Source organism: Dermacentor silvarum, chromosome 1, assembly GCF_013339745.2.
Source record: "Dermacentor silvarum isolate Dsil-2018 chromosome 1, BIME_Dsil_1.4, whole genome shotgun sequence".
Taxonomy (NCBI): Eukaryota; Metazoa; Arthropoda; class Arachnida; order Ixodida; family Ixodidae; genus Dermacentor; species Dermacentor silvarum.
This window is the reverse complement of record NC_051154.1, coordinates 174,527,490-174,671,668: the sequence shown is the minus strand read 5'-3', so window position 1 is coordinate 174,671,668 and position 144,179 is coordinate 174,527,490. Positions and strand designations below refer to the sequence as shown.

General features: G+C 44.9%; 3 protein-coding genes across 5 annotated transcripts; 2 read left to right on the top strand and 1 right to left on the bottom strand.

Annotated features, from left to right (window-relative positions):
• The first annotated feature begins 11,215 nt into the window (after positions 1-11,215).
• LOC119436412 (transcription factor A, mitochondrial-like) lies at positions 11,216-47,023 on the top strand. The gene is made up of 8 exons (XM_037703254.2): positions 11,216-11,297; positions 11,608-11,771; positions 16,889-16,959; positions 17,041-17,190; positions 22,378-22,473; positions 36,451-36,525; positions 42,148-42,204; positions 45,997-47,023. The coding sequence occupies exons 1-8, from the start codon at positions 11,227-11,229 to the stop codon at positions 46,165-46,167; spliced, it is 855 nt and encodes a 284-aa protein (XP_037559182.1). The 5' UTR covers positions 11,216-11,226; the 3' UTR covers positions 46,168-47,023.
• Positions 47,024-49,981: 2,958 nt separating this feature from the next.
• On the bottom strand, positions 49,982-91,692 carry LOC119436410 (proteasome inhibitor PI31 subunit). 3 transcript variants are annotated; one of them, XM_049657637.1, is made up of 7 exons: positions 86,301-86,399; positions 82,371-82,526; positions 71,738-71,817; positions 71,180-71,341; positions 64,264-64,413; positions 62,504-62,584; positions 49,982-51,465 (listed from the first exon to the last, which is right to left on the bottom strand). In XM_049657637.1, the coding sequence occupies exons 1-7, from the start codon at positions 86,382-86,384 to the stop codon at positions 51,282-51,284; spliced, it is 897 nt and encodes a 298-aa protein (XP_049513594.1). In that variant the 5' UTR covers positions 86,385-86,399; the 3' UTR covers positions 49,982-51,281. The 3 variants fall into 3 exon arrangements, with proteins under 3 accessions (XP_049513594.1, XP_049513591.1, XP_037559179.1); XM_049657634.1 differs by lacking the exon at positions 86,301-86,399 and adding an exon at positions 91,321-91,692 and having other exon boundaries at positions 49,985-51,465; XM_037703251.2 differs by lacking the exons at positions 49,982-51,465; positions 86,301-86,399 and adding exons at positions 61,922-62,243; positions 91,321-91,684.
• Positions 91,693-91,980: 288 nt separating this feature from the next.
• On the top strand, positions 91,981-118,571 carry LOC119436411 (transcription factor A, mitochondrial-like). The gene is made up of 6 exons (XM_037703252.2): positions 91,981-92,307; positions 102,799-102,869; positions 102,951-103,100; positions 108,305-108,394; positions 108,572-108,628; positions 118,294-118,571. Exons 1-6 carry the CDS (start codon positions 92,169-92,171, stop codon positions 118,483-118,485), a joined length of 699 nt encoding a protein of 232 aa, XP_037559180.1. The 5' UTR covers positions 91,981-92,168; the 3' UTR covers positions 118,486-118,571.
• Positions 118,572-144,179: the final 25,608 nt, after the last annotated feature.

The window sequence follows — 144,179 nt, the reverse complement described above, 5'->3', positions numbered from 1 at the left end:
AATAGAAAATTATACATGTATGAAAAGACAACCCCAGTGGTTTTTCCGGTGCAATGCGACTGAAACGCGACTATGTTTGGAGGGAACAAACATTGGGAAAGAAAAAAGCGTTTTATAAATAAAAAGAGACACAGTTTGATTCATTCAACGAAAATAAAGTTCCTAATTAATTTTATATACAGATGGCGAGAAAAGAAGAGACAATTCTGTTTTACTTGATCATTATCAATAAATACCTTTTTTCAGCGCCCACCGATAGCGGCGGGCGTTGAAGCCGATATCACTTGCAATGCAATGCAGCTTTTGAAGTGGGCAGAAAGCTAGGGGCACTCGTAAAGTTCACCTGTTACAATACGCCCCTCTCACATGTTGTGTTGCTTTGCTTGTCGACGTTTGTCTGAATTTGGTGACGCGTGTAGTTTCATTGTTTCTTAACCTGTTCAGTCAAAAGTAGTGAGTTGCGACCACCAGATAATTGTTTAGTTTAGTTGTTTTCGTGCGACAGCGCTGGCTGACGGGCTTGGCGTCCGACGAAAGGACGAGCACACTACGCCCAAAGCGTTTGTCGGCCTCCAAAGAAAGTATGTTCTTTGCAGGGATGCGATTTCGACACCCGCACGGCTGACCTATTCCTGCATCGCTTTCCGCGCTGAAAGCTCGGAACGCCCATCAAGTCGTACGGCGGGGTATTTGAATATACAGCTGTAGTGGAAGGCCTCTGAAAACAAATTTCGCGCCTTGGAGAACAAAATGACGTCACTTCTGTTTTTCACCGATATGACGTCCCATTATTTTTTTTTCCGCCGGAAGTGTTCCCTCCTCACACAGATGGCGCTAAGCCCCATGAACCGCCGATGAACCGCCATGTTTTGAACGTGTGGGCTTCTATGGAAGCTTCGCTACTAGCTATATCTACCTTGTATTTTCCACCGTATAAGCACCAGCATAAACATAACACTAGGCGCGCGGGGAGACAGCGCACGCGAAGTGACCAGCCATCTCGGATGGCCCAAGCTTGAACTCAGCGCAGATTAACTCCAGCGCAGATTAACTCCAAAATGAAGCGCGTGACCCACATATGTATGGCAGAGGCAGGAAAAGTAGAAGTTGAGGAGCCGTGTGTTCTAGCCGTTAGGCGAAAGAAGACTCCACGCCGCTATCAAGAAGGTTCCTCACCTCACGTGTTTCCATCAGTGAGTGACATGTACCGCCAGAGGTTCTATGAAGTACTTGACACAGTGCTGTCTTTCTTAAACAACAGGTATCCACCTGATATGTGGCAGCAGAAGTCCCACATTGAACAGCTTGCCATAGGGAAGGAAGACGAGTTCTATGGTGACGACCTTGAACCAGGATGCCTGATTTTGCACAGAGATATGCTGATTGACATTTTAAGCCAGCAAAGGTCGGCATCATTGGACACATTTTGGGACGTCGTGCACATGTTTACGGGGGGAAAGGGCGAACACCCGCGGAAACTTTTTGCCGAAAATGACCAAGCTAAAAAAAATTGCGTTGGCCATACCGGTCTCGTCGACCACATCCGAGAGGTCCTTTTCTTGCCTTCGGCGACTGAAAATGTACTTGCGGTCGACGACTGGACAAGCCCGTTTGAACCATCTGGCAATTTTGCACGCCCACAAAGAACTCTCCCGCAAAATCAATTTGAATAAGCTTGCCGACGACTTCATTTCCAGATCAAGTGCCCGAACGAACACTTTTTCAATGATAGTGAAATCATCGCATCATACAACGAACTGATGTCTTTAATAGGAGAGAGAAAGGCACCAACTTACAAGTCAAAGCAAACCACCTGGCTTAGAAAACAACGCAAAAAGTTATATAAAGGAACGAAAATGGGGTCCATAACAGCGCAAGCAGAGTGAGGGCACTTGGGTAAGAAAAGACACGTGGTTGCGCTATTTGTAAAACTCCTTAGTCTATCTGTGCATCTTCCTTATTAATTTTTATTCGTCGTATGCTGCATTTGCCTCTCAATAACACAATCCACGTTGTTCCTATATTTGCTATCGAGTCCTTTCGCGCTTTTGAGATATCGCTGTCTTGTTTATTTATTTGTTAATATGTTTATTTATTTGGGCACCTGATAATTTTTACTCTATAATCCTTTGTTCTGCCTCCGGAAAATAAACGAAACCAGTGGTCTAAGGTATATGCTTTGTCATGTAATGAAACTATGGCGTTATGGAATCACACTATACTTATGCTAATAATTCTAGTCATAAGTTGTGTTCGGAAATTGTTATATATCGTTTAATGTTTATAGATGTTATGTCTTATCTTCTCAATAACTGACCTTTCGTCAGGAAAATATTTCTTGATTGTATCTGTTGTATTAAATCTTTTACAAGGCGTTACATTGCTTTTTCATGAATGTGTACTTGTGCGACTTAATACGCACAAGACACATGTAACTCCCTAGCGTGTTTAACTGAATGAGGGGACTCAGGCTGTAAAACTGAATTGTCTCCTACTCTGAGGTCTTGCAAATACTCACATAAGCTCGTCACTTCAGTGAACAATCTTTCGAGGTCACACAAAGTTCCTAGTGTAACTGTTAGTAAAGGTAATATATATATATATATATATATATATATATATATATATATATATATGCATACATGGGTGGGGTTCGGAAAGCTGGACAGGCCCCAGCCCCCCCCCCCCCTCCGGAAAAATGAAAACTTTCCGCCTATGGTGCAGTCTATAGCCGCCTTCAAGCATCGCAGGTTGACTTTTGTGGCCTTGTGCATGCAAGAATACATAGGCCATGCATGGTCCCAGATCTTTTCCTCCGAGAGCGCTCTATTATCCGATTGGCTGAGTCTAGCTTGCAGAGCACATCGCAGTGGCACTAAAGATGCTCTAGCATCTCGTCGTGTCGCACTCGCCCAAATTGCACGCCGCGCATCACTGTTGACTATATTCTTCTAGGAATGATTGGGCTTTATGTATATAAAGTGTCCCAGCTATCACGCAGCACGATTTAAAAAACTAAGCACGGCGTTACGCGAAGCAAACCTATAGTGTGTATTGTTTCCAGTACAGTGGAGTAGCCGCCAGTAATTTTTTCGTTACTGAGATTTACATTATAAACCACTTATAACGTAACCGCTTATAGTGCAGGACCGGATATAGTGCGGTCTTTTCAGACTCCCGTTAATTTTCCCATAGCACTCCATGTATACACGTATCGCTTATAGTGCAGTTGCGGGAAACGAAATACCGGTTACAGTGCGGCTGCCTGGGAGCACGGAAGTCAGCGGAAACGGCGAACGCTCCCCTCAAACGGGCGCCTCAAGGAGTGCTCGAGGAAGAAAGAGAGACGAAGTGGAGGAGAAGGGCACGTGGTGCGAACGAACAGCCAGTGAGGCTGAAACCAGAATCATGAGTGCGAGTCGTGAAATATCACGGCGCGCATAGCGAGCGAGCGCCAAGAAACTGCCAACGCTCGCTTCACGATAACGGCAGTAAACCAAACTTTAGGGAGCGGGCGGCACCGGCACATCACGGCGAAGGGCGCACGCGGAGACCGTGGAATGTGAGGGAGGAGGGCGGCAGGGAAGCGGATTTCGCCTCGGCAACTCCGCCGCTTCGGTGCTCCCCTCGCCCTCCCTCGTAGCTCCCTCACTTTCGACTGTCACCGTGCGCGCCCGCCGCCGTGCACGCGCCGCCGCTCCAGCTGGCCCGGCGCCAGCTCGCGAAGTTTCGTTTTCTGCCGTTATCGGGAAGCGGGCGTTTGCCGGCGTGGGCAGTTTCGTTGGCCGGCCTGGGACAGCGCCGCTGCTTCCCTCTGCGCCGTAGCCGCAGCGTGCAAAGTCAACACGTGACTAGAAAGTAGAGGGAGCATAAAGGAAAAAGAACAGTTAACTGCCATTTTCTACGCGTGGCTACGGTAGCGTGGCTGAGACGTCGGCACGTATACGCATGTTCCAGCGCAACGCAGAATCGGCGACCTTGCCATTTGAGAGAGGGTGAAATTTCCGCCGCGGTTTTTTTTTTTTTCGCGCACGACATTGAGGGGTCTCTCCTAAGCTTTTACTCTATGGAGGTGCCGGAGCAATGCCGGTCGGAGGCGCCGCCGCGTGATTTGGTTCGAATTAACGAGATTCGACTGTAAATAGAATGCAAACGTTCTAGCCGCATTCCTCGACTGTCGCATATGCGTGGCGGAAATTTTCAAGGCCCGCACATATGCAAAACATGTGCTGTAAGTGGTTCGTGGGGAAAGGGAAAGGTTGGCGCTATCTTCCTCAAGGGCTGCAGAAGATAGCGCCAACCTTTCCCTTTCACCACGAAGCACTTACTGCACATGTTTTGCATACGTGCGGGCCTTGAAAATTGTTGCTTTGGTTATAGTTCGGTACCGCTTATGGTGCGGATATTCACGACTCCGGCGACTTACGTTATAAGCGGTCTGCACTGTAATTAGGTAATTGTAATTAATCATCTAACTCGAGAAGTACTGTCCTAATTATCAAAGTGTCAATGATAAACTTGTACAGCAACATGAAAAACTCCCGATACAGCTTTCTGTTGCTCAGTACGTGTATACACAAATGCATGTGTTTTTCCGAGTGTGAAAGAAGCCCGCGAATACACGCCGAATTGCCGTGAGAATGGCCGCGAGAATGGCCGCGAGAATGGCCGCTCAAGGCACTTTGCGTGTATTCGCGGGCTTCTTTCACGCTCGGAAAAACACTTTTATGTAGCACGTATTGATCAACAGAAAGCTGTATCGGGAATTTTTCATGTTGTTCTACAACTTTCTGATTGACAATTAAATAATTAGGAGAGTACTTCTTGAGATAAATAATTAATTACAATTACCTAATTAAATCTCAGTAACGAAAAAATTACTGGCGGCTACTCCACTGTACTGGAAACAATACACACTATAGGTTTGCTTCGCGTAACGCCATGCTTCCTTTTTTAAATCGTGCTGCGTGATAGCTGGGACACCTTGTATATATGTATGTATATATATATATATATATATATATATATATATATATATATATATATATATATATATATATATATATACGCACAAAATGAAAATATACAAGTGTCTCGGCCCATACATCCACAAGACTAGTAGAGGGTCCATAGCACAATCGGCATACAAGTTCAACGACAAGGCGGAGTTACATATGTCAGTATATGTCACATAGAAATCAAAAATATTGAGACAACCCGCGCAAAAAACACTGGCTCAGGCTTGTCAGCTCAACTGAAACATTAAGAATATACACTAAATAAATAAAAATCGTAATTTTTACTTTTGTCAAACACGTTAAATATCTTTATAGTTCTAATAAATAACGCTTAAATGATCGTGCGGCATCCTTACTCAATTCGATATTATTGGAAATTTCATTACATACGATAGTGCCACTAAATTCAAGTAGTCTTTCACCGTAGGTATTTCGGCACCCACTCGACCTCAAGAGTGACGACCTCGATGGTTCAAATTAATGTTTTTTTTTTTCTCTCTCTCTCTCTATCGCCATATAGGTAAGTTAAACTTTTTCGCTGTGGCGGCCATTGTGTTTCCTTCGTGTGTTATAAAGACACTGTTCGATAAAGCTTAACTATAAACTTCTATGTATGATGAATTATACGAGCTACACGTAGCACGTAAATTGATTTTATAGGTGAAATGTGGGAAGCCTGAAATAGAGGTCCGCTCGGGTGCGTGTATTTGGAGTGCGTAATAATTCTAAGAGCTCGTTTCTGTAATCGAACTAAGGGCTCTAAATAGGCCGGATACGTGTATGTCTCCGTATTACTAGTTTCATTATCCCTCAAACAGGTTTCGCTTACTGAAATCAGGTCAAAAGAGGATTTGTGACGCGATACAAGCATAACCAAGGTATCCAAGTTCTTGCGAAGGCTGCGCATTGAAATGTCATTAAGCTGCTTTCATTTTAAAACAGCGCCAAAAAAAATGGACAAGGGAGAACACGGGACGAGCGCTGTCCCGTGTTCCATTTTTTTTTTTTTTTTGGTACTGTTTTAAAATGAATGATCCGTACCAACTAGCTCGCACCCAAACCCTTCTGAGTCATTAGGCTGCGTTTCCTAATGATTATCTGATCAATTTCAGAAATTGTCTAAGTTATGTTTTATTTATTATTTTATTACAAAAACACAAAAAAGCGGGGGAAAAAGATTAGAGCCATGTACTCTGCTCAGGCATTATTTCTCAGATCGAGGCTATATGAAGAACAGGCTAGATCTCGGATCTCCGCATCAGGACTTTCCCTTGGGAAATACCCAAACAAAAATCCAGTTCCTCTCTCTTTTCAATTGTCGTGCTTTACCCAGGAGGACCTTAGTTTCCACGCAGATATGCTCATTTATACAGAGTGCATTGTTATCCTTACAGCCAATTACTGAACCAATACTGAATACAGCCAATTACTGATCTAAAGTACTGAGTCACTATAGCGCTGTATCCTGTTGTTCTTCACTCTGACCCCGTCTGTGTGCGCTGTCACCCCTTTAAGGTGCTTTACCAACTAGCCCCCCAAGCCATCCTTGTGAGCAATTAAGTTGTTTCGCGGCGGCAGAGTCCAAGTGGCAGGCGAAGTCGCAAGTTAGGGTCGCGTCTATTGAACAGACCACAACACTATAAACTGCTGGTTACAGTGCTCGCTTTCCAGCGCGGTTGAGCGTTATGCAAGACTTTTATCCTCTGGGATGCATGAGATGGCAAAACCATCCCATGCATGTTCATCGAGAAACTCGCTTATGTTACGGGACAGGTTTTTTTGGCTTTTTCGCGGGATTTCGTGATCGTTCGTCGTGTAACCCGAAGCGCGTACGCAAATTTCTCATTGGATGAGAGAGAGGTGCGATAAGTGAGAGGGGAAAGTGTAGTGACAACGTTAAATATTATTAACAGCAGAGGATTCGCGACTCAATGGTATTTTTTTTGGGGGGGGAGGGGGGGGGGCGAGGTTCAAAAGAGGGGCAAACACAACGAAAATCCGTGATGAATTAATTATCTGGCATGCAGCTCACTCAACTAATATTCGTTAATTAACTGTATAATTATTTAATTCACGTCGCTATGTCAATTGGCCGTTTTTCGCTAATGGCTAATGGCTTCTGGAATATGAAAAGCGGCCGCACGCGTAGGTCACGTGATACAGGTTCTCTTATGCATTGCAGATTGGGCACACATCGTGAACCAGTCACTTATTTTGCAGCGCTCAATAACAAGGACACAAAACCCGCCGTGGTGGCTTAGCGGCTTTGGTGTTGCGCTGCTAAGCACGAGGTCGCGCGGGATCAAATCCCGGTCGCGGCGGCCGAATTTCGATGGGGGCGAAATGCAAGAAATTCGGTAGAACCCATATCACGACGACTGTCGACGGTAATGCCTTTAGCATGGCAAAAGTATAGTGACACAACGTATTGCCACCGTCGAAACGAATCATGTATGAGGCGTGTACTGCTGCGGGACTCCTCTTTCGCGCTTCCCTAATGGCACGTACACACTAGTGACTAGCGGCAAAACGCGCGCCGCGAAAGCAGCCGCGAAACAGGTTTTTCTTGCCGCGGCAGGGATCTCTCCTGGACCGATTTTTTGCGGTTTGCCGCGTGTCGCGGATGAAGGAGACTAATGAGAGCGGCCCGCTTCCGTGACGTGCGCGCGGGAAACTGGTTCATGCGGACCCGCCCAACCGCTCGTTTCGTACTTGCGTCCGGTGTTAGCCGGCAACTCGTTTCGCACTATCATCTGCACGCGTCAGCTCCCGGATGGAGCTGACGGATAGATCGAGAAGGGGGGAGGAGTCTATGCTGTCACGTGACAGCCGCAGCGGCACGCCGTCGGTTGGTGTGGCCGCCCCGCCGCAGCTTCGTTTTGCCGGCGGCGGCGCGCCGCGCGCGTTTTGCCGCTAGTGTGTACGTGCCATAAGAACACTCGGCGCCATCTAGCAGCGCCGCCGCGAAACCTGCGCGCGTCCTCCGAAATTCATGGCGTGACGGTGCGTGCTAACGCTGATTAAGATGATGATTTAATGGCATCCCCTTTGAAACGGGGTGGGGACAAATAGTCACCTAGCCTATCAGGTATGATATACATGCTTTTTTTATCTAGCATTTTTGTATACATCTCCTTAATCTCTTTTTTTCCCTTCAAAATCAACATTGTACCGCTACATATGACTATAAGATCTTATAGTCATATGTATCATTTCGTATGGTCGTATCAATTTCTTCTCTAGTGGCACATACTCAGTGACCCCGTTTGGCGAGAGGTTCATTCAAGAGTGACACCCAGTGCATTCATGGCGCAGCTCGCTAAAGCGTTGGCGTGAAAGACGTTCATTGAAAACAGCGTGAAAAAAAATGATGGTTGAAGAGCGGCACATATGTGCTATCGACCAAAAAAGTTTACGGACCACGGGATCGCAGAAAACGCTAAATATCCGAGCAGCCTTAAAAAGTAGCCAGTAGAACCGTACATCACAATGTTGTTCGCATATACCAGTAGAGGCTGGAAATGGGAATACCAGACGGCTTTTTGAGGCTGCGTAGATATTCAGCTTTTTGTCAGATCCCTTGGTCCGTAAACTTTTTTGGTCAATAGTACATAGTAACAAGCACATAGTACAACATAGTAGATATACCAGAAACCTCGAAACGATTGTTTCGTGCCAAGAAAAGACTTATTTTCAAAGAAAATTGAGTCTGAAGCGTCCGCGTACCTCTACCGCAATTCAAATCGCCCGCCCGAGCGAGCAGTGGTGACGTCATGGCTATACAATGACGTTGTGCCGCCTTTGAGTAAAACGGCGCCCGCAGACGGCGCTACGGCTTTTTGTTTTTTTGCGGAAAGCGCAAACGCGCGGCCAGAAAGAGAGCGAAGACATAGCCGACGGCAGTGCGAAAGCGGAAGTACAGTGCCTAGAATATAGTATATTCTAGGCACTATAGCGGAAGTATGGTGGCTAGCCACCATAGCCAATGCCTTCTTTAAGTAAAGGAGGCATTGCCATAGCGGAAGGTAAAGCGCGCGCCGAATTGTGAACCCGGTGACCTTCGACGCTCGTCGCAATGGACCAACTAGTTGACGACCCTGACAACGACACATTGGCTGGCGATGCTGGGCTCGATTTTAGCGATTTAAGCTCCGATGAGCGTGACATGCTGCCGAGGGCTAGAGCTGCCGGCGTCGTTGCCTACTACGTCGGCGGCCTCGACACCGGCTCTTCCGAGCGCGAAAGCAGCAGGGACTCCTGCAATGCGACGTCGGGAGACGAAACTGGTCACCGTCTGGACGTGCCGTCGCGACTCTCAAGCTGCTAGCAAATTCAATTGCGAGTTTAGCGAGCCAGCAGCACCAGCGCAGCACTACGCGATAACGAAACTTCTGAAACTCGAAAGAACGCGCGGCGCAGAGTCGAGCGAAAACGAAACCTTTTGACCGCGCGCGTGGTTATCAACTGTAACGCCAAAAAGGTTTTTTTTTTTTTTTCTAAGAATCTGATAGAAGTAGACAAGTAGCATTTTCTTCCGTCTTATAATCCAACGAAACAATATTTTAATACGAGTGGTTGAGTACTATACTCGGGGACAACTTTCTGTGGCAATGAAGCGGAAGCTACGGAGGCAAAGCGCGCACAAATGAGAGCGCTTATGAAAAGAGTTCCGCGTTTTAATCCACGTTGGTTTAGGCGGGGGAAGAGAAAACATAAGCAGTTTATTAGCAACAGTTAAATAAGACAGAACACACCAGCGAAAGTAAAAGTTTGCTCATTTGGCGGCTTTTCCCTTCCGCGTCAGGGCAAACGCTAAACCGTCGCACGTGGAAGCTGCGTCGATTCGGCGTCTGTTCCGAGCAACCAAAAGCACTGTCAAACGCTGACGGACTACTTGGCGCGGTAACACGTGTGCAGCATCCACTCGCCTGTACCTTTCCCTTCATTGCCACAGAAAGTTGTCCGCGAGTATAGTGACATTTTTTTTTTTTTTTTTTTTTTTTTTTTTTTAGGAGTGCCTTCGTCACCGGGTAAGTACCGGAATGTCCCTGGGGAGTCTCTGATCATGTCCTGCATTTACCTCAATTTCTCGATTACTAAAGCTCTGTTCGCGATTATATTGACGCCTTAGACGTCTTAGAGCATTGCTATATCACTTTAGCAAGCTTGACTTTTTATTTGACTTTAGTGTCCCTTTAACCTGGTTAACCTCTCTGCCTTTCACCTCTTATTTTCCTTCCTTCCTCTCAGTGACCCAAGTTGGTCCGACGGTTGGTTTCGAACGTTGTTCCCTTAGCACAGCAGTCCAAGCAGACGTGCACGACTCTGGCGCCATTAATTAATTTATTATGGGGTTTTACTTGCCAAAATCACGATTTAATTATGAGGCACGCGCTGTAGTGGGGGACTCCGGAATAATTTGGACCACCTGGGGTTACTTTAAAGTGCACCTAAATCTAAGTACACGGGTGTTTTCGCCTTTCGCCCCTATCGAAATACGGCCGCCGTAGCCGAGATTTGATCCCGCGACCTCGTGCTTAGCAGCCTAACACCATAGCCACTAAGCTACCACGGCGGTTCTACTCTGGTGCCATCTCGTAGCCATCGTCGCCGCAATGCGCGTTTTCGTGGCACCACGCTTTTCCTCTCACGCTTTCGCCATAACCTCCTCCTCCGCTTTCCTCCTCGCACTCTCTTCGCTGTCGCTGCCTTTTTTCATCCCCCGCTCTAAAAATAGCCCTACTTCATTCTACGCGGCCAAACATAAGTGGTGCACACAAGAGGAACATCACTTCACCACTCTTGCATTGCACCAAGCGCTCAATAACTTAAACATTCACCATCAATAATCACAGGAAGCTTCGCTTACACGGATTCCCACAGTGCTTAGGATCTGCATAATAATTTTCTTTTTTTTTTCTTTTTAAGTATTAAAAACGCAGTATGGGCTGAATTATGGTGGTGGGCTGTACCGCCATCACCACGCTTGGTGAAGCATCGCGAAACAATGCTTTTCCAGTACTACTTCAGCTTATAGCTTATTTGTTGCACTGCATTCTGAAGGCATTTATTCTTGCTTGACATTGAATATTTCTGTAAATTTGGAAAACGCCCCCCACTAGAGAGCCCCAACTACTACGGAGGGCTGAAAACGACGATAAAAATGAACCATCAAGTTACAGTAGGCAACACTGGCACTGGTGTAAAAATGGCGCTGAGCATGTCGGCTGTGCTGAGAGGTTTTCTAACAAATAAGCAAATTGTCGGACGTAGCATGGGGTATGACCCTCCTAATTATTGATATTAGTGATAACTTGAAGTCTGCATGACGTGAGCGTAGCTTTAACGTGCCCACGTATGAGCATCGCCTCAAAGTGTTTAAGTGTCCTCACAAGTTTATAATATGATTGCATTAGTCCTCGTTCGCAAATTAAAAGAAATTCTGCGTTCTTTTTCTTTTGTTGCCTACTTGAGCAAGCTTAACTTTCATAGTATCGAGTCTGCTCAAGGTAGCTTGATGCGTGTCTTCTGCCTTTGCCTGAGCCCTTTGAACGTAGCTGACCCTTTATTTATCTTTTATTGTGTATAGAGCGACCAGCTGCTGCGCTCGCCTAACCCAAAATTCTGCTCGAGGATTTGCGACACAAAAGCATAGCAGCACAGGCACCGTACCACCAGCGCCGAAGCGGCCTCCTTCTGGCTTCATTCTCTTCGCGGCAGACGCCAGAAAAGCTGTACTCAAGGAAAACCCAGGTGTGGAAAATGCAGTGATTCGCAAGGGTCGTGGGGGTGCTTCGGAAGTATCTGCATACGCGCTAGGTTTGCGCCCTGCTTGCAGTTGTGCACTGACCCGGGTAAGCGCGCACACATCGTTCTGAACCAGCGTTCGTCGCATTAACTCAACCTTCACGTACAAGAGTAAATGATCACCTGTAGTCCTTCAAGGCTCTCTCTTCTGTTTATGAATATATAATATAACACCTGTAGTGCCGTGTAAGTTTGCATGCACTGGTTTTCTTAGATCCCTACTGCCTGAAAGTAGCGAAGTCGGTTTCAAGCGCGTCTTTAAGTGCCAAAAGGATGTGCCGTGAGCGTTCTATGTTATTAAATACCTATTTAAACGCGGCAAGGTAGCTGAGATTGTTAGTTAGGGCCCATGACTTTCTAGTAAAATTTGATGTATTTTGATTGCGTCAAGAGCCAACTTTACAAAACTCGTGTTAAATTCCTAAAGGAGGGCACCTCATAAAAAAATATTATTGTCAGTTGGCAAAGTTAAGCAATGGAATAGGCCACTCAAATCTGCATACCAGCATCTGTCCTGTAAGTTCAGACACCATATCCAATCAATTTATCAATTTTTTATTTCTGTTTTTCTGTACAAAAAACTGAGCATGGCGAGATAAAGCAGTGCTTGACGGGACTCACGGCCCTTAGATATCGACAGTGAGTGCAACTGCAGTAATAACGTAATAATTACAACAATGACATTTTAGCGCACATCATAATCAGTTACTGTACAAGTATGTTTAACAAGTAATCAACCAGTCACACACATCAACTATAAGATGGGAAGTATCAACGTGTAGTGGATGCTACAAAAAAATAAAAACATATAAAAAGTGTTTTCTGAAAATAAAGACAGAGTATAAAAATAAATGATTAGATGCAACCAACCTCACAATGCATACAATGGAGAGAAGGAAACGGCATGGTGGTGTATGTTCTCAAAAAGTGGCATGTTGATGTGTACTACATATTTGCTTGAACACCGTGAAATGCTTTTCAAGTTAGACCTCAGAAGTAGTTAAAAACCCCACAAAGCACAAAAAAAGTGCCATGTGACTAGTCGCACGGCACTTTCCGCGTGCTTTTTGCGGGCTTCTTTCAGGCTTGGAAGAAACTTTTTTCGTAGCGCGGGAATTTCTCATGATAGCCTACAATTTTTCTATGATTATAATTTAATTAATAACTAATTATGTAATTAGGCAAAAACAAAAATTGTATGACTTGCTCCAAGTGATGGCAAACAACATTGCTTTGGTTCTGTCCAGCTACATGGCATTCTCATGTTTTTAAATTTTGGCACAAGTTACATGGGACACCCTCTGTATATGTATATATTGTGAAGGATTAAGTGCACAAGGCACTGCGGGCAATGAGAAAGGAGGACAGAGGAATAAGTGGAAATGAAAAAGCAGGCCTTCGGAGGGACAGCCTCTTGTCTCTTGCAATATATATATATATATATATGTATGTATGTATGTAAGTTAAGATAAATTCTTTAGGCTACCTTTGAAACGTAAAGGATTTCAGCAATGCTACAAGGTCAACAAAAGTGTGTATGTATATATACAACCTTTGTCCGTAAAGTTCCGAGACTGAGTCAGCTAAAAAAATTGGGCTTAACATTGAAATCATTTGTGCAGCACCCCTTCGAAACGGTCTCCCTTGCAGTCTATACACATCTTCCAACGCTTCTTGAGGTCTTGGAAACAGTTGGGAAAATGCTTCTTTTGGCAGGGCTGTCAGCTCCTGTGTCGTGGTGTCTTGAATGGCGTCCACGCTCCCCATCCAGTCACCTTTTAGGGCTCTCTTCACACGAGGAAACAGGAAAAAATCACATGTGGAGAGGTCAGGCAAGCATGGTGGATGGGGAAGTACACTAATGCTGTGCTTGGCGCGAAATTTTGTCACGCTGAGAGCAGTGTGCGGCCTTGCGTTATCGTGGAGAAAGGCTCCATTGTCCAGCTGCCCATGTCATGGCGACGGCATCGCAGTGCATCATGCATGTGTTGGAGCATGCGGATATAAAACTCCTGATTTACCGTCTGCCCTTGTGGGACGAACTCATGGTGTATGACACCTCTGGCATCGAAAAAAACTATCAACATCGTCTTTGTTTTGGTCTTCTGTCACCACACCTTTCTCGACGCCGGAGAGCTTGTGGACCGCCATTCAGCGCTCTGCCTCTTTGTTTGAGGATCGTATTGAAAACACCATGTTTCATCTTCAGTAATGATGCTGTCGACGAATGCAGCATCCTTCTCTGCCTCGGAGAGCAAATCAGCGCTCACTGATGCCCGCGTGTCCTTCTGGTCCTGTGTGAGGGAGTGCGGTACAAGTCTGGCATTCAGCTTTCATTTACCCAAGTTCTCATGCAATATTTGGTGGCATGTTGTCTTACTAATGTCGAGAGCATCTGATAGCATGCGGACTGTAATGGTGCGGTCTTGCTGTACGATCTCCCTGATCCGAGCCACGTTGTTTTCATTCCGTGAGGTTGCAGGGCACCCCTACCTTGTGTCGTCTTCCACCGACGTTCTCCCCGAAATAAACCTCTTGTGCCACTCGAAAACTCGCGCCCGTGATAATGTCTCGTTGCCGTAAGCGTCACGAGGGAGCTTATACGTCTGTGTGGCTGTCTTGCCAAGCTTCACACAGAATTTTATGTTTACACGCTGTTCGAGGTGGACGTCCATCTCTCCACTTTCACTCTCAGTAGAATGCGCTGACGACCCGCCGTGGTTGCTCAGTGGCTATGGTGTTGGGCTGCTGAGCACGTGGTCGCGGGATCGAATCCCGGCCACGGCGGCCACATTTCGATGGGGGTGAAATGCGAAAACACCCGTGTACTTAGATTTAGGTGCACGTTAAAGAACCCCAGGTGGTCTAAATTTCTGGAGTCCCCCACTACGGCGTGCCTCATAATCAGATCGTGGTTTTGGCACGTAAAACCCCATAATTAAATTTTTTGAATGCACAGACGGACTAGTGACAACGTATTTTTCTACATGTAGTGCCATCTAGAGGCTGCCTCAGCAATTAACATAAATAGCTCAGGTTAGCCCGAAAAGATGGCGCTACACATACACACCAACATTTGTTTTGGGGAATCATTTTTAGAGAAGAAAAAAAATCAGTCTCGAAACTTCATGGACAAAGGTTGTATAACAGTAGCTTAGTATCTTTTGGAGAGTTGGATAGTGTATGACGCAGGTAACCTAATTTTCTTAGTGCTTTGTTACATATGTAATTAATGTGTTTTGACCATAACATGTATGCGTAAAAATGACACCGAGATACTTATACTCAGATGCCCTACCCACGGCACGGTTATTGAAGTAATAAAAAAGAGAAGAAAAAAATTTGTTATTGAAGGACATGAGGACGGTTTTATCAAAATTAATGTTCATTTGCCAGGTATTGCACCAACTGCAAAACCTAGCAAATGACTCCTGGAGGCGGTAATTATCATCAGAACATTTAATCACTTCATATAAAACACAATCATCGGTGTAAAGACGATGTCCATATATATATATAAAGCCAAGAGACGGTGAAGCCAAGGAAGGCATTGGGAAATTATAGCTGTGGTTGAAATTGAAATTTAGAAAATAATGAAGAAATGCAAAATGAAAGTAGGCGAAAAGATAACTTGCCTCCGGTGAGAGCTGAACCCACTACCTCCGCATTACGTGGGTTTGGCTGCACCGGCGCCAAGTTATCATTTTGCCCACTTTCATTTCCCTTCATTGTTTTCTACATTTGAATTTCAGCCGCAGCTAATTTCCCCGTTGCTTTCCTTGGCTTCATTGTCTGTTGGCTTTGTATGGTCATGATTAAGAAAAATCGAGCCCCTCGGTTTCCCTTTTTCTCTCGTTCGTATATATATATGTGTATATATAGCTCCAGCAAACTGGTCTATATTAGCACTAAATCTTGATTGACCAAGTGATGATGCCATTGAGTGCACCTTTGTTGTGCGTAATAATATATATATATGTACATATAATATTGGTTCGTAGGTATTTCTAAAGCACACAGATCTACTGATGGGACAGCACATGATATTAAATGTCTTCTTTGATTTTGTTATACTTGGGCAACTGGGTATGTGCCTCCTGATGTTCTGGCTTATATAGTATGGAATTTTGACCAACAAATTGAGCAGACCTCTGTTCTGCCTAATCAAACAGTAAATAATTAATAAACCTGTATGCATGATGTTGGCACATAGGTAAAGCATTCAGACATCTTAATGGAATAGCACTTGATAATCAATGGCTTCTTGGAATTTCTAAATTTGGCCTACCACATTCTTGGTCCACTGGGCATGTGCCATTGTGACACAAGAGGCTTAGAAGTCTTAAATTTATTTACATATGCATCTTCTCCCTGCATACACTTCTCCTCACCGTTCTTCCCTCATTAACATTAAACATTGCCTTTGCTCTCCTAACATCGCCATGTCGATATCCACTGTATGCATCCACATGAACTGGTGTTTACATTTTGGTATAGCTTGTGAATGGTGTAGTACACAAGCATACAACATTCCATACTGGATAGGATGAAAATAAAGACAGTTGTTTACATCGCATTTAGCTGCATAGCATTTAATTAACCACTTCACAAAAGCTTCACTTCACGTGGCGTTCAACACTTGTGTTGGATCTGCTCAATATTATTGTGAGAATTGAAACTTTACTTGCTTGTCATGTCTGTATGTTATCAAAACATAAAAGCTTATATTTTTTCTCATCGTTCTGCGCATTCATGTGCATGTGTGTGTGTGTGTGTGTGTGTGTGTGTGTGTGTGTGTGTGTGTGTGTGTGTGTGTGTGTGTGTGTGTGTTGCATATGTAGTCAGTCAATGAACTTGGTATGTTGGAAATTATGTTGGTAGCAAACTATACATGCATTATGTCATGCATTTACAGTTCTGGCTCATGGTGGGCTTATGGTCCTTGAAAGATACCTTGCCTTCATGTTCGTGTTCATGTACATTTTAGCAAATTTACAAGCCATCTAGTGGTCGTGTATATTGCTGAAATTAATCATTTGTCTTGTGTCTTTGACTGTTGGCAGCCCTCACACCTACTGAAGTTATTAAACTGGTCGCAGGAAAATGGAAAGCAGCTGATGATGTGACAAAAAGTGTAAGTTGACTTGCACTTGGTAATTTGTCTGTATAAAAAATTTGCAAATTCTTAACCATGTTATTAATGGTATTTTTCTAGAAATATGCTGCTATATCTCGGGAACGCTTTGAGCAGTATGAGAAAGAGAAAGCAGCCTACACTTCTCAACTGACTGAGCAGCAGAAGGAAGCCCTTGAAGAAGTCAGACTGGACAAGAAGCTAAGGCTCACCAAAAGGAGGTTGAATGATGTGAGTACTTTGCCACATTTTTGTGGCCAGTGGCATAGAAGACACAAACATTCTAGCATTTCAGAACTCATTTCACAAAAGCATGGCTCATATTTTGTAAATGCAAAAATATACATATGAAAGGGAAAAATGATCGTTCACCCAGATTGTCGCAAGAAAGGTATGTACGAAGGAAACCCAAACGGTTTTCTCAGAAAGAAAGCTTCATATTGAAGAAAACATTAGTCCTGGTTTGCGGATCAAACCTGGACTAATGCAATCTGCTAGCCTCCTGGTTAGCTCAGATGGTAGAGCAACCGCCCCGGAAAGGTGTTGGTCCCTGGTTTGATCTCCAGACCTGGACGAATTTTTTCTTCAATGGCGAATCTTTCTTTCTGAGAAACCCATATAGGTTTCTTTTGTAGCTTTTTGCTACAACCTGGGGAAAAGACAATTTTTTTTCCTTTCATGAACCTTCCTCTACCTTGCGGGTTTATGCAGAATAGATTTGCCATATTCATAGCTATTTGTACGTTCCAACTTAATGTACTGTGTAATGTTAAGCGAAGGTTTTTTTGCCGCTTTCTTCGACTTTTCCACTGCTGCTGCCGTCGCTGCCTTGCATGCCGTGACGGGAGGTGGTTCAGAGTGTGTACCCTCCGACTACTGTAATTATCCATGACTCCCCATTAAAGCATTGCAGAACTGCAGCACTTACTTTTCTACTAATGTGCAACAGTCCAGAGGGGAGGTAGATAGCGCAACAGTCCAGAGGGGAGGTATGGCGAGGAGACAGAGAATGGGGTAAAGCCAACGCTGTCACGAAATGGGTGAATAACAATGTTGCCACTCTTCGCTCGAAGCTTGAATACACGAGGGGAGGGCGGGAAAGGAAAAAGTTGATGAAGAAGGCAAGGAAACGCTACTACTAGACATGGCAGCAGTTGCGGACAAACTGGATAAATATAAATTCTAGGTATGCTACGGTATGTTTCTACTATTTCAGAAAAATAAACACAATGCTAATTTTCCAAGCGGACAACTGACGTAGGGTGTGCAGACACAAAGCTCCGTTAAAGCACCGCAACATCTAGACAACACTACGGAAGCGGCCGCCCATCAAACCAACACTTCTGTAGCCGCCATGGTAGTTTTGTGGCGATGGAATTGCTTGAGGTCGGGGGTTCAATGCCAACTGCGGCAGCCGCATATCGACGGGGGCAAAATGCAAGAATGCTTGTGTACTCTGATTTAGGTGAACGTTAAAGAATTCTTGGTGATCAAAATTAACGGAGACCCCCACTGCCGCGTGCCTCACAATCAGATTGTGGGCTTGGGATGTAAAGCCCCATAATTTAATTAATTTAACACTTCTGCTTACACTCGGGTAGCCGCGTAGGAATTAAACTTTGGCCACCCTGCTTATCGGTGTCATAGCGGTCGGGTGTCGCTAATTTCGACTAGTTTTGAACACTCAGCTAGCCTCGAACCACAGGAAAGTTAAGGTCAAACCACACGCATGCTTGCTATCATGCACTCAGTCCTGTCCGCTCCTGCTTAGACGCCTGGGCAGACTTCTCTTCATATTGAGCTATTGATACCACTTCAAAACGCGCAAGTTGGATCTGGCTACTGTCTGTCGGTCAAGCTGGTGCAAGACAAAGCTGGTCCGCACCACGTAGCACGGCCAGACAGGAGCATATGAGCGCAAGTGGAACTCAAGCCCTGTCGTGCACAAAGCAAACGCAGCACATATGCACTGCAGTTGCATGTAGCTGCGGTCTGCTACGTAGCGTAGATACTGCTGCAGCCGCGGGATGCCACGACGAGTCCGCTGGCTGAGCGCACTGCGACTCGCTGAGGACGACCGCGTTTGGCACATCGTAGGTGCCAAAATCGGAAGTAGTGGAGTCTACGTGAATATCCAAAATCAGATTTCAACTGCGCCCCACGGTGACATTCAGTAGACGGAGCATTGTGAGTACGCCCCGCTCCGCTGTAGCCTTTACAGTGCAATTCATTGAATGAGTGGAAGCACTGTAACGGGGCTGTTTGATTGCCAGTAACTACGGTTCTGCTGAACGCATTTAAGTACTTTTTGTGGCAAAGTATTTCTGAAATAGCCTATTTTAACTTCAAATGCATTTCTCTACTTCGTTAAAAAGTGGTTCAGGGTCCCTTTAATGCTGTGAATACCAGGATGTGAAAATTGCTCGATATTGACAGTGAAAAGGTTGTACATTATTTGCACACTATTGGAAAAATGTTCTACATTTGATTTGCTTCTGGCACTATTTGATTTGTATTCGATTCTGTCTCTGAAACAACTGTTTGCACTCCCCTACTAAAAGTACCATTGTCATGCAGAGTGTTGACTATTGAAATGCAAAGGCATGTTCCATACCATATTGTTTTCATTCATTCATTCTTGACTTAGGCAGGCTTGGCATTAGCAAGAGTGCCGATGTCCATAATATACAATGTGTGTTGAGTATTGTTTTAACATGACCATTTATGTGCCTGCCTTCAGCAAAAATGTGCTTGATGTACATATATCATGAGAACACTTTAACATATCATAAATGAAAGTGTATTCTGCTGATTATAATTTTCTATAGTATTGTACTTTTTGGTTCTCTGCATTTGCAAAGGTAAATTAAAAGACTACAAGCAAAGCTGACAAGAAATTGCCCTTTGAGTGCTGCAGATCCTCTTCACTTTTCCAAGGCAGCAGTATTAGACTAGTTGGTCTGTTATGCTCAGTAGTGCAAGAAGGATGATATATCCATAATGCTGTATGTTGTTGCGCTGTGTATCTGCCTCCATTCTTTTAGCACTACTCATTTCCCAAGTTTTCACTTCTAATAAATACTTGAACAAAAACTAAAAAGTTAAAAGTGCAGATAGAACTCGACCAACACCAAATATTGTTCAAAGTGTAGGAAGCAGGCTGCTACATTCAATCTCTTCAGCCATCATTCAACATCACTTACTGGGTAGCTTTTCATGCACACTGATGGTGGTCTTAGTGGTTTATGGCAGTGAGAATGTGGATGCATTAAGCACTGCAAAAAAGGTAAGCAAATTAATCAGATTAGTTGAAGGAATTGATAGCGTCAATTGCAATTGTGTAGGCAGGGAGCTGTACGTTAGCTCTTTAGAAAAATGCAGAGGTGGGACTCCTGAGCCAATGGCACCATTTTGATACAAACGCAGATTCCTGCGCCAAACTGCGCCAAACACAGAAAATTTACCGAAATTGCGCCACGCTGCTCCAGAACGGCTTTGGCATATGTGCTCTGGCAGTGGCCGCGAACAGCGAGTGCATTCTTCTCCGAAAAAGAGTGCGGCCGTTCACATTCTGCAGGCGGCGCGACGGCGCCTCCCGTACAGTTTCTAGTGACTTTTGCGGTTATAACACTGGACTTTACGGCACTTCTGGTAAGTGGCCGGCACGCGCGCGGCCACTCTCGGCTGTTGTCACTGCTGTCGGAACGGCCAGGGTGGCTGTATTTGGAGTGTACTAGAATATGGTTGAGTGGGCCGAGCGGCGTGGTACTCCCTAACTGAGGCGCAAAATAATGAAAAGCAGCTGAGTGCACTGCGAGCGAACTAGATATTAGGGAGGCGCACGCTGCAATGGGCTCAGCGGGCAGACGTCTCTGTCCCCAGGGCCAGTATACCGTAAAAATATTCCAATCTGTTTTTACGGCCACGTGGGCGAGGCTTGAGCCATTTTGACATATCACGGAATGGCGAATTTGGAATCAAATGTCGCAGTTTCACCCGAAAGGCGAAGCGTCAATTGCAATAGCAAATTAGTAGACAGCTTTACGAAGTAAGGATAGAGTTTTATCGGCTGTATAAACTTATAAACATACCTTACTAACTAAATTAACAAGCATGGTGTCGCAAGCACAGGTAAACGTGGACACGTCTCACTCGTTCACCGCTGAAACTGGCTTTCTAAATGCTGGAGTGAGGAAGCGTGGCAGCAGCAGCGAGCGAATTGACCTTCATGCTGCCTTGCTTCAATGCGAACTAAGCAGCGAAAACATAGCGCGCACGAAGCTATGAACACTCGCACACTGTCTTCATCACAGATCGCTTCCAAGATAGGGCCCGCGCTGCCGCACCATACACAGCAGACGTCGGAGAACGCCCCCCTTCCTCCCCCCACGGTGCCTTGCGCGCGACCAAAGACTGTGCGTTTCTTCCCTGATTTCCTCCCTTGCGCGTGTGAGACTGAGCTGTCATTGTCGGCTCACCCTCGCAGGCTTTCACTCACACATACAGCATACGGCGCACGACGACGATGTTATTGCCCGTTGACTTTATACGGAACATCACGGCGACGACGACGGCAGAAATGTGCCTGGAGTGTCCATATAATTGATTCGCAATAAAGACAGATTGGAATAGTTTTACCTTATACCAGCCCAGGGTTAATTGCCGCTCTCTATGTCCGCGGTGACATATGGTAACCCAGTAGTTAGCGCGTCCATTGGACCGCATAATTTGAGAACATTTTCCGATATCATCATGAGCGTCGACGCTGGAATATATAGTTCGACTGTAGTACCACCGATGTTATTGGCTTCACAGGAAGGAGTACATACGCCGTGCCGTCGCTCGACCTACTGTTCCATATTCTAGTACGCTATAGCTACAAAGCGTGCTTTTACTACGCACTTTGTGTTGGTTTATTCGTGGTTTCGAAGTGCGCTGCCATATTCCATTATTCCACCAAAATTCAGATTGGCCTGCTCCAAACTGCTCCTAAATGAAGTTTACTCTGCTCCAAGTTGCTCCAAATTGCAATTTTGTCTGCTCCAAACTGCTCCAAAATGCAATTTTGCTTGCTCAAAAAACTGCTCCAAAATGACTTTGGGCAGTCCCACCCCTTAAAATGCCATCAACTCTCGTTTACAATGTAACCGCTCACGATAGGTGCTACATGAAGTGCTACCGAAAGGCAGCCGCAATGACGTGAATGAGCAACAAAGGAGTTGCTGCTTCACAGAATGCATATTTCATATTTGTGTTATGGTGACTTCTTTTGGAGGAGGCATTAACCTGTTTGATAAACCTGTTCGAAATGTTTTTCTGATTTTCTTTATGTATATATGCCCCAAATTGCTGTTGTATATGGTGCTAAAGAACTTCATTTTTTGTATAATCTGTAACATCATCCCTTCATATTTTTAGAAACTGAAAGAATTGGACAGACCCAAAGGAGTCCGGTCAGCTTATGTACTGTTCTCTACAGAAATGAGGAAGAAGATGCAGGAGAAACCTGCAAAGGTGTGTTTCTGGGCATTTTGAACTTTGGGGTTATACTTGTTTTTAGGTTGGTTTTTGTGCATTACACATGTAGGTGCACTACACATGTAATGACTCAGACCAACTAGTGTGCGTGCATGGACGTGTACATGTATGTTTTCTCCTTTGAGCAAACAGAAAAATACTATTTTGCATGGACGTTCATTGGGCTGTTACAGGCAGTTCACATGTCATATTCAGCATATTACAGGGTTTGTGCATGCTTGTTAGGAGTCCCAGTTCTAGGGGCTACATTTTAAATATTGTCAGTTCTTAATGTCCACTCCATGTGGACATGTATAGCAGAAGCTTCTTTAATAATGTGTGCTAGGTGATTTTGTGTTTTAATGTAGGTCACTAATGAACTGCTTCTGCACGCAAAATAAGCTGAAGCTGCCTCATGCAGGTTGGTCTACAATGCATAGTTAACCTACATGGTTAGATAGCACAGATTACAGTTGGTCATTCCATAAGTTTTCAAAAAGCAAAAGTATATGGACCCCGGGAGTGCTTGCCAAACTGCATCGAAGCGCCATCTTCCGGCACGGTGCCTACTGTCGAGACTAGCCCTCGAGCGGCAGTGTGCTTGCGTGGCCCATCATATCTGCCAGCATGTCATGTTGGTTCTCGGTTCTCTTAATGAGCTACGCTGACTAAACGTTCAACGGGCAGCCAGCCCGTTGGCAGCCAGCCCATAGATGTGCCTGTGCAGCACATCTATGTCGCTGTTTCACTGAGTGGCGGCGTTATGAGCCATGGCTTGTGTGTTCATTGCATCACATTTTTTCGGTTATTGCGCAGCCAACTGCCTGCTCTTGCGCCTGTTGCTGACTCGCACAGAATGCCTTACCTCTTACTGCGGTGCTGCAGCCTTATGTTAGCAGAAGCGCTTCCCATATTTGCTGCCGCTTATTCAGTCGTGGTTTCCCAATCGGTGCCCTTTCTCATCCAAAAGGATTGCAACAGTGTATCAACACTTTAATGTATGAAAGTAGCAGCAGCACATCTGCAGCAAATAGTAGGGCTATTTTTTTACCTACACTTCGTGCAGTCTGATGTAGACGAGTGTAGTGCCGGCAGAGGCTATGACATTGTGTGCTGCACTTGGCTTGCTGGGCTGTAGCCAATTAGAGCAGACTGCACGTCGACTTCTGCATCAGCAGACAAAAAGGGCCCGACTCCGCACTTCGCCTGACTTCGCACTTACTGGCTGTGTATATGCCCTTGCCTGAACATAAACACCAATGTATGAGTTTCCTTTCATCAACATCCTAGACAAACTGCAGCGAAATATATCGTGAATGCAAAGTGCCAGCGTGACACCTGGTCACGCTGGCACTTCGCTACCGTTTTGCAGCGAATATTCACTATCGTCACTATATCAGCGCTGACAGTCACAGACAGAATGGCGCCACGTGTTTGTAATGCCAGCCTGCTTGTTTGTTGCCTGCTGCCTACACTCATCGAAACCGCAGTGTAGAAAGTAGTTTTCATGCTACACTACAGCTATAAAAAATTGCTTCGTGTAGGTGGGCGGAGCTACACTTTTCTACACCAAGTAAAAAAATGGCGACTTCTTATACCAGCTAAACTACTGTAGCCAGTGTAGGTAAAAAAAAATGGCCCTATTGGAAGCGCTTCCAATGGCACCACGCTGCAGGAAGAACCAAGCATTCTGCTCGAGTCATCAAAAGTTGCGAGAGAAGTCGGTAGGCCACGCATTAACTGAAGAAATGCAATGCACAAAAGACGCGCGAGCCAGCAATGCCGGAGCCAATCAGTGAAATAGCTGCGGAGATATGACGGAGCAGAGGTAGCGGCACAGGCGGCGGCCCATTTAACTTTTAGTCGACAAGAAGCGTACGTCAACAAGGAAAGCAACATGCCAGGCTGTCAGATATAATAGGATGCGCGTCTGCACCGCTGCTCGAGCGCCGCTCTCGACAGCCGGCACCGCATCAGAAGGTGGTGCGTCGATGCAGTTTGGCACGCGCTCCCGTGGTCTATATACTTTTGCTCACAAGTGTACGTTTCTTACTTGGACGGACTCTATTCTCACCTTTGCAAAGTGGTCATTACAAATTAAAAATAATAAGAGCCCTATCCAAGGTGCAACAAAGTGTTTAAACAGTTAAAATTTCTTCCTCTTTTCACACAACTTGACTGAAACATAAGTTGGGATACAGTTAAACTTCAATTTGAAGTCTACCGGCCCCATGAATTATTTCATTAGACTGAGAACTTAGCTAAATCAAAATTTTTTGGTCAATCTTCCATACAACATAATACTTATTCACAAGCAAAAAGAAACATAATTTTTGCCTGCATGCGCGCATCTGCCGGTTCTCCTGTGTGTGTGTGTGTTTTTTTTTTAAGTTTCCGAATTTGGGCTTATTCAGCTATTTTACAAACGTTGCGTGAAGTTTGTCAAAAAATAAACTCTGTTCGCAAAAATGTAGTAATGCTGTTGAAAGATGGGGTTGCAGAAGATTGCAGAGAATGCATTTAAAAAACTTAGCGTAGCTTGCACTGGAGGCGCCATGCTAAAGAGACAGCGGAGCTGATGGGCACCTAGCTAGTCCTGGCTTTTGGGCTAGGCCACGGTGTAAGATATATACTCTTTAGGTGGGGACACTTCTCGGCTTGCTTGCTAGACGCGATCGACCAGATAAAGTATCAACGGCACTATCGGGCCGGTGACGGCAGCAGATACCTATCGGCGGAACGACGCAACTTCAATTAGAACGCAGGCGAGAGCTCGCGCGGACAAGCAACGCGCTCATGCCCTCTTCTCCACGTTCTCCCCTCTCCCCGGTGACCTACTTTCGCACGTCACTCAATCATTTCAGATTTCCCGCGAAGCGCCGGTTGCTATACCAACGGGAGATTAAACCAATAAAAAGTTTTCTGTTTTGAAGTTGCGTCGTACCGCCGATAGGTATCCGCTGCCGTCACCAGACCGATCGGCGCGCGCCTTTGGTACTTTATCTGGTCAATCGCGTCTCGCGAGTGTCCTCACCTAAAGAGTATACAGTTAACCCTGGATATAATGAAATTGACAAATTCCCGAAAAACTTCGTTATAAAGAGAATTTGGAATGTCACACCAGGTATTGGATGCGTGGACGCGTGTCGTTTCGCACAAGCGCGAGGCGTCGGAAACGAAGAGCGAGCGACACGAATATGTTGTAGCGTCATATAGTGTCATCTAGTGTCAGGTTAGTGAAGTGAAGCGCAGAGACTTGCGCAGTAACCAAAGAGTGGCGCTGCCAGCACGTTGAAAAAAAAAAACTTTTTTTTATCTTTTGGCAACATCAACTGAAAAAGGAGAGTGCCGGCTTGGTGGGCTAGACCAGCTGCAGCAAGTGGTGGGATCAGGTTTGAATGAAGGGAGGGGGAAAGGTCACGCCCGCGGTGGCAAGATCGCTAGGTCGAGGGATGCAGGCCCGCCTCGCGCACGCTCGCACGCACGCACATGTGCACTCGCTCTTGCCTCGCAGTCGCCATGAATTCGAGCGTGCCAAGCGTGACGCCGCCGCTTCGTATTCCGTCGCGGCGGAGAAGGTGCTTCCGGTTGCTGTTTGTGCAAAAACGACAAAATTTGGGGCAAAATCTCTAGGTTATCGGCGGGGAAAATTCGTTATTTCGAGGGGGTCTCCTGCTGCCACTTCGTTACGTAGAGGTCTCAAATACATGTGCTTCTATGGAGTAACGGCAGGGAATAGAAAAAAATTCATTATGTCCAGGAATTCGTTATATGGAGGTTCGTTATAAGCAGGTTTAACTGTATATCTTACACTGTGGGCTAGGCTAAGCACTACCAAGTCATTTGCAGCATTTCCCGGAACTTAATGATGATTATTGATTAGCTATTGATTGGTTATCGATGACTGATTAAGCTTAAGTAGTCCCAACCATGCTTAGCTAGAGTTAGCCAGGCTCAGCTTCGCTAGTTCACAGGGGTATGTGCCATTGCGCTTGAGCCCTTTCTGCACTGCCGCCAGGATCAGCCCACATTTTTTGTTTGCGACAGACAGATTACGCTTGGCATAAACAGCTCTGCTGTTAAAAAATTGTGATGGTACGTATGCCACCCCCTTGTAGCAGCACAAGATGCCATATATACCAGAAGCGTAACTGCTTTGAGTTAGTTTATTCAGACAAGTTCCTGAACCAGTTGATATCAGCGGCAGCAGAGTTGCTGGTAAAGTCACTGATCTGTAAACAATGTTGTCAGTCACTGCTGTTCGAAGTTAAGTGCTCCTTGTGTGCTGCATTTAAAGGTAAACAATCATTAATAAATTGTGCATGTACCATTAATAAATTGTGCATGTACTGTATTTACTCACATAATGGACGCACTTGCGTAATGAACGCACCCCCCACTTTTCCAATCAAGAAGTGTGTTTTTTTTTTTCCTCGCATAATGAACGCACCCTGAACTTGCTGCCGTGAAGTAGTAGAGGCACGGCACAATTCGGCGTCAGGGATGGCGTCCGATGGGTACGATTGTATCGGACGCCGTATTGTACCGTGTGTCTCCTACTTTTATTGAGATAGCAATTATATGAACACTCCAGGTGCATTTTTGCCGTCGGCGCCGACAATCGCGCCTCAATCTACCGCGTTCGAGGGAGGAAAGTGGGGAGGAAACACGCGGTATTTCGTCGCGTGCATGGCGCCGGGGGAGGGGAGGCAGGGGGGGCAGTGCAGCAACTGTATATTGCACGGCCGTGCGCGCCTTATCTTGAAAGCGATCTGCATCGGGGGTTGAGTCTAGCAGTGCGACGGCGGCTTATACCTTTGTGTGTGCTCCGTTCTCACCGCTCAGTTTGCATTGAAGCAGTACACAGCACGAAGGTCACTTCGCTCACTGCTGCTGCCACGCTTCCTCAAGCCGACGTTTTGACAGCGAGTGTCCGCTGTCATCGAGTGTGATGTGTTCATGTTTGCCTGTACGTGCTGAAATCATGCTTGTTAATTTACGTGGTTAGCGAATGTTTGCTAGTTTATACGGCCGATAAAACTATTATCCTTACTTCGTGTAGCTGTGTACGCATTTGCTATTGCAATTGATGGCTCGCCTTTCGGGCGAAACTGCAACTTTTTTAGTGGTGACCGCGGAAAAAGAATCGCTCAATATTTTACCCCGCATAATGAACGCACCCCGCCCCCACACACACACACTTTCGCATATTTTTCGGGAGAAAAAGTGCATTCATTATGCGAGTAAATACGGTATCCAATGAAAGGTGTTCACAGGTTGGCAGGCATGCATACGCACTTGTCGCACTTATAGTAAACAGCGAACCCATTGACTGTCTTCTGTTCCTTCATGGGAACAGTAATTAACAGGTCACTGGCAACCATCACCTATACTAAAACCCGGCATACCCCTATTTCTCTGATATTTACTCATATTTCGGAAAAAATCTTGTTAAATTGCATGAGATGTCAAGTAAACTTTCTTTGCTTTAGGTATATTTAATGCGTTGGGCTATAGAAATATGCGTCATGGAATCGATAGCACTTCATTAAGTTTAAAGTTTCATTAAAAGATGGTTTCTTTAAATTGAGGTTTAACTGTACTAATTTGAGCATCTGGCATTGTGCCATCATTGACCAATGAGGCTGTCTAGGTGACATTTGTTGACATGTTCATTTTCTTAGCAGCCATCTTGTGTCTTGCACAGCTTCAGACAAATACTATGTTGAAGCAAGGAATTGAATGAATATAATATCCTATTACTTTGAATGTTGAAGGCTCCTGGAAATTACACAGCATCACCGCAAAACCATTGGTTCCTTGTATTCCATTCCACTGTATTTTTTCTATAAGACCAAAAATGTTGTGCAGTCGTGCTCGCACTGCCTACTTTTCTGGCAACACTGCTCCTCAACATCCATCTTCTGGTTGGCATAGCTAAAGCTCAAAGTCGACACAACGTCTGCTTCACTGTTTTCTGACGTGATCACCACGAGCTTTGGACAGTATGATGCATTTTAATAAAGAAATAGCGATGAATACTGCAGTTGAACCTTGTCACAATGAAGTCATATCAGACATGAAAATACCATCGCTCTATCCATTATTCATTATGCAGATATCGGCGGGGTAAAAAGTGTCACGGATTCCACACATTGTGGGAATCTACGTTAATGGGAAGCATTGATCACCTAATGCATGCTTTTAACATTTTGATTTGTGCACTTGTTGGCACTTGCTAAGAGGCCATAGAAGCACACTGACACATACACTGTAAGCACCAGGTTTTATACAGCACGATAGTGATGTGAACCTCCCCTACAATATGTGTAATAGAACATGTAATGCCATCTCGAGTACAACGCACTACATATAAGCTCGATGAGAACAAGGGGAAACCCACACACGAGCATGGTACTGAACTAGAAGCTTCATCTGCTGTGTATGAGAGAAATAAGGACGGAACATTTGATGTCACTCTTGAGCACCTGCTTAAACTGGCTTTGCAGGTGTGACATGAAGACTGATTGAATAAATGCCTAATGGCACCTGGAGTGCAATGCATGATACATTAGTGTAGAGTGAACTATACTCCATTTCATACATGGGATCCAACACTGCGGAAGCCACACAAGTAGTGCCGCCGTAGAAGTCTCACTCTGCATGTTTCGCGGTGCAGTTGTTCATGACCTGCAACTATTCTTTTTTAAATTACTACTTCGTATCTTACAACTGCTATTTGTGGACACAAGTTGATGTCAAATTACACATTAGTTATGCGTGTCTGTGCTACTAGCAGGCGACGCACTATGTTTTGGTTGCAAATGATGCACTGTGGCTGCTGGTCGCAGAAACATGCTGCTCCGCTGGTGTGGTAGTAAATAGATTTAGATCTTCGACACATTTCATGTAATAAATAGCTCGTGTTTTGCGACTTAAAAGTACGAGACCTAATACTGTTAATTACATGGCGCGTACCTAATATTCTTCTTTCATACGTAACGCATTACGTCTTGGTCGCGGATGCGAACAGAGAGGTCTCCCTAGCCTTCATAGCATTGCCTGCTAGGTATGGAGTATAGGAAAAACTTGCACTCACAATGTGCCACTTAAGTAGATGCAGCACCTGCAATCGATGTGATCATGTGGGATTGACATGTTGGTTTGCCTGCTACTGTCCAAATAAGCCAAGCTCTTGACCGAAACACGCACATGTGTGCAGAATGGGCCATTTCAAGTTGCTCTTGCGGAGTACAGCCGGCGAGCGATTTTTCAGGCATAGAGGGGGCTGAATGTCAATGTGAACTCCACTACTACTGCCATCAGTCTAGCTCATGCATGCTTAGGCTACTAGGCCTAACCAGCGCTACTTATCAGTACTCTGCAACCAAAGTTGCAGCTTGGTACAGAGTCGACTTGGTGGCAACTTTGTTCACGGCTGCCATGTTTGCAGCATTGCATTCATGAATCATCTCCAAAACATTTAGCGGTACATTTTATGGCATCAAAAATTTCTACTTGTACAGGGTTGTCCACTCTCTCCACAAACACAGTGCAGCATGGCCGTGTTCCGCTGAGTGCCTGTGCACACGACGTGGCCGCACATTGAAGCTACGCAGCACAGGCACACAGGGGCTTGGAGGTGGGGCTTCGTGTCGTCTGCTAAAGTGTGGCGCACTCCTGCACTTTAGCAGACGACACGAAGCCCCACGTCCAAGCCCTTGTGCACCTGCATTACTTAGCTTCGATGTGCAGCTACGCTGTGCCGTGTTTGTATTAAGAGTGGGTGACTGTAAATTGCTTTTGCAGAGATCACGGTGCCACAGGGGAATGTGAAACTTAGGTTCAGGTTTTGTTTAACTATGCACCGCACGCTGAAGATATTGCCTAGACTATAGTTGCTACAGTAGTGGGTAACATTTTTAACACATTTACTGCATTTTCTCCTCCCATTGTCATCTCATCTCCTAGTGTAATCATTGTCTCTTCTCACCTTCTCCTGTTTCTATGAGTGTCCACAACAAAGACATTCCTGTCTTCACCAATGTGAACACTCCAAAGTCCTGTCTCGAACCTGATTTCGTTTGTGTTTCTTCTGCCCACCAATACGCTCTCCCTTTCTCGAGGCTATCAGGGCCTCAGCTTGGGTGAGGGCAGGTCGCAGAAAGTGGCACCCGGCAGAAAGTGGCGCCCGGCCTTCCACACTTATATTGTCAACCCCCCAAGCACGCTGTGACCTTTGGCACAGCAGACACAGAACGTCATATCTTCTGGGAACCAACTAGTCACACAATGCACTTGAACAATCCCTGTACATCATCTGCAGTTCCTAGTTGACAATATCAGAATTTGGACTTGTTCGTTTAAGAGCTCGAGTTTAGAACAGTACAAGGGACGGGCAGTGCTGCGTGCATTCACTACCATCCCTGTTCATTCTTACACTGTTCTAAATTCAAGAGCCACGTTGTCGGTGACAAAGCCTTTGTATGCCAAGTTCACAGAACCAGCCTCTAGCATGGCTTTCTTCTTCACTGATTGGTGCGCTCCAGCTTCCTTTGTTTTGACGAAAGTGAATCTGGCAAAGACAGTGTTTTCTAAAGGTACTTATACTCACGGACAACTTTTCTTGGCTATGAAGTGAAAGCTATGGGGGCGGAACTTCTGAACACATATTGTATCCAAAGTAGTCAGTGCGAGTTTGGCCCCAGTTTCAGTTTCGGCTTCACGGACCTTCCTCCTCTACATTAGCGAAGGCAAACACAGTCAACTTGATGTGATTTTCTGAAGCTAATCAAAGACATCCCAAATTTTGAAGCTTTCAGGCTTTAACGACGAAATCGTGGTTCTAAAAAACGCTTATAAACTCAAGGGCTCAAATTTCTTCATTACAGAAGATTTCTCTGCAAGGATTAGATCTATTCAGAAAAAAAATCTGGGAAGCATCAACTCCTTTTTGTAACAACGATTCTGTCGTAAAGTTAAGATACAATCATGCGTTCATTGACAAGGTTCGTTATAACTGGGATGACAGTTCAAACACATTAGTAAAAGTATCTAATCAACCACTACCTTATGTGCCTATGTCTTTGACTCCCGGCTCATCCTCTACCTGACCTTGTTCTGGCCATCTTGATAATCTCATCGTTTTGAACATTAACGTTTGCAGTATTGTTAAATAACTTCCAGATTTACTGTTTCTTATTTCTGTTTATTCCCCTCATGTTATTGGCATCACTGAGTCATGGTTACATAGTAATATTTATGACTCAGAGTTTACTCCTCCTGGTTTTACTGCCATGCGCCTTGACAGGATTCACGGCATTGGCGGCGGCGGCGCATTGTTTATCCGTTCGGATCTTCGTTTCTCAGTTTTGCCTTCGCCCCCAGATACAGAATCCGTGTGGTATAAAATTTTCCTGAATAATCAGTTTATTGTAACTAGCATTATATATCGTCCGCCCGGTTCTTCCCTTCATGTCCTTCATGCTATTGCAAATTTTATGTGCCAAACTAACATTGCTTCATCACGATTTATATGCATGGGTGATTTCAACGCTCCCGGCATCCACTGGCCATCATTAAATGCAACAAGTCGCAATGTGGCAATTTGTAACGAAATAATAAATATTTCCTTGTCCTTTGGGCTCACTCAAGTTGTTTCTAGCGCAACTAGGTTAAGTTCCATCCTGGACTTAGTTTTCTTAAGCGCTGACCTAGCGAAAACGGACTTCTCTTGCGAGGTAATTGAGGGACTCTCTGATCATAAAGGCATTTTGTTATCACTCTCTTGTCCAACCTCCAATTCACCCTATACATTTACTAGCTTCCCTGACTTCACTCATGCGGACAACAATTCCATTACTGATCTTTTAGCTGATTATTTCGATACGTTTTGTTCTTTGTCAGACAGTCAGGATGTAAATTGTCTAGTTAAATACTTTGACGATCTTGTCAAGTCATGTACCCAACGATTTGTGCCCATTAAAACTAAGAAAAGTAATGCTAACCTTCCCTGGATCACTCGCGACATATTGCATTTATCTCGTCGTGTCCATAGACTTAGGCGTTCTAAACGGAGCAACGATCCCATAACCCTGGACAGGTTTCACAAGGCCAAGAATGAACTTAACTTCTGGCTGCAAACGGCTAAAGATTTCTTTTTTCGGGTTCAACTGCCTGATCTATTAAAAAATAACCCTCGTAAATTTTGGTCTTCTATTTTACCTCACGATGCTTCACCCACTTCTTTCAAAATTGATAATGACGTCATCAGCGATCCGTCAGTAATATCAGATGCTTTCAACAAGTATTTTCAGTCCATGTTCTTCCTGATAACAACTTCATTCCTTCTCTCACCAATATAGCTTTTTCTGAAGCAATCAGTGACGTCAACATAAACAATGAAGGTATTCTTAACCTTATAATAAACTTGGATACCAAGAAATGCATCAGACCGGACGGGATACACAATGCATTCTTGGTTCCCTATTCCTTGTGGTCATCAAGATATCTGACGGTCATATTCAATAAATCTTTATCATCTGCCACTGTTCCTTGCTCATGTAATTTAGCTAAAGTGCTTCCGCTTTATAAATCTGGTGATAAGCAGTCTTTGTCAAACTACAGACCGATTTCATTGACATCACAGTCATGCAAAATCTTGGAACACATCATTCATAATCACATCATGCTTTTTCTGGAATCGCATAATCTACTATCTAACATACAGCATGGGTTTAGGCGCAGTTTTAGTACGACAACGCAGTTAGTTGAGTTTACGCATGACATTTTCCTTAACCTTGATGTTGGCAACCACGTTGACACTACTTTTATAGATTTCTCGAAAGCATTTGACACAGTATTACATTCTAAACTCCTTGCCAAACTTAACACTGTACTATAATCCTCAGCTGGTTCATTGGATTTCATGCTTTCTTTCACTTTGCTCACAGTTTGTTTCTTACAGCTCGACCAACTCTACTGCCATTGATGTGACATCTGGAGTGCCCCAAGGCTCCGTTCTTGGGCCACTGCTTTTCTTAATCTACATAAATGATTTGCCTGTAAACATCTCTGCTAACACGTCTTTACACCGATGATTGTGTTTTATATGAAGTGATTAAATATTCTGATGATAATTACCGCCTCCAGGAGTCATTTGCTAGGTTTTGCAGTTGGTGCAATACCTGGCAAATGAACATTAATTTTGATAAAACCGTCCTTATGTCCTTCTGTAACAAATTTTTTTCTTCTCTTTTTTATTACTTCTTCAATAACCGTGCCGTGGGTAGGGCATCTGAGTATAAGTATCTCGGTGTCATTTTTACGCATACATGTTATGGTCAAAACACATTAATTACATATGTAACAAAGCACTAAGAAAATTAGGTTACCTGCGTCATACACTATCCAACTCTCCAAAAGATACTAAGCTACTGTTATACAACCTTTGTCCATAAAGTTTCGAGACTGATTTATTTTCTTTTAGAAATGATTCCCCAAAACAAATGTTGGTGCGTATGTGTAGCGCCATCTTTCCGGGCTAACCTGAGCTATTTATGTTAATTGCTGTGGCAGCCGCTAGGCTAGATGGCACTACATGTAGAAAAATACGTTGTCTTTAGTCTGCGCATTCAAAAAATTTAATTATGGGGTTTTACGTGCCAAAACCACGATCTGATTATGAGGCACGCCGTAGTGGGGGACTCCAGAAATTTAGACCACCTGGGGTTCTTTAACGTGCAACTAAATCTAGGTACACAGGTGTTTTTGCATTTCGCCCCCATCGAAATGTGGCTGCCGTGGCCGGGATTCGATCCTGCGACCTCGTGCTCAGCAGCCCAACACCATAGCCACTGAGCAACCACGGCGGCTCGTCTGCGCATTCTACTGTGAGTGAAAGGGGCGAGATGGATGTCCACCTCGAACAGCGTGTAAACATAAAATTCTGTGTGAAGCTTGGCAAGACAGCCACACAAACGTATAAGCTCCCTCGTGACGCTTACGGCAACGAGACATTATCGCGGGCGCGAGTTTTCGAGTGGCACAAGAGGTTCGTTTCAGGGAGAACGTCGGTGGAAGACGACACAAGGTAGAGGTGCCCTGCAACCTCATGGAATGAAAACAACGTGGCTCGGATCAGGGAGATCGTGCAGCAAGACCGCACCATTACACTCCGCATGCTATCGGATGCTCTCGACATTAGTAAGACAACATGCCACCAAATTTTGCATGAGAACTTGGGGAAACAAAAGCTGAATGCCAGACTTGTACCGCACTCCCTCACACAGGACCAGAAGGACACGCGGGCATCAGTGAGCGCTGATTTGCTCTCCGAGGCAGAGAAGGATGCTGCATTCGTCGACAGCATCATTGCTGAAGACGAAACATGGTGTTTTCAATACGATCCTCAAACAAAGAGGCAGAGCGCCGAATGGCGGTCCACAAGCTCTCTGGCATCGAGAAAGATCTGCCATACTTGCCTGACCACTCCCCATGCAATTTTTTCCTGTTTCTTTGTGTGAAGAGAGCCCTAAAAGGTCGCTGGATGGGGAGCGTGGAGGCCATTCAAGACGCCACAGCAAAGGAGCTGACAGCCCTGCCAAAAGGAGCGTTTTCCAACTGTTTCCAAGACTTCAAGAAGCGTTGGAAGCTCTGTATAGGCTGCAAGGGAGACTATTTTGAAGGGGTGCTGCACAAATTATTTCAGTGTTAAACGCATTTTTTTTAATGGACTCAGTCTCAGAACTTTACAGACAAAGGTTGTATAAATCGCTAATCCGTCCTGTTGTTGACAATGCATCTGTCGTTTGGAGATAAGCAGTGTGAGATTAACAGACTGGAAGCGATTCAGAAAACAGCTGTAAGATTTATATGTCACCGTTATGATTGCAACTTTTCACCCTCTTGTGCACTTCGTTCCTTGAATATTACTTCGCTCTATACACGTCGCCTTCAATTCATAGCCAGAAAAGTTGTCTGCGAGTGCAGTGCACCTGGAGGCGAGACACCATGTGTGTCCAATGACAAGCCACTTGTACCCGGTGTATCTGACAACTGGCCACATGGGCCTCTCCTTTGTTGAGCCTAGCACCGAATTGTTGCGTAGGTCTAAAAAGTCTGTTGGCGGCCATACTAGATTTTTTTGTATCGGAATACATATTCTGAGGCACATGCAAACAAGAATTTGGTACTGTTTTGGATCCCGCATTATTCAGTTTCATTATAGCAGGCGCTATGTCACTCAATGATTTGTTATATCTGAGTTTTTTATATTTTGGTTTGACTGTACTTTGAAAGTTTCATTACTTCCCAACCAATATCGTCTGCATAGCCTCATATGCCCTTTATCATTTTTCTTATCCACTCTTGGCATGCACTGTCACTGCTATTTGTTAATAGTAAGCATTGTATAAATATACGTACTGAGACTAATATTTGAACTCAAGGGGAGGAATGGGGTGGCTATATTCTTGTCAGAGCAAACATTTAAGAGTAGTAATAGTTGGTACCAGCGGGACTGTATCCTTCAGATATGTCTTTATCAACTCATTCCTTTTGTGGTTAACATATTCATGGCCACTATACATGTACATGCCTATGCATCATAAAGGCTATTAAGCTTGCTAGTGTGGTTCGGTGCTGTCAGTCCCAGAATAATCTGCTGCAAACTTACTGAGACCCACTACACAATTTTAATTTGTTTGTCTGATGATAGAACCATCTACTGCTTTTCATAACTTCTTGGCAGTAGTGTTGAGGTGGTAAATGATGAAGCATAGTCAACACTATCCCTTTCCTCTTCATTCTAACAGGTTATTGGCTGCATTTTGTTGCAAACACTGCACTACACAAAAGTTATGGTATTGTTCAGAATTTGATTTGACATAAACAGATATAAAAGAAAAACACAGTACTATTTTTGTGTGCAACTAAATTCATGAATCACCTGCAATTGCTCCATCTCTTCTCCAGAGTGCAGTTGGCAGCAGTATTTCTTCATGGTTCCTAGGGAAGCTGCCTAGTAAAAGTGAGGTTCCATCCCCACAGGTAGGCGTTCATTCCACATTAGGGCAGCAGCAAAAAGAGCTAGGAATGCCTCCCTTTTAACAGATATTTAGCATCTTGTCACCTATGTGAAAAACTGTAGTGTCTTCTGTTTTAAATAGGTGTTATTAAATTATATGAATTGAATAGGTGTTATTTAACTATATGGACTGTTCTGTTTCGATCACAAAAATAAATGTACTAGTAGCTGTTTGGACACACACAGGCAAAGGGGGGATGACACAGTGCTGTGTGTTGCCCCCTCTTCTTCTGTTGCCTGTTATGCTTTAGAGCTAATTATGCCATCTCAGCAAGCCAAAGTATCTACCATTATGTTTTGCCATGACGATAAACTAGCCAAACAGTACATTCTGACTAGTATCATTGCAAGTTATAGCTTTCCTTTTGTTTTTTGTTTTTCTCCTTTCTTTTTTTTTTTCAGCTTGTATTTCACAAAAGCATTGTTTAAAAGTATTAAGTGGCAATAAATGAAAGCAAAAATGTGCAGCATTGTTAATTAGAAGTACAGGGGTTAAAAATGATGTGATCATATGTGAGGTCAAGTTGTATGTGAGCAGCAAACATTGTACAAGATGAGTAGCTGTTGTTTGATTACCTTGACCATTGTCTTGGTTTTATTTTGTACAAGTACCAAGAAGAAGAACCATGCTCCAAACATAAATTTGAGCAACCTACAAAAGCAGTGCTCCCTAATTACTGTATTTGCATGAATATGATGTAAGGAGGACCTTTACAACTCAAAAGAAAAATAGTGTGACTATAGCATGATGTAATATGCATAATGCAGCGACATCTGTGGGCTAAGAACAGGGCCATTTGGCATAGCATAATGGGTGAGCTATACCACTACACGTGCCTGTACATGCTCCCATAGCGCCGTTCCAGAATAGAAATCTGACGGAAGCATGTTCTGCTGCACAAGAGGTTTAGTGAGCATGCACCATGGCAGCTACATTTGTGCAGAGAGGTTGTGAGGGCTCGCATCACTACCTGAAGTGCATTTGTGACCAAAAAGTAGTGCGTCACATATGAAATAAAGATCTAGGCATGCATAATGTAATTCGATGTAACATTAAGTAACATTTACTTTTATGTTGCAAATTACGACATATTCATTACATGGAAAGTGTCGTAGATCTGAACCTATTTACGACCGAACGATTGGAGTGACACATTTCCGTGCATAGCAGCCGCAGAGCACTGCTTGCGCCTGTGACCAAAACATAGTTCTAGTACGTCACATATTAGAGACACAAAGTTGCACGAATAATACATAATTTGATGTAACCTTGTGTCTACAAGTTATAGTTGTAATATATGAAGTAGTTATACAATAGAAAGCATTACAGATGAGAAACTGTGCTGCGGAACATTCGGAGTGAGAATCCTAGGGCAGCACTACTGCTTGTATAGCTTCTGCAGTGTCACCTGCTAAGTATGAAACTGAGTATAAGCTTCTGAGTTGGCTGCATGTATTCCTGCCCGTGAAACGTAGAGCTTGCAGTGTGCCTGAAGTTTGTCAAGGTGGCGGACATCCACCTGGTCCATAGGGGCCGAGTAGTGTGGGCAAGCTTAACTCTTTCCCTACCATGGGGAAAATAGGTGTTTTTTTAATGTTACGGCAGATGTTTTTTTCTGAAGGAAATACTGCGATGCCTTTTCCAATGCTATTCCTTGCTGGACTTTGTCAGTGGTTAGAGCTACCTCCACTTGCATTATCAGCGGGATCAGCTGGCCATGAACGGTGAATGATAAGAGTGGCTTAGAATCGAGTGGAAGACATAGTTACAAAATATGGCCCTGGAGCCATATATATCATGATAATCCCTCTTCAGCTGCACTGTTTTCCTGTCTGTAATTGTCTACTATAGTTTGAATTTCCTTGCATCACACAATGTAAGGATCCACAAAAGTTTCGTGGATCTACAGCTTTAGTTCTCACCAAGTGCTTCTATTTTTTGTAAAACTAAATTAGTATGTAAGCTTCTGCAAAGCAGAAGTGAAGAAGATAATAAAGCCTTCAAAGAAAAGGCAGGCATGTAGTTGAACTGCTCTGCAAAAAAGTACATGGGTGGCATTCTGTTCAGATCTCCATACTGTCATGACTGTTTATGCAATTGTGATGTCACAGCCAGCAGGATGGATCAGGCAAAGATTTGTTACCATGATACAAAATACTATCCACAAGTTGAGAGAACATGCGTCTTAGTAGCTGGCAGTGTTGTGTGCCCATTCATTACTAGTGCAAAATGTCATTGGTCATTGCAGCCACATGTATTAAAGGCTGGACTAGTAAAACTGTTTCACTGTATCAATAATTATTGGCAAGAGCATGGAGCTCTGTATGCTGATGGTCTGATAGGCACCTAGTTTGTCTAACATGGTAGGTGTTTTAGAAAAGCCTTTCATAGTTGATTGCATTTAAGAATTATTGGCAAGGTGTCATCATCATTGTCACCACCAACCAGCCTATGTTTATGTCCACTGCAGGGCGAAGGCCTCTCCCAGCGATCTCCAACTACCCCTGTCTTGCGCTAGCTAATTCCAACTTGCGCCTACAAATTTCCTGATTTCATCTCCCCACCTAATTTTCTACCATCCTCGTGTGCGCTTCCCTTTCCTTGGCACCTATTCTGAAACTCTAATGCTCCACCGGTTATCTGCCCTACGCATTACATGGCCTGCCCAGCTCCATTTTTTTCTCTTAATGTCAACTAGAATACTGGCTGTTGCCATTTGCTCTCTTATCCACACCGCTCTCTTCTTGTCTCTTAACATTATGCCTAGCATTTTTCGTTCCATCGCTCTGCATGGTCCTAACTTGTTCTCGAGCTTCTGTGTTAACCTCCAAGTTTCTGCCTCATAAGTTAGCACCGGTAGAATGCAATGATTGTACACTTTTCTTTTCAACAGTGGTAAGCTTCCAGTCAGGATTTGGTAAAGGCTGCTGTATGCATACCAACCCATTTTTATTCTTCTGTAAATTTCCTTCTCATGATCAGAGTCCCCTGGGAGTAATTGACCTAGATAAGTGTCACATAAGCATACCCCCAAACATACTCTCAAGGCTCACTGGCTATCATGAATCCTTGGCAAGGTGAAATGTTACTCAAATATTTTGGCTGTTGAGCAGCGTTATTATGTATTGTCTTAGTAATTATTCAAAGCCACTTGCTGCTATCATCTGTTGCAATCTTGGTAGTATATCATGGTGTGATTGGCTAGCTATGCAAAGCATGTACAGAGCACTTTTACTGTAGTTTCTTAATACGTACCTTTGGAAAACAGCCATCACTTTAGGCAGCACATGTGTTATGCCAAGTTTTACCAGTGTGTTCACCGCTGTGCGGTGGAGATGAAGCTGTACTGGAGATGAAGCTGTACTTATCAAAACATTGGTACATTTTATTGCTCACACTGATGAAGTTTCTCCAGAGCTTTTGAAGACAACAGTGCAATACAGATGAATGTATTGACTGTAGCAGTTAATTTCATCTCTAAATGACAGAAATACAACATTACCCATTCTAACCATGTCTAATGGAGCTTGCAGCTATTGTGAGGCTATAAACCAAGGCCACTGTTGTCCGTTTTTGTCCGTATGTTAGCCAGTGCTTGTGCTAGTTGAGAGAAACAGCCGGCATGAGGTGGTGTTGGTGTATTCATGTGCCAGTGTTGATCCTGGCCCACTGGATGTGCAGGTGCAGTTGAATCCCACCAATACAACATAAATCACAGGGTGTTTAGAAAAATTTGTTGTCAAAACTTTTATGCTGCACAGTAAGCAATGATTAGTGTATATTAAGCTTAGTAGCAAATGGAAACTGGGCATCCACTATCACTTGGCTGGGAGTACTTGAAGATATCGACATTAGGGGGGGGGGGGGTTGTTGTGTAACCGACTGACCCCCCCCCCAGTCGGAAGATCTCCCGGATGTAGTTTCTCCAAACTTGGCAGGTATGCTACATCGCAATGCATATCAAAGGGGTGAATAATATGCCATCAAAGCCTCGCAGTGTGCTAGTGCTAGTAAGGACATATAATTGATGAGGCCAGAGGAAAACTTTCTAGTGTAATATTGTCAGCACTTCATTGGTACACTTTCGTGGAATAAAGTTGCACCAATTCACACTTCTCGCAGTCAAGAGAAGTAGTATTAGACATATGGCAACAGTAACACCTTTAGAACCTAGGGTATCATGCTGCCTCCCATTTGTGTATTGTTCATTAATTCTGTGCACTTCATACTGTACATCAATAGAGAGCCATGCACATACTTGCACAGTTTCAGTTTAAGCCACTGTAATTGCTACCTTTTTAATATTGTTCTGCTATCGGTTTTGCCTTTTTTTTCCCCTCACATATTGCATTCAAAGTACATTCAAAATTCGTTATAATCTGCGAAACATTTTTTGAGCTTGCTAAATTTTGTGAACCACTATGAAAAAAAAATCCAATGGGCAACACGTCCAAATATAGTAAACAGACAATTTTAAGTAGTGCAAGTAACAATTATTTTGATTGTGATGCTGTAAAACTGGAAATAGGAACCCTTTCACCTGTTGGCCAAGCCTCCTAAAAACAAGCTACGTTCACCTTGTGCATTGAAGCTCAGAGCCAGGCCTTCAATGAAATTTGTTGAAAACCAATGCATCTCATCATGGGTGCCAGCCAGAGAATGGTGACACTTATCGCGCTCATTTTTTTTTTTTTTTTTTCCCTAAACTATGCATGCTTTTCAATGTAAAAATCATCCTACTAACATCTCATCACTGCAATCCTCAAGGCACAAAGCTATCTAGCTGGCACTGGTCTAAACTTCTGCAGCTATCTCTGTGAGTCTTCTAAAGAAATCTTACTGACTTCACACAGTTTCATTATGGTGACCGCAACTTATACATCTAGTCCGCTAAAGATCCACTGAGAGAATTTATGTCCTGCTGAAAGTTTCTTTATCTGCTAAGAGTACTTGTAAATCCACTAAAATTTTGCTAGGACTCTTCATATTCAGCCCTAAGCACTGTTTCTGCTTAACAAATAAGTTGAAATTCACTGCATTTTTGTCATTACACAAGGGTAAAACCTGCTAGATCTAACAAAAGTCTACTAAAATTGTAACACTGTCGTGTAGCGGTTGAACCATTTTCTTCTGTAAAGACATGATGGGGCTGTAATGATCACTGATGCATGTAATTCAATGCTCACCCATCATTATTTTTGAGCTGATATTTTATTATATAAGTAATGAAGTCAAGAATTTTGAAGCTTTTTATTAAGAAAAGCTCCTCCTGTTTCAATTTTACAATTTTACTGTGGCAATTTGATATCAGCAAATAAATAAAGGAATAAAAAAAGCATTATTCTTGACATATTTACCCAAGTTGTAAATTAAGAAATGTGAGTCCATGGTTGCTGTCAAAATTGAAGTGGGAAGATGTACCTGTGGTGCTTGAACAGTCAACAAAGAGATCACATATAAATGAACAAAACACAGTTTTGCTATTATAGTTATATTGTTCATCAAAAGTGCAAAAGAGCAAAATCTGTGTTTCCTCTGACATGCTTACACTGACGGTTCTGCATTCTATATCTCTGAACTTCAGGATATCATGACTCAACTTGGTGCCATGTGGAAGCAGCTGTCTGAAGAGAAAAAACAGGTCAGCTATTTGAAAAACCATTTTATAATTTATGCGCAAATGATCAAGCTGAAACTTTCACAGGAGCTACTCATTGCAAAATGCTGCTAATCTGAGGTCATAGTGAGGATAAACATGATGTAGCATTCGTCCGCCGATCACCTGTTCTATGGGCTCAAATGGAAATGCTTAACATTCGCTTTATTATTATGAAAGTGCTGTTCTAGGTAAAATGAAGTTTGTTGGATTAGTATCTGTTGATCTTGTGCTTCCAGCAGGAATATCAGTTTACATGTATATGAATTCTTATGATTTTCTTCGTCTCAAAGTGCCATCTTTCATCTCTCTGCTGAATGAATACTTGCTGCCTAATGTGTAATGTAAGTCTGTTTCTTAACTTTTGCAGCCACTGATTTCTCAGGCATCGTTTTTTCAGGAGAAACATTTTTTGCATAAGTTACCTTATTTACTCGATTGTAACGAAAGTTTTTTTCTAGATTTTTCCTACCTGAAGTCAATCCTCGCATTACAATCGAATACCGAAATTCAAGTTGTCTAAAAAGTGCAATGATGCACCCAATTTTAATCAAGTGAAATGTGCGAGTGAAAGTGCCCAAGGGACGCACGGCGGAGAGCAAACGCAGCACCTCCATCGCGTGAAAGGCCATGAGGGAATGGGAGGGAGGGAGGGGAGGCAACGTTTAGCTGCGGCATCAAATGCGTATCTCGCATCTGCGACCGGGCGCAAGGAGAACTGGCAACTCAATCTCCCACGCGAAAGGAGGAAAGCAGGAAGGCAGTGCGGGAGAGAGGGCGTGCGGCTTCTACTCCGCATACTTATACTTTGCGCGGCTCTGGGCTGTTGCGCGCACCGTGTCTTGAAAGCGATTTCCACACGGCTTTGACTTTTGTATGCGCTGTGCTTTCGCCGCTCAGTTTTCATTGAAGTGATAGACCGCACGAACCTTTGCTCGCTGCTGCAGCCGCGCTTGCTCACGCCAGCGTTTTGACAGTGGTTGTCTGTGGTCATAGAGTGTAATCTATTCATGTTTGCTTGTGCGCGCTGACACCATGCTTGTTAATTCAGTTAGTAAGTGAATGTGTTCAAGTTTATGCAGCCGGTAAAACTACTATCCTTACTCCGTATAGCTCTCTACTAAAGTCACCCGTTGTGTTACTTTCGCGGTTTTATTTTTTCTTAGTGGATGCAATGAAAAGTCACCCCTCGCATTACAATCACGGTCGTATTACAATCGAGTAAATACGGTATTGCCAATTGTAGTGGACACACAATACACAACAAATAATAAGTTATTTAGAGACAGGAAATGTGTAGTGATACCATCCTCCTATACTTACCTGTAAAAAATTTGCAATGATCAGACAATTGGTAAAATTGTGGTAATTGACTTTCAATTAAGCTTTCTAAGACAGTCTAGTCTGAGGTGAGCACATAGTTCTGGTGCCCACGTAAGAGATTCCTTTCAACTGCCTTCACCCTAAAATCATAAACACAAACTGCAGCACAAATCATGTTCTTTTGACACATCGTATAGTGTTTTCATTTAAGAGCCACCCTTTCTTATTTAAATTTGGGTCCAAATCTCACAGGTGTGACCTATACACGGGTAAAATGTAAATAAGTGTGTATCTGCTTTGAATAACAGAGGTGCTTGTCGCAGTATGTAGTGATCTTGGGAAGCCTTTATTTTAGCACCATTCACTACTTTATATGTCGTCACTGACAAATAACTGCAGAGCTGGAGCCGCTGAATTCTGGTTTACCAAAATTGGGCTCTTCAATGGAGAAGCCGTCTTCGGACATCTTGGACATTATGCTACATGATGAAAAAGTCACCAGAATTTTAATGTAAAACATGGATTAAATGTTACTGTCGATAGCGTCCTCATTAATCATTTGTCAAGTCACTAAGTGTGATAGAACCAGTTCTCACTCGTCTCAAGAAACTAAATGCACATGCGGCAGTATCCTCTGTATGCAGGAGCTCGCCTGTAAACAGAGCAATTGCACAGCTATGTGGGCAAGTTATAGTAACACTTTGAGATACTAGAAATGAGATAGAAATGAGTTCTGTGACAGCAGAACTGCTTACGCAGCAGAACTGCTTATGCAGCAGTGAACTAGAAACTGCTTACGCAGCAAACTGAATCTGAAACATGCAAGTGCAAGTGTGAGCACACGGCAGTAAACAAGGCAAAGTATGAAGGCTTCATCTAGATTTGTGTTCCTACGACTCAAAGTTCGCTGCTGAGTACTGTGGCCGATACTGCATTTTTGTCAACCTTTTCTTATGAGTTATATCCCCTGCAGGCGCTATGTATTGTACATGCGAGCAGACAGCGCATCAAAAGCGAAAGTATTGGTGAAAATAGTAATGTTTAAAACATGTATATACATCTTGAGACACTTTCAGCTAGACCTTTGCTGCAAAATTGAATAGTATGTGCAATGTGTTTTGATGAAAAAAAGTTAAGGTCGACATCTGGGTGTTGGCTCTCGGTGCTAGTATATTGTCATGAAACGGGTTCACTTTGTTCCCAACGGTGTTTTACATCAGGCATGGATCTTTGTTAAGTGACTGAATGGGTGCTTACCAGGTATGCTGGACATGAAATTGTTTATGTTCTCATATCCTGTAGAGTGCATGAATGGAGTACACATTTCGTAAACACGACAAAACTCACTGGAGATATGAAAATTCTTTATCTGTTCTGCAGCTGTATGCTTTCAATGATTCTGAAGATAGAAGAAATGTGGTGAAACTAAGTTTTTAATGGATAGAATCTATTCGTGCCTGGCGGGGATATCTCATCGTGCCAACCATCCCTTCCTCCAACCACCACTGTCGCAGCCATGAGTCTGTTTATGTCAGCCAGTTCAGGCAATACCATGACTCTCTTGTCGTCCCATCGGCTTGAGTTACCTGAAGTTCTTTCCAACGGGGCATTTTTAATTAAGAATATTAAGCTATGAATCAGCTGGAACGCCATTGCTGGCTCCTTGTACTCAAGACTGGCTCCAAGCTCATGGTGTAAACATTGGCTAACTGTCCTTGCTTTGTTCACTTATTGTAAATAAAACCTTCATTACAGCTGCACTATGGCATGTGTGGATTAGCTGATGAAAAAAAACTCACAACTAAGTATAGCAAAAGTTTATACTGAGTGCATAACACAATTAATGTAGTTTTTCCTGCTTTACACATAGTGAAGCTTGCTATCTAGCATCCCTATCATTCACCTTCACTTTAACCACTTTGGCATTTCAGAGCTCTTTTCTTTTTTTCTGTTGCAGTTTTGCACCAATTCAATCATTAATTGGTCTCTCTCTCTCACACACACGCACACACACAACCTCTCTCTCCACATTTTCTACTATGTGTACATTGTAGGCTACCAAGATCTGGTGCAGTTTTTTCTTTAGGTCAGTCATCTTTCACATTGCAGCCACTGATCACTTTTGTGTTGGTATTCTACTGGCAGATGTGTAAAAAAAAAGAGCTCATGCCTTCTCTGATGCCACAGTCTTGGTTACGTTAACACATGAAAGGAGCCTGTTTTGTTTTCATTGTCAAACTTCAAGAACGGCAGTACTTATTTGTAATGATATTGTGGTGCTCTTAATCTTTACATGCATCTTTGAAAGCAGTGTAGATATTCTAATGATGTCCATCTGAATTTTAGTAAACCTCGAATGCTGTGTGCTTGTGAGAGATGCCAAATGTAATTAAAGTTCAATTAGTCATAGGCACCTTGGTGTGCAATGTTGACAGGCTGAGTTTTTCATTGCAGCCATATCTGCACAAAGCTGACGAGGACAAACTTCGATATGAACGGGAGATGAAGGCCTGGTCACAGCGGCTGGCGAAGGAAGGACAAAGTGATGTGCTAAATGACCTGAGAGAGGACATTCGCGAAATTCGAAAGAGCAAGCAGGGCTCTGTCCGCAAGAATGTCACATAGGAGTGTAGTGAAAAAAAATGTGGCAAAACATTTCTAGCTTATTATTTCTCCTCTGCTTGTGTTTACGGATGCATATTCATTCTTGAGCAACTATTGCATGATTTAGTGCACTGCTGCCACTTTGCCAATTTCATTACCACTGCTTTGTGCTAACTGGTCGTGTTATAAGGGCCTTCCTGGTTAGCACCTAGCAACAGCTTTGATGCCAATGGCAAGACAGCAGCAGTGTGCTGAATAAGCTGATATGATTTTTTTTTAAAGTATCTGTGAGCATGCATGCAAGCTTTCATGCTGTTTTATGGTGGCTTCTCAGCTTGCATACATGAGCCAGAGATTTCATTTTTCATGCTAACTTCCGAGACCATTGCCATTGGATTTTTTTTTTTTTTTTTTCAGCAGAGCACAGCATTTTATAAATGTGAGTGGGCTGCTGTGTACATATGCTTTTGTTCTGCAGTGTAGGTGCATATTGCTGTTAAAGAAAAAGTGTAAATGGGGGAAGTCAAAATATTGCAAAGCTTTTCATACTACCAAGCTGGATAAATTTAGTTCTGATTGAATAAGTGAAGGTCTGATAGTGGTATCTATCATGTGATTCACTTTTAGTCTTGTGCATAACTTTTAGTGCTAGGTAGGTACTATATTGTGTTCATGCAGTTTAAGGATATCCTTTTGTGCATCTCCTGTATTGTGCTGGAAACACATAAGGACTGTTAAATTTCATGATAGCTGTTTCTGACTGCATTTTGTGTGTTATCATATTTGAAATTGCTTAAAAATTTAATGATCCTGAGCAACTGTACAAAAAATAAAGAACTAATTGCATATAACTTTGGCAGCCTCCATTGTTCTTGAACTGATTGTGATGTGTCACCATTCTTGTCCGTAACTTGTTTAAGAGCATGAGAGGCCATTGTTCTCTCATGCCCTTAAATACTCAAGGAGTCACACTTTTTTCTCCTGTACCTGCCTGTACATGTTTGTTGACGCCGGGAAAAAAAAAAAAAAAACATTTTCTTCTCCGTCTGAGCATGCAACAACAAAGACATTCATTAAGCAGGTCTATGTGCCATCTATCCAGTGGCTCTCTTAATTCCTGACTATGCACTTAGACTGTGAGGCACTTAATTTTAATTTTTTTTTTATGTATTCAAAGAATTTGTGTGAGCTAGGTGTAGCCTCACGATCAATATGAAAGGGAACAGCCAACTTACTTGTTACATGCTAACAGGTCAGATTCGAATTCACACACCACAAGTAATCCTTGCTTAAAACCTGCTTATGTGTTCCCTCTCTTATTGCTCATGACTGTGCATACATATATGCATACGCTACATGCACGCCATACTTTTCTTAAAATGTATGTGCACTGTACTCCTCTGAGAAGAAGTCTGATAAGCTGAATTTTATAAGCTAGACTATTGAGGGACCTTTCTTTAGTTCAGTAGATCGTGTAGCTGAACTTCTGATAAGGTGAGAAGATTTCTGAAGTTATTTTGTATTTGCCTTAACCCCTTAACTGCCATGACAAATTCCGAAAAAATTTTTAGAATTGCAAGAAAAAATTTGGAGGACGCTTAAGCTTCGCCTTTAACAGTGGAATGCGATAGCATTCAAAGATCCCTGAATGCTTGTCAGGCATCCTGGCCACTGCAGCTTTTTTTCTACACCTTCGCCTCTGCGCGCCGCTGTCCTTTTATGCTGCCGAGGAGGCGAGCGCCATCTAGATGGTGTTTTTGCAAGTAATAAACCCGGGCACGCCACTGTATAAATGGTAGAAATGCTGGAAAAAGGGTTTGTGTTTGAGTTTCCTCGTAATAGAATTATGTTTTATCGTATATTCAAATTACGATCCGACGCTTTCATGTCTGTAGGTTGTGGTTAAGTCGTACTTTATAATTTTCTAATGGATTTTGCTTTGAAAAATACAATTATTTCACGAATGCCTCTGCGCCACGCGAAGGGCCTGTGTGGTCAGGGTAGTTTGGGATGATTTTCTTGGCTGCAGGCGCCTATGCCGATGCCGGATTTTCTGCGACACGGGGCCCTTAACGCTATCGTGTTAAAATTGTGAAAGTCATTGTGTATTATTTTCTTGTCAGAATTACAAGAAACTGAACACATACACATGTGCAAAAATTGCCAAAAATTCATGACGAGTTGTCATCGGCACCAGAGGATGCTTGTTATGATGGTGAGTTATCTCGTCATAGACAGTTAAGTGTTTAAAAGGAGACTACTGTTAAAAAGAATGTCACAGTTTCGCCCTAAGGGCGAAGCAATGAATGTGATAGCAACACAGCAATGTCATACGAAGTAAGGTGAGCAGCTTTGGTAGCAATATGAATTGTAGTAAACATGAGCTGATTAAGTAAGCAGGTGTGCTGCGGCGTAAGTAGACCGACATGAAGAGAGACTCGATGACCACGAGAAGGTGCGTGTGAAACGGTGGTGTTGATGAGAAGCGGTTCCCGTGGGCAACGCGTGCGAAGGGACACACCTGTAGCGCTGCACTGCCGACCCGGGCAGCATTGCATGTGTAGCGTGCATTGGAAAATGTGGCCCGACTATTACTAACTGATTGAACAAGCGTGGTGTGAGCGCGCACAAACATGAATAGATGACACTGAATGACTGCAGACGACTGTCAAAACGCTGGCAGCAAGCGCATACGCCGCAGCAGCGGGCGAAGGTTACGTGGAGTCTATCGCTTCAACGGAAACTGAGCGGCGAATGCACGGCGCATAAAGGTCAGAGCCGTGTGGAGATAAGCGACGGTGCGAGCGAGCAACGAGCAAGGTTGTTGGCAGAGTAGAAGTGCGCCCCCCCCCCCCCCCCCCGCTCCCTCCGGCGCTGGCTTCCCGCTTCCTTGCTTGCACGTGGGAGATTGAGTGCGTTCGCTCTCCGTGATAGCGCGCGTCCCCGCACGCTTCCGCTCGGGCATACGGCGCGCGGCGCAGATTTTATCTATAGGGAACCTCACGGCGACGGCGACGGCAGAAATCCGGTTGAAGTGTCCATATAATTGCTATCGCAATAAAAAATTGTGTCCACAAAAGCAAACAAGTGTTTGGGTCGCAGCAGTGATAAAAAGCACACCCTACAATTTGAAAAAATGAAAAAACAAACTCCTAGGTATCCCTAGTGTGCTTATGCAACCCTTTCCAAGGAAAGTGGGCGTGCAAGGCAAGTCTCCCATGTTGTGCCTCCCATTGGTTGGCGCATCACCAAGGCAACCTCTTTTTTTTTTTTTTTTTTTTTGCCGCTGTGGCTGCTGCTTTGCGTGTCTGTAGAGACTTGCCTAAAGAAGATGTGTCAACCGTGTGGAAAAAATTCAGGCGTCCATGTAAATGCCGAGCTGAAGAATGTGGACTACGACGCACTGCCAGGACCGCCTGTTACATCTGAAGCGGTGCATTCTAACAATGACGCACTGCCAAGACCGCCTGTTGCATCCAAAGTGGTGCATTCTACTGGGCTTATCTGCAGCATCTCTGGCATCATCGGATAATCAGCCAGCACTTCCAGCGGCATCCAGCGGCATTCAGGACCACATTGATACAGCATACTATTCAATGGATGAGTCTGACAAATGTGTGAGAAATGCAGCGAACTTTAAGGAGTGTCTGTTATCACAGTGCTCAATGAAGCAGAAGTTCAAGCTGCTGGACGTTGAACTGGTGAGCAAAGGCAAAGAAAATGAAACAGAATTTGTCATGGTGGACTTAACCGTGTTAAACACGTCTTTTGGGCTTGTGCTTTGCCCCAAGTGTAGCACAAAAAGTATGACTGTTAAAGGCAGAAAGTGGAGAGTATGGGTCGTGTTCAAAGCTCATGCTCTCTTGTAGCAGTTGCAACTTGCATGAAGAACGTTTCTTGTCTCTGAGGGTAGCCGGTGATACTGGTATCAAGATAATGCCGTTCAAGGTGAACTTGTGCGTAATAAAGGCAATTCACAGCTTTGGCAAAAGGGCAATGGCTCTGTTCAACTTTTTCACCACAATGAACATTTTTCATTGTGGCCTGCAGCACAAGACTTATCAAGGCCACATGAAGATGATGCTTGAAGTGCGACTGTTATCAAGTGCGAAGCCGCTAACGTTGCTCGCATCAGAGTTTAATGCAAAGTTCGGAAACGCACCAGGAAACATTGATGTCATTTACAACGGCCGCTGGCTCACTCGCAGAAATAGTTTGCACAGCTCTATTGGATGCATTGTCGAAATGTACGTTGGTCTTGTGATAGACAATGTGCTGTCTAACTTTTGCCTCGGGTTGCACCACTGTACCAAAAGAAAATGAGCAAGGACATGCTGCCTGGTTCGTCCAGCATGCTCCACTGTGGTAGAAAAACATTGACTGTAAGGCTGGCCAGATGGAATTGGAAGCAGCCCTAAGCTTGTTCCAGCGGTCACTAGAGAAGCGTAAGCTGCACTACACGACCATGCTTTCAGATGATGATAGCCTTAACTTTCCATGCCCGGACAGGAGATGTAGTCTATGGCTGCATCAAGGTAGCAAAAAGACTGTATAAACCATGTAATCCAGCTTATGGGAGCTGCCTTGGACACTCTTCTGGACAAAAAAAAAAAGAAAAAGCTCAAGGTGAGTCACTTGGTGGTAAAGGAATACTAACACAAGAGAAAATTAAGATCACTTCCTACTGTGGCTATGCCTTGAGGAGCCACAGAAACAGTGTGCCAGGCATGCAGAAAGTTGTGCAGGCCACACTAAAGCACATGTCAATGGACGTGGCACCCAGGCATGACCTCTGCCCCAAAGGCCCAGAGTCGTGCGTGGTGCAAGTACAACAGGGTTGGGCCAAGAACGAGGAGCCTCCACCATACAAGAACAGGCTGCTTGAATTCGTCTGTGAGGTACTGGAGACTGTGTTTAGGTGGCTTACTGACGAAGCCCCATTGGAGCGGTGCAGTGATGGAATCACACAAATCCCCAGCAAAAGCCTGGACACTATGATGCGGGAGCAGGTCCAAAAAAGTCGTGTTTTTCTCGGTTTGATGTTTTCACACACCGCACTCAGCCTTACGAGGCTTTTTTCTATGCTGTTGAGTGACAATGACAAATTTGGTATCACTGTATTCATATTGAAATATCTACTGTGGTGATGCTATTTTCATTACTTTAGCATGATTTCTTAAGTTAGTCATAAATAGTAATGAACGAAGAAGATTGAACTTTATTAAGAGCAGATGGAGTTGTTTGGTAGCCTTCTTTGTGGGTGTCATCCTTAGTCCAGGACCCCATATGACCTGGCCACCTGCCTTGCCCTGTGGAGACCTGGTAATGAGAGAAGAAAAAATATATTCACCATAAATGTTTCTCAGTTTTCTTTCCTACAGAATGCTTCTAAACCAATGAAAAATTATGCAGATCTAATGCATATGTTCGAATCTATGTGAAGTGGTTAATGAAATGCTATAAATTTACATATTTCATTCCAGTGTCTTTAGCATATAGAAAACTGGTGTACGCATGTGTTCTTGTGCGCCCGTGCTACGCAATGTGACAAATGTTATATTTGCTTGTATTTCTTCATTTCTTATTTGTTTTAAATGCATTGGTGGCTCTTTGTCTGATCCCCCGTTGTGGGTATGCGGCTATCATCTCGAGGAGCTAATTGATGTTGGCACAAGTGAGGTATATGTGTCAATTTTCATGCTATAAAGAAAAAAATAAAGTGCGATTGTGGCCTAATGGTTAGAGTGTCAGGCTGGTGTGCTGGGGGGCCGAGGCTCAAATCTCGTTGTCGTACATGCTTTTTTCCCTTTTAACAGTGGAGCTGTTCTTAGTCGACCCTTTGCCGTCCGCCGGCTTGTTACACAGGTCACGTGACCAGGAGAGGATGAGAGCCACATTGGGGGAGGGAGGGCAGGTCACGTGACCAGCAGAGGAGGAGCGGCGCACTGGGGGAGGAGGCGACCAATGAGAGGGCTGGGGCGATGGGTATAAGAGAAGGTGTTTCTGTGCGGCATGCTCTTTCAGATAATGAAAAGAGAACCGCAAATATGTAGCAGCACCAATGAGGCAACGCGCAGAGCTGCGGCCGATGCCATCCGCCTTTCCCCGCATTTGCGCTGAATGTGGGCCGTGTCCTCTGCAGCTGATGCCTCTGGCGGCAGCTCGGCAGGTTTCGACCAGAGAACTGGACACTCGTCGAGTAGCGTCATAAGTCGCTGCTTCTTCTCACCTCGCAACATTTCAATATAAGTTCCTGTTGTAGATCTGTTTACTTGTGTTTACGTTATTGCAACACATGCACATGTAACACTCGGTGTAACTAACACAACTTCGCTGTTCGACCATCTTCACGGAGTGGAAGGGGTGGTGATTTTTTTTTTCTTTTTTTATGAGAGTGAAGAGGAATCTACTTGGTGAGAACCCAACCAGACTGACTCGGGCAAAACCATGTGATGATAGGCAAAGAAAGCTTCGCTTTAATACTAGTTACCTGAATAGTTACCTGAATACTAGAAGCTGAATAGTTTCCAAGCCAAATGAGCCATCTTAGGAAGACTTCTATTGTATTGCTGCGTCACCAATGTTTGGATACATATTTGATTTGCTGGTAACTAATTTGTTGAAGTAATATTTAATATGTGCTAGGACCTAAGTAGATCCTTATGGAATAACCAGCACAGTGTTTTTGATGCCTGGAAGAAGTTTTCAGTTTAGTGAAAAGGTTGTACTCATCAGTTATAAAAAATTTTCACAGCAGGGAAGCCACTAAAGCATCATTTTCTCTCAGCCTAAGCAAGCATCAAGGTGTCTTGGGTGCAGTGTGTCCTTGTATTTGCAATACACACAGCGCACAGCTCAACTGCAGTGTATCAAGCGAGACATTTCAGGGATTTGACATGTAAAATGTGGTCCCAGTTCTTCATTTCTCTCATGGCAATGTATTAGGGTGAAATGTGCTGTTGATATATTAAGACAATCTCTCCTGACAAAGAATTGTCGACATAAAAGATTTTTTTTTTTTTTTTCAGCTTGTGCACACATTGTGCAGTGCCTGTCATTCATTAATCCTTTCGATGCATTTTTTAATAAACAATAGAATGGGTGCGTACATTGCAAGACAGTGCCAGAACACTGAGACATGAAATGCTTGTATATTACTATACTTGTATATTGGTATGCTTACAAAAGTTTTGAAGTTTTATGTGACATGAAAAATGCAACTATTACCTTTACTGTGGGATGACACAATGAGATTGCAATCTTATAAATGCTTGTTACTCAAAAATTGGAATGTCAAAACTGATTTTTATTCAGGTTTCAAGTGCAGTAAACATAAGACGTCATTTGATCATTCGGAAGATCAGATTTAGCCAAAGTAGCTTTAATATTACTTCCCCCTTTCTCTCTCTCTTTTTATAGCCTCCACATATCCACGAGTACCCATACATATTTTTTTAAACAAAGGCCTAGTTGTTGAACCATCTGAGGTGCCATGTTCATTACATTCGCAATTGCCTGATTGTCAACATTCAGCCTTTGCTGACTTCACATGCATGGCCATATTATATGACCATCTGTATAAGAGCAGTCTAAGGTCCTAGGCCACAACACACAGCTTTGAAAGCGAGCAGAGGCGCTTCAATGTTCTGTACTTGGGAGCAGCCAGTAACAATGAAAGGTGAATTCTAGTGTAACTGTTGCAGACAGTTATTTGATGGTATTATTTCTTTCCGTGATCAGATAAAATTTCTGGTATAGCCACATCTCAAAGGTCATAACACTCCATTTTTTCCCTGAACTACAAATCTCCTCCTTCCCTTTCTTTTTTTCCCCCTTCATACAAAGCTGCCCGTGAGGCACATGAAGAATGTGAAAGATGCTCAATACCATTGTCAAGAATGGATGCAGCATGGCACCTCAGCAGTCTTGCCCATATTATAACTCTAAGAAAATGGAATACACTAGAGTTTACCAACCGGCGCCTATATGCCATGGACCCATAAATGCAATTACAACTTTTACCGGGTTTTAACCGACGAGAAGACACATTACTGTGCCGCCTGCAAATAGGGGTTTCTTTTACGAACTCCTGTTCATTCCTAATTGGAATGGCGGACAGTGCCAACTGCAGCACATGTGGTGTTGAGGAAACCGCCAGACATCTCTTATGTGACTGCCCCAGATACGAAGATGAGAGGAGTGCCCTTCGGACGGCTTTGGGGCACTTAGACGACAGGCCTTTTACGGAGGAGAAGATCTTGGGCCTGTGGCCTCGTGCATCTGCTACGTACAGCGCTACAAAGACGCTGCTGCGCTTTTTTAGGTGCACTGGCCTACATGACCGCCTGTGACGAAACTCGGCGATGAAGGCTCGACTGTGTAAAGGTGGAGGGTGTGAACTTCTCTCTTTCTCCTCTTTCAATCCCTTTTCCCCCTTCCCCAGTGCAGGGTAGCCTACTGGGCTCAGCCTGAATAACCTCCCTGCCCTTTCCTTGCGACTTCTCTCTCTCTCTTTTCATACAAATATTGTTTGCCATGCACTCCACACTGTCAGTGTTGCCACTAAATACAGAAGCTTTTAATTGCACACTTTAACGAGTCACCATAAATATTTTGTCCATGTGACTTGCCACAGGTGCCACAGCTACAACTTCCTTCTTGAAGTGAGGTGCTGGTTATCAGTGGGGTGCAGTGTTCTAGGGTCTACCGCATTTCGGAGTACACTTCAGAAAAGGTAGCACTCTACTTGACATCCTCTTACTATTAGCAGTTGACTGCTTAAAGGGGCACTAAAGGAAAATATTAAATTGAGTGAATTCGACAACTTATCTGTCTGGAAGTCTACCATCCTTTTCTGGGCGCCAATATATGACTTCATGGCATAGAAAACTGCCAATGAATGTACTGCTGCCGCTCAATTTGAATAACCTGCGCCAAAACTGAGGCCATGATGTAATCTCCACATCTCCACCTCTGCTGCTATCTACGAATCAGCCACTCCCCTCTCTTCTAGCATCAGCGGCGTTCCTCGAACCGCTGGCCTCCTGCCTCGACTACGTCTCCCAGCTAGTGGGCAGTGCCCTGAAGTCACACCACTTGTCACACAAGAGAGGTACCATACGCCACAGCAGGTGGCCCCACTCTGATTTTTCATTTTCGTCATGTTCTCACTATGAGTGACAAATTCGTTATTACAGAAGCTTAATGTTTAAATCTAGCTCGACTCAATATTTTTCTTTAGTGTCCCTTTAAGGAGTGCTTGTTTGCAAAGCTGCCACTGCTGATGATGGGTCTGCAAGGGAAATACATTGCACATACAAAGTGCCTGTGGACTCTTGGTAACCCAGCTACATGTGCAACACTCTTATTTCTGTGTTTGCACCATTCACACCCAAGTGAGCCATTTAACAAACACACTTTTAACAGGTGGGTTCCGAGCCCACTTAGTATGAAAATGGGTGAGGAAGTTTCATTTAGACCTTTGCATTCATGTATGCGTGTGAAAGTATCTTCTTGAGTAGGCTCAAATGGTTGCACAGGGACTAACCCAGGGATTTGATGCTGGAGAACATTGTCTACTCAAAGTAAGTGAAATGTAACCCCTTACTGCACGATTCTTTATTTTTTTATGAAAGAATTAGACAAGCCATTGTGTTAAGCTCCCCAGGCCCTCCAGAAAGTTCAAGAGAGAAAAATTCTGCTCAATAAAATGATCTCAAGGTATCACTCTGAAACTTTTATGGAAGTATCAGGGAGACATTCTAAACATTTGTGCCAATTTTCATCAAAATCCATGAAGAAATCAGGAAGTTGATTTTCAAAGCCACGTCCCCCCTTAAGGACAGACATGCCCAAATAAACCTCAATTTTCCCTGAAAGCGTATAGTGATTTTATAACCAAAGGCTGTCGTGTTTTATAGATGATACACCATGCAGTTAAGGGTATATTTTGCGACCATACAGAAAGGCATTGGAAGTGCAAAAATACTGAACACTACACAGTACAATTATTACAGTAAACAGTTCTCTAAAAGGGAAGCAGAAAGACAGACTTCATCAACAATGGGTAGCAGTCCGATTGGAAGTCTCTTTGATTATATAAGTCTAATTGTGAACTCATCTGAATGAAATGCGACTGCGAAGACACGATTGGTTCTGCATTCCAATCCAACATGCGAGTTTTCCATAAATTGTGCAACCCCATAAGTAGCAGTATGTCAAAAGGCACATCTTCCCATTTAGGTAGCATAAGATATCGTTTGGTATGATGATTTACATTAAGATCCTTCTTAAAAGTACTTTGGAGAATGTCCCAAAATAAGATTGCTTCCTTGAAGTTAATAAAGCAGTGTTCTATAGTTTCCGGTATATTACAGAGACGACAGTTAATCGAAGATACAAAAATGCCTTTCCTACTTAACCAGGCTTTAACCCTTTGGTGCCCACTGTTGCCCAGGAGCAACAGCCTAAAAACAATTTTTTTTCTTGAACGCACCCTGCTGAACGATACCGCTGGCGCCATGTATGTAATGTACCAAGACTAGCGAGCCTCGCATGCTTGAAGTAAATACGTAGAGATGGCAGCACCGCTCCTTTGCTGTCGTTTTTCTTTACTGTTTTGAGAGGTGCCAGCGCAAGGGCCGCACACGCGAGTAAATTTGTTCAGCTACGGCGGTATAGGACACTACTATGACAACTGTCATACTTAGAATAGCTCATAAGGCCTTGTACGACATTTATGAGGAGGCTAAACGGTGTGGCCGCAATTTGTACAACAAACTTTTACTCGCCAAAAGTGGTGTTGCCCAGGAGCAACAACGGGCATATGCGGAGGCGTGATCACATGTAGGGAGATATCGTTTGTGGCAGTTTTTTGCTGCGCTGAAGGTAAAGCAAAGCAATAGCTTGAGTGTTCATTCTACCGAGTAGAGTAAGGGTTCGTCATCAGGTCAGACTTTTTGTCTTTCACGTATACATGGCGATGTCAAAAGAAAAAAAAGTGGCTGATTCATGAAGAAATTCAGGAGCTTATCTTTCTTCCGGACGGTGATTTGTCCGACGCTGACTTCGACAGCGACCCGGATGACCCCGGCTATGATCCTAGAGATGCTCAAAAATTGATTGATACCTGTCCGCCAATCTTCGCGATGAAGAGCCATGCGTAGAGGATGACGATGGAATGTCAAGCGATAATGTTGAAGCTTTGCCGGTTACTTCTCGTGCCCACTCGGTGGCTCAGCGCAAGAAAAAGAAAGGAAACGTTCGCAGAACATGGAGGAAAGAAGACCTTTCGGTTGATGACACTGACTCGAATAAATAATAATGGAATAGGAAATAATAATTTAAAAAATAATAAAGATAATAATAATAAGAACAATAACAAAATAAATAATAATTATAAAATAATAGTGAAATAATAGTGGAATAATAAATAGTGATCTATGTCTCCTTCCAAGCCGCAACTGCTTCAAGGCATTCCATGTGAAGTAGGACTACAGATGCCCAACGTTGCTCTGGAGCAACACCTCATTATGCAGCCATGAATAAATATAATTTTGTTCTGACAGCATAATTCGCATATTTGGTCCGTCCTTTATGCATGCTAGAGTTCCTGTGATGCTCCTTATAAAAATAAAGTTTTGGGCATCAAAGGGTTAAGAGGTAGCGTTTCAGTATGCAGTTTGTAGAAGAAAGTTTTGGAGTGTGGAGAAACAAAATTTTGCATATTCGTGCAAGCACGTCATGTCCAGGCAAGCCAATGTATATTGATCGGTACAACGGAGGTGGAAAAAGCATATCAATTACATCTTTATACAGAATTTTCCGTGAGATAGTATGCATTCATTGGAGAACCTCACGGCCAGAAAGCACACCGAGAGGTACACTTCATGCACGAATCCCAGCAAATATGGATGTGAAGCAAAATTCATCGAAATTACTAAATTTGGTAAAATGTTGACAAGATTAACTTGCAAGAACGCCCTAAGTAATGGGTGAGAACAGTCACAAAAAAAAAAAAAGAAACGAGACACTAATTGTCTAAAATAGAGGTGAACCAGTCCAAGTCTTCTTGCACTAATTGGTCTGAAAATATTGTCGCACCTCATTGGCTCATAAGCTGATGCCCAAAAAAAGGTTGCAAAGATTTAGTGAAACCGCTGAATGTAAACCCTGGAACAGTGAAGTATTTGGAGCATATAGAATAGTTTTGTTCCAAAAATAAATTGCACACTTTAGCTCTGCCAAAGATTGAGAGATTATGGGGAACAAATGCTTGAGCATAATGCCTTAGGGTTGGCACACATTCTCTCCAGTAATGTGCGCTTAAATTATATGCATCCAATGGAACGGTCAGGTATTTTGGTGGCTCACAAGAACATTCAATACTAGCGAACTGTGTTAACTTAAAGATCCATGAGCCAGACTATACAGTAAAGGCTCGTTAATTCGGATTTCACGGGACCTAAAAAAATGTCCGAATTAACCGAATGTCGAATTAATTATCCAGGGTATCAAGAAAACAAACAAATGCTTACTACGTCAACACGCTCTTATTTACAGTATGAAACAGCAAATTCTGTTTCTATTTTGCACAAACGGAATGCGGAAGCTGCAATTCTCGTCATCTCGTGGCTGATTAGAGTTTGCAGCGGCGAGGGTCTCGCGACTTCCTCCAAAGCACGGCCGCGGCGCGCGTCTTCATCTGAGACACGCTTTTCACTAGCGCGCGCACATCCCGATTATTTTTTCGCCAATGTCGCCGCGTCACCACCCATTGCGATGTCGACGGTGTGTTTCATCCTCGACAGCTTTACACTGAGTAAAAATGAAACTATTGTTTGCCGCAACCGCGGCCATTGTCAACGCGATCATGCACGGCGACCTTGCGGTTCTGAAGGTGCGGCCGACGCACGCATAAGTCAAAACGAAACTAGCGTTTGCTGCAACTGCGGTCGAAACCGCGGTCTTTATCAGCACGATCATGCATGGCGACTACTCGGTTATGAAAGCACGCGGCCAACGTGCGTACCGAGTCAAAACGAAACTACTTTTTGCCGCAACCGCTACGGACGAAACCGCGGCAGCTATCAACGCGATCACGGATGGCAACTACGCAGTTTTGAGGGCACGCGGCCAACGCGGTGCTATGCGCGCCGGCAAACGCAAGAATAAAAGCTTTAAAGGCTCAAATAGGCACGAAGCATTCTGGCGTTGCTGTCATTCCCGTACGATTTCCACTAATGGCTATGGCGATGCGAACTCCGTCGCTTCATTTCGGTGGACACTAACGCCGTTATGGCTCGTTTGCGTCGCACATTTGCGGCGCTCCGCGCTCGCCGAGCTCCGAGAGTTGTCCGAATTAACCGATATGCGGCCAAATACGTCGGTATTAACGAGAGTTTCATTGCATTAAATAATGCAAACGCCTGCCTGGACCAAAGGACGTATCCGAATTAACGAGGGTCGAATTAACGAGCTTTTACTAGTCCCAAACTTTTAGCAGTTGATTCGTGCACCAGAGATGGCGCCGAATTCCTCTATCTGGAACACCACAGTTCTGATACTAGCTTTGTCCATACAAAAGAAAGCGAGGTCATCCGAATATGCCAGTACTTTTACCTCACTTCCAAATACGCTATTGCTAGAGTGAATTACACTTTAAACACAGTGGCTCTAAATAAAGGGTAAAATGTAATGGCAACAAGGGACAACCTTGCTTCACAGAGGAACAATGGACACATGCTTAAATATGTGACCATTAACAATCAAACAAGTTGAACAATCATTATAGCACAGCTGCACAACTTTAAATATAATGGAGCAAATGTGAGCATGTTCGAGAGGAGAAAACGGAAAAGAATGACAGACCCTATCAAACGTCTTCGCTAAGTCTGAACTGGAACAATGTTCTATACAGGCGATGTGTATGTTTGTATAGAGCGGCTTCTCAGACCGCAAGGCTGGCGAGAACCAATAAGAGTTGACATTGCGAATTGTAGTCCGTTTGATACCTTCGCAAAAATTTTATATTCAATATTGGACAGTGTAACAGGTTTGTAAGCTTCAACAGATCAGTTTCTCTCTGTCTATGTATTTTGGAAGGAACACTGTGTGGCTTCTAGTAAATGGTTGAGAGGGTATCCAGATCAAAACCAACTCTGAAAATCTCAAGTAATACGGGACAAAGTAAAGATTACAAAACTCGCCTGAAATTGCATCACGCCCCGGCGTCATTGACATCGGTAATTGGTCAATAGCTAATTCTACTTGTTGAGTGAAAGAACCACTAATGACAGTTAAAAGGGTGTTCAGTTAAAGGGGTCACAAAGGACAGAAAACGTGCTGCCAGGTCATCGTTTTGTTTATCTGAAGGGGCGCTAAACAATGCTGTGTAGCAAGCCTCAAATTCGGACATAATTTCCTTTGTATTAGAGACCAATGACCCTTTGGAATAAATATCTGGTATAAGCCTGCTTTCTGCATTGTGGTATTCATCAAGTAAAGTTTGATGTGTGGGTTCCTCAGAATGCAAAGTATGATTATTACGCGATTGAACATGGGCACCTTTGTAGTGTATTGCATCATATTCCTGGAGTGTACATTTAGCATTAGAAATTTCGTCCCCATAAGAGCCAGGTGCCTCACATTCTAAATCACAGAGGTTATAGACTTTTCAGTAAACCCTCTTCAAATTTTTTATAGAACGACCTCACAGATCCAATTTTAACTAATTGTCTGAACTTCTTGTTCGAAAAGCTCCCAAGAGGCGAACAAAGGCCTATCAGCAGTCAATTTTTGAGTGCCAAGGGCACACAAGCAATAAAGTCCCCATCATTCACAAGTGAAGAGTTAAGTCTCCAGAGCACCCAGTTTGGTCTGAAATTTGAAAAAATGCATTTACCAAACTGCGTGACAACAATGCAATGATCTGAAAAAGAAACAGGCTCTGCTTTACAAGAAATATAAGAACCGATGAAATATAAAATGCGATCAAGGCGTGTGTGGGTACTAGCTTGTGCATGTGTATACAAGAGGGGAGGCTACTTGATGTCCCTGTGTCAATAAGCCCAGCCTTCTCAACTACAAGATACAGCACTCCTATCACCATGACTTGTCCCAGTACAGTCAATTGGATGGCACACACAGTTAAAATTGCCCACGAATTACGGTCACAATCTACTAAGTTAGCTATGTTCTCAAAAAAATTAATGTGGTGCAGTGCATCATTAAAGGCATATACATTGATTAGGCGCCACGGCAAACCATGCAACATAAAATCACATTGCATAAATTGCCCCTCACTGTCAAAATTAAAAGCTACAGCAAAATATGGTAAACTCTTCCTGTGGAACAAAAAGAAAGCAGCCCGCCGTGCATCAGTGTCAACGCCAACAAGCTCTTTGAGGTGATCGTGGCATGTTAATGATGATGATCTCTATACTATGGCACATACCTGCAACAGGGGATTGGCCAAGAAGCGGGCAGTACATTTAAAATAAATAAGAAATGAAGAAATACAAGCCAATATAAGAACCATCACATTGCGTAGCACGGATGTGAGAGAGCACATGTGCACGCGCTAGTTTCCTTTACGCCAAAGATGCTGGAATGAAATAGGCAAATTTATAGAATTTCTTTAACAGCTTTACGAAAGCTTCTCTCCACATAAATACCTAAATGTGCATTGAATATGCATAATTTTTGTTTTGTTTCACATTTATTCAGTGTCAAGCAAAATACAAGCTTAGCCCAAAGAATGCACCACCACAGCATATCATTTCCCAGACAAAACTGTTTTATTCGAAGCAAATGATGAAACAAAACACCTAAAGATAAAATATTTTATCAAATATTTTTTTCTTGCTAAGAAAAAGTTCACAACATCCAAAACAAGCTCATCGTTTTGTTGGCTATCCGCAATGCCGTGGATGCACTTATAACAAAAGAAACACACTTGATCTTTTTTTTTTTTTTCACTCTGTATTTGCACACACACTGCACACACTGACCAAGACCATGGCAAAATGTCGACCTGTCTAGTTCAGCTAAACATGTCATCATAGTCTGGGGGCCTCATCGCATGGTCCGGGTTAGGCCTGTAAGGAATTCACATATTATTATAGCAAAAAAAATTAGGACAAATTTTTAAGCATTAAACACCACTATTGTCAAAGAACAATTTTTACTATAATTATCTACACCAACAGATTATCTATTTTAACAAACAGGTAAATATAGCAAAAAAATCAAGAGCAACTCAAGTTCTAAGTGGCTTCCACGTTGCACAGCACTACTTTAAACAAAGCAACCAATTAAATGGAACAATAATTAGGAAAGGAGAATTAAAATGTGTTACCCAGCAAACCTGAAGCTTGCAGGATCATTGGTAGATGAAGGTCCAAACGGGTCAAACCTGGCGCCAGGAGGAACTGATGCTCTGCAACAGAACAGCATTTTCTAAAACAAAGGCTCTGAAATTTCTGCAGCTGATGAGAGCCAACAACAGATAAGCAATATAATATTCTAATACAAAGAGCTGACTATGCACTGCCTGTAGAGATGCCACTGTAGGTTGCCTGGCAGCTGCTTTTGGAAACACGCATACAGCAGTCCACCTCTCGGTACAGAATGGCTCATATTTGTGGCGAAATTTTTCATCCATAGAGAGCAATCGCACATGCAAAAAAATTATCCCCTTTGACAGCTATGGCCAACACAATTTACATTTACAACACCATTGCTACGACTCAAAAGACTCGGCTACAAAATATGGCCCCTTGTGTACTCCCAACATGTTAACTGTTGTTAATGTTAACTGTTAACTATGCATCAATTAAAGATGAGAATTTTTCACTCAGGTGCAGCAAAATATTACTGATTGCCTGTTTTTCCTGGTGTTACGTCTTACGACAGAACATGCAGTTTTTTGCAAGTTATTGCAGCTTTTCACTAACTTGATGTACTATTACAAAAAAGGTGAGTGAAATTATTGGAGGAAAATAGCCATCCGGCGCTCCGTCCAAGTGGTGTTACTATTTTTTTCATTGATGTCTGCATTGCATTGAAGCAGTATGCATTGAAGCAGTATGCATTGTAGCAGTGAAGCAAAGCTGACATTTGGGCAAGTCTGTACCTAGACTTAAGAAATTAAATTCTGGGGTTTTGCGTGCCAAAACCACGATTTGATTATGAAGCATGCCGTAGTGGAGGACTCCTGGTTAATTTTGACCACCAGTGATTCTTTAATGTGCACCCAATGCATGGTACACAAGTGTTTCTGCATTTCACCCCCATCGAAATGCGGCCGCAGTGCCCAGGTTTCGATCCTGTGCCCTCGGGCTTAGTAGTGCAACGCCACAGCCACTACGCCACAACGGCGTGTCATGGTGAAATGAGGGTAGTGTGACAAACAAGAACAAAGTTTGTCGCACCACCCTCATTTCACTAAGGAGTGAAGGTCTTGTAGGCAGTATGAACGAGAAGAAAGGGAACCGAGGGGCCTTATTTTAATTAATGATATCATCAAGTATTAGAATCTTTGCTGATGAGTGCATGTTATACAGAGTGCATGTTATAATGGTAAGAGCACTGCATGCGTAATGCGAAAACGTGGGATCGTTTACCACCTGCGCCCAGTTGTTTTTTCATCCATTTTCATTTCCATTAATTTATCATTTCTTTAATTCAGTTAGTAAGTACAAGTAATTTCCCCTATGCTGTCCTTGGTGTCATTGTTTGTTGGCTTCTTATTGTAGGCAGTATGGGAATACACTTTGGTGACTGCTTAGTTTCTTTTTATTTCCTGACAATATGCTAAAATTAATACTGCTGGCAACTAGCTAGCAAACATGCTCGCTAGGCTTTCACTGCCCAGGCATTTAGCAGATCACACAACAAGAGCATGGTGAAGCGTGGCCGCCGCTGCTTTACCCAACAGAGTGATCACGGTGAGCATGCGAAGTGTACTTTGCAAGGCACTACAGATGGTGCAACCAGCACCGTGCAATGCTAATTCTTTTACCATGTACTGCATGTAAGCTTGTGCACCACGACATAGTGCGTGCCCAGCTGTAAAAACCGGCTTGCCACTGCTAAAAATTAAACAAGGGCAGACACCTTGGCAGGCCTGGAATGGTTGCTCCAGGGTTCGGGTGTAGAGGCCTTGTTAGCTCCCTTGGATCCATGATCATCCCCCCACCAGAGTAGCCCCCAAAGAATGGATCCAGATCTCGCAGGCCCAGTCGAGCTGGCTCTTGTGCCCGGGGCCTGCAAATAGCACACATGATAGTCCAAAGCAAACTAAATGATCCTCCAAGCAAATAAGAAAAAAAAAGTTAGGAGACTCAACCTTTAGTTGGCATCAGTGAAGGATAACGCTTTCCTGAGCAAGTTGGGGGGTGAGAATGGGACGTAGCCACCAGGGGCGTAGCCGGGGGGGTTTTAGCACCGGAATAGATGCTCTCTCTCATTGCGACTGCAGGTTCTATATAAACGTGTACAAACTGCTGCCGATTCTAGTCACCCTTCCAGTGACCACTGCCAGCGCATAGAGAATATTTTTTAACAAGAGTTTACTAAAAAACTACTTGTGCCCTACAATGTCTGTGGAACGCATGGTTAGGCTGGCGCTTCTACACACCCACAGAGACGTCGGCATCAACGTCTCCGAAGTCATTGACCGCTTCACTCAACTTCCCCGCCGAGAGAAGTTTGTCCTTTAGATAGCGAAGCAGCAAAAATCAATGCAAGTAAAAAGCTCTGTTCCTTCAGGTCCATAAGCTCGTAATTATGAAAACGTATGACTGTTCATTAGCTTTTAAAACTGCAGAAATTTTAGCCGTTTATTCTAGCAGTTAGCATCATGATCAAAATTGTCATGCGAATATGAAAATTACGAGGACATCAATAACCAATTTTGACCGACCTAGCTCATTGAAAGCCTGGCCCACGTGGCGTTTGCTAAAAACACACTCGGATACTGGGTAGTTCAACTTGCCGCATGATCTGTGGCTTTCGTTTGTCCTTTTCTTTCCTTTTTAGCTACTTGCTTTTATTTCTTTTTTGAAACGAAGCAATACCCTCCTTTAATTTTGGGCGCAGAATAATTGTTGCCGCTGTGCAGGCAGTTAAATAACACATTTTCGTACAGAGTTCTTCATTATTCCTCCATTATTCTACCCACATGGCGCTGTCACGACCGCCGCATGGCCTAAGTACGTACCACGATTTCTGCGATCATAGTTTTGTTCTTGCCTATAGATCATCTGTCTCTCTGTGCGCAAAGTTTACTATCTGTGACTGCACAACATGTTTATTTGTCTTGTTTGACGCATTGTATACCGTGACGTTTGCTTAAATATGTAGATTTATTGGAGACTTAGACGTATATTTAAATACCTTGTTGCGAGGTTTTGTGTATACAAGCAGTGAGGTTTGTTTCCAGCGAGACTTTTTTGCCCTTTAGCGAGCTGTATCTGGCCTTTGTATATTCCATTCTATCTTCGCATTTCTAATGTATATTTTGCAGAACTCCTACTTTTCATTTGTACTCACTGTTGCCACTATAATTTCGGTTCAATTACTCACAATACACGACCGATAACTGCTGCTCCTGCGCAATCTATCGCAACGAAGGACAGCGTCATTGACGTTTTTCTCTGGCCGTTGCATATGAACAAAAATGTAAACAAGGCCCTTGAATGACCTAGATTCATCAAAATATTTGTCATCAACTTGTTAATTTCATGACGTTTACGTTTTTCATTATCACCTGCATGCACTGCCTTGCTGGTTTCTAACTGATATAATTCTAAAGTTCGTGTGCTATTTTCTTTACTTATGAAATAGACAAAAGAAAAACGCGGCAGCATTGGTATCAGTTATTTCTGCCACAATTTTTGGGACACACGAATATATTCTTTTATGAGAAAATACATATTTTACTTGACCGTGCGTAGCGTTCAAGAATTCGTTTGCAGCATCTAATATACAATGGCATTGCCAATGCAGTTATTATTCGTGTATTTGATCCCTCGACAAATTCTACAAGGAGGAAGCCGCGCTGCAACCCCCCCCCCCCCCTCCCGAACAAAATTTCTGGCTACGCCCCTGGTAGCCACTGTGCATGGCACTCTATCGTGTCAACCCTCACGTGAGGGGAGTAGGAGAAGCATAGGACTATTTAAATTTTATTGCACTATCATTGGGATCAGCCACCATTTTTTTTACTGCAGATACCCGTGGCTTTAGACAAACGGCTTCAGATAACGGCTTTAGACTGCACTATCTCCTGGATCGGTCCACACCAAAGAGGCTAGAAACATGCATACCTGATATGAAAAAGTGGGGCTAATTCACTAAGAAAGACATTGTCTCAAAAAAAGAATAAGCACACTTCAGCCATTCCTCAGCTTCAAACTTGCTTACAGTGAAAGCAGTTACTCAGCCCCAACTTTGTGAGCTTTTTTCATAGGAAGCCTGCCCTACTCCGTTCAGGATACCCACTACATCGATATACAACAAATAATCACAACAAGGTATCAATCTGCAAGGGTACCTAATCATTATAACATCAAAAGAAATGAAAAGGTACGCCGTACAAACATTGTGAGACCTCCTCTCCAGTGAAAAGGCCCACTCACTCCTACAGAACTAAAATAGCCTCAAACATGTGATGCCTAAAACAACAGGACTGGCATGGCCAATAAATCACTGTCCCAGCTCTACAGGCTGCTGCCATATGCACCAAGCCCAAACACATTGTCTACCCACACAAAACATACTTCATTACATAGCCAGAAAATATGGTTCCCCCAAATGCACATGGCACGAGGGATACCCCAATACACCCCACACACTCTAGGATTGCTCAGGTAATCAACATGTACTTCAATTCATCTTTAAAACATAAAAGACCCCACACATTTGAGGAATGGCTGACTGACCCCGCATTGCCAACATGGCCATGTTAACAGGGCTTACCATGGACCTTCGAACTCACCATACCAGAGAAAGCGAATCAACCCTAATCAAGAGGCAAAGCCATCAGCGTCGTATCCCAACCTCCATATTCACTCATCTCTCACTCCAACACCCAGTAGCCCCAAACAGAGGGCCGGAATCCAATTAAATGTTTTTCTCATTCACTCTCTTGCAACTCTCCAATTTCCTTGGAAATGGAACCAGAACTGGCTGTAGAAAACATATTAAATAAATTATTTAGGGAGCTCTGAGCCTTGCCAGTAATTTTTGTAGGGTTTAGAGGTCTAGGACCTTCATTTAGGGCACCCCCCAAAAAAAGCTGAATAGTCAAAATTATCATATGTGAGTTCATGCCAGTGCTTCATAAAGGGACCCTCACCAGGTCTGGGCACTGCAAACAAACAAGCACAATGCATAGATTATGCAGTGACAATCGTGTCTGCCAAGTATCCAAGGGCTGCACGGAGCGAAAACAGCTGATATTTCAATCAAACGCATGTACACCCATGCTCTCGAGGGAGCCCCACTTCCAGCCTGAGAGTAAAGGCTACACATACATATGCCTCTGCATAAGACACACTGCCTGCAACATCACCGATTATGGCACGTGATTTCGGTAAATCATCCAATACAGAACATGCCATACAGCCACTGGAAGTGCATGGGACAGCAAAGAAAGCAAAGAAAAAGAGGCAAGGCTCATGAGGCAAATGTGACATTATACCTTCACTACGGTATGGGAGAAGGCAGGGAAGGAATGCCGTGGATGCTAGTCGAGGCAACAAGGGAGAATGTCGATGTTGACAGTGAAGCTTGCCTTCTGGCAGCATGGTAATGCAACATTTCAATTTTACCTTTCTCCTCTAATAATGAATCATCTGAAAAATTCTTGTAGTAAAACGTGCCCTAGATGGTGCCTTACAATTTCCACAGCACATTCTAATGGAATGCAAAGGGACTCTTAGGTAACGTACACCTTCCAGAAGCACTTCGACTTAAAGTGGACGGAAGCATCGACCGGTCAGCAGTCGAGATAAGCAAGTGTCGTTTACAGCAGTGGTTCTCAGCCATGGATGTGTCAGGGACCCCTTGTGGACCGGTGGAAGTGATGGAGCAGTCCACAACCAGAATGCCTAAGACTTGCAGTAGTATAAACTTTGCCTTTACAGCCGTTTATCTGAAGCTCCATCAACTCATTTTCAGCTTCAACATGTTCATGTGCAAAGCAAACTATGCCAGCTTCAAAAGCGGCCACAAGCCATGTGTCTGGGGCAGATTCTGGGAAATAGTTCTTAATGTGGCACCTTAAGGAGCTCAGGTGAGCCATGATTGTGGCTCTGTCACTCCCAAATACTGCCCCAGAGCTTGCAAGATCACTGAGCAGCACAAAAGGAAAATAGTCGCCTCGGCTCACCTGGCTGAACAAACTCTGAAGCTTTTTGCAAAATCCTCTCCTTGTTTCCAGAATAAACAACATTTGTGCTCATCCCCTGCATGCAACTGTTAAGGCGGTTCAGGTGCTCGAACAGGTCACACAGGTAAGCAAGCTTGGTTAAAAAAGAAGAGTCCTGAAAAGGATCTCCCAGCACCCTATCTTCTGCAAGGGAAACATTTGGCTCCTCTCTAAGCTCAAACACCCTTGCAAGCCCTTTTCCCTGTAACAACCATCGCACCTCGGTGTGCAGCAGCAGGTGTTGGTGCTCCGCACCCATCTCCTCGCACAGCACCTTCAAGAGGCGACTGGCCTTAGGTCTTGCCTTCACGCTGTTCACAACTTTCACGACATGTTGCATGACACTCGCAAGCTCTGGACTCAACTCTCTTGAGGCCAAAGCCTCCCTATGTAGCATGCAATTGTAGCCACGTAACTTGGACATGGCTACATGTAGGCTAGGCGGGTCAGACGTGTCTCGGACGGAACACGTAGCTTGCGCTATGCAGACTAGGTCAGCCGGGTGAGTTCGGGAAGGTGTGGGGAAGGGGGAAAGGCGGTGACCGAGACAAACCGAGGCGATCTTGCTGCCACAGTTCTGGGAGCAGGTCCCGAAACTGGGAATGAGTCAAGGCTAAACTGGCCTCAAAAAAAAATATATATATATATATCTTAGAAAAAAAGAAATGTGTTTTTTTTTTTTCTTTTGCGGGCGTAGGTTTCGCGGACCCCCATATGTATTGGTGGAAAAAAAAAAGCAGGGAAGAGATTGATGCGATCAGATCTGTTACAGGCATACATAGCGATAAAAGGTAGATAGAGAAGTTTTGAAGAGATTAAGGAGATGTACACAAAAATGCTAGAATGAAAAGCATGTATAGCATGCCTGATTAACTCAAGCGGGCTAGGTGACTATTTGTCACCACCCCGTTTCAAAGGGGATGCCAATAAATAATCATCATCTTGTATAACCAAAATTTCGAATGGTTCCTCATGAAGGACCCTTTAAACTTTTGTTGCGAAATTGCTAGTGCATGTCTGGCGAGGGTGCCTGAGGTAGTACTGTGCTAACACATTGTTGGACTTCACTGCCATAATGGCTGGGCAGAGAGACAGAGGCATGGACTATGGCAAAATAAAAGTTATACTGAGAATATTTACTTACAGCAATGAGTAAGACAACTTTCTACAAATTAATCAGTACAGCCTTAAATAATCTTTGATGTCTTTTGCTAGCCAGTCCCTACCAGCGTTTTTGCCGTCACTTGTCATCGTTGGGTTAAAAAGCTTAATTCTGAGGTTTTAAGTGCCAAAACCACGATCTTATTATTAGGCACGCCGTGATTATGAGGCATGCTGTAGTGCAGGACTCCAGATTATTTTGACCACCTTGGGTTCTTTACCATGCACCGAATGTGCAGTAAAATTCACAGTGTTTTTGCATTCTGCCCCCATCAGAATGCGGCCACCGCATCCACGACCAAACCCGCGAATGAAACTGCGACCTCAAGCTCAGCAGCGCAACGCCATAGTCACAAAGCTACTGCAGTGAGTGTTATCGTAGGGTGCAATTGTATAATTGTGTGGTGTCCATACCACATAAATGTTTGAAGTTCCTCTTACCCAATACCCATAGTTCAGGCCCTGTAAGGTATTTTTAATAAATACATTAATTAAAGTAGGGGTGGGCAGCAATCCATGACAATCATGGTCACATAGGCTGTTGGGCTTATCGATACATAGTCAATTAGAATGAAAACATAACACAAATGAGAAAAGAAAGAGAGACAGACACAATGATGTCTCTGTCTTCCTTTCTTGTCCCATTCATGTGTGCTCTTTAACAGGCAATGTTGATTTCTTGTGAGAATGAGCCAGAAACGAGCATGTCCAGTTGTCCTGGAGTCCTGAATGTGATGGAACACTGCACTGCGAAGCAATACTTTCGACATGGACATAAAGAACTACGACATTAGACACACATGTATACAATGTCTTAGTTCTTTATGTCCGTGGTGAAAGTATTGTTTCACAGCGCAGTGTTCCATCATGTCACAGAATCAACTGGCCTGCTACAACACATTATTAGTTCTGAGCAAATGGGTAATTGATGTTGGCTGGTTTAGCTTGCCCCACTTCGTGCTGCCAAGACCTGCCCATGAAAAACCGCACACATTATTTGGGGTCAGATCTTGTGACCGACAGCATTGACAGCTTCAACCTGCAATGCTGATGCAAGCTCAAAAATTCACTATCTACAGTAGGAGTGCATCACTCTGCAACAATTTCATAGCATTTCCTCACTCCTGATATTAAATGTCTGATTTTACCTTGAAACAATGCTCACTGTGGACTTTCGCACACAACACCAGCACTGACTGCCATACGTGATTCTCTCTCTCCCTCCCCCATCTTGAATAGGCGGGCTGTCGAACCATTATTATTCCAATAAGAAGATTAAATAATACAACTTAAGTTTCAGAGCAAGGCACAAGCTGATGTTCAGTTCATTCAGTTCAAGGTACAAAAAGCCTCAAGCAAACAGTGGCTCCTGGACCCACTGATGAACACATTGTCCAAGCCCCCTAACAGTCTTACTAGCAAAAGCAAAGTACTCACCACTCCACGCTAGGCTGCCCTGTGAGCATGCCCAGAACTCTTTCATGGGAAGTGGCTGGTGAAGCACCACGAAAACCAGAAATCTCACTTTCACTGTGCTCAAGGACGTTAATCACTTCGCGGTTCACCTTTTCAACCACAGCATTCAAGTCCTTGAATGCCCTGCATGGTAAGTGAAAACAATCTACACACTGCATATGTTGAAACACTGCAAGTCAGAATGGATTCAGTATAGCTGATGCGCAAAAGGGATGAAAGAATAACTGCATTGGTATTCAGTTGTTTCTATACCGCCTTGTGTTGTGTTGATGACTATACAAGATGTCTACAACCGTAGCAGTATATTTTATTTTGCTGCTTTCCTTTTTTTTTTGCAATGTGCAGTATTATTTTCTATTTAGGTGCTGGTGCCTGCAGCGAAATAAATTTTTTTCAGTCGTGAGAGCACTGTGCCCTCGTTCCTTTTGCGCATCAGTTATAATCAATATGTTGGAACACTGACAATTGAAAACAAATCTACATACCATACTACATATGTTTCAACAGCTGAACGCTTACCGAGAACAGTCCTTGTATTCCTCAGACACGTACTTGCCAACATTCAGACTGGTTGATGCTGTTTTATCCTCCTTAATGTTCTGAAAGAAAAAAACAGCAAAAAAAAGAAAGAAGAAGAAAAAAATGTGACAATTTTCATATGGGTTGTCCACTTACCATATTCTACAGCAGCAAAAGCCAACATTACTATGCCACCTACTTCTGCTGATGTCAGCATGTGTTTAAAACTTCATTTTATGCAGTGTAAAGAAGCCATTCAACACAAGCCTTGTGTTGAGTGAATTTAGGCTAGTAAAAGTTATCACTTTATATCTCGAATCGATTGTTCTTAAAGGAGTATTGAAAAAAAATTTGTCTTCATTTTGTATCTTCTGAATAGCTGTCAACCCAGTAATTATGCAATGGAACCTCAATTCCAGGAGTGTGCAACAAAAAATAAAAAAATAATTATTATGTCAACCTTTAGTAAATGCATGCCAAGTGCAACATGGATTCAAACAACATGAGCAGGAGGGTATTCACATCACTGGAACCTGATGCAGAAGTCTCAAGGTACTAGACGGTCCTGACACACACACACACACACACACACACACACACACACACACACACACACACACACACACACACACACACACACACTGAACATGCCGCTGAAAGCAGAGTCCCATCAATATTTAACGAGATGAAAGTAGAGAGTAGGTCCCCCTGCGTTACCAGAGTAGGTCCCCTGCATTACACAACTGGAAGGGACAATTTGGCAGTTTTTGAAGACATGGTCATTGTATGGCCTTCAATTATTGCACCAGGCTTGTGCTTCAGTTTTTTTCTAATACCACGCAACCATAGCCTCTGGTTTTGGTGACGTGAACAGTCTCCCTGCTTCATGTCCAAAGTCGTGCTGCACTTGGCACACATTTTGAACTGGTCACATAAAAGATGGTGCAGATAATTATTTCTGACAGTCTCGAGAAATTGAGTCCTCATATCGTAATTATGTAGTTGACAGCTACCAAAAAAAAAAAAAAAAAAAAAAAAAGCCCAATCCAAAATTTTCGTGTCAGCACTCCTTTAGTCCTTGGAGACAGTCATAGATGAAATAAGTAGTAAAAGAGGATATAATGTGGAAAGGAATGCACACATATAAGTGCATTGTATTATGAGCCTTCAAGGTATATACTGGGTGTTGATTATTAAGTTTTATGGAATTTTAAAATCGCCTGTGGCATGTAACACAATTCTTATCGTTGAGCTGCGTTATTTGAAGAGGCGGACATTAGTAGCACAAGAAATTGAAACACATATTCAATTAACAAAAACTGTCTAATGAACTTCTTAGTTTATTACTTTATGACACATATTGCAATTTACGAATTGTAGCCAGTGAGTTTACAAGATGCATTCACTTGAAATGAATTTCCAGGATGACATAACTTTCGAGCTATTATTTCCCAAAGTGTGGGACGAAATACATGGGCGTTCCAGTTACTTTTGTGATTCAATGTATAAAACAACATTTTGCAATAAAGTGGAACAGCGCATTTTTACGGCGCGTATGATGGCGCACATCACCAAACTGGTGTCATTCTGGTAATTCATTCTAAGTGGATATGCCTGACAAGCTCACCTGCTACAGTTCATAAATTGCAATATGTGTCGTAAAGTAATTAACTAAGAAGTTAATTAGTGATTTTTTGTTAATTAGTTGAATATGTGTTTCGATTTCTTATGCTACTAATGTCCACCTCATCAAATAACCCAGCTCAATGATAAGAATTATGGTACCTGCGACAGACGATTTCTAAAAATTCCGTAAAACTTAAATATGAACACCTGTATATAAATAAAGTGCTGAGAATGTTCGTCAATTCAACCTGAGCAAGTTGATGGATAAAGGAATAAAATATGTACGAATTAACTGAGTTAGTCAAACGTAAGTCAAAAAGCATAAACACACAAGACTAAATGCTCACACCGAAAATCTGTGCTTGTAACAGAACATACCTCAAGACACAGTGAAATCTTGAACACAGGCACTGCTTTTCAGTAGAATACCAGCGAGTACTAAACACGCTTGTTGCTATTGAGCACCACTGTAACCCTATCTATGCCAAAGCTATGAAAGAGCTACCAATAGTGTAGTGTTTATCATGCAGAATTTGCGTTCCCACAAACTTCAAAGAAGTATGTAACATAAGGTTTCACAAAGATAACAAAAGGGCAGCAAACAAGAAACAGCCAAAGCAGAGTACTTGATATAATATCAGCAACTGCTGCTTATAGTAGTGCTTATTACACATAGATAATGTGGTTTTACGTGCCAAAAACACTGTTTGATTATGAGGCATGCCGTAGTGGGGGACTCCGGAAAATTTGTACCACCTGACGTTCTTTAACGTGCACCTAAATCTAAGTATACAGGTGTTTTCGCATTTCGCCCCCATCGAGATGCGGCATGGCCGGGATTTGATCCCGCGTCCTCATGCTTAGCAGCTCAACACCATAGCCACTAACCAACCACAGCGGGTATTGCACATAGTACACGACTGATTAATCCATTGTTAACAGAAAGTTTGAGGGCCCCACAAGTGAACTTTCTCATTTGACGATGTGATAAACCAACACAATGCTATGAAACAGTTAATAGGCAACCTTGCCAACACAAACTTCTTGGACGTGTTCTTTGCAAAAAATAAAACTCGCCAATAACTCACCAATAAGACCCCTGCCTTCGCGGGGAGGAAGACAGTGACCCTGCTCGGTTGGATCCACACGAGATTCTTGCTCACCAGCGAGGCGCGCGGCAAAAATATGGCGTCCCTCACAAATCTCTTGAAGGGGAAGATGCAATGGACCTCCGTAGAATTCAAACGGGGGTCTATCCAATAGACCAAATTTATTGCGATTGCACAAAATTTTTCCAACTTTGTACGGGCACGATTGTCCGTGGTGTCGGGACTCACCACCCTCTACCACGTTTCATGGGGATGTAGTAAAAGGCCAGATAAACTAAATTCCCTACAGGATAGGTATAGACTAGAAAGTTCTCCGGAGCAATGGGAGGCACTCCTCGCTAGCTCAGACCCGGAAGTGCAACTAGCGCTTCTGGGCCACGTCCGGCTGGCGGCAGGAGCCAGTGGAGCCCTGGACTTGGGGCCCCACCCATCTAGCTCCTAAACCCCTTCCCTTTCACCTCAATAAATGTTAGTCTTCTTCTTCATGTACAAACAGTGGCATAGCTCAGTAACACCATTAAACAAGCCTGGAAGATAAGCAGGATGTCACCAAAGCAATGCATATAATGTTTGAAGATGACACTGACACTGAATGAGGTGTCTCGTGTGTCTTAAGGCAACACCACAGCAGATATGACATTTCAAATGCATCATCATTGCAGGGCTTTCAGAGACACCTAACAAATGAGTGAATTAGCAATGTTCACTATATTCACAGCCTTCCTAACCTTTCAAAACCAAGAACAGCCAGTGTATAGAGACCAACGTTGACAGAGACAGAGGTCACATTTTATAGGAACAATTCTCTTACATACAAAGACATAACCAGCACCAAGAATAAAAGGCCACTGATTGACAGTAAGCGATAAGTAGGGATCTGCATTTTTCGAGTTGATTTCGGGGCAGAATCGGAGGGTGTTTTTTGGAGTTATTTTCGGATTTGTTCAGCAAAAATCTGATTTCATCGGTGCTTTTTTTTTCAGATCACTATGAAATACACAGCTTCTCGGCATTTTTAGCATAATTTAGCATATACAAAAGATGACAGTAAAGACAAAGAACGTTTCTTATTTACTGTCAATATTTACAATAGCAGGAGGGTTTATTGCTGCTACCATTTACATGCAAGCAATATCTACTAATGTTTGAATTGGTCATTGTGGCGCGCTTTATCCGATTCACAGAACAAGAACGCCGTTTCAACGCTTGCACTAGATACAGGAAAAGCCAGTAGGTTCAGCGCAATGAGTGAAAGGACAAGCCAGTCTCGGGCATGCATTCTCCAGAGAACTAGGAACTTAACGATGACACTACCTTGCAAGCAAGATGATGTCATGCTTCAGTGATAAAATGGCACAAAACTGTTTATAAATTTAGACTGCTGTTGGCAGCTCCACTTTTGTGTTTGTGTTGACGATTTGAGTGCAGTACCAGAGTGACCCGCTGTTGTAGTGCAATTCATGAGGATCTTTTGCTGCCGACATGGCTCCACATTTCTGCAACAGCAGTATAACTCTTGGGAGCTGTTAATGACTTCACAGTACAGTATAGACCCCTTATAACGTAACTGCTTATAGTGCAGGACCGGATATAATACGGTCTTTTCAGGCTCCCGTTAATTTTCCCATAGCACTCGATGTATACGCATATCGGTTACAGTGCGGCTGCCTGGAAGTTCAGCAGTCAACCTAGACGGCAAACGCTCCCCTCAAGCCACAAATACTGTATTTACTCGAATCTAACGCACACTTCTTTTCCGATAAAACAAGTCAAAAAATTGCGTGCGCATTAGAATCAAGTACGACCCTAAATCTGCGTTACCATATAGCCGTCGGCATTTCAAAATAGCCGCCTTGCACACGCGTCGAGCCAAGCTACTCTCGAGCCTAGCTACCATAGCTTCCTCCATGTGCTGCAGTACACGTGCTTAGGCAATCGTCTACCATCTGTCTTTACGTTCTCTGCGTCTGCTCTATCAGCATGAAGTACCGAGTTCATCATGATGCCGCATTTAAAAGGAAAGTGATCATGCATGCGGAGACGGACAGAAATCAGGCCGCATCACGGGTGTTCAGAGAATCCGAAACTTGCATTCCTCAGTGGCGCAAACAGAAGGAGAGGATTTTCGCCAGCAAAGCAATGCGGAACGGTTTCAGTGGACCGAAGCAGGACGTAATCTGCAACGATTCACTTCGGCGATACGATCGCCTTGGCCCTATCTTGAAAGCAATCTGTGACGGGGAAAGTCCGCCGCGCGCCGTGTTTTCGCCGCTTATAGGTCGAGTTGAAGCGAGAGGCATGATAGCATGAAGGTCAATTCGCTCGCTGCGCTTCGTCACTCGAGCGTTTTGACAGTTCATTTCCGCGGTCAACGAGCGAGATGTGTTCATGTTTGCTTGTGCGCACGTGACACCGTGCTTGTCAATTTATTTAGTAAGCGAATACGGAACCTAGAGCACAGTCATAGCGACGGAGAAATGCGCCTGGAGCGTCCATTATCGCAATAAAATAGTTGTTTTGGTTATAGTGCAGTACCGCTTATAGTGCGGATATTCACGACTTCTGCGACTTACGTTATAAGCAGTCTACACTGTACTTCGCTTTGTCTACAATGTCAAGCATGCAGTCAACATCCATGCAAAGGTTGTTGCAGGTGTGTCATTCCACAGATTTACAGCCATCTGCAGGAACACAGCAAGGAGGCAGTATACACCATGGAAAAGAGAAGGCTCAGCTTCTAGTTCCTTAATTATTTGGAGCAATTCACTTGGAATTTTTTAGGAACTTCAGTTTGACGAGCAGGTTGTATGAGGGGTTTGTTTCCCTGACAAACGCCTTCAGCTTCTCACACTTTTTTTTTTTTGCAAATGTAATCACAACACAATCATGTGATCACAACTAAGGTCCTTGTAATTAGAAGTTCTTTTGGGCAAATCCTAATCGTAATTTTTTTTTTACCAGCAAGTTTTCAGATTTTATCAGATTAATCTAAAATCGCAGTACTCTAGCGATAAGACACCTCTTTGTAAGGAGACATCCATTCTATGATCCAACATTATCTTTGACAATAACAGTACAATTCATTGATCTTGCCACTGGCTGCCTAAAATGTTGTTCTCATTACATTCCTTCCTATGCCCATTGAGACAACACAATCCTTTACTGAAAATTTCTTCATAAGCGAGTCCTACAGCATATATGTGCACTTGAGCAATCATTTAAGATCCTCATGCAGGTGAATATGCAAGAGAAAATTTTATAGTATGAAGGAAAACAAAATACTATACTTAATTGTGCAGGCTTAGCATACAGGCACATTGATATATGGACACCCATGAGCAAAAGTATATGGACCAGGGGTTGCACGATAAAGCCGACTTTTTCCTCTACCTGCGAATGTAACTTGAAAATGAGGTCCAACTTGCAGTCCAAACTTGGCGTTGCAAACTTTTCGGTGTACTCGTCAATTCCAGTTTTTGCTTGTTAATTACGAAGAAATTCAGTTCTTTCGGCAACCCTGTGGTCCGTATACTTGTGCTCACGGGTGTACTGATATTCTGCCCAGTAGTGACAAAAGTTTTATTTCCGGCTCTTTCAAACATACTAGTATCAGCAGTGCTTTTACAATGCAATAATTTCACCGAAACTACAACAGGGAATTACGAATAAATAACAATGCATTCAATAGAATATATTTTTCTAAGAGTGTGTTGTATGTAAAAGAACAAATAAACAAAAAATCTATGAATTCTACTGCTCATTCAGCATTTAAAGTGCCCCTAAACCACCCTAAGGTCGAAAAGTGGTTACATAATGGCTGATGTGTACTAGCCTACTATGAACATATCGCTGCAAGAATTTTTTTAGATGATGCAGCAATAGCAAAGTTACAGGCGTTTGCTGAACGAGTACATGGCCGCTGCTGTTTCTCGCCGCCGCAGCGAGCGAAGGTTCGTGCTGTCTATCACTTCAACGGAAACTAAGCGGCGTAAGCACAGCACATACAAAGGTCAGAGCCGTGTGGAGATCGCTTTCAAGATACGGTGCGCGCGATAACACCGACAGCCGGCACAGGCGCGAACGCATTTGTTGGCAAATGCGTTCGCCTCCCTCCCTCCGGCGCTGCCATCCCACTTTGCTCCTTTCGTGTAGGAGATTGCATCGCCAGTTCCCCTTGCACCCGGTTGCAAGATACGCATTTGGTGCTGCAGCATAGCGCCCTCCCTCCCTCCCATACCCCCACGGCCTTTCGCTCTCCGTGAAGGCGCGCGTCCCCTGCACGCTTTCAATCACACACACGGCGCGCGGCAACGATTTTATCGCCCTTGGACTCATGCTCCTCCTCCGCATCGCCCTCGTTGATCTCCTCTCCCATCGGTGGGTGCACCTCGTTGAGAAGCGTGCTCGCTACCGCCCTTGTCGGCGAGATTTTCCCGCGGAAGCCGCATTATAACCGGTGTTTCGTCTCACGCGGCTGCACTGTAAGCGGTATGTGTATACATGGAGTGCTATGGGAAATTAACGGGAGTCTGAAAAGACCGTACTATATCCAGTCCTGCACTATAAGCGGTTACGTTATAAGTGGTCTATACTGTATATGCATTGCAGCAAAAGCTATGGGTCGTGTCAGCACACCAGTTGAAAGGCTCCTTCATTTGTCTGCCTCTAATCACTCTCCGCATGAAGCTGACTGAATGAAAGCCTCATAAAAGGTTCAGTGGCCCACAATGGGCGAGCATCCCTCCATTCTCAGAACACACAGCTGGCTCTTGTCATGTTGGCACTGTCGCTCCTCGCGACCGACTAATCGACAGCTTTTTACCCTACTTACATCACCTGGAGCACCCTGTTGACATCATGACACACGAAGGAGGCATCAGAAATGCCAGGAAAAGGAGCACAGGATTGATTTTTGCATTTGTGGCGCCCCCATGGCGTATAGCGCTACCCCATTCACCAGAGATGATGGTCACAACATGTTCTACACAATGCGCATATTTCTTTGAAATGTGTAAAAAACTTTAGAGGCTTAGGGGTCCTTTAAATTTAGAAAAGAGTTTCTTAAGTCACATAATATGAATTGTTTGATAAATAATTAAAGATGCTTAGCATCCTGAGATCTGGCTATCATTTACGACGACGGCAACATAAATACCCAAGAATGTATATGAGGGAACAGCTGATCACCATGGCGGAATTGGTAAGAGCATTGCATGCATAGTATGGAGGATGTGGGTTTCACTCCCACCGACGGAAAGTTGTTTTTTTATCCACTTTCATTTCCCTTTATGTTATCATTTTTACATTTCAATTACCAAAAAATAATTTCCCCTATGCTTTCTTTGGCTCCAATAACTGTTGGCTTCATATGGTTGTTACTAACAAAAATCAGACTCCTTGGTTCCCCTTCTTCTCGTTCATCACATTGTTACAGCTTTGCTGCCCCTCAGTCGGGCCGTGACGGAGGGCGACTTCACAGGACTGAGGCTGCGGCGACACCTGGCGACCCACCACCCAGACAAACGGGTGGCACTGGGATGCCCCCCACGACCACTCCCCCAGCGAGGCCTGGCTCGCAGGGAGACCTCGCTCCTTCTCCGGCTCCGCATCGGCTGCAGCTGGACGGCAGCACGCAGCTACCGACTGGGACGAGCGACGTCCCCGGCCTGCAGCTCCTGCGGGGAGCCGGAGACGATCGAACATCTCCTGCTGGCCTGCCCGGCGTACCTCCAGCAGCGGGGCCCACTCCTGCAGGAGTTCCGCCGCCTGGGCCTCCCCTGTGGCAAGGAGGAAGATCTCCTCTTCCCCGGCCGACACCACCTTTCTGCACTTCGAGGCGTCGTGGAGTTCCTTGACTCGTCAGGGCTCTCCGCACGCCTCTAAGGACATTTCTACAAGCGGGAAGGCCTCACGGCCTCCCACTCCACCCCGGGCCTGACCGGCCTGGCACAACACCCCTGCAGACTCTGCAGCACACCAAGGCCTTCCATCTCGGCCTGATACGTGCCGCCTATGCCTGCCGGTTTTGCTTCGCCCAGCCATGGCGTCTCCACTCTATCCCTTCTTTCGCTCCCACTTACCCCCCCCCCCCCCCCCCCCGTTGGCGCTGAGCCGTGCTCCCTCAAGGGCTGCAGAAGATAGCGCCAACCTTTCCCTTTCCCTCAAGAACCACTTACCACCACCTGCAGGTGCAGAGGTGTTTCTGCTTACTATGGAACATTTCCTAAGTCCCTGTGCACCTTTTTCACTGCCTACACCAGCTGCACCAAGCTATTGCTGTTGTGCCAGCACCATTGCCTGCGCAACCACTTAATTACCACTCGCAAACTTAGAACATCAATATTTTCAATGACTTGCTCTGAATATGTAATATCCAGCAAATACAAGTGCAAAGTTTGGAGCAGAAACATTACTTGTTTGATAACAGTAATAATCCTAAAATTAAATTTAAGAAGCATTTTAAAGGCCTCAACAGCAATTTGTAAATTTCTTACGGCACCCCAATAACACATCTATAAATTCCCAGTACTTGACAACATACTCCCCACAGCACACACTTAATTCATGTGCAAGCACCTCTGCCGAGGTGGCCATAGTTACTGGCATGTACTCATCATCTATCCCCATTCTCGCCTGTAATGCATTGAGCAACTTGTTAGAATTTGTGACTAAAGAAAGTTATTTTTGGAGGCATAATGGTTTTCTTGACTGCCCATGTCATCCTATGTGCTTGAATCATTTTGTTACAAACTGGCAGCCGTTATGTCTTCAGTTCAGGTTCAGTTCAGTTTTAGTATGTTCCAATAATTACCGTTCAGGTTCAGTACAGGCCAAAATTTTAGTTCGGACGCGGTTTTCGGTTTGGTTTTGGTTCAACACCCTGGTTGAAAGTCAGTGCAACACAAATCTTTGCCTCTCCTAGTGCCCTCATTTAACATGCGCCACCTACACCAATTCATGACTGCCTTCCGGTTATAAATATTCATGAAAAACAAGGTCCTGACTATGTGTTGCTGAACCATATTTATTTCATGTCCAACGTACAGGCACGCTACTGAAGTTCGCAGCTCCTAGTGCGGAATTTCAGTGCAGAAAAAAACCCACTGATCGCACATCTAAGAAACAGCTAAGAAACATTATCAAAACAACATATGATTGTTACAGTACTTAACATAATGTACCATCTTCAAACCCTCTCCAACCAACCAAACACACATATGTTGGAGCCTGCAGCATGCCTAGACCTGACTCTGAATTGATGATATAACCTGTGAGCCTGACTGCAGGATTCTGTGAATTTGGACGAATCTGAGCTGATCATTCAGCGAGTCCAAGTGAGTGCCAGTCCATGAACCCAGGTCCAAGTGAGCCTGCCTTAGTGAGCCTGCCTTAGTGAGCTCAGGCGAGTTCAGCTGGGTCTGATTTTTGAGTCTACGTCCAAGTGTGCCTGGTTAGGTTTGAATTTTGGCAAGTCTGAGTACTGGCGAGTCTGAACAAGCCTGGTTGAATAATTACAGTGAGCCTGAGTGCAAGTGAACGCTAAGCTAAATACATATTTTGTGGGCGAGTTCTGTTTATTTTGTCACCCTATGCTGGAAAAGTCTTTATACTTTCCACTATAGTCTCAAGCACACTTTACATGCAACAGCTTTAGTCCAAACCAATGCAGCAGCTGTTCAAGTAAAGCAATTATGCTTGCTGGGTGTTCAGTCAAGACAACAAAATTGCACATTGCTGCATTAGAGTGCTATCCATGGTAGCTTGGCAGAAATGCATGGCACAGAAAGGAAAGAAGAATGAACAGGAAATCTAATCAGTGCTCTTTTAAAATGGGCACCAAGCAAAGCTCAATTGCACTTTTAAGAAATGCTCCAATATCATCAAGTAGTAGTACTTACCAAGACACAAATCAGAAGAGAGTTGTCTACTCGGGCTGCCTTCAGCAAATATCGCTCATTATTTTGAGCAGATATGTATCGGATTGTGTACAAGCCTTGGTTTTCATTCCAACCAGGAGGTAGCAGTTCTGTGGTACAGTGTTGGTCACTTCCCCACTGGAATAAACATTTTACTTATAAGAAATATCACTCAATGGCATGAGTAACGATAATATTACCCCAGTGGGAGCAAGTTCACATTTTCATATCTGTCAGGTCTAACATTAATAAAGTGGAATAGTGCTTAATAAGGTGCATTTGTGAAGCAGCAGCCTTTACCAATTTGACAAAACAAAATTCTATAAAGCAAATAAGATGAACAGTGGTGGTCCAGCCAATTTACGAGTTGGCGCAATTTTTGAAGCAGAGAAAATGTCGTTCTGGAGCAGTTTAGGTGCAGTTTTTTAGCAGAAAAATGTTTTTTTTTTTTTTTGAACACTTGGAGTTGTACAGCAGTAATCTGTATCCATTTGGCAAAGCTTGTTAACACTGTGCAATCAGTAAGAGCTGCTCAACAGTGGAGCAAGACACAAATCCATGCAGCAACCAATTAAACTTGTCTTCCCACGGATGGTATATCATGTACAGTATGTTGGAGACATTTTGATTTGGGTAGGCAAAGAACTTCATTTTGTAAACAATTAAGTAAAATTTTGTAGGCTAACGAGAACAAAGATATGCACCTGGGCATAAGACAGACATGCGCTAGAACAGTTTGTGCAGCATAAGACAAAAATTGACGGCAAATGTCTTATGTACATTCCAAATGACAAATGTTCTTTGACATACTTTACTGCACTACACAAAATCTGTATTACGTCCAATAACAATGCTAGAAGCTCGACAAGAGACTATGCATCTATAAATGGCATCAAAAATGAGATGCCTTCATACGGTGCGTCGCAAAGATGGCAATGGTGGCCAAGGACAACGTTCGTACCATGCCGTACACTCGCTTTCGTTGTGAGGCAGTTTGTCAGCTTTCCGTGTATTGCCTCATAACGAGATTGTGGTTTCGCCACATAAAACTCCAGAATTAAATGTTGTTTTGTCCCGAAACAAAACGAGCGCCCTGGATAGGCTGTGTGCAATGCAATCGACCTCAGCCAGGTATTTCACCAAATATGCGAAAAATGTAGTAGTAGATAATTGAGTCGCAAACTGAATTACTTCAATGTTCACAAATCAATTCATATAGCTGAGTACAGTATTTGTATAACCCTACTGAAAACATTACATTGTCGTGAAAACTAAAAAATACTGCACTTTTGGGCAGTTGGCGCAAATGGAACTTGAGTGGGCGCAGCTAGGAGCAGGCAAGTCAAATTGTAGCAAAATGCCGCAAATGGTGCAGTTGGACCACCCTTGGATGAAACAGTGTGAAAAATGGATGTAAAATGCCCACAAAACATGCAAGACTTCAATGAAGCACATGATGCCCATGTCATTTGTACCATCAGGCAGTGACTTAGGCGCCACGCTATACTAAAAGCGTCTTCCCACACTTCTCACTGAGCCTGTTTCACTCCAGACGGTAAATGTCCCATCTATCTTTGCTGAGCAACTTGGGTAGATTATAATGTAGCAGTGTCCATAATGACCGTTTACTCTAGGTATCTAGTCATGAATGTCCAATTGGCTTGGCTAGGTATGTCCAACTTGCGTATATTTTACATTATTTACTTAGTGCAGTCTTGTATAACCAACACAGTATTACATGCACATGTTAAAGTGAACTTCAGTTTTACTCATAACGCCACCTCATGTGGTTCCAAATATAATTCCAACAGTCCTGTAGAATGACTGCAAGTTGGCCAAGTCAGAATGGATTCATTATAAACGAAGCACAACGGGAACAAGAACACAGGCAAAGAACGAGAAGGATGCAGGTTCCTACTCCAACAGTCTACACATAATTTTGTGCACACTCAACTTTCGGTGACTTCATTCCCGCATGAACTACACCACCTACTGCTGAGTTTGGTTTGGGCCTTGTGTGCTAGCAGCTGGTTTTAGATATGTGGCCCCAGTGGCATGGCCAGAAATTTTTTCTGTGGGGGGGGGACACCCCTGGACTGAGAAGGGGGAGGCAAGGGGAGTGGCTGGGCAGGCCGCATACTAACACACAAATTGTGAGGGAGGCACATGCCGGGTGTGCCCCCTCCCCCCCCCCCCCCCCCCCCCCCTCTGGCTGTGCCACTGCGGCACCATCTACAGCAAGTGGCGGCTACAGCAAGTGGAAGTGAAAAGCATGTTCCCGATGTGAAATCACACAGGGTTTATCAGAGCACCTGGCAGCAAAGAAGCGAAGATCACAGCAAAGAAAAGGCACTTTTCTGTGCTATTGTGGCGACAGATGTCACAAATACATAAAACCATCATAAAGCTAACAAAGGTGTTCGGTTATCACGGCAATTTCACACGGACTATAGCGCTGGATCAAAGATGTCTGGTACGTACAAAGCACATGAAGTAAACATCCCTAGAACTCTCTTCCCATTTTACAACACCCACATCAATATCCCATCAAAACATTCTGGGTGCCTTTTTCTAATCTTTTAGAAAGCATTGACAGCACCTACGTGTTTTAAAATTTATAAACGGTCCTTGTCACTTTTAGCGCACTACATTGCAGAAAACAGGCGCTGCAGAGAATGTGTTTCTTACAAAAAGAAAAAGATGCTACCTTCTAGAGCTGTGTGTTGCTAGCACTTCCTGCACGCTGTTTTCATATACATAAATGTGATCTGATTATGCTGCCAGCAAACGAAAATGTTTTTATCACACGTGAAGCACTTGTGTGATGAAACACAGACGAGAGCATGCAGACATGATAATACAAAGATGTGCTCGTCTCATTTGCCTTAAGTGATTACAGCTAACATTTTCAGATATATAGTAATCTTGAATAGACTACGCGAAATGTTTACCAAGCAATCGGCCAGCCTTAGTACTGATCTGTGTTGTGCATTTTCTAAACATGTGCAAGAAAGACGCAATGGACTGTTTATTGATATTCTGGAGTTGGAAACTTGATCATCAGGATACAGGTCACTACCCTAGGCAAGCATGCTCTGTGTGAAGCATTCACTAGGCTGTTTAAGCAAAGCAGAACAATCTTAACACCACCGAACCAGCCATTGCCAGCCTGCACCTGCTAGCTAATCTGCACAGCACCTGTCATATGCGTTATGCAAATAAACTAGCATGCACAAAGTTGGGTCGGTGACAGAATCCTACTGATGCTTTCTATTCTCCTATAGCCGCTCTCGCGCTGCCATCACATATGCGCAAAACATATGAAATGTGCTAACTACCTAGCAGGTGGCTTGCAGCATCAGCGCACAAGGCCTATACATTCTCTCCCACTTTGATAAATCAAGCAAATGTGTGTGCATATGTATTTACCATGACAATGTCTACCTCATGCATTGTCTTTTTTTTTTTTCCATAGACCTGCCAATGAATGAAAAGAGGCACCTAAGCACCTCTTTGCAGAGTCTGGCGGTGCAGCCGCGAATGGTCGAGTTAACAAGTACGTACAATTTCCTACAAAAATCCCTAGTGGAAAGTCTGCCACTAGTGTCCCCGGTGGCTGCAAGGATCGCGGTTTTAGCCAGCATGGTAATGATGGGTAGTGTATCGATTTGCCTAGACTTTTTTTTTTATGGCTTCAAACAAATTTGCGAGTTTGCAAATTGATACTGCACAAAAAATTCCTTTATATGCAATAACTCACAATGATTATACACATATGCAGTCTTTTTGCCCTCACGCATTTAAAAGAATTGCTTGAAAATTTAAGTCAATAGAGGTTGTAAAGCAGATAAATAATGTCACAAGAATGGTGGAAGGCACAAGCGCAAATATTAGACAAATCCATGTACTGACCATCATTCCCATGTGAGGCGATTTCCAGCGCACACTTGAGGAGGTGGAGAGATGAAGCAAAGCAAGAACAATGAAGCAAGCCATGTAGCCTAATCGGAAATGACATGATCTGACGTGGTACACAAGACGCGGGTATTATGAAAATAAATTATGCACAGAGCGCGAACTTGCTCCATGTGTGCAGCAGTGCCTGTGAAGTGGCCAGAACAACAAAGACATACGTTGTTGCTCTAATGCACAAAGCTAAATACCATAAATGTTCCTACATGCATCCATGAATCTGTTCTGCCTCTTGACATGTTTGCATTCAGTAAGAGCAGTTTCACCACAATGCACATCACTTTTTTTTGGCTTCCGAGACAACTGAGTGTGGGCCTGGGGCAAGCAGGCAAGGAGCTGAAGTAATAATCTGCTTGATGCAGACGTAGGCATAACTAACAAAAACAGAATTAAATTTTGGGGTTTTACATGCCAAAACCATATGATTGTTAGTCACACCGTACCGGCGAACTCCAGATAAAATTTTGACCACCTGAGGTTCTTTAATGTGCACTTAAATCCAAGTACACAAGCATTTTTGAATTTTACCCCCAATCGAAATGCAGCAGTCACAGCCGTGATTATTCCACGACCTCGAGTTCAGCAGAATAAAATGTAAGGAACAATGGAAAACATTCCTTACATAATATGATCTACTAAACCTTTACACAGTTAATGTTCCAATGCAAATGCACAGTATAAAGTGTAGCAATATACCAGGTGCGTGAGGTATTTGGGCACACAGCTTCGAATCACCATAGACCATTAGCATTCTCTTTTTACCTGCCTAGATACTTTACTTCGTCTTCCACAATTCCTCTATCACCAATCTAGCACAATCTTCACTGTGCTGTAGTCATTCAACAACCAAACATGAATGCCACAGCTACAGCATTCAAATGTTACATATTCGGGCAAGCACACAACATATCAGATGGCTTGCCACAAAGCTGTTATCCAGCAGTATTACTAATTATCCAGCAGTATTAATAAACACTAGTTCCAACTCTTGTATGTGTCCTGTCATTTTACAGTGACGCTGTATAGCTCTACCTCCCAATGGGTCTATCGTGGTGTCCGTGGGCAAAAACTCAACTAATCAGTGGGAGGCATGCGCTGCTGGGTTCCTTGCAGCCCCACCAGATGGCACTCGCATCCGCGGCGCCAGCTGTGCAGGGAAAAAAAAGAACCTTGCCTTTGTGCATAGTGTTCCCCAGTAAGGATTACGGTTGCATAAGCTGCAGTTGCCTGGAAGCGGCAACCGTAGCAAGTGAAGCAGGGAGTAATGTAAATACACATTCGTATGAAAAAGAAGGGCGTGCCTAACAACTGATTTGTGTTGCGACAGTGCTATGGGAAGGCCACATATAGTGAGGACTCCTGAAAAGCAGCGTGCATACGAGGTGTGGCGATAGCGTGGTTAAGTGCATTTCTCTTGTCTCTGGTCCAGGGGCTCCAGAACCGGGGGGGGGGGGGGGGGGGAGTGTGCGCGACAAGTTTGATTTCCTTAAAGTGCGCTTACCTAAAGGAGAAGTGTGTAGTTGTAGAACTCAACAGACCCTGCGAACATCGCACCTGGATGCTCACTTCCGGCCTCGTCAAAATCCTAATGAGGTGATGGTGTGTTATCATTTGAAGAACGTATGAAATTTCTTAGATATATGGTACTTAAATTAACCCACAATCCGCGGATTTTCCAAATGGTGCCGGACACCACAAATCACGCTTTTTAAAGCGAAGCTTTATATGTCTAAGCGAAATCGTACATGGCTAGGCGAAATCGTCTGTGTACAGAAAACAATCATCATCAGCATTGGCTCGAGCGTCATCTTCTTCTGCAGTTGGCTCGTTGGCGCCCCTCGGTTTGCGCTCGCGCTCATGCTCGGCACGCGCTCGTGCCACTGCTCCCGCGTTTGTCATCCTCTTCTTCCACAGCTGGCTGCGTTGCCGCTCATCATTCCAGCGTACAATTCCACTTCTCTTCTGTCGTCTTAATGGGGGAGGCCGCGTTTACGAGGGTATGAGCAATTGCTTTAGGGTGTATGAGCCATTCATTGTCTTACGTAATGAACAGATTTAATTTTGAAGCAATTTAATTTCAAAAAATCGCAAGCGGCAATGGCTGGCGAATGCTGCTAACCACGCTGCTGAGCAAATTCGTGACATCGAACGCAAGTGACAACGGTAGACTGCGGACCTAGCATCAGTCACGTCTTTCTCTCAGTCGCAGTCGAACGTGTGTGTAACCTCAGAATTGAGAAAGACTTTCAGGGACCCTCGGGATTAACTGAGTTATAAACACCGGAGCCCCACGTTTCAGCTGCGCTGCTTAACTATCTTCACGGAGTGGAGGGGCCGACAAATTTTTTAATGTTTTACTTTCATAAAAAGCAGTTAAATATAGTAATTCTCTATGTCAGAGAAAATAAAAGTGAATGATTGGTTGATTGATAATTTTATATATATATATATATATATATATAGAGAGAGAGAGAGAGAGAGCGAGAGAGAGGTAGGTGAACTGCACGATGTGACGTGAGCCCCCAGACGTCGTCCCCCCCACATCATATATACTTCCGGAGCCCCAGGTTTGGTCCACTCTTTGTAGGTGCAATAAGCAGCGGCGCAAGCCGAGACACAGGCCATGGAAACGTCTTAGGCTAATAATTATGTAAAGTGCATGTGAATGTCGCCATGTGAATAATTTCACGCTACGTCGCAATGGGTAATCGTTCTAGGTCCAACCACTTTCACAGCGTTAATTAGAGACCATTTTCTTTTTTTTTTGTTGAATTTGGGCTCATTATTTTCAGCTATAAAATGTTATTACAGCTTGTATATTACTTTGCAATGCATGCTATCTGGTAGTGTCAGTCGCTATGCTGCCTTCTTCCTTTCGCTGCATCTGAATGCTAATGTTTGTCTATGGCAGAAATGTTCGCAGTTAATTTTTAATGGTCTTTATAGATTAAGAGAGCAATTCCTAAGCATATTTTGAAAATACATGTACATTCGTTATAACTACAGATCACTTTATGCACTGCCAAACGTAGCCTTCTCAACAAAGATATTACTAGAGCTATTGGTAACATGAGATAACAAAAAAGACAAAGCTCCTGAAATGTTCCTGTTAGGAATCTCTTTCAGTTTTACCAGTGGTTGCTACCTTGCAGTACATGTGCATGTAACACATGCTGAAATGCATTTAATTGTTTGCATTTCAGCTTGTACCCTTGGAAACCGCTTGTAGAGTACGTGCATTGCGGTGGTGCAATGCTACAGGCCAAGGCATCGCTAGTGTGAACTTGCTAATGACGATCATCAGTTGCAAGTCGCACGCATTCTAGTAATACAAGAATGTAGCCTACGGAGTGTGGCCCAGCAGTGGCGAGCGTTTTCCAGCTGTTTAACTTGTTGCATATATGTGTATGCAGGGTGTTTCCGCGAACACTTTCAAAAATTCTTAAAGGTTGCCTGTGGCAGATAGCACAATTCTAGCACACGAGTTGGTGTACTAGAAGAGGCGGACATTACTTGCACAAGAAATTGAAATGCATAATCGAATAATTAACAGAAATTCACTAATTAAGTTTTTAACTAATTACCTGATGGCCCATATTGCAATTTACAAATTGTAGCCTGCAGTTCACAAGGTGTATCCACTTGGAACGAATTCTCGGGATGACACCAGTTTCGAGATATTAATTCCTGAACTTTGCAGAGAAATGCATTGGCGTTCCAGTTAGGTTCTTAACAAAACGTCGCTTTATGCATTGAAGCACAATATTAACTGCTCTGTACATAGCTCTACACTAACCTGCTACATATTTTTTGTTCCGAGCTTCGTTTTGATGCTTTTTTGGTAGTTGTATGTGCACTGGGAGGTTTCAATCGGCTTATTTTGACGAAAGTAGTCAGAAAGTGGCAAGCCAGATACCCAGATCCCACAAACCCCAAATCGATCTGAAGTGTCCGAAGAAAACCTTGGTATAAAAATAAAAAAATATATAAGAAACGTTTTAGCACACATGTAGAGAAGAGAAGTGAACTGCTTTAGTTTTAATCGCAGGCACATTGTGCTGGGTTTCTTCTCTCAAATTTTCTTTTTTTTTTATTCTCTACATAAGCCACATGCTCTAGTGGAAAATAAAACAGTTGTAATTGCTACAGTGATTGCTACGGTAATTGCACATTACCTTGTCTACGTCACCTTGTCGTTAACCCCTCCTTTGTTATGCTACAAAGGCTGTCTAGCCATATGCCCTCATGCACGAAGCATGTTTTGCATTGTTTGTTATGTCTAAACCTTCTTTAAGCTGATTAACATCCGAGTTCCTTGCTTGCCTGGTGCCAAAACTGCGCAGTCTCGGAAGCCACAAAACAAATTTACGACCACGCCGAGTGAGTTTCCTTGCAAAATTTTAGTAGTAGGAAATATATGAATAGTGTGCTGTTACTATGAGCGTGCGGAACCCTGGCACGTAAAATAAGGACGATTCGATTCTACTGGCAGTTGGTCACGTGACACTGGGCAGCCAATGGGAGGCGACCACCTTGAAAATTGACATACTGTTTTAGGAATTCACCCCCCCCCCCCCCCCCCCCGGCTATCTGAGTGTGTGTTTACTGCGAATACTACTAACATTACCTGGAGCTGCCAAAAGCAAGCAAAGGACAGCCGAAACAGAAAGAGTCCCAACACGGAGGTGATCGAAATTAAAGTCAGTTGGTTATGCGTCCCGATCGCGAATGTAGGGGCCGTATTCTGAAACGTTCCACTTCGGCGAAATTTCTTTTTTCGCTTTCAGGTGCGCGCTGATTGGCTGGTTGAGCAAAATTGAATGACGTCGGGCTCAACCATCCAATCAGCTCATCCAATTTTGCTAAACAGCCAATCATCACGCGCCTGAAAGCGAAAAAGAAATTTCGCCGAAGTGGAACGTTTCAGAATACGGCCCTAAGATGACAGGAAGACACTTACCGACTCGCCGATTCCTGCGCAGCGTTTGCGATTCCTCACCAGGAGATAGTGAGCGAGAACAATAAGAGCATCCTCTTTTGACTGCAAACTCTCATTACATGATTTGAAAAGCAGTTCCAAAGCAAAGTAGTTTTCGAATGCCGAGAGGCCGCAAACTTCTCCTGAAGAGCTCATTATGCCAACAGGCTCACATGAACAACTACAGCCTGCTTACAGTAAAACGTTCGAAAAGATTGCTGACGAAGTGACGAAGTGCCGCGCCTTCGCTGAAACGAATGCAAGCTCGTTCTGTGAGGCCGGCGATCGGCTATGGTCTTAGAAAAGAGTGCTATGGCTATGTCACTAGGTGGTGCCTAGAGTGTACTAGAATACGTGGTGCCTAGTGGTGCCCCATGTCAATGCCTCCTTTACTAGTAAAGGAGGCATTGCCCGTGTAGTGTCCCTATCCACGCATCATAAAGTGATGCCCTCTAAATTTAGAATGTGGATCTTAAAGGCTATGCTTTTGCTGTTTGAATGCAGCGGAAGCGATTGAGAGAGTCGAAAAGACGTCGTAGACGTCAGGTTTCGGCATGGAGGAAGGGTTTCGGACACCTCCGAAGCCTGCTTTCTCACTTCCATCCAAGCCAAGGCGTGAGTCATATCCATCTGTGGCGGTCGTGGTTGAAAGTGTCGCTGGTTCTGTGGTGCAGCCATGGGTGCAGCAGAGGAGGCATGAGAGGAGGCGCTGAACCGTGTACCGCGTAACACTGTAGCGTAACTATGCCCACTGGTGTGACATAACTGTAAGAGAACATCGCTAACGTGGTGTAAACATCATACTTTCAAACTAAGTACAGTAACTACAGATGTTCAGTACGTGGCTATCCTTTCGCAACCTTTCGACAAAAGCTAGTTCTCTTGGTTTCCGCCGCCGTCCAAAGCGTCTGTCAGGTTATAACTTGTTTTTGAAGTCGATCTGGCCTTCGTTGAAGCAACTAAACCCAGGTAACATTTTCAAAGGATTCCATATTCAGCTATATGAGGTTTGTGTGTGCGCGACGTTGTTTTTCGTTAAGCATGCTGTTCGTGAGAGGGAAAGGAAAACGGGTAGCGCTGAGCTTAGCATCACACGATGACATCACGGCACTCTATAATAAACGCATCACTGTTTTGATGATCCAAATATAATCTCATTATCAGGGAGGGAGCAGTCTACCTGACTGGAGCAATATATATATATATATATATATATATATTTTTATTTGGGGTGTTGCGGAGCGCAGCGTAGCAACGGCCGCCGCTTCGCGTTGGCGCCCGGCACCGGGGCACAAACCAGAGCAGTATTCGCATCGTCGCACTTTCAACTTACCGTGTCGGCGACAACGACTGCACCCTCCCTGATAGTGAGATTACATTTGGATCATCAAAACAGTGATGCGTTTATTATAGAGTGTCGTGACATCATCGTGTGACGCTAAGCGCAGCCCTACTGGAAAAGGTACGGACGGCGTGAAAAACTATTGACTATAACGTCAATAAAAGCGTTTCATGGTTGGACGTGTTGTGAACTGCCACCTTCTCAGCTTCTTGGAGTCCTCTAAGTACTTTTCACGACAACAGCACTGCTTTTGCCGCAATCGCAGTTGCGAAATAGTTTTGGCCACGCTAACTTGCATGTCACTGACCACCTTCACAATCCCACTGTAACTCGTCGTGGTTGCTGGGTCGCTATGGTGTTAGGCTGCTAAGCACGAGGTCGCGGGATCAAATCCCGGCTACGGCGGGTGCATTTTAATGGGGTCAAAATGCGAAAACACCCGTGTACTTAAATTTAGGTGCACGTTAAAGAACCCCAGGTGGTCTTTACCGGAGTCCCCTACTACGTCGTGCCTCATAATCAGATCGTGGTTTTGGCACGTAAAACCACATAATTTAATTATATATTTATTTATTTTTCAATTTAATCAATTTAAACATAATAACTGATCGAGCAACTCAGTCGACACTCTCAATGTTGGTTTCCGCCTGCCATCTGGGTGGCGTGGTTTTAGCTGCGCTTGACTGCCGTGCATTCTTGTTGTCTCGTTCACCCTCATAGCTACACAGTTCATGTCGCTGATGCCATCACCAGAGCTCGTCTTTGGGTTTTTGTTTCCCAGGTTTCAAAGCCGTGCGGGCCTGTAGCATTTAGGACTACGCTGCTCTTGTGTGACCAACGCGGTGTACTGCTGTAAATTATGGTCAGTGACAGGGCTTCCTTGCCCCACCAGGCGGCACATCACAGCAAGAACTGTCAGCGCCTCGCGCGGCAAGTTGAGTCAACAGTGGCACGGAAGGACCGGTGTGCCCGCGCTGTGCTAGCATCGAAATTGCATGCGCGCTCTTGCTTAGAGCAACAGAAATTATGCAAATTTAGCTTTATGACTTCAAGTCAATAGCAAAATTATTCAATTCCACCTAACACAAATCTTGTACGCCGTTAGACACGTTCTCGGCGTAAAAGAACGTGTTGTCTTTTTTTTCTTTTCTTTTTTTTTGTGTTGGAGTAGCAACATTCGAGGCGATGGAAGCACACATAAACTGTTTCTTCAGGCGCGCCGTATATGAAGTTATGCTTTGGCATAGCAATTCGATAGAGTCTGTGAGAGAACGACTCGGCTAAACAATCGAGTAGCTCCCTCTTGCATGGCACTGCTTCGATGCTCTTACAAGCCCTCCATGTGAACAACACCTCCCAGGTGCATACCTTTCACCGTATGCTGATAACAGGAGCCTGCCCTAGCTGCCAGCGTAAGATCAGAGAGGCGATGAAGCCTATGAAGCATCAACGGGGGAATCGAGCGAGGCATCAGATTGCCCGTACCAATGATAGTTGTTTAATGTGTGCAGATGTTGTTGCTCTGCTGCACAGAAATAACTAAAAAAATTCATGTAGAAGCTCCACTGAAGTTGTCTAAGTAGGCGTAAGCATTGTGCCATTTGCTCATCTCCACACAGCCTGATGTCATTATCAATCTTATCAAACTTGGTCCGACCATTGTAAACACTTTTCAACTTTTATCGGTTGTTATCAGACTTGATCTGACCCTTATTGGTCGTTATCAACCTTATTGCAATCGATACAACTCTTATCAACCATGATCTGTCCTTGTCAACCTTATTGGACATGATCCAACCCTTATTAAATCTTGTCAGTCTATATTAACCTTATCAGACTTGATCCGACCCTTATCAGCCCTTATCGGTTCTTATCAGAATTGCTCGGACCATTATAAGCCCTTATTGCTCTTTCACACCATGTCCATCCACGTCGAACCATTATCAACCGTGATGAGACCCATATAACCCCTCATCGATCCTTACATCCTTATGAACTCTGACTAGTTATCTGTCTGTGTTGTGCGACACGAAGCGCATGAGCCCTCAGAGATTGGTGGCATTTTTGTCGGTGAAGGCCAACAGAAGGCACATCACGTAACCACCAAAACGCATCGGGGACGGGGTGTGTTTGGCATTAAATTTTCACAAGATCGAAATTTTCCTAATGTCTACAATGCTTCAAGTTGGGTGTACATGTGGCCCTAGAGACGGCTTTCATTCTACCATCACCGAATCTTTCAAGAAAGCCTTCATAGAAACTGTTCTCTTTTGACATTTGTTTTGTACGCCTGTACAACAGATTCATATGGTTCAGATATGTTCACCTTCTGCTAGTGATGGTGTTTAGCCCAGTGGGTAAGACTTTTGGCTTCTGAGCATGGGGTCGTAGTTTCGAAACATGGACTTTTTCTTTTGAATTTATTCTTTTTTTTATACACTAATGTCTTTGTAGCGATTCCTTTTATGTGACGGACAGGTTTCCTCTTTGTGTAAGCATAGCAATGCTTACACATTTAAAAGATATATGGCTTCACATGTGTCCATTAAGTTGCTAGTGGGGTGCCTTTTATATGTCTGAATATATTGAGAGCAGTTGCACCACAGTTTACGTCAATGTTTTCTGGCTTCCTAGATGACTCAGCTTTGGCACAAGGCGACTAGCAGGCACATCAGTGCAAGGCTCTTCGCCGTTTTGTCTAGTCTTGCGCACTGCTGTATGGAAAATTGACTCTTAAAGTGCAAATAAATAATAATGATTGTAAAGAAGAAAGACATGTATTTCAGCAGCATCACCATCATCTTACAACAGCTTGTGGGTCTCCATCTTGGACACAGGTTAGGCAGCCTGTGACATATCTTGTGCACTGCAATAAACAGCATCATATTTAATTGGAGGTGCTGGTTCTTCGTTGACCCTAGAACAATGCAGTCTAACGCTACTCTCCATCATGCCCAATGGGTCTAGTCCGACTTTGCCAGTTTCGACCACCCTAGCTGTTGCTGGTGCAGTGTGTCAAAAAGACTCCACCACCTACCGCAGCACAGGCAACAACAATGTCTATAACCAGTTGTCGAACTACAAACAGATCAGCGCACACAGTAAATGGGATGACACCATGAAACTTAACATGATCTACCTCACAGACCTGGCTAGCTAACCTGTGGTACCAAAACCATGAAGCGGACCGTCACTTCTAATCAGCGCTTAAAGGCCAACTGCAATAATATTTTAGGCCATGTAAAAGGCCTAGTTTCAGATAGTGTAAATATAGAGCAGCCTCTAGCAAAATTTTACAATTGAAATACAAGTGGATGCATCAGGAAAGGCTTGCAAACAATAGATGTTTTTGGTACTAAAGCTGAAAAAAAAAAAGCCGTCATTATCGTTCGCTGGAAAGAACGCTCGACTCAAAATGCACAGCTCCTTGGCATGACCTGGAGGAGACATGCTGGCACTTGCATCAAATCTGCTAACCACCAGGTGTGTGCGTCGTCTCCTTGGATGCAACTTAAAGGCTGCTAATAAGAAAATTGAGCACCTGTACTGCAGCTTTGTCAAGGTTTCTTCTGTAGTACATACTACAGAAGCTCTACCGCAGCGATGGCCTAGCAGTAGAGCATCCGCCTTGAATGCGGGAGGTACCGAGTTCAAATCCCGGTGCTGCCGGGAACCCACCGGTTTTTCTAATGGGTAGAGATGTCCCCTGGCCTGGTGCTCGGCTGTCGTGAGGGTTCACATCTCGAAAGAGGGCCCAATAGAGATTTCAGGACTTGTCTCTGGGCGCCTCTTGTCCAACCACAGATGGCCTTGTTGACGAGCATCCGCCACGGCTGTGGGAGGCAAGTGCTGCCGCCGGTTACCTACCGGTAAAATAGGTACAAGCGCGCTCCTGGCCTGGTGCTCGGCCATTGTGGGACCTCAACCGTTGGAAAGGGGTGTTTGACCTCAACCCGAAGGCGTCCCCACCTCAATAGGTGCTTGGGGCGCCACATGGGAAATGGCCGCCACGGGAGCGACCCAGACATCACTTTTATGGTTTTGTCTTGGTTCTTGCACAGCAAGCATAGTGGTCTTACGAGCCTCTCCCAAACAACACACCCCTAGAAAGCCGGTCGCCTGGCCGGGGGAGTGCTTGTACCCATCTTATTAATCGGTGGGTGTCCAGCGGGGGAGATCGAACCAAACACCTACCGCAGCCGAGCCAGGCGTCCTACCAACTTAGCCAAGGTTAATTTTATTGCAGTTGCTTTACGCAAGCCTTCGGCCACCCAGCAGTTAAAGCATCATGCTGCACAAAGCTTGCCCACTTACTTCCAACAACGCACTGAAACCTTCACAAGCTACATTGAGGACGTCATTGACATGTGCAAGTCTGTCAATGCATCGATGAGTGAAATTGATAAAATCAAACAAATTATAAAAGGTATTGCCAAAGATTCGTTACAGATGTTGCTTTCAAAAAGCCCCCATGCTCTCGTCGAGGTCATCGACCTTTGTTATGATGACCTCTCACTTGGCGTCCTTCTGTAGAGCCACTTGCATTCTTGACTTTTTCCACCGACCAAGCATCTCTTCTTATACAAACCGAACAGTTTGTGTGCGAGGAAGTTGCATGTTAAATATTCCTGATGTCATTGCTACAGGAGCCGATGACGTCTTTGGTGACATCCTTCAGCATAATGAGCAGCAAGTTTTGGAGGTCCTTCCGAATGCTCAGGCACTGCTACCAGTTGCCACACCACTGTCTTATGCCACGTCCAAGTACCTTGACCGCTGCTATTCTCACTGCCACAAACCACTGAGCCTGTTTGTCACGTCCTACTGCCCTCTTTTGCTCTGTTCAATAGCCGACCCGGCCCAGTGGCACACTACACACTGTTTCAGTGTAGTCCTGGTCATGTGGAATGCTTGTGTCGATGTTAGATGCTGCCTTATTGCAACGACAACAGAGCTTCTCCTTACACATCACAGCAGTTCACCGCACCTCCAAACTCGCCGCTGACCTCTTTCGTCCTGGATTGCCTACCTCTGAATCACCGCTGCTTGCCTTCGCCATGAGGCTGCTTGATTTTCCCATTTTATCTACTTTGTGCTATTTAAGAGCAGGAAAAATAATGGTCCCAGTTCCCAAGGCAAGAACTGTGCTCCTGTTGAACCGCTCAAGGCTTTGTTTCTCTCCTAAAAACCTGATGGCAGTTTCTGTGCATGACAACACTACCCTTGCCCTTGTTGATACCGGTGCCACTGTCATCGTCACATCTGAAAAACTGCCACTCACTTAAAAACGGAGCGATGTCTTTGTTGGATGTGTCGCTTCTGGCTGAAAAGAGCGTCAAGCCTGTGGCTGTGTGTACTGAACATTTCGTGATTTGGGGACTCTTATGCATAGTTATTGATTACATGGCCTGCCCAGCTCCATTTATTTCGGCCTTTGTCCTGCAGTGAACTTAAATATAGGCTGATGATGTCAATGATGATACATAGTTAAGCATCATGTTCTGTCCTCCTGTTCATACAATATAATTTTGAGAAGATACTTTTTTGCCGAAAGTGCTCTTGTTCATTGTTCATGTTCATTGTTCATCAGCGTTGTGCCATGCTGAGGCCACGACACTCAAACTCATTTTGTTAAATGCTGATCACAGAATACACCACCACCCCAGTGCAGTCTTGGCACATTGCACCTGTATAATTTGACTGCTCTTTTAATGCAACTGTTCTTTTTGAACCTTCCAACAACTTCCTCTGTCGACGATTATGCCACTTGCTCTGCTCACAGTTTGGAAGAGTTCCCACTGGGCTGTTCATGTCCATTTTGCAGCAGTCACCTGTAATCCTCCTGCAAAACGAAAGCCTCAGCCCTGTCCACCTTGTTGACTGTTTCTCCTTCAATAACAGCATGGTGATCGACTCTTTCGAGGTTGGTGCACTGATTTGCACTCTGAAATCTTCTATTCAACTGCTGAACATTCTGCACTGCTCCATCGATGGCATGCGACACCTGAGTAGTGTGCTCAGCTTCTTGCCCTCCTACAACACTTCTGCTCTTTCTTCAACTGTCACACCACCTTTTTTGGCCACATGTCGACCATTTGCTACCACATTGTCATGGGCATTCCTGCACCGCTGCACCAATGCCCCTACCATGTGTTGGTCGAAGCATCGGCTTATTGACGATTAAGTGAGTGACATGCTGAAAAGTGGCATTGTGCAGCCTGCCAACAGTCCCTGGCCATCGCCAGTTGTTCTTATTAAAAAGAAGAATGGGTCCATGTGGTTCTACATTTGCTATCACCGTCTAAACAAGATCATGCGCAAAGGCGTTTATACCCTACTGCGACAATGCATTGATTGAGTTTAGGGACCGGAATTCTTTTCACTTGATGTACACTCTGGCTGTTGGTAGGTACCAATGGCGCTGTCTGCTTGACCTAAAATGGCATTTGGTACCGCTAACAGCTTGTATAAATTTAATTTTATGCCGTTTGAACTCTTCAACACACCGGCAACTTTTGAGAGGATGATGGATGGCACACTGTGTAGCTTTAAGTGGCATACTTGCCTCTGTTAACTCAATGACATCGTTGTCTTTTAATCCAACTTCCTGACTCATCTCTTTCGTCTTGAGCAAGTTCACTGGTGCATCCGTTATGCGGGCATTCAGCTCAATTTGAAAAAATGAGGCTTTGGTGCACAAGAACTCGCAATTTTCGTCTGCATTGTTTTTAAAGAAGACATTTTTCCATACGCCAACAAACTTTGTGCAGTCACCTAATTTCCCAAACCAACATTGCTTCGTGGGCCTTTGCTCATATGCCTGACGGGTGGTTGCCAGTTTATCGTTTCATGAACTTTCCTTCACCTTGCGGCCTTCCGCACAACTGATTTTCTCAGATTCCTGATGCTTTATAAAAACATTTGCATCTTGATCGCACAACATTTGACTCGTCTCCTACTCTTTCATCCTGGTCACTGGCGTGCAAGAGCTGCATTCAAGCGTTTACACCGCCTGCTTACATCACAGCCCATACTATACCATTTAGATCCTTCTGCACCTAGCGCAGTCCACATGGATGCGAGTGGTGTCGGCCTTACATTGTACTAGCTCAGCGCAAACCCGGCTTCGCTGTATACATGGTCACATGCATGAGCTGTATGCTCCTGAAAGTCAAGTAAAATTATTCAGTCACTGAAAAAGAATCCCTGGTCATCATCCTAGCACTTGAAAAATTTCACCTATATCTCCATGACCACCCTTTCGATGTTGTCACGGATCATCATGTGCTGTGTTGGCTATTGACGCTGAAAGACCCATCTGGCCAGGCTAGCCCACTGGGCTTTAAGGCTCCAGGAGTGTAACATCCGCATAACCTATCACTCTAGCTGCAATTACACAGACATCAACTGTCTCTTTTGCCTACCAGCCCCAGCTGAAAGTGCTTGCGTTTGTGTTTGTCTCCTACAGCCTGTGACATGGCTTCCAAATAACAGCTAGATCAACGGTAGCCGATCTTTTAGAATACCTTTCTCAGAGCTCTCCACCTCCATGCTCTCAAGTTTTGTGCCGCCAAGCTTCCCACTTTGTGATTTGTGGTGGACTTGTATATTGGCCAAATTACCTTTCTGACGATCGCCAGTGGTTCCTTGTTGCCTGTCACCTTCGCAAAGACATATGTGTTGATATCCACACTGACCCGCAGTGCGCACATGCTGGTTTATTCAAAAGCTATGCCGGGGCTTGCTCCAGATTTTACTGGCACAGCATTGCACAGCTAGATTCTTTTCTGCTTAGAGTGCCAATGCCGCAAGTGTCCTGTGCATCATTAGTCTGGACCATTGCAGCCACTTTTATGTGCTACTCATCTCTTCGGTAGGGTGGGTATCAACCTGTACAGACCATTTCAAGGCGCTGGATCATTGTGGCAATAAGCCACCTGATGCGCTGTGTGTGATACGCTGTGTGTGTGGCTGCCTTGCCAGCTGCCACAGCTCACAACATTGCATTTCTTTTTATCTTGCTACATTTCATTCTTTGCCATGAGGGACAAAGGCCATGCTTTCCATTTGGAAGCCTTAACCACATTCCTGACCGAATGCAGGACTGATGACCATATAATGATGGCATACAACGCGTAGACCAATGGTCTCACAGAGAACTTCAACTACACTCTCGATGACATGCTGTCTGTGTATGTCGCCTCTGACCAATGCAGTTGGGACTTCATGCTCAATTTTGTGGTGTATGCTTACAATATTGCCCCACAAGCAACTACTAGCTTCTCTCCTTGCTTTCCGTGAACGTTCTACTACATTCAATACCACTGAATATCGACCCTATAATTCTGAGTGTGGTAAGCTCCCAGACAAGATTGCCAAATCCTGTCTGGGAGCTTACCACTGTCGTTGAAAAGAAAAGTGTACAATCATTGCATTCTACCGGTGCTAACATATGGGGCAGAAACTTGGAGGTTAACAAAGAAGCTCGAGAACAAGTTAAGGACCGCACAAAGAGCGATGGAACGAAAAATCTTAGGAGTAACGTTAAGAGACAGGAAGAGAGTGGTGTGGATCAGAGAACAAACGGGGGTAGACGATATTCTAGTTCACATTAAGCAGAAGAAATGGAGCTGGGCAGGCCATGTAATGCGTAGGATGGATAACCGGTGGACCATTAGGGTTACAGAATGGATACCAAGAGAAGGGAAGCGCAGTCAAGGACGGCAGAAAGTCAGGTGGGATGATGAGGTTAGGAAATTAGCAGGCGCAAGTTGGAATACGCTAGCGCAAGACAGGGGTAATTGGAGATCGCAGGGAGAGGCCTTCGTCCTGCAGTGGACATAAATATAGGCTGATGATGATGATGAATTCTGAGTGTACGCCGTTAGCTGTGGCTGCTTGACATGGCAAAGAGTGCCGTAAGCTTGCCCACTCTTTTCCCACTAATGACCAATACTCGCAGAAGTTGCATCGTGTTGGTGAGTATACGTTGTCCAGCCTTTTCCCGGTCTCTTTGGTTTGGCTCTGGGTCCCTGGTGTCTCATCTGGCCTCTCCACTAAGCGTGTCACAAAAATCATGGACTGTACCGTGTTCTGTGACAAAGTTCTCTGTGAACTATCTCGTTGAGCCAGTCGCGCCTTCTACACAGCTTCATCACCATGGCCACGAAATCGTGCTCGTTGAATGTTTGAAGCCCTATTATGGCCCACTTGTTGTGTCCTGTCCTTGAGTCCCCATGCTGGCGCCCTTTTTTTTTTCTGGAGGGTAATTGTAAAGAAAGACACGCATTTCCGCGGCATTGTCAACGTATCGCGACGTATGCCGGGGTTCCATCTTATACATTGGTTTCAGTCAAGCCTGCGACATCATTTATGCACTGCAATAAACACCTTATAACTCTTCAGTGTTGGTTTTTTTTTGCCGGATATTATAGAACAAACACAAAATTTCATTTTTGGCGATGCAGAAAGGAAAAAATGACACGGATAATGGCTAACGCTTTCTTAGTATAGTCTTCACACTCCTGTCTTCGTTTCCTATCTCCTACCTAGTTTTATTCTGACGAGCATGCTTCCACAATAGCGCCGCCGTGTCAGGGTAAAAAGAAAAAAAAACTATAAATGTAAAAAAAATAGCAGAAACACGCAAGAGTGGTGGCCTTGCACTACGGCACGAACATTTGAACAGAGAATCACTGCGGTAACGGCACACAATGTCCGGGAACCACCCCTCCCATTTGTGGATGCACACGGCACACCCATGCCCACAAAGAGGCGTGTTCCGGATCGCACTAACAAAAACCCAGGCTGAGCAAACCCAGAGAGATGAGAAAACATGCTTATAGAAATATATAACAGATGGCGGAACTACCTCCGAGCATGACAACTTCGTGTTGCTGTACAGATTCGACTGGAGAGAGTGGAGAACGTACGAGTACGTAGTGACGTGGCGGGACAGAAACGCGAAATCGTGCCAGAACACCAGTGACACTAAAAGGGTTAAAATAATTATTATTGTTGTTGTGGAGCGAACTTACGTGACTTCTGGTGACGCTTATCATGTCCGTGAGATCTTTTACACCGACGTCAAGTCACTGTAAAGGGTTTGCCATTTGCAGGAAAGGATTTCCAACAAGTGGTCTCCATTGCTGCCAAGAAGTGGAGGGCAGTGGATGAGCATACAAAACAGGCAAGAAGAGCATCTACTTCATGTGCAATTTAATTGTTGATTAATGCTCATGTTATTGAACTTGTCTTGATCACATTTCAGCTCTATGCCAACAAAGCAAAGGATCTTTCAGTGCAGTTTGAGAAACAGTACAATGAATATCTGTCCAATTTGAAAATTGAAGAGATGATGGCTGGTGGTCGAAAGGCCAAGGACCTGCACCTGAGGAGCAAGAGCAGTCATTTGGAGGCAGTGAGATGCTTTGGCATTTTTGTTGTTTGTTAGATGTTTCTGTGTGTGTATATGTGTGTGTGTGTGGGGGGGGGGGGTGCTGTTATGTCCTGAACAGGGCTCCTACTCTGCAATCTTTTGATTCTTACCTCCTTCCCTTTTATCTCAAGGGTCAAGTCGGTCTGTTATAGTAAAAATTATATCGAACAAACAAGACAACTATGTTCTTTGAATGAAAAATACCCTTTAATCCATTAAGGACTACTACTACCAGCATCCTTTGCAGCAGTAGTGGCTTAGTGAAACTTATAAAATCTGTTGTTTGAGCATTACATGTGGCACGTGTATGCTGTGGGTTCGACTCCAGCATAGCAGTAAGTTGTCTTTTCATCCACTTCTCTTTTCGCTTTAATAAAAATATTAAGATTAACAAATTTACTTTCTCCTAGTATTACCAGACACTTTAATTAGACAAAAGTAACTTCATTTTTTCCTGCACTTCTCTTGGCTTCTGTATGAGCTTTACATGATTGTCACTTGACAAAATATCAAGGCCCCTAGTTCTTACAGTTCATCTCGAGCTGCTGAACAAAGTGAGTTATGTGCCCTAATGACAACATACAATTACCTTGCACTTGAAAGCAGCTGAAACGTTAAAATACCCTGAACAAGCCATGAGAAGTTTGTTGACAATGGCATTCAGCTAACACTGACACTGCATGTATGACATTGAATTAAATTTTCACATCTCTTTGCCCAGTGCTCTTGCAAGTCCTGTCATTTCTGGAGAAATTCTGCAGCCCCCAGTGCATATTAGATAAATTGAATACTCTCTCTTTCAAGACCTTGTAGGGGTTACGAGCCAGGGCCGCATCCAGGAATTATGTTTTAGAGGGGTTTCACGGAGATGGTGACCATTTTGCAATATTCACTTATTTTTTAGCATGAATTATATTGAATGCTGGAGTTTTACGTGCCATAACCACAATATGATTGTAAGGCACGCTGTAAGGGGGGCTCCAGATTAATTTTGACCACTCAAGGTTCTTTAATAATGTACACTTTTGCCCCCATCGAAATGCGGCCACTTTAGGCCAGGAACGCGCAATCTCTAGCTCAGCCATGCAACGCCACAGCCACTGGGCTACCGCGGCGGATATTGCGCGTGAATCAAGCACATCACTGACATATCATGGTATGAACATATTTTATATTTTTACATGTACATACCATGTGTCCCACATAACTTGTGCCAAATTAAAAAATATGCAAGTGCCACGTAGCTCGACAGAACCAAAGTAATGTTGTTTGTCGTCACTTGGAGCGTCAGACTATATTTTTGGATTCTGCCTAATTACATAAATAGTTATTATTAAATACTGAACGTCGTGAAATATTGTATTCTTAGCAAAAGTTTCAATGAGAAAATTGTAGAATATCCTTATAAATTCTCGATCCAGCTTTCTGTTGCTCATTACGTGCTACATAAAAGCGTTTTCCAATCCTGAAAGAAAGCCCATGAAAAGTGCCACGCAACTAGTCGCGCGGCACTTTTTTGCAGGCTCTGGCAGGCTTCTTTCAGGCTTGGAAACAAGCCACCGCAGTCATGGCATAGTGGGTAGGATGCCCTGCTCAGCTGCGGGGAGGTGCGTTGTTCAATCCCCACCGCTGGATACCCACTGGTTTATAAGACAGGTACAAGCAGCCCCTGGCCAGACGTTCGTCTATCCAGGGGTGCGTTGCTTGGGAGAGGTTCATAAGACTGCTGTTCTTGCTGTGCAAGAACCAAGACAAACAAAACACCCAAGAACTCTCAAAAAGGAATCTAGTGGTCCCGTGCCACCAACTTCGCAATAGGTGGGTGTCCTTTCAAGTGTCTGGAACTCCCGTAGTTGCTGAGCACCAGGTCAGGAGTGCGCTTGTGCCACTTTATCGGTAGGTACTATCGCGCTCAGTATGAGCTACACCGCGGGAGCGCGTGGCCAAGCGCACTGTTAATAAGGTTGTACAGTGGCGCCGATCGGGACATGTTTTCTAGTTATCAGGAGAGGGTTTGGCTGTCCCTGCGAGCGCGCATCACCTCCACTTGCTTGCTTTCACTCTCGCCCTTGTTTTGCCCTGTGGTGATACCAGCTTCGAAAATGATAACTATCGCCGTGGCTTGATGCCCAAACTTCATACTCGCAAGTCGAGCTTCACAAAACAGGTGATCTCTAGCCCGGCTCTTCAAATAAAGGAGGGCGAGGGTGAAAGAAAGCAAGTGGAGGTGATGCGCACTCGCAGGAACAGCCAAATTCTCCCCTGATAACTCGAAAACATGTCCTTATCGGCGCTACTGTGCAACCTTGCAGTGCGCTTGGCCACGCGTTCCCGCAGTGTAGCTCATACTGAGCGCGATAGTACCTGGTGGCAGCACTCGTCTGCCTCCCACAGCAGCAGCGGATGCTTGACTTTTCACCAAAGCTGTATTGAGAACAAGGGGCGCTCAGAGGCCCTCACAAATCTCTATAGGGCCCCCTTTCAAGATGAGCACCCACATAAACAACCTAGTGCCAGGTCGTGATAAATCTCTGCCCATTAGAAAAAAAGGTGCGTTTCCAGTGGCACCGCGATTTGAACCCAGTACGTCCCACATACGAGGCAGACGCTCTACCATTGCCCTACCGCCACGGTTCACGGGCTCCAACAGTGCTGCCAACCTCTGAAGGCAGTTTTCCCCTAACTTGAATAAAAAGTTCCCTAGATTTCCTTAGATTTTCGCAAAATGTGCTTGTTAATCAGTTTGTCAATACAATTTCTGTGGAGATTTTTTTTTTTTTTTTGTGGTATGAAGATAGATTACAAATTTTAGAGTTTAAGTTCATTTCCGAGTTCATTTTAAATTATTCGAATAATGAAGTCACTGAACTCAAGCTGGAATGACCTTGCAGTACAGTTGTTATGGACACAGGGTACGCCCTATACCTCCCATATGTTTTGAGTTTTATTTAAGACCCATTTTCTCAGTAACTATGGCACGCAGTGCATTCAGATTTGTTTCATTTTATTCGTGATTATGTCTTCTTGTGGTGGAACTAGAACTAAGATTATTTTTCTAAGATTAACAGTTTTGCAGTTTTTTTACCAACACAGCACGTTTTTGTTATTTCCAAAGAAAATAGCTCAAGAAAAATTAACTAATGAGTATACGTGTACCATTCCAGTTCAGCAGCTGTGCATTGCTGTCTACTTTATGCTGGCTAAAAATCAGCCTGCTGTCATTTCAAGTTTTTATAATAATGGGGAAAATGTGAAACAATTCATTTCGAGATATTGAGGGTCAAAGACAAAAAAAATGTGTACTTCATTCTTTTTTTTTTTCAAGAACAAGATGCACTCAACCATTTGACTAGTAGCCACAAGCCATATAGTCATCACCAGAGTCAGCTTTTCACTTCTTTGTTTGTCTTCTGGTTTCCCTGGCTTGTTTTTCATGGCTTCTGCCTCTCTCTTGGCAAAATACTGTTGGCGATGGTCCTTCCCACCCAACCACATCTCCGTGTTGTGCCCTGGCGACATGCCAAATGCCTTTAGGACGTTAACTAGGGCCGTGCAGCCTTCTTTGAACGTGAGCACAGCATCAAAGGTGGCAGTTTTGAGCACCTCCATTCCGAGGAACACATTTTTAGTTGCACGATCCGACACAACATGGTTATTGCATTTTGGGTCGTGCCGTTAAGATCTTCTTGAGCAGTTCTGGGTGAGTTAATTGTTGGAAAACTGTATTTATGGCATGCAGGACCGGTGCAGGCAAGTATTCTTTGTGCTCATTGGGCTCCTGTGTAAATTGAGCCCTGTTCTAAAGAAAGGTCTAAAGAAAGGGGGCGTGGCCGCTCGTCACTTGGTTTCGAAAACCTGGTCCTTTTGCCTCAATCAAAATGCGGAAAAACTTGTGGGGCGCTGAACACTGTTAAGGAAGGCCTGAGCATTCCAAAAAGGTGAAAAAACAAAAATCAACTTTTTTTTTTCCCCTACTCTGTGTCCTTAAACTAACAGGAACGCCTCCTGCCGAAGTCCATATCCACAGAAGATGTCGACACGTTTATACTTTGTAGTTGTCCAAACTTATTTTGCACATAGAGTAAAGTGCCAAGCATATACTGAACCTTATTCAAATTGTAAGGAAGTTGGGCGCCAGACGTCCCTTACAGAATTAACAGTGTCAAAACAGTGTGCCACTTCACGACACTAATGTAAAAAGTGTGAACAGTGTTTTTTGCATGCTGTGTACTGACGTAGAACCACCACACTTATGGACTTACACATAATTTGCAACAAAGCGCACGGATACGTGGCCAATTTTTATCTTTCCTCAAAATCAAAACTCAACCATACACATGATCGCTGGGACTCAGTCCAAGGTTGCTCAGCCTATGGGAGGTTCCCTGTAAATTTTAGTATATGTGTGCATAGTCGGCTGTTTAGCGCTTCAACCACATTGTTGTGCTTGGCGCTTGGTATATGTGTTCGCTTACACCCAGATTTGCCTGTGCTGCTTTGTTCGGTATTGCAGCATACATTTGTTTCGCTGGTTACAGATGAGTATTTTATTCAGAGGGCACAGACATTGATGGCACAGTTAGAGGTACAAATGGCAAAATCACATTAGCAGTAGTACTTCCATAACGAGCCTAGGGCATCGGCACCCTGTCGTTCACTTGGTGAGAGGCCTTCACTGTGCTGCAGTATGGTCAAAAGTCTTACTTCACATGCTAATGCAATGGTAACTTTCAGGGACTGAAATCAAAACACACCATCATGACAGCAGTTTCACTGTTTCAATGTCTTAGTGCTAAATTTCTCAAGCCTTGGACAAATTTCCCTAAACAAAGTAAAAAATCTCTAGACCTAGGGATTTTCCCTAGAATTGGCAGCACTGGGCTCCAAGATAGGCTGATATGACACTTTCGCAATTATTGCTTGTGGCAAATGGTCTAAACCAAGCATGAACCAGAGACAGGTATGCAAAGGGTCCTCACAAATTTTATGACTCGATGCTGTCGCTGCCAAGAATACATTAATCACTACCAGTGACAACAGAAGATTGTGAGCTATCTGTATAGAAGAAGGGTTACTACAAGAACAGGGAGGGTAAGCTGTGCCATTTAATAGAACTTATGCCCACTTTTGCATAACTAGATGCAGTCCTCTTATGTGCGATTCTTCTTTCTTCTTTGACCTCTTAGAAGGTACGACAACTAAAGAAGCCACGGCCTCCTCTGTCACCATTTATCTTGTTCTGCATTGAAGCCAGACATCCTAACCTAAAATTGAGTGTAAGTAGATCAAATGATTCATCAGTGATTCAACGTGATTTTGCCGACACCTCATGTAATACCCCCTCACGGGGGCATTTGAGAAAATAAATAAATAAAATAGATCAATATAGATATTCATTACAGCTGACTTGATAAGTTACCAACAACTTCATTGTGCCTTCTCTACTGCTTTAGGAGAGGTCAAAACTTCTGGCTGAAAAATGGAAAACTCTGTCAAACTCTGAAAAGCAGGTAAGGAATGCCACAGGCTCTTAACTTCACGCTGGTGACCTTAGGAAACTGGTAGCTTGCACCAGCAGCATAAATTAAAATGACAACTGAAAAAAACTAATTAAAACACGTAATTACTTGAATGTATAATTAACTGTCAATATGCAGCCAGTTTCCCAATGTGGTGGTGTCTCCTATATACTTGTGAAAGTCTTTATCAAGCTTGTCATAAGCACAAGTGAACCTGGAAATGCAAAATTGTATTCTAGTTGAGTTTGCCTTGTTCACATTTGAATTTACGCTCGTGGTACATTATATCATTGACGTTAAGGTCATGCACCATGCGTGACCATGACAACTGTGCATGAACATAGTGACTGTGACGCATGATTGCACAAGTACTTCTGCATTGCTGATTTAACTGTCATGCCGTCATGTACTTCAAATTCGTCTAATGTCCGAAAGTGTTCTAGTTGCACACAGGACATCGCACGTGTCACGCTCACTCGATGCCACATTGCGCCTAACGAAGGAAGAGGACGCGCACCCAAAAGATGCGCAAGTTACGACGTTTCATCACGGCGGCGCAGTGTTGCTAGGTTGCCATGTTCAAGGCAGCCTAGCCTTCGCTCAATGGCCACGTTAAACAATGTGTTAAGAGGGCAGTAAAACACAATAAGTTTTGACTTAAATTTTGTTTTTATATTTTTAAAATATATTGCAGGACTCGTAGTAGTTAAGTCAGCTCAACTGCAAGTATTGTGAACCTAGTGAAACCCGCAGCAGCATCGGCATAGCATCACTCGCTTTTTACGCGTGCTGCACGCTGTGTCAGGTTTCGAACTGCGCTGCAAGCTTTCATCCTTTGGTTCCGCGTGGAAAGTCGTTCCGGTAGTAACGTTGGTTCGCCATGGTCACGTGAAGCGCGTCGCGTGGGTGACGCGGGTGGCAGCTTTCGGCACAGGCATAAAAATCCTAGCAGTGCAAGGTTTCCGCGCCTAACGCTGCACATGCCCAGAGGCGGTGCGGCACATGCGGTCGCATTCCAAAGTGTACGTCTTGTATTGTAGGCTTGTATTCTGCACTGAAGGAACTGCATTCCATGCAAAATGTAGCAACAATTACAGCATGTAGATTTTCAATACTTGACAGGGGAACAGCGCAGAAAACATGAAAGACAAGAAGGGAAACACGCACCAGTGCTGACTGCTGACTGAATTCTTTATTCAGAAAGGAACACAAATATGTATGTACCTAATGAAAACAGAGGTACATCACTGCGCATGGCCAAGAAGAGTGAGACGCAGATTAGATTTCCCCCAAATTATTGTGGTTGTTAAGATATGTTAGTTCTGCCTCAGTCAAGGCCAAAGACGGAGTGCTGACGCAAGACGCACCATTCCTTGAGATAGCAGCAGCCTCAAAGATTTCACATGCACAAGCGTCATTGTAGCGTTTGCGGATTGCGCACCATGAAAACGTCCACAAGCGTCATTGTAGCGTTTGCGGATTGCGCACCATGAAAAGTTGAGCCCCGGAGTACAGCACACATCACATTCACTATAGTGCAAGGTCAAGTTGCTGTTCGTACCGGAGTGAAGGCTATAGGCATGCTCTCTTATGCGTTCGTTTAAACAACGACCAGTCTGTCCAATGTAGGAGCATCCACAGGGAAGAGGCACCTCGTCCACCACGCCTGCTTTGCACTTGACGAATGGTGTGGCATGGTTCTTTTTACAAGCTGGTTGTTCCGATTTTTCATGGTGCGCAATCCGCAAACGCTACAATGACGCTTGTGCACGTGAAATCTTTGAGGCTGCTGCTATCGCGAGGAATGGTGCGTCTTGCGTCAGCACTCTATCTTTGGCCTTGACTGAGGCAGAACTAACATATCTTAACAACTGCAATAATTCAGGGGAAATTTAACCCGTGTCTCACTCTTCTTGGCCATGCACAGTGATGTACCTTTGTTTTCTTTAGGTATATATTTGTGTTCCTTTCTGAATAAAGAATTCAGTCGTCAGTCAGCGCTGGTGTGTGTTTCCCTTCTTGTCTTTCGTTTTTTTTTTTTGCGCTGTTCCCGTCGAGTATGTACCGACTAGCCCAAGTATCTATAGTGTTGAGATTTTCAATAGTTTGGTTCTTAATCTCTAATAAAGGTGCAGGAGACTTCCAAGCCATGCAGGAGAATGCACAAAGCTAATACGCACTGTTTTTTGGCTTTCCACCACATGTCATTCGTTTTTCATTGTGGTGTATAAACAAAAATAATTTGTTACTCTGTCACGTCACTGTGCATAACTCTTTCCTTACCACAATAAATGGGCTAATTTTCAGTGCTGTTATGTTTTAAAGGGGTCCTGAACCACCCCTCGGGCTTGGTGAAAAAACGCAGTCTGCAGATTGCATACGCTGCAGTGAACATCTCAGCCAAATTTTGCACTCGTACACGGCACGTGGAGCTCGCAAGTGGAGCGGGAGGTCACCTTTTCCTCAAACGCTCTTTTCAACAGAAGCCGGCTCCTCAATCTTTTCTGGATGCTTTAGTATTTCGTAATATAGCAGATTCCGATACGCGGCTGCTCTTGGTCAATAGCTGACATAATCAAGAAGGATGTTCGGATCAGTATGCTTCTTCCTATTGTTACTGTATATATTTATTGATGCAGTTTAATAAACAGGCTGAAGTAACCGAAAATGTGCTTTCGAATTTCTATAAAAATTTTGTACTTCTGGAAGAAGCCGACTATCGTCTGCTCACGCTCAGCCGCAAATTTTGTGTTGTGTGATTGGGGAAGTGCTAGAAACACTGGAGGGTAGTTTTGACGATACCGCCCGTCGAAGTTCTATTCTTCCAGCCTCTCGAATGGGCCGAAAGGTGTCAAATCTTACCAATTGTTAAAGTTGAGTTGTCATTTTATAAGCTGCTGACATATTTCGTGGCAGAATTCCAACGGCAATGTTTAACAATGTGTCGAAAAACTGTCTATCAAATTGATCGATTTCTTTGGGCCCGGTAAGGAAATAGTAAGGGGACCATTTCTGTAAGGGAACCATTTGTCCTCTTCAAATTTTTTAGGCATTCAGCAGACTATGCAATGCACAGCATGTGCATTCCAAACCACCAAGCCTGCATTAAATTTGTGGGTACTCTCTCTTAATTCAACATCAAGCTGTTGTTAACAACCACTGTACTGGTACTTGTGTTAAAAGCTAGTATGTGTTTAAGTGAGCTTCGAAACTTTGTGCAGTGTTGTCCTTAACAGAACACACTGACTGGTTGAGTTTTATGCCAGAAATAGGGTATTGGACACAGTGTTGTTTCTGGCATTATAGAAGTATTTTACATATGAGAGGCTTGCCAGTGCACTTCATTCTCTTACTATTGCATTTCTGTTATCTTTGCTTCTGTAACCTACTAGCTGTATTTCTATAACTGTTACATAATTGGTTACATAACTGTTACATAATCACATTTGGGTCTCCAATTATGTGGCGGCTGAGTGGTGACGAGACGCCACACTTATTTTGGGACTCAGCCTAGCCATGGACGCGGGCATGTTGACGACGGCTGAGGAATAGCTACGATGGCAACCGTTTAGCCGGGCATCGAGTGTGTTCTCTCTCACGTAACAAGCGAACTTCATCCTCGTCACCACCACATTAACGGTGGCACTACACATACATATCATACATAAGCATGCATTATATGCATGCAAAAAAACTTAACAAATTAGTATGTGTAAACATAATTCACTTTCTTATAAAGCTACTTAACCTCAGAAGTATTTATACAACAATGGCAAAGATAGAGTCTCATAGAAAGTTTCATAAGACATCACATTTCTTCAGAACAGAGTGAGTTGTTAATATTTCTAATTGCATAAACACAGTCAGAAAGCAATAAAATAGTCTCAGAACCTTCGTGACAGCATTATGTTCACAAAAGATTGTGATACTCCTTGAAATAACCACAGAAGGGCGGGTGATAGCTTGTCCTTTAGAGACCACATTAATCTCCTATCATTCATTCATTCATTTATTTAGTTATTTATTTATTTATTTTGATAGGATGCGTTCAAGGTTAGATGCACTTGGCGTTTTTATGAATGCCAGAAATAAGCAACGGCCAAGCGGAGCGAGTGCGAGCACCAACAACAAGAAACATCTTCTTCGTCCTCTGCTGGCGCCGGTATTTGTCACTACAATCACTCCCCGGTGAAAAAGGAGCCATCCTGGTGACCTATGGGACAGGCAGCACTGGTGGGTCGTAGTGCGGCTTCAGTCGGTCGACATGAACAGTTTTGCGCTCGCGACGCCGTTGGTCCGTAGATGGCTGAACGGGCTCTATGACGTAGTTGACCGGGGACGTCTGTCGTAGAACCCGGTAAGGGCCGTCATACTTTGAGCTGAACTTTGTGGAAAGGCCGGGAGTAGACGAGGGAATGCGGAGCCATACCAGCGTTCCAGGTGAATATGATGGAAAGGACAAGCCGGCGTCTCGACTATGTTGCTGGCTGGCCTGGTTTTGCGCGGTAAGAGAATGTGCGATCTGACGACATTCTTCGGCATAGGTGGCAGCTTCGGATAGAGTCGTAGATTCTGAAGCGTCGGGGCGATACAAAAGAATCGTGTCCATAAACGAGGAAGGTTCGCGACCATAAAGAAGAAAGAAAGGAGAGAATCCTGTGGTCGACTGAGTGGTGCTGTTGTAGGCATACGTAACAAAGGGAAGGATGCAGTCCTAGTTAGTGTGGTCAGCGGAAACGTACATAGCGAGCATGTCGCCGAGAGTGCGATTGAAGCGTTCAGTCATACCATTGGTTTGCGGATGATAGGCACTCGTAGTTCTATGGACAACGTCGCATTCGCGGAGCAGGGCTTCTACAGCCTCGGAGAGGAATGAACGACCACGGTCACTCAATAGCTCGCGAGGCGCACCATGTCGAAGAACAAGGTTACGAAGGATGAACGAGCTGACTTCACGTGCTGTGGCCGCCGGAAGCGCTGAAGTTTTGGCGTAGCGCGTGAGTTGGTCCACGGCGACGATAACCCAGCGGTTGCCATCTGGGGTGTACGGTAGAGGGCCGTACAAGTCAATGCCGATACGGTCGAAAGGCCGGGAGGGACAAGGCAATGGTTGAAGTGGCCCTATTATCTGGTTAGATGAGCTCTTGCGGCGTTGACACTTGGAGCACGAGCGGACGTACTGCCGAACGAAGCGGTACATTCCGAGCCAGTAGTATCGAAGCCGTAGGCGTGCATACGTCTTTAGGACACCGGCATGGGCGCATTGAGGATCCTCATGAAAAGAGGCACAGACGTCAGAACGTAGATGGCGAGGAATCACTAGCAACCATTTACGGCCATCAGAGAGGTAGTTGCGGCGGTACAGGAGCCCTTCGCGGATGGCAAAGTGGCGAGCAGTGCGCCGAAGCGAGCGGTCGGTGGTGTGGGGTGATGGCTGAGATAAATACTCTAGAAGAGATGCTATCCAAGGATCCCGGCATTGCTCAGATGGCATGTCGGCCAACGTAAGAGGAGAAGAATCATAGCTTGAGACAGACGCAGCACCAGACTCATCAGGCAGTGGTGAGCGCGAAAGAGCGTCGGCATCCGAATGCTTATGGCCTGACCGGTAGACAACACGGATGTCATAGTCCTGGAGACGAAGCGCCCAACGAGCTAGGCGACTAGATGGGTCTTTTAATGACAACAGCCAGCACAGGGCATGGTGATCAGTCACGACATCAAATGGACGGCCATATACGTAAGGTCTAAATTTGGTGATTGCCCAAACGTTAGGTAGACATTCTCTTTCCGTGACCGAATAGTTCATTTCCGCTTTGGTGAGAGTGCGGCTGGCATAAGAGACTACGTACTCTTCGAAGCCAGACTTACGCTGGGCTAGAATAGCGCCGAGGCCGACTCCACTAGCGTCTGTGTGGATTTCTGTTGGAGCGTCTGGGTCAAAGTGGCGTAGAATAGGTGGGGATATCGAAAGATGGCGTAAGGTGGCAAACGCGTCTTCGCAAGCTGTAGACCATGCCGAGATGCCTTGGCTGTTGGCAAGCAGCTGCGTTAAGGGGGCGATTATGGACGCAAAATTACGCACGAATCGGCGAAAGTACGAACACAGGCCTATAAAGCTACGGAGCTCCTTCAGTGTAGACGGCCTGGGGAACTCGGCGACGGCGCGAAGCTTTGCAGGGTCGGGAAGGACACCGTCCTTGCTGACAACATGACCTAAGATGGTAAGCCGGCGGGCGGCAAAGTGGCACTTCTTCAGGTTAAGCTGCAGTCCAGCATCGGAAAGGCAAGTCAGTACGCTTGCGAGACACTTTAGATGGGAGTCAAAGTCCTTGGAAAAGACTACGACGTCGTCAAGGTAGCACAGACACGTGTGCCATTTGAGGCCTAAGAATATTATCCATGAGGCGTTCGAAGGTGGCAGGCGCATTACAAAGGCCGAATGGCATCACGTTAAACTCGTATAACCCGTCTGGGGTTACAAACGCTGTCTTCAGACGGTCAGTGTCATTCATAGGGACCTGCCAATACCCAGATCGAAGGTCCAAAGAGGAAAAGAACTCTGCTCCTTGCAAGCAGTCGAGAGCGTCGTCGATTCGGGGCAGCGGATAAACATCTTTTCGTGTGATCTTGTTAAGGCGCCTATAATCAACGCAAAATCGAATGCTACCGTCCTTTTTCTTTACCAGCACAACTGGGGAGGCCCAAGGGCTGTGCGAGGGTTGTATTACACCACGATGAAGCATGTCGTTGACCTGTTCATCAATGACACGACGTTCAGCGTAAGAAACTCGGTATGGACGCTGGCGTAGGGGTTCATGAGTGCCGGTGTCAATGTGGTGAACGATGGAGGATGTGCGGCCCAAGGAAGATTGCTTATGATCGAACGACAGCCGAAAGCGATCGAGCAGTTCCAAGAGTTGGGTACGCTGGGCAGGTGGAAGTTCGGAATCAATTGACGGGAGGAAGGCTTCTAAGGAGGACGAATTGGCGGTGGTAACAGGAGTACAGTAAAAGCTCGATGATACGAATCTCACGGGGTCACGAAAAATATTCGTATTAGCCGAAATTCGTATCATCGAAACACAATTAAAACTACTGTCGAATCTCGATAATTCAAACTCGAAGGGGCCCGAAAATTTGTTCGAATTTAAAGGACGTATTTTTGAAGTATTCGTGCACCATAGCACGATGCACGAACGGTGCGAGTCGTGAAATATCGCGGCGCGCAAGCGCATAGCAAGCGCGGGCCACGAAACTGCCCACGCCGGCGGCTAACGGTCGCTTCCCGATAAGGACAGAAAACGAAGCTTCAGGGAGCGAGCGGGCGGCGCCGGCACACGGGTGCACGCGGAGACCGTCGAAGGTGAGGGAGGAGGGCGGCAGGGAAGCGGATTTGGCCGCGTCAACTCCGCCGCTTCGGTGGCTCCCCTCGCCCTCCCTCTCAACTCCCTCGTAGCTCTCTCACCTTCGACTCCGTGCGCACATCTCCGTGCGCGCCCACCGCCGTGCTGGCGCCAGCTTATTTTAGCCGCCCCCTGAAGTTTCGTTTTCTGCAGTTATCGGGAAGCGAGCGTTTGCGGGCGTGGGAGTTTCGTTGGCCCGACTGTGCCTCCGCCGCTGCTTCCCTGCTGCCGCAGCGTGCAAGGTCAACATGTGACTAGAAAATAGAGGAGAAGGGTTCACTGCCATTTTATCCGCGTGGCTGAACGTCGGCACTAGTGTGTGCTAGAATACCGTTGTCTAGAACACTCTAGTCGGCACGTACACGCTTGTTCCGGCGCGATGCAGAAACGGCGACCTTGCAATTTGAGAGAGGGGGAAATTTCCGCTGCGGGTTCTTTTTTTTTTCCTGTTCCTTCACGCGCTGTCTCTCCTGAGCTTTTGCTCTATGGCGGTGTCGGAGCAATGCCGGTCGGAGGCGCCACCGCGTTATTTGGCGCGCTGCTAAGAGCCTTGTCGGTGCGCGGTATGTTCGAAATAAGCGTGTTCGAATTAACGAGATTCGACTGTAGCTACATTAAAGAGTCAGAGGTGAACTCACTCAGGCACATGTACGTAAAAAGCATTTATTTCTTGAAGCGCCACCGCTTCAAGCTCTTCGTGCCCAGTCGCGGAGTCCGCGCTGCCCGGCGCCGCGCCTCCGCACCAAAAGAGAAGGAGAGAAAGCGCGTGACTGCGCGCTGTTCTCTTTCGCGGCCGTCGGTGGGGCGGCGTTTATTCGTATCAACCGATGCAGGCTGAAAATCGATTCGTAACAACCGTTCTCTAGCACGTTGCAAAGTAATGGGGCTCGGCCGGAACCACAGAAAAATTCGTATCATCCGGAAATTCGTATTAGCCGTGATCGTATCATCGAGCTTTTACTGTAATGCTGTCGACGTGAAGACTCATCGTGTCGTCAGGCAGTTGAGTGGAGTAGGCAGAATCGACATCGTCAGGCCGACCTATACATTTACCACGGCATAAGGTGGCTGGGGAAGAGGACCGATTCGTGACATAAATGGCGCTGCAAGAGTTTTCAACTGTGAGAACTGCTGAAGGAAGGAGGAAGTCTTTGCGAGAGGTGAAGGCTTCGGAGGGCGCAAACAGGGCTGTGGAAGAGGGAGCATAGTCGCAAGAAAGTGGCACAAAAACACAAGACAAAGGAGGTATATCAGTGTCCGCGGCGACGACCACTCGAGAAGGCGGCTTGTCAGATGCGGCATCACACGTCGGCGACAACTCAAGTTCGGCACGCGCACAGTCAACAACGGCATGGTTAGTAGCAAGAAAGTCCCAACCCTAAATAACGTCGTGTGAACATGGTGAAAAAACGACGAATTCGACTACATACAAAACGTCCTGAATGACAAGGCGAGCCGTGCATGCCACTGAAGGGTGAATGTGGTGCGCGGTTGCGGTACGCAGGGAGACGTCGGAAAGCGGAATCGTAATTTTTTTGAGCTTGCGGCACAGTTCTCCACTAAGCGGCTCCAGTATCGACAAGTGCTTGCACAGAAACACCTTCGATATTCACGGTGATTTCGTTCGTAGGTAGAAATCGAGGCCTTGAAGTTGTCGACACGAGCACAGTTCTTGCCTCCGGAACTGCGAGGGCTAGTTTTCCGCTTGGACTGGTGGGGGGCGACGAACCATAGGGGAAAGTGAACGGCGACATGGTGAGGGCGACCGACGTGGGCCGTAGTCACGTCGCAGACCATTTCACTACCTGTCATTTTGAAGGGCAATGTTGCAGTTGTACCTTGTTGCTTCACATTGGTCAAATTACGGTTTGCAAAAGTCCCACGACAAATTTCTCTACACAACAAAAATTACTTCCTTGGCTGCTGAGGAAGAGAGTTCATGCACCATCAGTTTCTTCTAGCATGAGCTAGGTGCACACCTCATTTCTGCATGCACCTGCTGGACTAGGTTCTGTAGTTACACAGGCTCACGGCATTTGATTTCTCTGTATCTTAAGGTCGTTATACAGGGTGGAGTGATCAAAATTATCCGAGAGACTCCTACTACATGATCACTCATAGTTAAACTGTGGATTTGGGTCATAGCAGCCATTAAATTATTAATGACATTATGACACAATCAATGTGAAAAGGTGCCCTATAGCTTGGAATGCCTTCTAAAACAAATGTGGATACTGTGCTTGTTTTTAGGTCTACCAGCAGAGAGCTGAAGAGGACAAGAGGCGCTACCATGACGACATGATTGACTGGGAAATGTGCATGCAGCAGACTGGAAACTCCCATATCCTTCAAGAATATTTTCAAGAAAGGAATAGTGCTGATAATGTAAAAAAGCACCTGGCCAAGAGGCTAACACAATGTGAAGAAAGCTTGGGAGGATGAGAAGTACTGGCAGGAACAGCTGCTGAAAATTGTACAAAACTGGTAATGCTAAAACAAGCATTAAAATAGTCGTTGCTTCAATGGCATGTGGTGTTATTATTTTTTTTTAAATCTTGAAACTGGACCTTTCTGTTATGCCAACATCATGTCGACAGACCACTACCTCATTCACAGCTTCACCCCTACAATAAGCAAATAACAGCAAAACTTTGCCCACCACTGTCACTGGAAATCAAACTCGTGCCCATGCAATAATGTACAGTTGAGAGCTGAACTTCCTCACCACTGAACTAGCAGTTTATTGTGCTTTGCAATGTGTGCACGGTATTGTGCATCATGCAGATTTCAAGTGATGTTATGTGCGTGTATTTCTGGGGCCACAGCAGGCAGTACTGTAGCAAAGACTGCATTGCAAAGGAGGCGTGTTTTTTTTTTTTTTTTTTTTTTTTTTTTTTTTTTTAGAAGATGGCCATGTCCACTGTGGGAGCTTGCTATTGTCACAGTAAATGAGCGTAGTATTCTAGAGATATGTAAAGGTTGATCCTGTGTATCGTCTCAATGAATCACATTTTTTATAGGAAACCTGAAGGGATGCTCACTGAAAAGACAAATATAGCGCAGGACTAATCTTCTGCAGTTAGCTTTTGTTTCTGTTGTCTCCAAAGCAATGTGCGAATATACTGTTAAACCTCAATATAACGAAGTCGGTGAAATTGGCAATTTGCATCGTTATTTTGAAATTTCGTTACTATATTGAAATTCGATCTTTTATGCAAATACGTACTATCGCCGATGGATTTTTCTTACACGGAAGGGCCCTGAAAGTTTTCCGAGTTATCGGGCAATCAGAAAAAGCAACAAAAAAAAAATCGGAAAACGAAATCATTTTGTTGAATTTCAGAGTTGGCGAAGAAAGATACAGGTTCATGTCCTCTCAACGATATTGTAACGAATGACTCAAGCACCTCTAAGATAACTATTTATTGGGGCTAACTTGTGCCCAGCAAGTAAATCAATTAATTAACTACAGCGTCCAAGCAGGAGATCAACAAGCCTTCTTTTGCTCGAGCGGCGCTTCACTTCCTCTTCTTTTTTTGGCGACGGTCACATATATCCCAGTGCGTGCGGCGAATGCACGTGCCATTACGTCTTCGTCTTTGTTCTTCTAATACGCCGCTTTCCTCTTCGAGGGCACAGAACCTGCGCGCGTTATTTAAAGACGGTTTTTGTCTTGTGTCATTATTCCCCCTCCAAGAACGCATCGTCCCGATGCGTAAAGTGGCGAAACTGTTGACAAGCTGTTGTCCACACTAAAGTGGTATATGGCACTGAGTAGAGGTGTTTGGTAGAACATTCACTGCCTGTCATAATATGGCTTCATTCTGACCACATGCACAGTTTCTGTGCGACGTCGGCATCGTGATGAGGTCACTTGTCCTTCCGGCGTAACTTCGTAGTTTAAGGGACTAATGTGGCGAAGTACTCGGTAAGGGCCGAAGTAACGGCGCAGAAGTTTTTCGGACAGGCCGCGCGTCCGTACGGGAGTCCACACCCATACTCTGTCACCTGGTGCATACTCGACTTCTCTTTGCCGCAAGTTGTACCGGTCGGCGTCAATGCGCTGTCTTTGTTGAATGCGGTGTCGCGCCAGCTGACGTGCTTCTTCGGCCCTCTGTATAAATTCGCTGATTTCAGGGGTTTGTTCTGCACTGTCGTTTACCGGTAGCATTGCATCTAAAGGTGTGGTAACTGTTCGGCCAAAAACAAGCTGAAATGGCGTCACTTGAGTGGTCTCTTGCAATGCGGTATTGTAAGCGAATGTTGCATATGGTAGTATCTTGTCCCATGTACGGTGCTCTAAGTCTACGTAAATTGACAACATATCGGTCAGCGTCCTGTTCAGTCGCTCGGTCAACCCATTTGTTTGAGGGTGATAGGCAGTTGTTTTCCTGTGGCTGGTATGAGTTAGTTGCATAATGGACTGCGTCAAATCCGCTGTGAACGCAGTTCCTCGGTCCGTGATAATAACTGCAGGGGCACCATGTCGTAGTACCACGTTGGTGACAAAGAATTCAGCCACTTCAATGGCTGTTGCACTGATTAGAGAGGCTGTCTCGGCATACCGGGTTAGGTAATCAGTCGCTACTACAATCCATCGTTTCCCTGATGACGATGTCGGAAATGGACCAAGCAAGTCCATTCCTACTTGTTCGAACGGGGCTTCTGGGGGTTCTATTGGTTGAAGGAGGCCTGCGGGTTTTAATGGAGGCGTTTTGCGTCTTTGGCAATCCCGACACGTTCTCACATAATGCTGCACCGAACTCAATAGCTTTGGCCAGTAGTACTTAGCATGAATTCGAGCGAATGTTCTACTCACTCCGAGGTGTCCTGCGGATGGGTCATCGTGACAGGCTTCCAAGATTTCGGATTGCAAGGATGAAGGAACGATGACTAAGAATTTCTCTGTGCTGTGCTCAAAATTTCTTTTGTAGAGGACGTTATTTCTCATCACATATGATGATAATCCCAGTTTGAAAACTCGCGGAACATGGACGGGGTGTCCTTCCAGGTGCCTGATGAGTAGAAGCATCTCGGCATCAGACTGTTGATGTTTGGCCATCTCAGACGTGGTTACGGCTCCAAGAAACGGAAAGTTGTGTCCATCTTCCACAGGAGCAGACTCAAACGGAGCACGTGACAAGCAATCAGCATCACTGTGCTTGCGACCAGATCTATACACGACCGTTATGTCGTATTCCTGCAGCCTCAGACTCCATCTAGCAAGTCGCCCAGAAGGATCCTTCAGGTTTGCAAGCCAGCACAACGAATGATGGTCGCTGATTGCTCGGAACGGCCTACCGTATAAGTATGGTCGGAATTTTCCTATGGCCCATATTACTGCGAGACATTCCTTTTCCGTTGCAGAGTAGTTAGTTTCAGCCTTCGAAAGAGTGCGGCTAGCGTATGCAATCACTCTTTCCTCTCCGTTTTGCCACCGAACGAGGACGGCACCAAGCCCGAAATTGCTTGCGTCCATATGGATGTCTGTTTCCGCTTCTTCATCAAAGTGCGCAAGAACCGGGTGGTCTTGAAGTCGGCGTCGTAGCTCATTGAATGCATCTTCTTGTTCACTTAGCCAAATGAAAGGTACATCTTCTTTAGTCAATCGCGTTAACGGCTCGGCAATCTTCGAAAAATTTTTGACGAAACGTCTATAATAGGCACAAAGTCCTAAAAATCGCCTGACGGCCTTTTTATCCGTTGGTCTAGGAAACTTTTCTACTGCTGCGGTCTTCTCATGGTCAGGACGGATGCCTTCAGAACTAATCACATGGCCGAGGAAAAGGAGCTCATGGAAGCCAAAGTGACATTTTTGTGGCTTTATCGTCAGCCCTGCTGAACTAATAGCGTTGAGCACAGTCCGCAGTCGTTCCACATGCTGATCAAAGGTTGTAGAAAAAATCACGACATCGTCAAGATAAACAAGACAGGACTGCCACTTTAACCCGGATAGTACAGTGTCCATCATCCGCTGAAATGTGGCAGGTGCGGAACAGAGGCCGAACGGAAGTACCTTGAATTCGTATAACCCGTCTGGTGTGACGAACGCTGTCTTCTCACGATCTCTTTCGTCCACTTCTATCTGCCAGTATCCACTTTTGAGGTTGAGAGAGGAAAAGAATTTCGCATCCCGTAGTCTATCAAGGGTGTCGTCGATCCGCAAGAGTGGATAAACATCCCGCTTTGTGACGACGTTCAACTTCCGGTAATCCACAAGGTCTGATCCTTTTTCTTTACTAGCACCACAAGCGAAGCCCACGGGCTTGTCGACGGTTGAATTACGTCGTCTCTCAGCATTTCTTCAACTTGGTTTCTGATGACTTCTCTCTCTTTCGGTGCCACTTGGTAGGGATGCTGGCAAATAGGCCTGACAGCTTCGTCGACAATGATACGGTGTTTGGCGATGGATGTTCTCTGGACTTTGGATGACGTTGAGAAACACGTGGCGAATTCTCGTATAAGGCTTTCTATTTGCTGCTTCTGGATCGGTGATAGTGCTGCTTCGATCTTGATGGATGCGAGTATGGAGTCTACGTTGTCAGACTTGAGTGGTGCAGCCTCGGAAGGGTTCAAATCCATAATCTGGACATAATCATTAAGGCGGGCAATGATAGTTCCCTTCGCAATATGCTGGACTTCATTTCCAAAGTTAGTGACAAAGACATTAGAACACCCACCACGCAGCCGCGACCTCTGGCCATACAGATCCCTTTTTCGAGTAAGAGGCCAATGTTACTGTCTGCTATTCCTTCATAGTCGGTGAACACGTTGCTTCTTACGGCGACAGCTATGCTGGATCTTGGGGGTATCGTGACGTCGTCGTCTATAATCTGGAGCGCATCGAATTGTTCTTCACACTCGAATGTAGCGATGGCGTGCTTCGTTGAGAACGACACACAAGATTCCTGCAAGTTGATTACTGCACCGTTCACCTGCAAAAAGTCCATTCCAATAATTAAATCCCTCGAGCATTCTGACAGGACAATGAAAGTAGCGACGTATGTGAAGCCACGTATTCCAATTCTAGAAGTGCACCTGCCCATCGGGTCGATAAGGTGTCCTCCGGCTGTTCGAATTTGCGGTCCTCTCCAAGGAGTCAGCACTTTCTTCAGTCTTCTGGCAAGTTCTTTACTCATAACTGAATCGTTTGCGCCTATGTCTATTAAAACAGTAATTTCGTAGCCGTCTACAACCACACACAAATCGGAAGTAACGTCGCTGTTTCCGCAACGGCTCTCGAGTCTGTCGTTACATTTCGTAGTCAGCGCTGGAGGCTCTGTTCTTGCGTCGACAGCGGCCTTACCTCCACAGGTCGCCGGTATTAGTTTTCCCGACGCGGGCTTTGGGAACTTCGCCTCGGGGAGCTTGAGGATGGACGCGGGCTCGGTGATCGATACCGCAGTGGTACTGTTGACCGAGATTGGTGTTGCTGTGAAGTATGAGGGCTTTGGCGCGTTGACAAATACTCACGGATTTCAAAAGGGCATTCACCGTTTCTTGGGCAAGGAGCGTTGACAGAAAAACCACGAAGTCCCGCTCTGTGGTACTCGCACATCCGGTACAGATGACCAGCTTCGCCACAGTGGTAGCACAATGGGATTCTATCAGGAGTGCGCCATATGTCAGCCTTCCGCAATCTCGTCTCAGGCGGAGGCGGCGTGAACTGAGGTTCGGGTACATGGGTAGGTGCCGCGACGAAAGTACGTCCAGGCGTTCCTCTGAGTACCTCGGCGTACGATACAGTCGGCCGTACCGTTGCTGACGCTTGTGGCTGTGCTTGTGGGTGCTGTTCGCGGACTGCTTGTCTCACTTCTTCACGAACCACTTCTGCCAATGAAGAGACCGCTGTAGGGCCATTGTTCAGTTGTTGCCTCTGGAGCTCTTCTCGAACCACAGACCTTACGAGTTCTCGTAAGACATCGATGCCGTTCCCGAACACCGTTGATATAGCGTCCACAGATGCGACATTCATATCGCGGTTGTAGAGCCTCGCTCGCTGTTGGAGTGTCCTTTCCATAGTTGTCGCCTCGGCACGGAATTCGGCAACGGTGCGTGGAGGGCTTCGAACCAAACCGGCAAAAAGCTCCTGCTTCACACCGCGCATCAGATGCCGAAGCTTCTTGTCCTCGCTCATGCTCGGATCGGCCCGGCGAAATAAGCGCGACATATCTTCGACATACATTGCCACGCTTTCGTTGTTTCGTTGGCTTCTTGCTTGCAAAGCGGCTTCAGCTCTTTCCTTGCGGTCTGTGCTTGAATACGTAGCCAGCAGCTCCCGTCGGAAGTCATCCCACGACCGGAGGGCAGCTTCATGGTTTTCAAACCACGTTCGTGCAGAGTCTTGCAACGCGAAGTAAACGTTGCGGCGCTTCCGATCTTCGTTCCATCCATTGTAGTCCGCCACACGCTCAAAGCCTTCTAACCAGTCCTCGGCGTCTTCAAAAGTGTCGCCGTGGAAAGGCTTAGGCGTCATCGGCTGATCAACGACGACGTGGGTTGAGGCGGTCTGGGATGTCATTTCGGTATTGGCTGCTGCTGCTATTCTAGTTGGCTCCGGCAAAAGAGAAAACTCGGGTCGCTCACCACGTAGGCGACGGCTCGTGCGCTGGTGGACAGGCGTGAGCTCGTTGGATCCGAGTTGGCGTGGCTCGGGGCTGCTTTCTTCAACTCGAATGGGGCTGGAAATCATACCCAGCACCTCCACCAGATTTGTAACGAATGACTCAAGCACTTCTAAGATAACTATTTATTGGGGCTAACTTGTGCCCAGCAAGTAAATAAATTAAATAACTACAGCGTCCAAGCAGGAGATCAACAAGCCTTCTTTTGCTCGAGCGGCGCTTCACTTCCTCTTCTTTTTTGGCGACGGTCACATATATCCCAGTGCGTGCGGCGAATGCACGTGCCATTACGTCTTCGTCTTTGTTCTTCTAATACGCCGCTGTCCTCTTCGAGGGCGCAGAACCTGCGCGCGTTATTTAAAGACGGTTTTTGTCTTGTGTCAATATCTTCATATCGGCGGTACAAAGCGAAGCCAGCCACACTTTCGCGTCCACTGCGCCCCCGTGGCTGATAGGTGTCGCCCGCAGTGGAACGTCGCCAACATGAAAAGCACCGGCAGCGTGCGGAGCGAATGCTTCGTCTGCCCATATGGTCTGTCTATCGCTTCAACGCATCTCCAAGATTACGCAACTTCCAGTTCTAAACGCGCAGGAAGACATCGCACGGTGCCACGTCATCTCAGCTCGGCCAGTCTGTACACGCGGCAGATTACCTCCAAAAGGCCCAACCACATGCGGCTAATCGTACGCGCCTGGCTACGCGTTAGCCAAACTACACACGTACGCTTGCCGGCGCGCGAAAGCTCGCGTCCGCGCACCCACACATCTTGCATTTGCTGCGCCTTGCGAGGAATGGAGGTTTGTAACTACAAGACGCGCGCCCACGTAGCTCACTATTTTTGCCTTGGTAGACATTGTTTCGTATTTTTGTGAGGCAGCCAGAGCACCGATATTTGTCTGCTCGTGCCGTGCTTCGGCGCGTACGGTCTGTACCACACCATCTGCGCATGCGTATAGGCGCGCGGACATGAGCTTTCGCGCGCTGGCAAGCGCACGTGCAGTTTGGCCTAAAAGCCGTGCGCTGGCTGCATACACGCTCAGCCATGCTGCATGACAGTCATGCGCAGCCATGGACGCGATAGAAAAGAACGTATAAACCTAGAAAAGGAGATGGACGCGCCATAGTGACATATGTTAGCACTAGAGCCATCACTAGCGTCAAACACGTCACTGGCGCCGTATTGACGCATTTCTAGGGCAGTGTAGTTGGGACTGTCGTTTTAGGCATGCACACAGATTACAGGTGGCGATGTGTGCAATACTTGCAAACCACAAGTCTTTGACACTGCACGTCTTCACACTTAAACAGAACAAGACAAAAAAGTCGCAGTTTCGCCCGATAGGCGAAGCATCGATCGCGATAGGAAATTAGTAGACAGCTATACGAAGTAAGGATAGTAGTTTTATCGACAGTATAAACTTGTAAACATTCGCTTACTAAGTAAATTAACATGCACAGTGTCACGCGCGCAGAGGTAAACATGAACACATTTCACTCGATGACCGTGAAAACTCGCTGTCAAAATGCTGGAGTGAGTGAAATGCAGCAGCGAGAAAATTGACCTGGGTGCTGCCTCTCGCTTTAACGCGAATTAAATGTCGAAACCACAATGCATACGAAGCTATCGGCACTTCGCGCACTTTGTCCACATCGCAGGTCAATTTGAAGATGAGGCCCGTGGTGGCACACACTTAGTCCACATCACAGGTCGCTTTCAAGATTTGACGGCCGCACTGTATGCAGCAGCCGCTGAAGTAAAACCCCCCCACGTGCCTCGCACTCGACAGAAGACGACGCGCTTCCGCAACACCACCTAGAAGAAAGAAGGCCATCTCGTTTCCTCCTCTCAGTAGCCTGACGTCACTACAGTGAGATCGGCGGCGGAATGAGGGAAGGTTCTAGGTGACGTTGGTTTCCCCTGCATTCGCAGCGAATGGCACACGGCGTCCGTAACTGTTGCCGGTGCCTCTGGCGGCTGCTCGGAGGCTTTCGACCAGATCATAACTGGACACTCGTCGAGTAGCGTCGGAAGTCTTTGCCACCTTCTCGCCTCGCAACGTTTTTATATAAATAAGTTTCTGTTTGTAGATGTGTGCTTACTCGCGCTTAAGCAACTTCATGTGCAACACATGCACGCTACATGTACAATACATTAACAACAGAAGCGGTATGCCTGGATGTTGTTGCGCACCCAACTGCAATTCCAACTATGTGGGCATGTTGTACCAGAAGCCCAGATGCAGAAATATGCATATGCACTGATGTGGATGTCAACTGGAAGTTCGCTCACCAGGCCAATCATTGCCACATTAAATAATGCTGGGCTGAGAACTCCTCCACTACGTGCGAGATTACAACGTGCTGTGTCATCTACTTCACGATACATACGGCGTCAAGGTTTGCTCTTAGCTGCTGAGAAATGTGCTGTGGTTGCATTCACGTGCAAATCCGTCTGCCGCTATCCGATCTCCATTAACGGTGTTATAATACCTTATGTCTCCCACCACAGATTCTTGGGCATTATCATTGACTGCGGTTTGTCGTGGTCGAGGCATGTAAATATGTTGAAGCAAAAGCGTAATTTGTTTTGCCATTTTCTTCGCTTCGTAGCAGGCATGAAATGGGGCCCCACGGAAGGCTCCTTACTACGACTTTATCAGTCTCTATTTGTAGGCTACATTCGATACAGCCTCCCGATACTCTCAAACTTGAATATTTCATGTTTACGGACATTAGAGAGCGTTCAAGCGCAGGCACTCGAGATATGCCTCAGCTTGCCACGGCGTGCCTCCAACAAAGGCACAATTGAGGAAGCCCGCGTATGCCCATTATCGGTATACCTTTCCCACAAACCACTTCGAGTATATCTACGCTTACTAACACGACACCATTGCCATCCATTTACGTCGGTTCTACATGAGCGGCCGGACAGCAGTTTCACAAGTGCACTCCGCTGCCATCTACCCCACATAACATTAGGCGATGCCCTTCCATATCACCCCATCAAACCACCGTGGGTGATGATTCAACCTTCGATATGCGTGCACGTCCCCGGCATACTAAAGAAATCATTAGTTCCCGTTAGCGGACTACAACAACTTTCTCTGGCATACATCTGATCAGAATACCTATGTTCATGTTTACACAGACGGGTCCGCGTCACCAAGGGCATCGACAGCAGCTGTGGTGATACCAGCCCAGCAGGTGACTCGAGGTTTCATTCTAGATCACAATTCAACATCAACCGCTGCAGAGCTTGTGGCTATTCGGGAAGCAATTCGCCACATCTGCGGGGAAAGACCTCAAGAATGGTGCATTTTCACAGACTCAAAACCCGCGCTGCAAATTTTGGGATGCTACCTGCGCCACACCGCATATCAAGTTCTGGCACTGCAGATCACCGAGCTACTTTCATGCGCTCAAAAAAAACACCACTGCATAGTGTTCCAATGGATCCCGGGACACTGTGGTTTCAATGGTAATGAGATGGTCGATGCTGAAGCAAAGCGCGCCCTCAGCAATGGCCTGCGAACTGTAGTGCCGTTCTCTAGACCGAACATCACATGCCTCCTGTCGAAATTAATAAGGAGTGCGACAAAAACATACTGGGCCCAGCCAGACGCTCATCACGTCCGCCTTAAAAGGCTGGATCCCGATATGCAATTTCCTGTTCTGCGTGGAATTCCACGCCCTCATACATGCCTGATACACAGACTGCGATTAGGCGTCGCTTTCACGCGCAAATACTTGCACATCATTGGACGGACAGACTCCCTGGACTGTTCAGTGTGTGGTGTATAGAGACAATAGACCATGTGCTCGTGGTGTGCTCCGAGTATGCGCGCGAAAGACTGACACTGGCAGCTACCTTGAGGCATTTATACAATAGACTACTGTCGGAGGACCTCTTGCTAGGCGCATGGCCACAGAGTTGGCAGACGATAGAGACAATGCGTGCTCTTTCACGTTTCTTAGGCGACACGGGCCTGGACTCACGATTGTGATAACATTTATGCAATGTATCCTTTCACCTCGTTCCTCCCATTATCATCCCCCATTGTGACCCTCTTTTTTTCCCCTATTCCCCTTCCCTTACGTAGAGTAGCAGGCCAGATGTTCCATTTTCCGGCCGACCTCTACATTTTCAAATCATTAAACTACTACTTCTTCTTCTTTCAACTATGTGGGGGGACCCACTGTTCGCGTCTACAGGTTCCCGACCAACGCCACGGAAAGAGCAGTGTGGACGCGCGCCGTGCCTCGTAAGGATTTTGCACTAACGAAGTACACAGTGGTAAGGAAGTTCGACCTCCTTTTTCCATTCAGTTTGCTCTCATAGTTGCATTTTGCGGTCGCATAATTGTGAGGACTGCCCGGTATTTATGTCGTTAATTTACATGTAAAATTCCGTTGAATTTGAGCTCTGCGAGAAGCACTTTCACCCAAGTGGCTTCGTCACATCAACGAGCTACACGGACACCGGCAAGGACTGCGATGCTCATGATAGACGAAATTCATTTACAGTCTTACTTTGAATGTAAAGGTGGTTTTGTCACAGGTGCAGCCACAAACAGTAACATTGCTGCAAGAACAGCATACGTCTTTATGATTCAGAGCCTTTTGTCGCCGAACAAAGACGTGCATTTTCTATCTGTTGCAAAACTTGACGCAAAGGACTTGCATTGCTTCCTCAGATGCCTCATTAAAGAGGTAGAAGATGCTGGGCTTCGTGTGATCGCAGTCATTTCTGATAATTCTATAAACCAGAAAGTCATGTCCTTTTTCTGTGATCCCCCAAAATTTGATATTGTCTATGTACACCCATCTGATCCTTCAAAACCTTTGTTTGTCTTGGACAGCGTTCACATTTTGAAGTGCATACGTAACAACTGGCTTAACCTAATCCAGGGACCTGCATGTTTTTTCCTGATATAACTGAGCTTTCCAGTAATGGGCAGGTGTTAACAGCATCATTTGGTACTCTGAGGAAGGCACATGAAGAGGAAAGCAATGAACTCTTGCAGTTGGACCCGACATTATCTTTAAAAGAATTAAATCCATCCAACTTGGAGCGCCAAAATGTCAACCTCGTCCTGAAGATATTTAACCTATTTAACCTTTCTACTATTGCAGCACTGACCAGTTCCAAATTAGCTAAGCTTCAACATGCTGAAGGCACATCTGAATTTATTCGTATAATCTTGACATGGTAGAACATTGTAAAAGTCAAGACACCTCACAAAGGACAGCGCTTGTGCAACAACTTTCAAGAGCCTGTCAGAAGTCTGTCTTCCCCTCAGATCGACTTTCTGAACAGTGTAATTTACTGGTCAGATTATTGGGAAAGTCTAAAGCACGATGCAGGTCACCTGACACGCGAAACACACAGTGCATTCCGCCACACTTCGCATGCACTTGTGGAGGTAACACACTACTGCATTGAAGAGCTCAGATTTTTATATGTGTTACTGGGGAAATTTCAAACCGATTGCCTTGAGGACTGATTTGGAAAATATCGGCAATTGTCAGGAATGCAGTACCACGTGTCTATACATCACATATACAAATCTGAGCACAAGCTCAGATTGCAGAAAGTGCTCGAGCTCCCCGAACTCTATCAGCTAGATGTGCTCACTCCTTGTGGTTCTGTTAACGACCTACAATATTTGAAGCATTTTGATGTTGCTGTAAGAGAGCAAGATATTGCAAATAAGCAGCCGATGCTCCCCACCATTACGTATGTGGCTGGTTACTGCGCATATGCAGCTACAAAGAAACTTGCATGTAAATCTTGCAAAGAGAATGTGGTACTAGAAAACCGGAGTTTTGACAACAATGATTTTGCACTTATTGCCTCTGCCACGAGAGGTGGCCTCATGTTTCCCCAGCCTGTGGTTGTGCACGTAGTGTCGACGATGGACATCGTCCTTGAGCAGCTTGTAAGTGAGAAAAATGCCACCAAGTTCTACGATTGTCCAAAGCAAAAAGAGCTTCTTGTTGCCTTGACATCGTCCTTTATTGAGAGCAACAAAGACTTTGACACATGTGATTATATACATTCACCACAGCTTGTCGTGAAATACATTTTTAGTGCAGCTGCTAATGTGTTATTAAGCAATCTGTGTAAGCAGAAAAATTACAAGCTTACGGCCAGCAAACAAGACAAGAAGCGAAAGCTGAAGACACTGGAATCCTAACCCTTTTTGGCTGCGTTTGCGGGCCATGTTCATATTGATATGTTGTTTTGTAATATTTGACAACTTCTTTGAATTTGGTAATACATTGCACTGAAGTTTACATGTGAAATGATTTGTTTGTACTATCGTGAGCAATATGAGCTCGAACACGCGAGCGCGTGGAAAATAGCCTCGAACCCTACATCGGCCGATTTGCAGCGGCCACTTTTGGAAACAAATTGGAAAGGGCGCCGCGCTTCCGCTGGCTGTTCACACTCCCGCCTCGATATCATTGCTGCAAAACGGTAGCTTGTAGCATGTCACTGGCCGCTAGCGGTGATATGAATTCACATCAATGCGCACAGCTACATCGAATGATCCATCAGGCTATGCAGCTGCTGAGATATCGGCTGTGACATAGACTGCCATAATGCACAGGTCATGCTTGTATTAAATCTAGGCGGTGTTGGCTGAGCGTTCGGATACGCCACTTTTATCGTTTTATTTTGTACGCTAGCGAAGCGGGAGTGCCAACAGTTAACGGAAGAGCGCCCCTCCTTTCCCCTACGGTTACGGCAGCGCAACCCACGTATGACGCTATCTAGGTTTTGAGGCTACTTTCCACGCGCTCCCGTGTTCGAGCTCATATTGCTCACGATAGTACATATTTCTATGCAATGCTCATTTTAAATTTGTGCTTGTTGGTAGCTCACAGTGTCATAAGTTAGAATGAAAAATTATTTGTTCGTACATATTTGCATGTTCATTTTGAAATAAAATGACACTATTCATATGAATGAAAAATTCTCTGTCATTTGTTCTTATATATTTTAGAGTTAGGTTAAAATATCATATTTTTAGATATGTCCCTTTAGATATCTCCCTTTTATGGGACCTTGAAGGGGGGGAGACCTCACATGGCCCTTAAAGGCTCTGGCGTTCCCAGTTCCGAGAACGCCAGAAGTGGAGTCCAACCGGCGCCATCATTGGATTGGACCCCGGTGCACCCACGCTTGGCCCTCTGAACCCCCGCGAACCAAACGTGGGCGCCGAACGGGAGCGCGCAGCTTCCCGGCGTACCGAGTTGAGCGGTTGCTCTGGTAAAGAAAGATGGCGAAAACAAAAACATACAAACTGAACTTAATTAGCAGGGATTGAGTTGCGCTCTTCTTTATTAGTTTATTCATAATACCTCAAAGGTCCCTTGGAGTGCGACATTACATGAGGGGCACCACATGAAAACTGGTTTCAGCGAAAAAAAAAATTTAGACAGGTTCATAAAAGACACAAGGACGCACAAGCGCCAACTTCCAGCAAGTGATTTTAATGAAGCCGTATTAAATGTGGCGAACATGATCGGACATGCGCTTACTATGCAGCATTAAGATACGGTTCTTTTTTTGACGATGATAGGGCCGGGCCGACTTGCTCATACGTTCTTTATCGAGCTTAATTCTATATCTTGGCGCTTCAGTAATCATTCGAGCCATTTCATCCTCGTGCCTCCGCGTCACAACTCATTCTTAGTGGTGTGCACGTACAGAAAACCAGTTATTGCGTTTGCATTTAGCAGTATTATACCCTATATGCTGTCTAAGCATAACATTTCTAACGGAACCCATGTGCGTGTGTCTGTGTGATGCCATCAGGAGGTTACGGGCGTTGGCAAACACGACGGCACACGCATGGACGGAGGAGGACGCTTGGAGGACGCTTAAGCTTCGCCTTTAAGAGTGGAACGCAATAGCATTCAAAGATCCCTGAATGTTTGTCAGGCTTCCCCGCAACTGCAGCTTTCCTTTTTCTCCACCTTTTATATGTCCATTTTAGATATCTCCCCTTTAGAAGAACCCTACCTATATATACTGTGCCGAGGAGAGCATATGTTGCCTTGAAGAAAAGTCCACTTGTCGAAACGTTGGCTCCTGCTCTCACCTTGTTCTCGTGTTACTCATTGCATATTAGAGATTGCAGCATTAAACAAGTTCAGAATACTTTCCTGCATCCAGTCACAAAGTCATACCAGGAATACACGCGTTCTGAAAAAAAAAAGAACAATGGGTTGGTGGCTTGTAGGCGGTCAGCCTTTGCTCCGTGGAAATACTTTTTACTCATCAGAGAGGAAACGAAATGAGTGAAATAGGTTTTACTTACAACCTATAGCCTAAGAGGTATTTTGAGGAGTAAATTTAAGTTCACGGGCTGTTTGTGCGTGAAGGAACAGCTATGTAACTTGTTACAAGCATCTTGGCGCAGTGAAGCCGACCACCAGGGTGATCTCACTTCTGTGTCGTCACTCTGGCGTGGGGAGGCCTTCAGTAATCTAGGTGGTGGTGGCTTCCACCTCGCCTTCTTCCCTCGCACGCGCGAGATTGAGCCACGATTATTGGCTGACCCTTGCAAGCTTTCACTCGCACATACTGCATACGGCGCGCGGCGACGATGTTCGTGCCTGAACTTAATACGGAACATCGCGGCGATGCCGACGGCATAAATGCGCCTGGAGTGTCCATATAATTGGTATCGCAATAAAATTGTATAAACATGCGTAAGTAATATTTCCAGTAAAAAGGCAAAAAGTTCTTCGCTGAAACATAAACTGGTGAAAAAACCAAAAGCCACGTGTCGCCTCATGGGCGTGTGGGCCAATAGACCGATCTCATCATGTTCACAGTCCATGGTTCTATAATGCCTGTGGTCCATGCCGCTTTTCCGCAGTACTTGGGTTCGAGGTAACCTTGAGGGGAAAGCCGCGTTTTGACAGCGAAAAGAGCGTTTCATACCTTTCATCAAGGGGTGGATGAATATTCAAAGTTTCGAATACAAATAGAATATTACACATTAACTATTTGCATCCGTATTTGAAAAGGAAATATTCGGTATTTTTGCATAATTGGAACTAACCAAATGTTTCACAACTGTCTGTTAAAATCGTATTACTGCTCTCCGTTTGCTAAACAAACAAAGTGGAAGGGAGTTAGCCATAGTCAAAACACAACGCATAAGTCCCCCCCCCCCAGTAAAAAAATCCTATCGCCGCCCCTGCTTGTCGATACGCGTGTGCACCAATGGCACGATAGCTTTTTCCTGGCGTACTGAGCTAGTAGCCATCTCAGTACCCGGTCTCTCCTCGACAGGCTCGGCGTTGTGGCTATCAAATTGGCCCTGGCAGTCGGCCTGACTTATAGCATCAGAATGACTCAACAAAGCCTTCTTAGCCTCATCATAGTCCCGATTCTCCTCATCAAGCAGGCGTTCCAAAATGCACGCGAGATTACAAGGGAGCAGCAGGATCAACCGCTCGGACCAGAGGTCCCGCTTGACACCCTCTTCGCACACCTTTTCAAAGCCAGCGAGAAAAGCAAGAATATTCTCGCCTGCCCTGAAAATGTGGAGACGGTATCGGTGCTGTGCGCCATGCCCATGCCTGAATTTCTCGACGGCACTCTCGCCTTGCCTTTTCCTCAGGACTTTCGTGCTCCTTTCCTTCTAGCTCGCGCCTCTCACGTCTCTCGCGTTCCTTTGCCTCCAGCTTTCGCTCAACAATCATCTCCCAAGCCTCTTCAGCTTCCTGGATCGTCACGTTCTCTGCTCGCATCACGTCGAGAATCGCTTTTCTTGCCTTTTCAGAGCCGGCGGAAATATCCAACTCCTCCCAAATTTGAAGGAGGTGCTGAACTTGGAATTCCTCCATCACGATCTCGTTCCTCGTGTTGCTTGCCCACTAAATTTACCCTTACTTCAAACTAAAATGCACTGTTTAAAGAAGGTAAATATATAAATCATAGTCTACCAAAAAATAAAACACTCTCCTAACATCTGCCTGTGATAGAGTGGTCGGGCGACATGAAAACATAGGGCATTCACCCAGCCAAAGTGGTTGGTGGCCGGTCAGTCGTTCGACGACGAGAGATATCTCGTCGTCGAACCCCAAGTCCGTCGACGGACTCTTGGAGCAGACGAAGAGGAGACGAAAGCTTTATACAATATGTACAGATATAGCAGGTACTATAGCTGGTAATAGCTGGTAATAGCAGTAAGAGCGCACCAGACCGACGGGGCGGCTGGTAGCGACACTCTCACGAAAGGCCGGTTCTGCTTTAAATCCCTTTTTGGGCCCAATATCTACAGATATGTACAGATATAGCAGGTAATAACAGGTAATAGCTGGTAATATCTGGTAATAGCAGTAAGAGCGCACCAGACCGACGGGGCGGCTGGTAGCGACTGTCTCTCACAAGTGGCCGGTCGGCCATTTCTGAGAGACACACATTTGGTCCTCTTCGGCAGGAGCGAGGCGGGGCGGATGCTGACGTCACCCGCGTGGCATTCTTCTTTCGTCGCGGGAAAGGCCTAGTGCAGCTTGAAGTCACCCGCGTCTAATTCTTGATTCGTCGCGGTGATCAGTCGTGGGGCTCAGAAGAACGCAAGGGGGGAGAGCGCCCGTCACGTCGATGAAGGCACGTGGTGTGGCACAATAGTGGGCACCATCGGAAGATTCTTATGCACTGCTTTGCCTGCCTTACTTCGTGAATTGTACCAACGCCCACGCCGCGCAGTAAAGACATGCTGTGCCGCTCTCTGCATTTCCACTTCCCTGTTCCCTCGATGCCTCCCTCCCTTTCACCACCCCGCGCTTCTCTCTGCGTCCCCTCTGCCCCGCCCTCGTTTTCTGCGACCTTGAAGCGGGGGAGACCTCACATGGCCCTCATTGGCCCTCAAAGGCTCTGGCGTCCCCAGTTCCGAGAACGCCAGAAGTAGAGTCCAACCGGCGCCATCATTGGATTGAACCCCAGTGCACCCACGCTTGGCCCTCTGAACCCCCGCGAACCAAACGTGGGCGCCGAACGGGAGAGCGCAGCTTCCCAGCGTACCGAGTTGAGCGGTCGCTCTGGTAAAGAAATATGGCTAAAACAAAAACATACAAACTGAACTTAATTAGCAGGGATTGAGTTGCGCTCTTCTTTATTAGTTTATTCATAATACCTCAAAGGTCTCTTGGAGCGCGACATTACATGAGGGGCACCACATGAAAACTGGTTTCAGCGAAAAAAAAAAAAAAAAAAAAGGAGACAGGTTCATAAAAGACGCAAGGACGCACAAGCGCCAACTTCCAGCAAGTGATTTTAATGAAGCTGTATTAAATGTGGCGAACATGATCGGATATGCGCTTACTATGCAGCATTAAAATACCGTTCTTTTTTTGACGATGATAGGGCCGAGCCGACTTGCTCATACGTTCTTTATCGAGCTTAATTCTATATCTTGGCGCTTCAGTAATCATTCGAGCCATTTCATCCTCGTGCCTCCGCGTCACAACTCATTCTTAGTGGCGTGCACATACAGAAAACCAGTTATCGCGTTTGCATTTAGCAGTATTATACCCTATATGCTGTCTAAGCATAACATTTCTAACGGAACCCATGTGCGTGTGTGATGCCATCAGGAGGTTACGGGCGTTGGCAAACACGACGGCACACGCATGGACGGAGGAGGACGCTTGGAGGACGCTTAAGCTTCACTTTAAGAGTGGAACGCAATAGCATTCAAAGATCCCTGAATGTTTGTCAGGCTTCCCCGCAACTGCAGCTTTCCTTTTTCTCCACCTTCGCCTCTGCGCGCCGCTACCGTGTTCCACGCTAGCCGCTAGCGGCAAAAACGCGTGCGGCATTCTTGCCGAGGAGGCGAGCACCATCTGGATGGTGTTTACGAAAGTAACATACTCGGGCGCGCTGCTGTTAGTATGGCTCAGTAAAACTTTCTGCTGGGCGAATGGTATGTTAGTATGGTTGTTAGTAATGGCTGTTAGTATGATAGAAAATTAGAAATGCTGGAAATGGGGTTTGTGTTTGAGTTTCCTCGTAACAGAATTATGCTTTCTCGTACATTCGAATTGCAATCCGTCGCTATCGTGTCTGTACGTTGTAGTTAAGTCGTACTTAACGATTTTTCTGACAGATTTTACTTTGAGAAATTCAATTTCGTTCACTAACGCCTCTGCGCCACGCGGAGGGTCTGCGTGGTCGGGGTGGTTCGTCATGATTTTCTCCGCTACGGACGCCGGCGCTTACGCCGACACCGACGCAGGATTCTCTGCGACACGGTGCCCTTAACGCTATCGCTTTAAAAAGAATAAGGGCATGCAAAGGTGGGTGACCATGTTTGCCAACGTCCTCAACGTACCACTCGCATTGCGCGCGCACGCACACACACGCGCACACACGATTTCTTTTGGTTTTGCTGTGCCAAAAATTAATCATTAGAGAAATATAAATAGCGGTGACTTTATTTCTTGCTATTCTAGTGTCCAAATTGCTAGCCTCTAGACACGCATGCAGTAAATGCGCAGGTGCGTGCGTAATTAACGGATTTATAATAAACTTTTTAATTACTGTACATTATAATGCATAAAATACAGCTGGTGCAAGATGAAGCTTCTCCATACGGTAGCGCGCGATAAAGCTGCCCGCCTCGCTGCTGCTGCTTAATTAAGTGACTATGCGTACGGCCAATCTGAAGCAGCGCAAAACGACAATCGATTTCAGCTCATGCGAAGAGGAATAGCGCGAATGCAGCTTTATTTTAAGCGGGTGACCCTTCCACGTTACAGAAGGGTTGGACCTAGAGCAGCACTTGGTGGTCATTCATGCGTATTGAAGTTAATTGACTGAAGGAATAATTTGACTTGAGTTAATTATTTCGGTCTACAAGGCCCCTTTGAAATGTAGAAACTTTAGTTTTATTACAATTCCTTCCACTCTGCAATGTTTACTGATGTGACCAGATTAATTATAGTGATGTCTGTCTGGGCAAGCAGTTCATTGCAATGACAAAATTCGAATAAAAGAATTGTCGGCACAGCAGTTGTTGGTGCGAGAGACACGTCGATTATCTTGAAAGTAAACTCAATTTGAATAACCCCAATTCTCCGTTATTTTCGTTGTGACTAATGTACGTTTTGGTGTGATTTTGCCCTGCGTCATACTTTTCTTCCAACTGAATTCTGGGATCACCGTTTTTCGCGTTTGAGAGAGAGAAGCTCTTTATTAGAAAGCAGAGATCTTAGCCAGCGTGTATACAACCGCTGACATACTACTCTGCATAGGGAGGGGGAAGGAGATTAAAACGTTTCTTGGAAAATTGCTTATGCAAAACATCAGCATGGGGCTTTCAAAACCACAAGCGCACCTGGCAGCCCCGCAAGTTAAGCGCCAAGTGTACTGTGCCTCTAATAAGACACGGAGCAAGAGGTTCGGTAAAAGGCTTCCCGCCATTCTTTTTCTGGGAACTCACATTCATTCAGGGGCAACTACTAAGTGGTTCGTTATGAGAAAAGGAAAGGTTGGCGCTATCTTCTGCAGCCCTTGAGGGAGCACGGCTCAGCGCCAACAGGGGAAACAGAAGCGGTCAGCTACTGAAGCAGTCCTTCCCCGCCTCTGCACTGAGTTGCCTGCATGGCGACGTATCTGCCGCGGCAGTGGCTCTTTCTCCTGCATGGCTGTTTGTTTTGTTTGTTTTCTCCCGCTCGTTCCACCCCCTCCCCTCTTTTTCTTCTTTCCTCTCTGCTTTTAAAATTTTTAAAAATTATTATTTTTTTTTTTTTTTTTTGTAGGGGAAGGAGGAGGGAGGCCCTTGGTGTATATATAGCATATATGACTGACTGGTGCTCGTTGTTTCGCTTCTACCGGCCTGTTTTCAGTTCTTTTCATTCTCTGTTGTTATTTTTTCAGAAGCGCGAGTCCTCTCCCTGTTTGCAAACAGCGTGACGTCACTGGCGGGGCCCCTCCCATCTACCGCGCTTACGAAGCGGGCGCTGGTCGGCAAAAGACGATCATGCGACCTGTCCTCTCTGCATACCCCTGATACACGGGCATAAGTAAAACCCTTTGCAGGAAACCCCTTTTGTTACTCCGAAGAACCCTTTGCAGAAAGGAGTTGCGCCGATGGCACACGGCATCGCACTAACTTCTTTAGGGGGTTCCTCAGATGAACGCCGAAAAAAAAAAAAAAAAAGCGCTGTTTGTTATAGCAGCAAGAGAGAAAACATTTACAAAAAGTTGCTTATGTAGATTACATTTAGTGACTGTAGGACCTAAAAACATTTTTTACGACTTTTGATGGCTTCGAAATGCGTATATTCGGAATTGAACATGGCGGCGCTAGCGACGTGGTGCGAGCGTTTGAGAGTGTAGCTAGAGTAAATCTTCACTGGTTCGACAAATCACATTACCGCTAAATAAAAAAAAATAAATAAAAAACCACTTTCCGAGGTTAAAAGAAATACTTACAGGGCCCCGTAGTTTTGTAACAGGTTTCCTTCTGTTGATGAGTTGTGCACTCTGCATGCGAGAGTACACCTTTCCGCTCGAAAAGTAGTTGCGCGATCTTCTTTCCCGTAGAGGAGCCTTGCCGGGAGGGAGATTCTCTTTTGTCGTGTGACACTGTGCTTGAACGCCTTTCCGGTAGATTTACCCTTACCTAAGGGACTTTATACCCCTGACACACGGGCAAAAGTAAAGTCCTTTGCAGGAAACCCCTTTTGTGACGTTGAAGTACCCTTTGCAGAAAGGAGTTGCGCTTATGACACACGGCAGCACACTAACTTCTTTAGGATAGGATAGGAATAAACTTTATTTGTCCAGCGGTTATAACTTCTTTAGGTGGTTCCTTATATGAACGCCGCAAAAAAAAAAAAAAAAAAAGCGCTGCTTGTGAGAAGATTTACAAGAAGCTACGCATATAGATTACATTTGTGATTGTAGTACCTAAAACATTTTTTTCCCATTTTTGATGGCTTATAATGCGCATAATTGGAATTCAACATGGCGGCGCTTGCGACGTGGTGCGGGCGTCTGAGAGTATAGTGTAGGAGTTGGGAGTCGTGGCCTCGCCAAAATAGGAGTTGGAGTCGGGCATATCCGAAGCGGTAGCTGGCCCATGCCGTCGTCCGCCTCATCCACGCTGAAGACGTTGTTGAAGGGAGGAACAGGTACTCATCGAGAACGAAGAGTACTGGGTTTATTTACATTATTTACATGAGAAGTAGGAGAACGAGACGTTAGGTCTCATGAGTCTAGCATTACTGGGTCGAAGCACAATGGATCGAAGCACTGCCTACATCTCAGGGCAGATGGGAGAGCACTTCCGATGGCCCGCAAAAGTCCGCTTAAAGGCGCTCTGTCCAAGCTGCGGTCCCACCATCCTCCAATCGGAGCGTCGAGAGTCACCGAAGGGTCCGCCTTGAGGGCGAGAGTGCGCAAAATTCCCCGGCGCCTTCGTTTCCCAACCACATTCGGAGAAGTGCCCTCGAGCAAACACTGCTCATTCCCCCACAGAAAGGTGGGAACACTCGTAGACAGGTGGCTTCGCTCCTGACTTGAACTGACGCGTCTGTTCCTGGAATGGCCAGCCATCGACGGGTTTGTTTGGAGAACGGCCTTGGCGGCCAGCTGGTCTGTCGAGCGGCCGTGAGAACGTGTCGTAGTAGAGGCCCTTTTCCAAGTCTCCTCTTCCTAACGTCGTGGTCGGCGCCCGGGCGACACGTACCTTTGAAAGCTGTAGAGGCATGGTGTTGCCGCTGATCTTTCCCGGCGGGACGTTTTTCAGCCTCCCGAAGCGATTTGTCACAGGCAATCAGCAGATACTTCAAGATCGCTGCCCCCGCTGGTCGCCGAACTTAACAATAGCTAGAGTAAATCTTCACTGTTCGACAATTCGCATTACCGCTAAAATTTACAGATTTTCTAAGGTTGTCACAAAAGAGCGCGTAATCAAAGCGCGCGTCACGCAAGCCAGCGAAAAAAACACGTAGGCCCCGCGGCAGCTTCAACAGAGGGGGAGAGCGCATACACCTCAACAGCCGACGCGAACAACGGAGTCTAGAAGCATCTGCCAGTCTCGCAAAGGTGACGCCGTGACGGTAACCAGAGAGAGAGCGCGCGCTCCGAGACACCTTCTCACCCGGCGAGTCGAGAGAGAGATTACTACAGCGTGAGCGTGCGCCAACAGGATGAGTCATCACCCCCCCTCGGCGACACTCCGACGGCGGCGGTCGAAGATGCAAGAATTAACTATATAGAAGATTCCGAGGCTTTGGCCATGCTACGGGAGCACGACTCCAATAGGAAGGTTCGAGAACGCCTGTGAGGGCTGTACAAACGCCCTGCGGGAATCGGAAGGGAGATCAGGTCTTTATTCTATGCCGCGCCGGTGAAGTGATGTGACGTGAAGACCGTCTGCTGAAGAAGGGGATTCCCAGGCAAGCTAGTCGACGAGTTCATCGAGCGTCTGCATTTCCGGAAGAAGTTCTTTCTTGGAGATTTGCCTCGAGCTACGCCGAGATTGTTCGGCTCAAGACCAGCACGGGTGAATACGATTGGACACTTAGTGTTCCTATTCATATTGTACTTTACGTGTTGGACTCTCAGTGCTTGTCGTTGATTATTTTCCTACGTTTTGTGAATACCCATCTGAATTGTATTGTGATGTATCTAGCCTAAGTGTGCATGTGTGTATGTGACTGCCTCTCTGGGCTCTGACTCGGTCTTTGGACAGCAACCGGCGTTCGCTGGTGCTCCAGAGGGCCCCTTACTAATTGTCCTTGCTTTCGTGGGACTATTTTCGGAAGCTGCTAAGTCGGCTTTGGAATATGGTCCGGCGTTGGCGCCTTGTTCACGGGGTCTGTGACAAAGGTAAAAAAAAAAACACACACACACACACTTACGGGGCACCTTAGTTATGTAACAGGTTTTCTTCTATTGATGAGTTGTGCACGCTGTATGCGAGACTACACCTTTTCGCTCGAAAAGCAGATGCCCGATCTTCTTTCCCGCAATTTGCCGGGAGGGAGTCACTCCTTTGTCGTGTGCCACTGTGCTTGAACGCCTTTCTAGTAGATGTCCCCTTACCTAAAGGACTTTAGAGTGCCCGTGTGTCAGGGGTATTAGAGTGCCCGTGTGTCAGGGGTAAAAAAATAAGAGCGCTGCTTGTATATATCAACCGCCGCGATCGCAAGTCTGGTATATTGCTATTTTTTGAAGTGACAGCATTTACGAACTGTGCTTAGGAAGTATAATCATCCCCGTTTTACCGGTACAACAACGTAGCGTTGTTGCCGAGTACATGGTTCCCGTAAGTCAGTGTGTAGTGATTTCATAAAAGTGCGTCGCTTCCGAAGATCAAACATTCAGAAAAATGTATTACACCTCGAAAACGAATATTTAATAACAGATGATGCACATTTTCGAGGTGACAAAGTGATACTTCGCTAAATGACTGATCTTCGAACACAAATTGTCGAACACAGGCATTGTCGTGAATGCACCGATTTGCGCCCAATTTACTGTAGCTTTAAACGATATACACAAGATGAACTTCGTCTACAACTTCACGGCGGCTCAATGGAGCCGTACCAAATAGCAGCGCCTAAATTCAGATGAGGGAGAAATACAGAAAAAAAAAAACATATTACCCTGCTTTGAGTAATAAGTTTGTGCTGTCCATCTAGTGTAAGATAACCTAGGTGGACAAAATTAATCCGGAGCCTTTCGTTACACTGTCCCCCATAAGCCGCTGTGCAGCTTAAGGATGTTAAACACCATAATTTATTTTAATTATTAGTCTCGGTCATGTGAGTATACAACTGAGCAAAAGCTTACATAAGTACATAATCCGTTGCGCGGTAACTTCGCTGTGGCTGCTGCCTCCTTTGCTGCTCTCAACTTTACAAGACCCAACTTCTGCATGTTTATGTGCGTCATCACAGCATGAAGTACATGCCGTAAAGGTGATCATGCACTCTTTGAGGAAAAGGGTGCTTTTCCATCAAAGGCACCCTTTGATTGAAAAGCTGATATTCATTGCACAATCCCTCACAGACCACCACCACGTGGTTCACGCAGTTCATGTTTGCAAATAAAAAAGGCCAGCGTCGCCACATTTTCATCACGCAGTTTACCTCTCGCCGATGTTCTCCGACACACATTACTGCTAATCTGGCTGGCAAGAGAATTGTGGAGGTTCACGTAAAAATAAAAAAAATAAAAACACGCGTCCACGTGGCGCCCACCTACACCAACTAGTGCGCGACTGCACCACGCAGAAAGCCGGCGGTGGCTGTGTCGCTATAACGTAAAATGATTCCAAACTGTTTTGATTTCCAACTCCTGACATCAAATTTACGTAACCATCGACGCAAGCATCGGGCGGTGACCCGCAGCGTTGTCTGAACAACTAAATCAAACACTCTCCTCGTTTATAGGAGGTCACCTTTGTTCACTTTCAAAACCAATAACATTGTCTACACTTAGCTGTTTTTCTTACCTAACTGGCTGGCAATAGGCGAGGAGCATGCTCTAGTGGAGAGGGTTTCGATGGGGCCGAGCCAGCACAGTGAAAATAGATAACCGCATGAAGAGGGTGGTGCCAGCTTCTCCAATTGGTCCGCTTCGCCTTACTTAGCTTGCGGTGGCTGGTCGAAAATCACGGCGGCGTGCAACGGAAGGATGAGAATGCCGCTAAACCGGATCCTCAGCAAGGAATAGTTGGCAGAACAGCGATGTCGTATGCATGCCGAAAGGGCTCGATAACGTTTTACTGCCACGCAAAAAGGTTTGTCATGCTCAATTAAATGCATGCTCACCGGCAGGTGCTATAGTAGCGAGAGCCTGAGCGATCGGCGGGCAGCCATCTTCTATTCCTTTCGGAACGGGGCAGTCGGTGGCTGGCATGGCATGGCAAGAACTTTATTTTGGTCCAGAGAAACTAGGGCCCGAGGGCAAAAGCCCCCAGGCTAAGTCGGTGGCTCCGCGGCCCACGTAGGCACCGGTAGGCCAAAGGCTTTCCCGATGTCGTGAGCTCTCCGGACGGCCAGGAGTTGATCTTGGAGGACTTCGCTGGATATGCGTCGACTCCAGTCCTCCTCACTGTTGAAGTCCGAAGCCCTTTGGTTGGGGCACAGCCAGAACATATGATCAAATAGACACGGAGTGTGTCCACAACTTTTACATTCCGCGGGAAACTCCTGGTGGCTATCCAGAAAGAATTTCAGTTTTGTTCGGCATATTAATGCATTTTTTTCGCGTACACGTCACTTTGACGTGGTGAGTTTTCGCGGTTTTGTGAGGTCGCGTGACAGACAAGCGAAGTGGGCGTAGCCAGAAAACACTGGACCAATAACAGAGGGCTAATGGGGAAAAGGCGTCGAATCAGGAATGATTATTTTTCTTTTGTTCGGTATAATCATGCATAATCAGTGTGTGCACGTTACATCAAATGGGGAGCTATCGCGGTTTTCGTGACGTCGCGTGACAGACAGGCGAATGTGGGAGTGGCCCG

Bases quoted from the DNA above. Each gene is read 5' to 3' on its own strand.
- LOC119436411 (XM_037703252.2), top strand. From the start codon at position 92,169: ATGTTCAGTACGTGGCTATCCTTTCGCAACCTTTCGACAAAAGCTAGT. The intron at 92,308-102,798 runs GTAACATTTTCA...TGCCATTTGCAG, and splicing joins GTTGAAGCAACTAAACCCAG to GAAAGGATTTCCAACAAGTG. The intron at 102,870-102,950 runs GCAAGAAGAGCA...ATCACATTTCAG, and splicing joins TGGATGAGCATACAAAACAG to CTCTATGCCAACAAAGCAAA.
- LOC119436410 (XM_049657634.1), bottom strand. From the start codon at position 91,494: ATGAGCTCTTCAGGAGAAGTTTGCGGCCTCTCGGCATTCGAAAACTAC. The intron at 71,342-71,737 runs GTAAGCGTTCAG...CTTACCATGCAG, and splicing joins GAATACAAGGACTGTTCTCG to GGCATTCAAGGACTTGAATG. The intron at 51,466-62,503 runs GTAACACATTTT...TCTCATTACCAG, and splicing joins GCAAGCTTCAGGTTTGCTGG to GTCTCCACAGGGCAAGGCAG.
- LOC119436412 (XM_037703254.2), top strand. From the start codon at position 11,227: ATGGCGCTGAGCATGTCGGCTGTGCTGAGAGGTTTTCTAACAAATAAG. The intron at 11,298-11,607 runs GTATGACCCTCC...TATTGTGTATAG, and splicing joins ATTGTCGGACGTAGCATGGG to AGCGACCAGCTGCTGCGCTC. The intron at 36,526-42,147 runs GTAGGCGTTCAT...TCTGAACTTCAG, and splicing joins GTGAGGTTCCATCCCCACAG to GATATCATGACTCAACTTGG.